At 46.7% G+C, this 144,179-nt stretch overlaps 1 protein-coding gene across 2 annotated transcripts; it reads right to left on the reverse strand.

Annotated features, from left to right (window-relative positions):
• Positions 1-27,169: 27,169 nt before the first annotated feature.
• On the reverse strand, positions 27,170-114,199 carry LOC138551146 (ly6/PLAUR domain-containing protein 2-like). Of its 2 annotated transcripts, XM_069642465.1 has the most exons (6): positions 113,964-114,199; positions 104,879-104,995; positions 100,708-100,797; positions 90,612-90,655; positions 43,707-43,859; positions 27,170-27,382 (listed from the first exon to the last, which is right to left on the reverse strand). In XM_069642465.1, exons 1-4 carry the CDS (start codon positions 114,013-114,015, stop codon positions 90,612-90,614), a joined length of 303 nt encoding a protein of 100 aa, XP_069498566.1. In that variant the 5' UTR covers positions 114,016-114,199; the 3' UTR covers positions 27,170-27,382; positions 43,707-43,859. The 2 variants fall into 2 exon arrangements, with proteins under 2 accessions (XP_069498566.1, XP_069498565.1); XM_069642464.1 differs by lacking the exon at positions 90,612-90,655 and having other exon boundaries at positions 113,964-114,198.
• Positions 114,200-144,179: the final 29,980 nt, after the last annotated feature.

The following is a 144,179-nucleotide window of genomic DNA, read 5'->3' on the forward strand; positions in this document are numbered from 1 at the left end:
AATAGCTCAAAATTTTACATAGGAAGTTTTAAAACGGAGAATGCTAGTATTTTTGTTTATGTTGTCTATCTATTTTTTAAATAAAAATGTTTACTAGACCATCCCTTTAAAGGCCCATGATGGCAATCAAACAACCATCTGCTTTTTGATTCTTTTGTGACAATGTTTAAAGAGGTTTTTAGCCCCAAGATTTTTCTTTCGATTAATTATACCACAGAAATACTGTAGACAGGGTTGTTGTGGTGTAAATCATACAAAGTGTTGCTGGCTGTTTTTACGGAATAGGATAAAATTACCAAAAATAAATTACCGACCCCACAAAAAGATTTAAAACACTTACCAAAAAAAGGTCAAACTACTAAAAGTTCAAACTTTTGTGATGTATGTTTTGGTGTGGGGTCGGTAAAAAAAAGAAACACAAAGGCTACGGGGCTGCGGGGTGTCCCCCACAACACCAGCTCACTACACTACACAGTATAGTGAGCGGGTGTTGTGGGGGTTAACCCGCAGCTCACCCGAGCTTAAAACAAAAAAAGAAGGAAAAAATTAAACCTGGGAGCTGCGGGGGTGTCCCCTGCAGCACCCCGCTCACTATACTATACAGTATAGTGGCCGGAGGTTGCGGAGCACACCGCTGCAGCTCATCCGAACAAAAGTAAAAAAAATTTTAAAAAAAAGAAAAGGACCCTAGAGCACCAGTTCCCGATCACGGAAGTGAAAGGGAACCAGCGCTGCAGGGACACAGCGCGTTTGAAGGAAAGGTAAGTAGGGGGTCGGTATGTGGTGGGGGGTGTTGAGGGTGTCAGTGTGGGTGTGTGTTTGAAGCTTTGTGATTTTCAATGGCTGTCCGCATGGGAAATGTATGAACATATACCCCTCCAGAGTGCGGTCTGACAACTAGTACAACAATTTTAAGAAGCACAAATCTTACTCTCAAAGAGCCTCCTCAGATTTTCAAAAATCATAAAACTCAGAAAACATCCCGAGTAGATCGACCGGTAAACAAGGGCCTGGTTAAACCTTCGGCATCCATTGTTATCTGAAGAAAGTCATTGGGACCCGCAGTTTCCAATATAAGGCAGACCAGAGTTTCCATGGCTTCTGTTATAACCGCTAGTCCATGACCCCAAGAAGCGCAATTGGTTCACAAACCTAAATTCTTCATAATGCTCCACAGCAGAAAATGTTTAGCAAGTCCTTTGAGACAGGCGCATCTGGGGGTCTGTGGGGTTTGGGGTTGTGGTGAGCTAGGTTAATCGCTTCTGGATATAATCAGCTTTGGCCTTTATCACGACTTTTAACAACCACCGGCATTGGGTATGAGACCTGTACCATTTTAAGTTTCACTCTTTAGGGACCCTATGATCCAGATACTCACCTGCGCTCTGGACAATCACCCCATCTCTATCAACACCTGGGTTTTTAATTTGCCCCGCACGCCCTTTACAGCGGACGCTGGTTAAATGAGCCGGTGCGTGAGTGGTTTGCTGTTTTGTAGTAGGGGTGGTTTTTGGGGAGTCGCTAGGGTGTAGTCGTAAGCCTTGGCTGGCCCCGGCTATATCTCATAATTGCAATGTGTCATTGTTGGGTATTGACAGACGATCTGTACTAGGTCCGGCTATTGCTGTACTAGGTACAGTGTGTGCCTGCAGGCAAAGGGCTGTAGTGAGGTTTCAAGCTGGACGGGGGCAGGGACGCTAACATGTTATGCTACACATCTGCACCAGTGTCTATCGCTGTAGTGGGATAGTTGCACTCCCCAACCGGGGATACCACGGGGACACCTATCACTAAGACCATAGTATAATCAGTGAGTTGTTTTATTAGTGTAGACACCAACCTCGACACATTTTTAAAAGTAGCCCTGATCACAGCTTGCGCAATTCCCTTCTCCTTACAGTATCGCTTCAGACTTTTCACCACGGTTAAGATTTTTTTATAATTTTGTTTAAAGGTGGGTTTGGCTGCCTGTTTCCTACTGCTCTTGCGAACCCTATTGGTTTTTTTCTGTGTTATTTCTATTAACTGACATAGATACATGTACATGCAGTGTCTGTCATCTATGATAATGCTGCTAGTGCTAAGGTCATTCTGAATGTAAATGGGGTACATCTGACTATTACTACAACCCTCCCACAGATCATTTACACCATGGTCACGAGTGTCTGCGATGGCAACAATACATGCAACTGTTTTACTATCAATATTAATGACACCCTTTGCATTGTCCTCAAGGGTTTCTGGGGCCTGGGACCGCAATACCTCCAACTCTCTCTTCGGAAATATCTTCCTACTCGAGCTCTTCACTCCTCCACCTCCAACTCCTTGAGGGTCAGGCGCTTCTCCAAGCAATGAGTCGGTGGCATATATCTCTCTTCTGTGGCACCTCCCTCTGGTACAGCCTCCCTGCCTCTCTGAAACTTGAGCAGAACCATCTCAGGGTCTGAAAGCTTCTCAAGATTTTCCTCTTTGCTTCTGCCTTCACTCCGTCTCTTCCCTGCTGATCTCCTTTCTGATACGGCACTGGTCACCTGGTTACTCTCTGAACTTCGGGCCCAGGTCCCTGCTCGCCCAGTTGCACACCTGCACTGCCTCCGGGCAACCCTTGCACTTGGTTCTGTATCTGCAACCCTTCGGTCCCTTACCTGCACTTATCAGACACTTGTCTGTACTTAATCCTTGCACTGTCACCTGCTGGCTGCAATACTTGCTTTTGTGATCCTGTGTCCTGCATTTGCCCTTCCTTCCCTGCCCCTGGCACTTTTCCCCTCCCCTGCACTTGTGCAATGTCAATGTCACTAGGCCTATTAACATTGTGGTCTTTGTCCTCCCTTTGTTGCCCCTCGCTTGACTCATCACGCCTTTAAACACTTGTCTATAGGCGCCTTATAATATCATATCATCCCCATCTTTAATGTCAACGGGGCCAGTCGGGCTATTACTATTACACCCCTCACACATATCATTTACACCCTTATTAATGCACGCAGCTGTTTCATTTACAACTACAATATTAATGATCCCACCATCTTGAGCATCGACAGTAGCATCCTGGGGCACATGAAACATGTTGGGCTGTAAACCGTTGCCATTGCTGACCAATTTTTCGGCATTGTACATGTTCACACAGGGGCCCTGGAATTCTTCAAGGGGTATATTGTACATGGTGTGTGCTATACAGACATGCTCCTGTGGGGACATATGAACAATGGATTCTAGCTCATCAGCATCCAGCGCCTTCCGCCCCACATCCGTGACATCCAACGAACCAATATGATTATGAGACCCAACACACGACCAAGCACCCAGCCCCTCGTCTATGGCATCCAATGACCCACTATGATCAACAGAACCATCAAATGGCCCGCATCCACCCCTGCGTCTATGGCATCCAACACCCCACTATGATCAACAGAACCATCAAATGGCCCGCATCCACCCCTGCGTCTATGGCATCCAACAACCAACTATGATCAACAGAACCATCACATGGCCCGCATCCACCTCTGCGTCTATGGCATCCAACACCCCAATATGCTCAACAGGCCTTACACATGCCCCCACATCCTGCTCAGCGACTAAGGCTGCCAATGCCCCAATATGCTCAACATGCCAACACATGACCTTGCGTCACACTCGCCCTCATCCTCCCCCGAATCTATGACATCCGATGCCCCAATATGCTCAACAGGCCTAAAACATGACCTTGCGTCTCACTCGCCCTCATCCTCCCCCGAATCTATGGCATCCGATGCCCCAATATGCTCAACAGGCCTAACACATGACCTTGCGTCACACTCGCCCTCATCCTCCCCCGAATCTATGGCATCCGATGCCCCAATATGCTCAACAGGCCTAACACATGACCTTGCATCACACTCGCCCTCATCCTCCCCCGAATCTATGACATCCGATGCCCCAATAAGCTCAACAGGCCTAACACATGACCTTGCGTCTCACTCGCCCTCATCCTCCCCCGAATCTATGACATCCGATGCCCCAATATGCTCAACAGGCCTAACACATGCCCCCACATGCAGCTCAGCGACTACGGCCGCCAATGCCCCACTATGCTCAACAGGCCCAATACATGACCTTGCGTCCAACTCACCCTCATGCTCCCCCGAATCTATGGCATCCAACGCACGCCACAATATGCTCAACAGGTCTAACACATGTAAGAATATGAGGTAGTCACTGGAAATGCTTAATTCGCTGTCCCTATCCCTTCTTTATACTTATACTAACTCATGCCCCCACACCCCCCTCGCCCGCCTCCTCCCCAGTGCTAATGTCTTCATACTGTAGCAGGACATACTCATGTTGTTGAGTAGACTCTAGATGGCCAGATGAGTTGTTGTACAGGTTTATTGAAGCATTAACAACACCTTCTATAGTCTAGCCATGGCAGGTGGTAACATTGTGTTCTTCAGAACCAGCACCGGCTGCAACTTGCCCCAGTTACTACTGGATAAGGTGTTTCAACATCCTCATCATCGCTCATGACAATCACCCATTTGAGCAGCACCCCCCCACCCTGTTGGCCACAGTTGTCTGTTCCCACACCATGACGCTCGGATACACATGCATAAACCATGGTCGCAACACCCTGGGCCATCCCGTTTGGGTCATTTATGTGTTTCTTTAGACGCAGGCAGGCCCCTCCACACTGGGGTTGTCTTGCAGCAGGAGTAGCCTCTATAACATCAGACATAGCTTTCTGTATTTTGTGATAGACATAATTTATATCAACTCACCTCTACTCCCGCTTTAGCACCAGTCTGGCCTGAGACTGTTGAATGCTGTTAAAGCAACATTTCAACCCTGAACCAGCTGTAGTTGTGCATGAAGGCAACAGCAATATGTAGGGTCCTGTCCCAACACCGGCAATAGAAGTTTGAATGTTTAAAGCACCCATAATAGCCACCAGCACTGTGTATCATCGGATGTCCAGCGTCACAAACGTGTTCTGAAACAAATAAATAATGATTGAGGAACCTTTCTGGTGTGGGTTTCCCACGGGTTTGACCTCAGCGCCCTGTTTGTTTTAGTAATATGTTCACTGATTTTCGGGGTGGTCGCAAAAGACTGTAACAACGGAGTTCCGGTTCCTCTACTCCGTTTTGGTTGAAAAACAATAAAGTGTTTTGGGTTACTGTTTTCCTTCTGCGCCCTTATGGAAAGAAAAAATATGTATACCAACATTTTTTCTTGATTTTGTAATAAATAGATATCTTTTATTGAAACATATTGTTATGTTTGTTGAATTTCCCTCTATGATAACACGTGTTTCGGCGAAACCATCGCCTTTTTCAAATCAGGGCTAGTTAGTAAATCAAAATAGATAGTGATTTTTTGAAAACATAAATTGACAATCATGAATCAGGTTGTTGAAACATTAAAGTACATGAGAAATGAAAACATTTTTGTTATATTCATGCAATAATTAAATGGTTCAAAACAATATAAAAACATTTGGTTGGCCATTGGGGAGGGGTGAAAGGACAGATTGGTAAGGGATAAAAAATAAAACAACAAAGAGAGAGAAAGAAATTTACAAAAAATAAAGATTAACGAAAAAGTTTTGAAGTACATTGTATTTGAAGATAATTCAAATATTCATTTAAATTACATTGAAATTTGGTTTCATCAAATTTCTTACCTAATGTTTTAATTTGGATATTCATAATACTTGAAACGTTCATTACTGTGGACTCGAATAAGTAATGGTTTTACCATTCTAACATTCTGTTGTCGCTTAAAATTGCAAATGTCAAAAAAAAAATGTAAAACAAACACAAGCATTTAAATAAAGCCGAGGCCATTTTTTGAGGACCTAAAGTCCGTAGACGAATACTAAAAATAAGCACCTTAATGTACCAGTAGAGTGTACAGGAACATTGACGCAATGTAAAAAATAAGCGGAAGTTTCTAAGTATTAAAAGGGAAATCAACCTGTAACGCTTAACATTACCTTTTGTGTGAATTTACAGGGATTTAACCCATGACTTATTCGAGTCCACAGTAATGAACGTTTCAAGTATTATGAATATCCAAATTAAAACATTAGGTAAGAAATTTGATGAAACCAAATTTCAATGTAATTTAAATGAATATTTGAATTATCTTCAAATACAATGTACTTCAAAACTTTTTCGTTAATCTTTATTTTTGTAAATTTCTTTCTCTCTCTCTCTTTGTTGTTTTATTTTTTATCCCTTACCAATCCGTCCTTTCACCCCTCCCCAATGGCCAACCAAATGTTTTTATATTGTTTAGAACCATTTAATTATTGCATGAATATAACAAAAATGTTTTCATTTCTCATGTACTTTAATGTTTCAACAACCTGATTCATGATTGTCAATTTATGTTTTCAAAAAATCACTATCTATTTTGATTTACTAACTAGCCCTGATTTGAAAAAGGCGATGGTTTTGCCGAAACACGTGTTATCATAGAGGGCAATTCAACAAACATAACAATATGTTTCAATAAAAGATATCTATTTATTACAAAATCAAGAACAAATTTTGGTATACATATTTTTTCTTTCCATAAGGGCGCAGAAGAAAAACAGTAACCCAAAACACTCTAGTGTTCTGAAACAAGGCCACCCCTGATAGCGTTCCACTGTTGAGTGCCTGTTAAATGTGCTGCCCCTGCTGTCCAGACCCTTGCGCTGATAAAACAATGAGGGACATTGCCCTCACAGTTCTCCGGGCTCACAGTTAAATATCAATTTGCTGTGACATTCGCGCAACTCCAGTTGACAAGGCCCATTGATGGAACTGCACAATAATCATACTTCGTCCGTGGATTTGCTGCAGCCATCACGTTGCCAGGAGTATCCTCACACAAACAATTCTTGTCCGTCGGTGTTCCCCAGTCATTGACGGTGGTTCTTGACGACCCTCCAGAACCGACAACGGACAGTAGATCTCAACAGTTTACACAAACATTGTGAGCTACTCGCTCAGAGTGGGCCAAGCTTCTGAGTTCACAGCATGTTACCCATGCTATAATTCCTGGCTACATCTTGGTGTTAAAATGCAGGTTACAGTGGGTGTCTGGACTTACAGCCAAAATGTGCTCGTGTTCCACAGCATTGCATTGTGCACAAAACACCTTCAGAGCTAAACAGAGGGAGATCTTTATGTCGCGTGACTTGTCATTCATTCTGGCTCATCGCGCTTCTTTGCAACAGCTCTCAGAGAAGTGCTCAGTCTACTGCCAACAAACAGCAGAAACTGTGATTTACGCATTGTGCACAAACAATTGCCCCTGATTATATGCAACATTTCCAGCAACAGCCAAAGCATCTGAAAATAGTTTTAAAGCTAATAAATACTAGGAAATTCAGTTACACACGACATTCGACAGTCCTGCGCACACCAAATTCAAGCGCCTATTTCTTATCAATGCACAACCACAATGCTGTAACTCTGAACAAGTTTCCCCAACTTGTGACTACCGGCCTAAATACTGGAAAAATAATAACACAGTCGGCCCATTAATGCCTGGGCATAAATTAATCAATATAATTATGTGTTACCTAGCTGCTCGTGATCAGATTATCTCTTTGGTGACCATTTTGTAGCTATTTCCTATACAAATGTATATTGAAATGTTTGGGGGTCGCTTAAAATCTTGGGGATCCCTGGCATAGATAGGGGATCACTATAGCATCTACTGACAGCAATACCCGGGGCTCTCATCCCATTGTTATCACATTTCATAGCCAAATCCTATAGATTTTATATACAAATGTTGGGTGGGAGTCACTTAAAATCTCGTGGGGCCCTGTGCTGGATAGGGGAACTCTATAGTAACTATTTATAGTACCCTCCCGGGGCTCTTGTCCCTTTGATATCACATTTATATACAATTCTTATGCATTTTTATACAAATGTTGAGGGGTCTCAGATCTCAGGGGGGACTCAGATGGATAGGGGATCACTATAGCATACATTTATAGCCCCCACCCCTGAGGCTCTTATCTCTTTGATATCCATTGTATAGCCATTTCCTATGAAAATGTATATACAAATGTTTGGGGGATGCTTAAGATCTCGGGTGGGCCTCTGATAGGGGATCACTATAGCATCTTTTTATAGCCCCTTGCTGGGCTCTTAGCACATTGATATCAAAATTATAGCCGTAAATATTGATAGTCCCCATCAGTGGGTGGAGTCACTCTCTGGCATCATAACTGCGTCACCCTGCGTCATCATAACTGCGTCACCCTCCGGTATCATAACTGCGTCACCCTGCGGCATCATAGCTGCGTCACCCTGCGGCATCATAGCTGCGTCACCCTGCGGCATCATAACTGCGTCAACCTGCGGCATCATAACTGCGTCACCCTGCGGCATCATAGCTGCGTCACCCTGCGGCATCATAACTGCGTCACCCTGCGGCATCATAGCTGCGTCACCCTGCGGCATCATAGCTGCGTCACCCTGCGGCATCATAGCTGCGTCACCCTGCGGCATCATAACTGCGTCACCCTACGGCATCATAACTGCGTCACCCTGCGGCATCATAGCTGCGTCACCCTGCGGCATCATAACTGCGTCACTCTGCTCCACCCTAGAGTCAAAGTCCTTCTCTTTGGAGCTCACTTCTCTCATGGATGCTCACCTGGTTTCTACGGCCACGAGCTCCACCAGAAATGTATATCAAATGCATAGCCATTTTATTTCAAATATATATATTTTTATTGTAAAATATGTATAAAATATATTTGGGTTCTTATCAAATTGATATCAAACATTTTGTAGGGTCTTATCAAATTGATATGAAAATGATTGGGGGTCAAACATTTTATATCAAAATGTTTTGTGGTTCAATCCAGTCGATATCAAAAGGGGATGGGATTAGGTGTGGGGAAAGGGTCATGGCCACCTGTCAAATTTCACGTTTGATGAAAGGTATCCTCCTACACTACTGATAGTAGAAGATGACATAACTGCCCATTGCAGTACTGAGATGAGCCCCACATGCATCTGCATTGGGCCACCTCTCACCATTTGTAGTGGGTAGTTTATCGATATTTTCAAGCAGGCACTCTGAGGTCTAACATGTCCATGAAAATCCTGTCCAGACATACAATAAAGCAATTTCTTGTCAAGTGTTAGTAATTACTGCACATGTCTAACTCTACTGCACATGATCAAGAATTGCCATATGTTTACATGCTCCGCCCACCCAGTATTGAATGGATCTTTTTTCAGGACCGTTCAGTAGCATTTTAGGAAACCCATACTGGCTTGAAGGTGCTACATGCTTCAATGTGGCGATGCTAACACGCAGACTAGCATAGTCTGTTTTCAGTTTCAATGCAGCATTAATTATATTGTAAAAGGCGCTTCAATGAAAGCCTAGAAGGGACATTAGCAGTGCATAACAGATTGTATATGTATTTTGTATTTTTATCTGTTAAAGAACATCAGTTTCATTTTGTACAGAAATGACATACAGTTTGAACAATACCAGGCAGCAGAGTCCATTCTTAGGAATCAAGTGATGGACTGAATGAGTTGGACCGGAGGAAGAAGCGGGCACGAGTGGAAACATAAACCAGGGACAAGGACAGCATGAAAAAACATATCATATGTATGCCATAAAGAGACTAAGGGCCTCAATACACGTGTGGCGGTCTGGAAATAAGGGTGCTGGTTGCACCGTATCGGCACCCTTTCCGGACTGCCACACTACAATTCTGCAGGCAGGGGCCATAGCGCCCAGCAGGTCTGACAATCCTTCAGTTGCTCAGGGGGTTGATAAACAGAATTGTGAGCAGACCCTTGGCTCTGAGCCACGACCCCTACCTCCTCACTTGTCAGATCTCTGTCGATCTATCCACGTTAAGGCATCACTGTATCTATCCTCCTCTATCCAACTATAAAAGTCTTCTCATAATCTCTGCAACGTGCACCATGAGCTGAAACCAAACCATAAGAGAACTACTTTAAGAACATACAGAAAAGTTCATGTATACATATATAGCACCTTTTCAATTTTCACATTTTCATTCTCAGGAAACAAAACTGCCTGACTTACATTTGTCAGTCAGCAAAAACAAGGGGCCAAAATATGTGATGCAATCAGTGATGTGCTCAATGACATTTGTGATGTTTGATGTCCTGGGCATTGGTCTTAGCAGTGCACGGTTGCGGCATGAGTTATCGTTGCTTAGCTTACCATAACTGGTGAATTCCTGGGGGGTTTCCATTTTACTTGTAACCGTAACATTCCTTTAACAAAGTCGTTTCACTTCATATCATCGGGATTTACCAGTGCACCCTAATTTGCTACAACTTCCCAATACCATACTCACCCCCAATTTAGCAGCATTTTCAGCCGATGTAGAAGGTTTGAACTTAAAGTGTGCCTTACCCCACCTTCTAGCAACATTATTAACACTTCTGCAACTTTTTGCACTGTTTTTTGTTGTTGCAAACAATTGAAACAGAGAGCGGGAGGCATGTCTCTCTCTTTAGCCGCTGCCTCGCTTTGGAACAGCCTTCCTGCTCCTCTCATACTTCAGTTGGAATTCCTTATGTTCTGGAAACTTCTGAAAACTCTGACTTTCTCTTCCTGTTTTACTTAATCCCTTCCCTGCCAACTCATACCACTGCTACTGAGACTGGTGGCCTGGTGCTTGTGAACCTCACAGGTTCCAGACCCTATATCTAGTGAACACCTGTACACAGACACCCCTTCAGCACTGCCCTTGTGGGTGTACCACCTGGTGTCAGTGAACCCCGCCCTTGGGACACCTCTGCTCCAGCAGTTAGCCAGAGGCCTCCCACCTTGGCATCTCTTGGCACTTTCCTTCTGGGATCCTATCAGCACTTGGCAAGCTCTACTCCCCTTTCCATGCATGCACTTCTCTAACTGCACAATGCACATGTGCCTTTTGTTAGGAGGCAAGGAGGAAGCAGGCAAAGGTGGTAGGCAGTATATTGAGTAGGGAGCTAGACAGAGGCAGTGTGACACGTGTAAAGCATGTATCTCACAATAGATGCCATATTGGCCCCCTGTGTAGGTACCAGGTGCTGAGCAAGGGGAGACACACTGGCAGTCATCATAAACTTAAAGGAAAGCATGAAGCCAATGCCCTAGCACACAGCCAGAGGAGGAATGGGGGAAAGACTACACTTCCCATCAGCCCAGGCAAATACAGGGAAAGTAAAGGAAGGAAGAAACAAGCAGCATCACCAGAAAATGTCAATAACATAAAGGTTTACAAAGGGGGTTTCCTGGATACCTCGCAATTGTTCTTGCTGGACACATTTTCACCACATTTGCGGCAGGAGCAGCGGCTTGGTCCCATAAGTGTGCTTTTGTAAATTTGGGGTAAATCTGTCCAATAGTTTTTTTTAAAACGACCAAAAAGTAGGTCAAAAATGAGTGATATATGGCTCTTTTCGGTCCACGGACAGGACTCTGATTGACTTAGAAGGCAATGTGATGTCCACGGACATCGGTCGTGCCCACTGATTGGATGCTGAAGTGCATCAGAATTTTGGAAACTCCCACCATGTTGGATTCATGGACAGTCGCCGGTGTCCACAGAAATCGCGGTAAAGACATATGAAAAAACCCAACATTGCACTTGTCAAACTTATTGAACAATCTGTGGGGAGGTGAGGAGTGATGAGGATGGGGTGGCATACGGCCGTAAGAAGCCAAAAAACATGTGTTTTTCACCCCAAAAGTCCACGAACAGTGCGGATGTTCGGGTAGAGTCCTGTGATGTTCATGAACACTTCAGATGGTCGGGGGTATCATTCCTATTTCAGCGTTACAGGATTAGGGAAGAGAAGTTTTTGGATGGCTTATAACTTTGGCGCCACTTAATGAAATGGATTCTAGACGTAATTCGTAATGGTCTCACAAAGTCTGGTGGGATTCTGTAAAGAGGGGGTAAAATTAGAGTGGGGGTCCCAAAATATTGTAAAGGCTTATACATGAGGTGCCATTTGACGAATCTACACAAATGTTGGCAAAAAGATTTTAGATCTAGATATAAATGTTTTGTAAAGTTTGGTGGGATTTTGTCAAGAGGGGGCAAAATTAGAGGGGGGCCTAAACATTTGTTGATGGCTTATAACTTTGTTGCTGTTTGACGAATGTGAACACATGTTTTCAGAAAGATTATAGATCTAACCTTGAATGTTTGTGTAAAGTCTGAATGGATTTTGTGAAGTGGGGGCTAAGTTGTATGACTACTGTATGTGCATACATCTGTCACTCTTGAAAAAATAAAACCTGGTTGGATTTCCAGCAAACTCGTGTAAGGACATTGGCAAGGACCTTAAAGCATGGTTTTGCAAACGTGCCCATGTTTCGTTTTTTGACAAGTGTCATAGTGTAGGTACAAAAAATAGTGACATACCTTGGGTGACTGAGGTATATTCTGTGCACGGGCAGTGGCCAGATTGTCCGGGTCATGGAATAAGGTCATGACCCGGACAATCTGACTACTGTTCATGACCACGAGGGACAACAAATGGGGTTAAAGTGGCCATCTCCACCTGGGACCGGCTTTGTGGTGAAGTTATTCAAAAGTGCGATAGGTTTGAAAGGGAAGAAAAATTTGCTTGTGGCAATATGGTCATAGGGTTCTCTCTATTCCTTCTGCATGCTGCCATGGAAAGTGAAGAGGGACACTCTACGGATCCCCGCCTTCCCTTTTCATGATGGCCATCTTGGAAAAATATTTTCCTTCCTACACCGGGATGCCACAGGCACCTCGGTGTAGGAAGAAAAATCCTTTTTTTTAGCACTCCGGGTTCCCGCTTTGGGAACCTGGGGTGCTAATGGCCTTCATCCCCCATTGCAGGGGCTGGAATGGGGGATAATGGTCCTGAGACCTCGTTATCCACCCTCGCTTCGCTTGGGCTGATAACTCGGGCTGCCGGCCATATCCACTGTTCCAGTCCGTGAAATGGGTGATGAACGCCACAATAGTCTCATTAGCATAACACAAAATGCTAATGGAAATGTTGGAAAATCTTATTGAGTCTATGTCCTTTACTGAGAAATATAAACTAGGTGCAGTCTATACTTTTTTAATTGTATTTTTTAACTATGAAAGGTGGTTCCTAAAGGAACAACTGCCACTCCCATGATTCCCTCTGGGTGCTAGAGGTAGGCATTTCCTCTACCTCACCTTCTTAGTCCTCTTTATTGTCTTTGGAAGTAAGTACTGCACTTATTTTGTTGTGAAGGTCTTCCAGCTGGTGGTTGTGGCGGCTCTTGGGGAGGAGCGATGGCAATAGTTGATGCCATTTTAAAATAAATACCAGTTTTGCTAAACGTCTTCCAAGTATGTGCTGTGTTCTTGATTGTTAATGGAAAATGGGTAAGAATAGGTGTAGAAGCTGTGCAAGGGACATTTTGAAGTTGAAAGTTCCTAGATCAGTAGAAAATGCAGTTGAAACTGTCCTCGAAGCACGAATGCGATCGCGAAGTGTGGATGCGTCCGTGGACATGTCATCATGCCACGTGAGAGCATATGGTCACGTGGCACTGTCTGGAAGTTCTGCGATGAAGTCAGACGTTCGCAGACGTCTATAGATGCAAAATCAGCTAAAAAGTTGCAAAAAGTGTATAGAAGTGTTAAAGATGATGCTAGAAGGTGGGAAATGGCAGAGTTTTAAGGTGAAACTTTGTAAATTGGACAAAAATATTGCTATGTTGGGTAAGTATCCTATTAGTAAGTTGTAGGAAAATAGTATGTACTGGTAAAAACCCTTGAAATTCACTGAAAAAACTTAATTTTAAAGCAGCATTATGATTAAGTTGCACTAATAAAAACCTATAAAATTAACAGAAAAAATGTTAAACGGACGTGTCAAGACCCAGAGCGCAAATCCAGTGACCCAACGTCCTGCCTGCAATACCTGGAGGTTGCCTTGGCATTTAATCTAATCCCGACACCGGAGGCACTACATTTCCCAGCATCCCAGAGTCCTACACGGTCATGTGACTCACGCACAACGTGCCTCCTGTCACTTGCAAAAAGTTATATGAATGAACTATTAACACTGTGCAAGCGCTCCTTAACCGTGGGTTTCCTCGTTAAGTCGCGCTACGTTATTCTTTGTTTTCTACGATACCGTGGCACATCGATTTTGGACTGCTCTACGGATTTCCTTGGTTTACGCCTTCTCTGTTTTCCAATGCCAGGTCCCTCCCCTTGTTGAACTTACCGGTTACCGAGTCCTGCTTTGTCCCTAACACCGCCTCTGTGAATTCCCTCTGAACTTTTGCCTCGTCACTTGCAGTGATCTGCTTCATGCTTGGACACCGCAACTAGTGTGTCTGATTCCGGAAGGAAGCTTGCATCGTTATTTCGTGAGAGAATTCTACTTCACATCCATCCCTCTGAGCCCCACTGGTTACTTACCTTGCTGAACTACTCCCTGTGCTCCTTCCTTTTTGACCATCTCTTCCTTCACTACTCTTCGCTGTGCCCTAAGGTTTCTTGCTCCTTCTACCTTCTGGACGCTATGCAGCCAAATTATTCTGGGCAGCGTTTTCATCTCCACTAAGGGTACTGGACGCTCTGCTGATATTACTCTTCTTGCCACGTTTTTTTCTACACTCTTGGATTGCCTGAATGGACGCTTTGCTGCTCATGGTGGATTGTTAAGGACACTGGTTAGTTGCGCCCTCGTGCTGTTCGGGATAGGTAATTTGGGACTTCTTCCTTGGACATTTCTTCAGTCCTCACTACCTTCACATACAAGTACCTGGTTTTTTAATGTTATCACAGTCAAGTAGGTTCCTCACAGTTTCACCATACACTGCAGGTAAGAGTGGGGTTGTGTGGGGGAGGTGTTGACGGTTGCACTACATGATCAAGTGCTCTGATTATTGACCTTTTATACTTATCCTTTTTTCTTTAGCTCTGTTGCTGCTCCTGGCTTTTCAAACAAGCTCCTGGCCTGTCAGGTGTATTTCCTACCCTGCAAGCTGCGCTCTTGGGGGGAAGGTTTTTTCTGTCATCAGTGCACGTGCTACAACTGAACCAACTACTAGGAAGTGATTAGAGCAGGCTCATCGTTCTAGTGGTTCACGACAGGACGTTATGGTTAAGTTGCACTAATAAAAACCTATGGAATTCAATGAAAAACTTTGTAAAAGGAACGTAATGGTTATGTTGCATTAATAAAAACCTATGAAATTCAATGAAAAACGTCATTAAAGGGACGTTATGATTGCAAGTAAAACCAAAAAAGCAACCATAACTCGTGCCGCTACCTAAGACTAACACCCAGGACATCAAAGATGACATCACACATGTCAATCATGACATCACTAATGACATCACATGTGACATTAATTTTGATGAAAAGTCCCTACAAGGGGATGTTTTTATAATGTTGGTAACAAGATATCAGGGGTGATCGGGAGCTCTATCATGAAGTACTTAATCTATGAAAGAATGTACTCATCTAAAGAACATTGGGGGTCATTACGAGGTAGGAGGTAAGGGAAAAACGATGCTGGTAAAGGATTACCACATCGCTTACCGCTCCGGTCCATTACGACCCGCCAATCCGCTATCAGCGGCACCGCTATTTACGGTGCCTCTAATAGCGGCATTGGCGCGGGCACGCGACCCTACATGCCGGCAATAGCGGCATGGCGTGAACAGGAGCTGAACACAATTCAGGCAGACATGCAAATAACGGCCTACTGAAGGCCGAAAAGTGCCTTACCGGCATGGAGGAAATACCGGCATCGCGAACCACCCGTAAACGGCCATGTGCAGTGTTCCCAACTGCCACAGGTGCACACAATCATCACAGGTGGAGGCAATGTAGACTGGGCCAGCACAAAAGGAGCACACTCCACCCCTACCCACACCCGGTCACACACCAAAATGATTCCAATACTACTAGCAATACTGCGGCTGGAGGACATGATTGCAGTGGTACTCCAGCAACAAAAACAACAACCGGCAGCACAGAGGAGACGTAGGAAGAAAAGGAGGGTGAGGCAGGCTCAGCATGCACCACCAGTGCAGGCAGTTGTACCACACAGGCAGCCCCCAATCCCTCGAATCAGAGACAGCCCATTCAGCCTAACCCCTGAGCAGATCCACACCCTGTACCGTCTGGACCGGGACACCATCACCACCATTGTGGACATGATACATAACGACATTGTCAGCCTCATAGACATCCGTACCGCCATTCCCCCTCTACTGAAGGTGGTGTCTGTGCTCCACTTCCTGGCCACAGGCACCTACCAGCACACAGTAGGGCAGATGCATGGTATATCACAACCATTATTCTAACGCACGCTGAACCAAGTGCTCGATGCCCTCCTGAAGCACACAGGCGACCACATATTCCTACCACGGACTGCCCAGGAGATCTCCAACACCAAAGTTGGCTTTCATTCACTGGCAGGCTTCCCAGGTTGCATCAGTGCCATCGACTGCACTCATGTTGAATTGGTGGTCCCACATGCCGTGGAGGTAGTGTACCATACCTGTAAGTTATACCACTCCATCAATGTGCAAATGGTATGTGACTCAAACAAGATCATCACATATTGTTGTGCCCGATTTCCCGGATCAACCCATGATTCAATGGTCATGCGGAACTCCACGATACAACGCTACATGGAGCGACATGCAGGGCACGATCGTGGCTACTCGGTGAGTAGCATGTCAAGCTCATGGCAGTGTGATTTGGGGAGATGACGGGGGGAGAGATGCATATTTCACCTGGCTGAGATGAGGTGGGAGATGCATACTTCACCTGGCTGAGATGGGGGGGGGATGTATACTTCACCTGGCTGAGATGGGGGTGGGGGGGATTCATACTTCACCTGGCTGACATTAGCTGAGAGGATGGACCATGCTCATACCCCTAAGCAGGCCGGACTGGACCTGACACCTAAATGCAAAACGTAAGCTGCACTACTATGAAAATGAGGAAGTGCTCCAACCATTCCATAGCCATCAACATGTACACTCCACATAATGAGACCGTAGCCCCTGAAACACAGTGCAGCGACATGCAGTTAGTATGGTCAATGCAAATGACCAAATAACATAACCATAATGGACATGTGCCCATTACTGCGTACAAAGGAGTCACATTAGGCCAAAATACAGAATCTCACTCCTACACCACCACAGAAGTCCGGCATACCAGCATGGCTACATCAGGCGTGGAAAGTGTGATAATCAAGAGTCTGGCTTCAACGGTGACAGGATAAACGCATACAATCAACTACACATCACCTAGATCATGGGAACAACCGGCGTGGGCAACCACAGTGCATGAGCACTCTTAAGGAATAGGACACCCCTGCGCCCACTAGACGATGCCACGCACACCTGTCGATCATATGAATTCACACATTACAGTTACTTTGAGTAGCTCTATTCGCGCATGGATATGTGGATGAAACAGGAAATAAACGCATGCTATTGTGTCATTGATACAGCTCACATTTGGTGTAATCACTTACACATAACCATTGTTGCACACATGCAGGTGATGCTGGCTATCCCTTGAAGAGGTGGCTACTTACCCCTGTCCGGAACCCGCAGAACAGGCACGAAGAGGACTACAATCGTGCACATACACGTACCCGTGTGGTGATCGAGCAGACATTTGGGATTTTGAAGGCACGGTTTCGCTGCCTCAGCAGGTCTGGTGGGGCACTCCTGTACGGGCTTGAGAAGGTTGGCAAGATCATCATGGCATGTGTCATGCTACACAATATGTGCATCAGACGGAATGTCGGAAGCCTCTGCCCCCTGACATTGAACTGCAACCACCTGACGAGGGGGATGAGGATGGAGGAGATGGGGCTGCACATCAGGGAGGTAGCGATGCACAGAAGGGATGTGCCGTGTGCCAGACTTTGACTAACACAAATGGATGTGTAATGTGCTGTGGAGGTGGGACTCAGGGCACTGGTAGTGTCGGGGACATGGACACTGTACACTGTTCACCAATAAAGCACACGCACACAATAAGCAATGTCCGGTCATGTGAATTCTTATATCACAACAGGTGTAGTGAACAAATAGAACATTGATTGTGCACAAGCCCTCCACCCAACACACCCTCTCCCCCCTACCGCTCCCCCCTCCACTTCCCCACACATCGCCACACATCCTCTCCCCCCACCCCCTCAACTTCCCCACACACCCTCTCCCTTTCCCCCCTCAACATCCCCACACACCCTCTCCTCCCTCCCCCCTCAACTTTCCCACACACCCTCTCCCTCCTCCACATCCCCCCTCAACTTCCCCACACATGGTGTACACTTGCATGCACCATTAGTCTGCAGTAGTTTGGAATGGCAGGCTGCACCTACAACCCTTGTCCACTGCCAGAATAGTGTGGACCCCTGTCCGACCTGCGCAAGTTCCGCATAGACCTATGCAGGGGGCTGGTCTGCCTGGAGCTGGCATTCGAGGAGGTGCCTGGTTGTTCGACCACCTGTGTCGACGCAGGGCCTCCAAGGCTTCCACCATGCGGGTGAGGACCTGCCTCACAGCCGCTAATTCATTGCATATGTTTGTGGAAGTTGACTCAATGGTAGCTTTGAGGGACGCTGCACATTCCCTGAATTCCTCCCTTGCCTGGCCACATTCAATGATGTGCTGGGTCACCAGCCCTGTCAGGTCCTCCTGGCGCTGTTGGATGACCGTGATTCCCTATTGCCTGTCCCGGACACCGGTGGATGTCGAAAGTGCATGCGACATGGTTGCTGCATCATGGATGCTCCCCATGGAGCTGTAGCTCCCTGGCCATGACTCCACAGCAGACAGCTCATGGCTGCTGGCATTGTGTATGCTGGGCGGGGAGAGGTGGGGTGACTGCAGGGGGCCTGTTGCGGTAGGTGTTCCGGGTTTCGGAGTGTGTGCATCATCATCCGACATGGCTGCCGTGGCTGCTGCCACTCCGATAGTACTTCTGGCAGTGAAAACAGAGCCTTCAGCCACTGACTCCTGTGTGGTGGTGGCTGGTGTGGGTGATGTGGTGGTGGCCCTTTTGCACATTGGTGCTGTAGCTTTGTGGGTTGTGTTGGGCTTGTGAGGTAGTCCTGGTTTGACTCTTACCCTTGATGTGGAGGGCCTGTTTGCTCCCTCCGTGCCCCTGGACTTCTTCACTGGTGTAGCGGGCTGATCTGTGGTGTCCTGATCATCACTGTCAGATTGTGTGCCTGTGGGGGACCCAGAGAGGGACAGCCTCAGTGATGGGTCTACGTGCATCAGGCATGCATTGCGGTAGCTGCAGTTCTATGGAATGGCAGGTATTTGCCTTTGGAGTAGTAACATACGGGGTGCTTGCCTTATGGGTGGGTCATGCAGGGATGCATCTGGGCTGACACATGTATGGGGTGCATCATGCATGTGGATGAGATGGGGCTGTGCACTGCCTGTAGGCAGGGTTGCGTACACGTGTCTGGTGGCCCCTGCATTGCATCATTTCACTGTCAGTTCGGGGGGACATCTTCATGGTTTGCATTACAGTGGTTTGTTTGGGACACTTACCTGCATCAGCCGATGACGGGGCTCCACGCTCCATATCCCCCACTCACTCTATTGCCTCCATTCCAATGGTGCTCGCACAAGTCTCCTCCCAGCGAGTCATCTTAATGGGTGAGGCACCTGCGCCACCTGTTGCCATTCCCTGGCTACAGTTTGCTGCCATGATGTTCCGGACACGTTGGCGCAGGTCATCCCAGCAATTCCGGACATCTTTTACCGTGCGTGGGGTGGTGCCAACCGCACTCACTTTACATACCACCTCCACCCAGATCACTTTGTTGCCCAACAGTGCAGGTCAATGCATATCATTGGAAAAAACAACCTCCGAATTTTCAACCAAGGTGTCTGCAAGCATGTTGAGCTCTTCTTCAGAGAAGTGCTCCTTGCGCAGGTGCGCAGCTCCTTTTTTCAGTGCCTTGGGCATTCTAATATGCTGTTGGTTGATTTTGGGACAGGTGTGGTGGTGATATGGATCCTGGGTGCAGAGGATGGCAATGGATTGTCTTTTTAAAGATGGCCGCCGTGCTCTTTCCCGTTCCTATGCGATGACGCTATTTCCGGTTCCGCCTATTTACGGTCACCGCTATTAGCTAATGCCGGAACCATGGATGGCGGTGGTGCTATCTACGCATCTCTCGATGTCGCAAAGGGCGATTTTGGGGTCTTTAGCGGCATGGCGGTAAGGTCGTTACCGGCATGGCCCAAAGCTCATGCCTGTGAACTCATAATAGCCCTCTAATAGCGGGCTCTTTGCTACACGGACACGGTATTTGCTCCATGCCGGTAAGGACAGTTACTTACCTCCAACCTCGTAATGACCCCCATTGTATTGGAGTGTTGTTGTTAATACAGGAACCTAATCATATATAGATATAAGCAATGGCTGCAGCATGCACCATAGAGGTACAATATTTATAATCGTGTAATTTTGGATAGTACAATAATGAATGCTATCTTCTCAGAGTTTTGAGTAATGTTAAACATGTAATAATTAGCTAACAATTCAAGATTTACTACACCTGTGCTAGTATAAACAATACCTAAAAAGAACCACAATGCATGCAAATCAGAGGCACATACAGGGAAAATAAAAAAAGGAAGAAAGAAACAGCATCAGAAAACGTTAATAATATTAAAGTTTATCTTGATTTATACAAATGAATTGTGTGTTTGAGGCCTGCTTATTTCCCCATGTATGTGCACCATGAGCTGAGACCAAACCCTAAGGAAAGTACTTTAAGAACATATGACAAGGTTAACTTCTAGATATATGGTTTTGTCCCAATCATGGGACTGAGACTGCGTTGCTAGATTTAAAATCCTACATTGCCGGCCTTGTTGACAAAGGTCACACAGCCCTGTTGTTATTATTGGATCTATCTGCCGCGTTCGATTTAGTCGATCACCAACTTTTGGCGGATAAACTAATTACAATTGGTAAATGTTCTCCTGAAGCATCAGCCTGGTTCAAATAATTTCTGGGCCCACGGAACATGAGGGTAACCAAGGATAATGCTTATTCCATGGCATCCCTACTATTATGTGGCGTTCCACAGGGCTCATGTCTTTCGCCTTTACTCTTTAATATCTACTCACGTCTTCTCCGTGCTCTTTTCTCAGCTATGGGCATTTATTTTGCCAATTATGCTGACGATACGCAGATTGTCATTAAACGTACCGGTGAGTATTTAAAAGATGCAGAACATATCAATTCCATCTTTGCTGAAATTCAGAAGTGGATGGCGTTAAATTCTTTAGCCCTCAATAATGCCAAAACTGAGCTGTTGATCTTAGGTACCCAGCAAAGATTAAAGAAACTCGACACAAAATATGACAACCTTTTGATTGGTCTGTGTCTAAATCTGTAAAAACTCTTGGGGTCTATTTTGACCCTCAGTTATCTTTTACCCTACAGGCGAACTATCTTAAATCTTCCTGCCATTATTATATCCAGCTCTTATGGCAGATTCGTCCGTATCTGTCGAAAGAAAATCTTGCTCTGATCGCAGCTGCAATTGTAAACTGCAAGCTGGATTATTGCAATAGTCTGATGATTGGTACCTCACAGGCTAACCTCAAAACCTTGCAGGTCATACAGAATAGTGCAGTACACGCTGTAATGGGCCTCAAGCGCAATATGCACGTATCCGATGCTAGGCGTAGCCTACATTGGCTGCCAGTGCAACAGCGAATACAACATAAAGGTCTAACCATTGTATTCAAATGCCTATATGATCAAGCTCCATCTTATCTTACTGCTAGGCTAAAAAAGAAACTGGTCACCCGTTCTTTGCGCTCAAGCAATAGTACTGTTCTGGTTCAACCTCCATTTATCCTGATAAGATTTGGAGGTGTAAGCTTTGACTCATGGGCACCGGTTCTATGGAATTTACTTCCCAAACATCTTGCTAATAGTGACTCATTGTTTACCTTTAAGAAGCAACTAAAGACCTTTCTGTTTGACAAAGGTTAGAACTCACCTGCTTTTCTCTGAATAGCACTCTGGTAATGAATCTTGTATCACGCTACATTTTACCATCATTTTGGCCTTTATGAGTACTGGATCTCCATTACTCTCTGTTCTTTGTTTTCTGTCTGTCACTGTTGTCTGTTGTATGCCTCTTTTCTTCTTCTTTGAGCGCCCTGAGACCTTCGGGTTAGTGGCGCAATACAAGAATGTAGATAGATAGATAGATATATAGAACCTTTTCAATTTCAATAGTCTGACTGTCAGTGAACAATAACACCTGGCCTAGATATGCCAGTGAACAAAAACAAGTGGTCCAGATAAGTGATGTCATCAGTGATGTCATCAATGACTTTGTGATGTCATCTTTTATGTCCTGGGTGTTAGTCTTAGCAGGACACACAGGTGGTACGAGTTATGGTTGCTTAGCTTACTATAACTGGTGAATTTCTGAGGTTTTTTGGTTTTACTTGTAACAATAACGTCCCTTTAACAATGTTTATTCATTGAATTTCATAGGTTTTTATTAGTGCAACTTAACCATAATGTCCCTTTAACAACGTTTTTTTAGTGAATATATATATATATATTTCTTTTTTTTATTTTTAGGAATATCAAGGTGACTGCATGTATGTACTTTACCGTATGTAAAGATACCCATGTAAACTGTACCATACTTAAATAAAATTAAAAAATAAAGACCACCTCACATACTGTAAAGATACTACATATAAGCATCTGGTCTTTTACATGAAAAATATCAGACGCAAAAAAAGCCACAATGTAATTTGAAGAGATGCAGGGGGCAGCCCTTATATGACCCCATTAGGGGGCACAGCCTGTTATGTTATATACAAATATTATGAAAGGCGTGTGAAGAGAGTGCTCTGTCTCTTTCAATATTACAGAAATCCTGCCCTCCCCATCTCCTGTTGTCGGGCTTCCTTTCTCTTGTCTCTCTGCTCGCCTCACCATATGCTTCCCCCTATGGCTGCAAAGCACTCGTTGCTTCCGGAGCTAGCTCCGTGCTAACATAAATAGTGTAATAATAAAAATAATAACCATAATAATAATATCTCCGCTCATCTTCGCCCACTCATTCTCCCGAGCTTGTCCACGGTGCCTTTACACTCCTACTCCACAGCCTTGTCCACGGTGCCTTTACACTCCTACTCCACAGCCTTGTCCACGGTGCCTTTACACTCCTACTCCACAGCCTTGTCCACGGTGCCTTTACACTCCTACTCCACTCCTGGTGCCTTACTTCACTAGCTAGGAGATCTGTCTGAAGACCTGCCTACCCGGGTTCCAGCACTGCGATCCTCGCTGCACCGAACTCTTGACGTCTCCACTACAACCTTTCTTACAGGGTCACTTGCTTGTTGACTTCTGGTCTTTGCAGCTCTCACAGGAACTTGGCAACACTGAAGACTTTTTTATGCTATAACCGGGAGCTTTGACTCATTACCTCCTTTGAACAAATGTTCTAACTAATCTAAACCTAACCAATGTATCTAAAAGTGTTACTTTTCTGTGAAAGTGTACTGGCTACCTCAACCAAAACTAAAGGTCTGTCCTGTGTCAAGATGTCCAGAGTTAAAATGTCCTGTGTCCGAATCCCTATACTAGCCCTCCCATTCCAAAACTAGCTTTAAGGTGCTATGGGTATAGTCTCTGAATGAAAAGTGCAGAAATGTTCAAATTCAACAAAAAAAATCCAACAGAAGTTCCAAATGGGTGATGTTCACAGGTTCCTGGGAATGGCTATCTAACCCAGGTTTTTCTCCTCCAAATCAAAATCTTCCAAAGAATAAGCACATTCTTTAAGACCCAAGAGGAGGGCTCTCTTCTCCTTGTGTTACAATCCGCTCCAGGGGAAATAAATCCCTTCCCCAAGTCTTTTCCACAAACACTATAATTCAAACCCCATGACTCTTCCTTGGGATTCTCTTTTCAAAGTAACACAATTTGGGTGCGAGTCCCAAACTTGCTAGACACCTGCTATACTCTCCTGCCAGGCTCTCGCATGTAGCTCTTTTCCACTATTTAATTGTGGGTCCCAGACGCAGCGGAAATAACTCCCTTCCTGAAGTGTTTTCCATAAACACTGTAAATCAAAATCCCAAGGCCATGACTCTTCCTTGGGATTCTCTTTTCAAAGTAACACATTTTTGGTGCAGGTCCTAGACTTGAAAGACACCTGGTATACTCTCCTGCCAGGTACTCTCGGTATCTTTGTATTTCTTGTACTTATATAGTTCGAAGATTTTGTATTGTTTTCATAAAAATACAGCGTCTCAAACCCATATTCTTTCACTTGTTTTGTTAACTATCCCAATGACATCACCCTCTTGCTTGGGGTCACCCGACCCCGGTACCTAGCACTTATCAGTATTTGCAGAGCCGAAACCCTGCAGTGACCCATTTTCTTTTCCCAGGGCTCGCCGGCTTTCTCTGGCGTTCCTTGGACCTCTCGTGGCAAACAGACGGAAACGCCCCGGCATCCCAACTCCACTTCACAGGCTTACCGGCTTTGTCTGGTGGCTTTCACGTCCTTCACGGCTCATGCTTCACTCAGAGCCCTTTTTCATATTCAGGCGGTGCAGGCACTGCTTCTTGCTTCTTGCAGTCCCCATGAAGGGTCCTCCTCTCCATCTGCTGTGACTCCAGCACAACGAACCAGCTTCTGTAGTCCTTCTCTCCCCATTTCCCTGCTCTTCTCTGGGCTTCTCAGGATGACTTCCCCAGCAGTAATTATCTTGCTGCAACTCTGCGTTACCAACAGCTATTCCATCTTTAAACTCCCGCTTCCAGGAAGGGCATTGCTTGGAATCAATCATCTTCCTCGAAATACTGGTCTGCTCCTTCTGATTCTGCTGAGTATTCAGCATTACTCTGCCCCTCTTCCTCGTCTCAGTCTTTATTATTCTGTTATTATTCTGTTGGTTACAGAATATTGAGGGATACTATTAGTAGGATTGCAGGATTGTTGAAGGGGCTGATCACAGTATGCCATTAAGGCGCACCGCAGAGACAAACGCAAGCATGCTGGGGCAGAGGATTCTCTAGCTCATAAACCTCATAATCTATCAATTTATTAGACATAACAAAGCACAGATCGATATGCTTGAGGACCAGCCCATTTTCTAAGCACATTAGGGATCAGCCCAACATATTAAGCATGCTGCAAAAGGGAACGAGTGCAGTTTCCTAAGTATTATCCTCATATTGGCATAAGGGAATTCCCTTAATATATTTCTGTGTTATTTGCCTTAAAAAAGCCCAGTAGGGCGAAACTGATGGCCATGCAGTTGGCATACCTTCTCTAGTTGTTTGTAACAGCAAACTCTCTTTAGCTTCATGGAACTTGGAACATCTATGATAGATGTGGATGCACAGGCACATTCTATATAGTAGTTTGTAACTCCGAATATTTATTACAGAAGTTGATGTAGGATGAGATGATGATTAGATCATAGGATGTCACTTACTAACAAATCTCACAAACTAGTGAGAATGAAGTTAGAAACAGTTCTCCATGTTAGTTTATGGAACCAATAAACCAACTTGTTGCAATATAATGTATGCATTTTTTAACTCAATTTGCTTTTGGAGCACCCGCATAAGGGTGAACCTTTCATGTAACCCTACTGGTTGGTCTTCCGAAGCCCCCATAAAATAGCACGCCATTACTGGTGGAAATATAGATACATTAACCTGTGCAGTACTAGAAATCTGCTATCAGTTACTGAGAAGGAGAGAGGGCCTTCCCATCCCCATAGGCAATACTGAACAAGAACTAAACACTAATAGAGCACATTCAAATAGCAGGGGGTAGAGGGTTACACATAGAGGAGGCTGCTCAAACACCCTAGTGCACACATATTACAAGCCATATGGCAGATGTCGGTGTGAACGCCATCTTGGTGAATGGCAGCCATCTTAGAATTTCGGCAAAAGCGTGGTGAACAGCATTATATGAGTTAGTATTAGACCCTTTGCATGAGCGCAAACACCACCCCACCCCTGCAAAGTCCCACAGAGTCTAAAAGATCCTCCATTGTCCCAGAAGTTACAGGCCCTTGTGCCCTTGAATGAATGCACCCTGCAAGGACATGAGAAGGGAGCAGAGCGCCTCTTGGCAGTACCATCCCTCAGAACACATAGCAAGGCTCTCCTACCCCCAATGATCCCCCATGAGAAATACAACATGACAATGCTTTCATCCTAAGACCTGTGCCTGCCACAGGACAATCCAAACCCAGACCACCGACCATAAGACTTTTACACACCTCGATCGATCACTAAGATCAGAAGGCAAGGCTATTGTGCCTTCAGAAATGGGTCATGTGATTTGTGCAGCGAGGTGCAGGGTGGCAACACATTATAGCACAAAATGAAGATGGGGACCTTGGGAGTTACTGATCTGTCTGAAGGTGAGGGAGGCATGTTAGTGTGACCTCTGCTCTACCCACAAGTCCATACCTGTATCTTCCAGGTACTTGTTGCAATGATAAAAGAGGACTGGTTGTGTTAGTAGCCAATTAATTGTTAGGTCAGCTTCACCTCGGATGATGAGCCTAGCAGTGCTCACGTGGAAGGAGATGGACAGATTAGCCTGGCATCCCATATCGCCCTACACATATAGGGACCCTCCAATCCATATTGCAGAATTGTACTATATGTCATGACGTCATTAGTGACATATTTTGTGCTTATAATGTGCTGTTCGTCTCTATGGAACTCAGAACGTTTGGCAGCAACAGAATTCTTTGCTGATGCATTTCTATTTTGTAGAAATAAATACTTGCTATCCTTTATCCTTGCAATCATTGTTTGGGTCTTTTTCATAGCGGGCTGTATTTTTTCTGGTGTGAGCAGGCAGGGGTGTGCCTTCATTTGGTGACCCCTGATGTGATCCCCGTGAACCCTGCACCAACAGAGGCCATGACAGAGGCTTCCAGGCTGTTTCTCCGAAAGGGCTGTGCCCACCTCCAGTGACCAGTCCCACAGGTGTGCAGGAGCTGTCTTTGCAGAATTCCTGTCTGCTCTTTGCCTTCACAGTTTTAGGAAATAGGAATGACTTTGTGAACATAATTTATATTTTTCACCAAAACATTGTGTTGGATCATTTAAAAGACTTAATGAAATTAATATGATTTTTTTAGTGATTTTCTTTATTTATCAATGAAAGAGCAGGAGGATTTTCTGTAGTCACTTTTATACATTCAATGCATATTTCATTCTATTTGTAATGATTCGGTGACAGAGTGCAGGAACTTTTTTTTCGACTGAATTCTTCATGGACTGCCTTCATTCTGGGGAAGGACGCAGAGGAAGCAGGACAGTCGGAAAACTTGGCTCTCCACCTAGACAAAAACAAGACGACAAAATACAGAAGTGTGCTTTATAAGGTAACAATACAATGTGCACAATTTTCTATAAATATTTATTACAAGGTAATGTAGACCGCAATTTTACAAACTTGACACCCTTTGCCTCCCCATCAATCAACCCTTTCCAGAAAAGAGGATGAGTGACCGGTGTCCGGAGACTTGTATATTGCCTTTGGAAATTGGGGAAGTTATACTTTCTGGTGAAATTTGGGGAGTCTACCATCATCTTCTGTGACCCAACAATGATCAGGTTGAGTGAAAAGGGAATCAATTTTTAGACATTCTATAGATTTAATAACTATATCTAAAGACTTAACATTCTCCTTGCGCCAACTGTAAATCAATGCCAAGGGCGCGTTGTGGCTTCATCAATGGCGTGCCACCGATGCTGACCCGGGCATCTTCAGCTTCTGAAAATCAATTGGAAATCAAATGAGCAATTCAGGAAAGCCATACAGTTGTCTACCGGATTTAATTGTAAATCACCCTACTGGGTCCCAGATGCCCGTTGCCAGAATATAAGGAACTTAGACTTTAAGATTGGTCTGCAAGAACCTACACAAATCGCCAAAGAGAAGTTGGTCTGTTAGAGTCGCATGAAGACTCCTAGCAGTATGTGGACGATTAACATCACAGGAGGGTCTCCTAAGTGGCAAGGGCACGTAGAAGGAGGGACTGGGACGATGTGGCTATGGTTCTGTGTAACTCTGTGCAACTCTGCCCTGGGTACATGAATGCACCCGGAGGCTGTTTCTAGACTCACCGGTTTTATAACCAAGACATGACACTTAAACAGAGGTAGCCCAGCTTTTCTTACTCCACTCTCATATTTACCCTCCAATGAATATAAAGTAATCTGTAAAATAAGTTCATAGTTAAGACATCATTGAGTATGGATGGTAAATACTTTCATCTACAAAAACAAGTGTTCGCAGAAATAATATAAAACTTAATAAAACATGGAACTACATTGCGTATGGTGGAAACTTTATTTGGGAATCATAGTTTCATAAAAGTGCATACTCAAGTGTGGTATTGTGGTATTATATATTTATTATCTATTTAGATAATAAATAGATAATGCCACATTACCATAATAAGAACAAACTACTGAAAAATTAACAATCTAAACATAAATAACAAAAAATAAAAATAATCATCATCATCAACTGAATTAAAAATCGCAAATCGGCCAAAAGATGAAATGCCATCAAGTTCCTTCTATACCCCATTGATTCTTTTAGCCTCTCCTTAAACCAGAGCAGTTAAACTCCACCACCCTTTCTCTTTGGGCACTTAGTAAGAACATGGAGACCCCGGACACTGGATTCTTGCCAAAATAACTCTTTTCTATAGGTATGCATGAGGTTTCCACCAGCGGGAGCCTTCTGGGAAGAAATTGTGTCTTTAGTGGCTCTCAGAGCTGTCATCAAGGCCACAAATCATCAGTCTGAAGAACTGAGATGAATGAGTTTCTGAGGTCTTCTGTATGTTGGGGTTGGGTTGCCTGCATCGTGAGCCTTCTGGGAAGAAATGGTGTCTTTAGTGGCTCTTAGAGCTGTCATCAGGGAACATATCACCAGCCTGAAGAACTGAAGTGAATGAGAGTGTCCAAAGTCTTCTGAGTGTCTGCGTTCCCGAACATACTAATATGACCATACCAAATGCAAGATCTCTACGGGGAATTGCAACAACCCTTAGTTAGTGTACAGCATCTTTACCAGATTGGTCTCCGCACATTCACGCCCATCCATAAAATATAGTGTAGTGTCTTGTAGCAACCTCTTTACTTCCTCATTCAAGTCTTTGATTTGTGTTGTGGAAGACATTTTAAGCCCCAACGTGGGAAAAAAATGTAAATTGTGCAAAGTGTATTAGGCCCCATTGTGGTAGTGTTGAAAGGTGATGTAGGTACTAAAGCACGGGGTTCAATGTAGTTAGAGGATTGGAGTGTTACTTTGTATTCACAGATTACAGTTACACTAGGTATTAACATTATTAGTAGAATGGACAATGTATTGCGTAAAGTACCATTTGTAGCGCTTAGAAGCATGAAGAGGGAAGCTCTGCGTACATGGGACCAAAAGGAATTTAACGTGGGGAGATGTGGTAATTCTGAACATTGCACATGTGAGGTTTTGACAAAGCCTTAAAATGGAAACGCATAGTATATGAAAACATTGTGGAACATGTGAGGGTTTTTCACACAGTTTAAAAGTCATTGTACGTTGCAGAATTGTGTTGCTTTGAAGGGAATGGGATTTTCAGCTGGCGTAGAAGGCATCATGACCTAGGTCATGATAGGGGGATGTTAGCGGGCTGCATATGTCCATCTGTGATAATATCGCAGAGGAAAGCTGGATGCAGAACCATTTTTTCAGTCTTTATGGTCGGTTTGGATTGTAGATCCAGGAGGCAATTTCCTTCGGCATTTGCAAGGCAGGGTGAAGGAAAGGTTAGTTAATAAACCATGTGTTAGCCCGGGGTTTTTATGGGCTCCAAAGAAGATATGTTGGTTGTGGGTTAAATATTATATGATCTGAGATGGCAATGGTAAATAAGGCTACATGAGGTAATGATGGAAAAATAATAACGAGACACCAGCAGGTTTGAATAATATTGTTGTACCAAAGGAATACAAACCCTGTATAATCACCATCTGAGTTAATGGGTTTTGGTCACATGGTATGAATAATAATGAAAAACTTGGTTAATTATGAACAATGTATGTATCACGTGGAAATACGTCACGGCTGATGGTGTAAGATTGCATGTCAAAACTGGTGTACCTTATGACAGTATCCAATGGGAATTTTAGAGTTAGGGGGATTAATTAACTTTTTATTAGTGTTAGCCAATGGAGGGTTGGGGGATGACTTTCTGACAAAATATGTGTGATTATGTACATTGTTTAAACTGTATATAAGTTGCTATTTTGTATTGCTCGGAGAACTGGGTTAGTTATTCAGCTCTAAGGAACTGACTAGCCCCTCCTGATCATAAACATTCAATGAACCTGTTTTCTGACAGAAGTGCATTTGTCTCTTCATGGAAGCCATACCTTTGTATCGGAAGCATTCAGGCACATCCCAGGCTTAAAGCAGATTCATTAGAGGCCTGGCATCTGGCTGTAGGATTTACTCAGTAAATTCTCTACTCTTTTAGTCGATGGATGAAGGAAACATCTAACTGTTGTGCTGGTATGAATCCCCTGATTTTTCTGAACTGTTTTACCAACTTTTCACTAGTGAGTTTTAATCGAACGCTTCACTTGAGACACAACTCTGTGGTTTTCGCCCCCTGAGAGATCTTAAATCTGCCTAGATCGGTTCCCTAAAGTTACCCTTTGTACCTGTCCAAGTAAGCTGGTTTTATGACATATTTTGATAGTAGTTGAATTTTCTTAAAATGTGTTTGTAAGTTTCTTACAGTTTCTGAACAGACACTGGTTCTCTGAAACTGCCCAAGATATCAGCGTTGTATTGGAAATCTTAACCAAGTTCTAGGGCAACACTTTGGTTTTCATTTTGTGAACGGGTGTGGATGTGGCCATTTATGTTCATGGCCACTGCCTGATTGTGGTTTATTTCCAATAGCCGTGAAGGCAGAGCTAGTGTCTGTGTCTGTGTCTGTGTCCCTGTACTCAACATAGCGGCCCACAGCTAATATCGGGCCATTAGCTTTACATTAGAAAAAACACAGTACCAGGACCAGTGGCCCACTAAACCAAACTGACCTCACGTAGGTGAGTGTCCAGAGCATATGAAGAGTTGTGGTGGTGGCGTGACCTGTAGTGGGTGGACCAATCAACCGACAACAGTGCCGAGACCGTCAACAAGGGTTGGCCGTAGAGAGAAGTCGACCATAGAGCAAAAGACACAAAAGGAGCAGTTAATAAAAGAGTGGATGGGCATCACTTGGCGAAACCGGTGAAGAGTTCCCTGGAAGAAGGTAGTGGGAAAATGAGCAAGTCCCGGAGGGGGCTGGGAAGAGGTGAAGTTGTAAATCAAAAAGTGTTTGATCACTTTGTACCTCTATTCCGTGGACAGTTCCACAAGAAAGTGGTGCTGGAGAGTCAAGAGGGACTCCAGGAGATTTTTCATTGTCCTAGTGGGGGCAGCGTGAGAAACATACAGAAAGCAGATGTTGTGGGATATGCCTTAAAAGAGTTGGAACTATTATTAGACCATGTAAAAACTTTGGGGAACCAGCTAGGAGGAGGAAGTCATTCTCCTAGCACATAGAAACACCTATCAAGTTGTCGTATATTAAGAACCTTGAGGTACGTTTCAAGTGAGACTAAGTCAAGGAGAATGGAGTCATTTTCTGGCACCACCCTAGAGACTGAGACAGTGGGGCTCATTATGGGTCGGCGGAAACCGTGCCGGGGCTACCGGCAGGTTGCCGTCGGACCCATAAATATTTACCTGCCCCTGACTTCCTGGTGCCACCGGGTGATTACAACTCCAGCAGCCCGGAAAGTCAGCCGCCGGTAAATTGTAAGTCCCCATTCCCGTAGAGTCCCGTAGGACTCTACGGGAATGGGGACATGGAAGCACTGGTACTGTTGATAACAGTGTCGGTGCTTACGTGACCAGCCTGCCTACCGTGGCTGCTGTGCCCAGCATGTCATAACTTTCGGGCACAGCAGCTCCGGCAGGCAGACCTGTAATATGCCGGTCCAGAAACAACGGTGACGGTAAGCTTACCGGCACCCTTGTTTCTTGACCAGCAGGGTCTGAATGAGGCCACGTGTCTTTTGATTTGGACTTTCACAGACTTCCTGACAAGCACCCAAGTTTCTTTAGTTTAGGCAGAGTTTTATCTATTTTTTCAATTAATGTATGTTTGACACCACACTTTACTGACATGGTTGATTCTTTTGCTAGTGGACAGTGATGGTATCTTGGAAGCTAATTAAATAGGCAATACATTTAATTGGACCTCTATGTCCCAATTGGGCTGATATTGCATACCTTTGTGCATGTGTCAGGTTGCCCAGGCGACGGATATTGTATACATAGGAGCGAGGCGGAAGGCCATTACCACGGTCGGCCGTCTTGCGTCCGGAAGATCTTGCACCCAGCAAGGTAGGAGTTTCATGTTAAATGTATTTCTTTTTTTGAATGAGCGATAGACTTTTCAGCCTAACGCGGCTATGCGGCATTGAGGAATAATTTACAATCCTCAGTAGACACGTTGCTATTCCACAGATAAGTCTTCTCTTGCTGCGTGGATGGCAGTTTGGTCTCTTTCTACGGCAATATGTATTAGACATATCGCAGTATACTCTAGGATTATGTAAGAGAAATGTGTGTGTATTTGATGCTGCATGATTTTTGTGACATGGTTTCCCCATGTTTATTCCTCTATAGAACTTAAAAGAGACAACTGGGAATAATTATCCGGCTAGTCTATACCCTCATAGGAGAAGAACATGCTGCGTGAGACATTTCTGAAATAATTTCCGTGAGGCTGAGTGATTAACCCAAAGGGACAGGACCATGTGGGATAATTTAGTGTTATTTATTTAATTTGTTACACAGGCCGGATTTATTTCCAGGCCACACTATACATTTGAGGTCAGTGCCACGTGAGACTAAGTTTAATTGTATCTTGCAAAAAGAAGTTTGAGAATGTTACTTCACTAAATTGAAATTAAAATACAAGCCCTGATGATGGAATTTTAATCCGAAACACGTCTGCAATTATGTCAACTTAATTAGAGTTGTTTGTTTATGGAGAATAATATTGTAAGAACATAACCTTTTTGTTCTGATTTACACTGTAGGGAATTTGTTGATAACTTTCCGTGGTTTGATGAAGAATCTCAGGAACTTAAGTAAACGTGAATATAATCTTTGTTAAGTCTGAGTTTGTTGGTTGAGGATCCACCGAACAACAATACATTTCAGTTGATTACATACAAGCCTTTTTGGCTAAAGTTTTCTTCCTTCTTTAAAGTGTTCTTACTTCTTTACACTTAAGAAGAATGCGAAACTTGTAGGAGGACGCTTCTCCCCAGAGGGTGCAATTGGGTTACCTGTTGGCGACAACTGGTTTGGTGGAATTAGAGTTGTATTGAGTCTCCTCAGGCCAGGAGACTATACCCTTCTGCTCCAGAAATAGTACTGAACATTGAAACCTGTGACTTACATAACATTTAAACACAGGAAAAACCATTGACACTCTAGTGCCCCTCTACTACACCCCCCGTTTTTTCTTACACTTGGACCTCCCCAGGCCCTATAGAGCAAAGCAAGAAACTTTGTTGTAGACCTCGTTAGTGCTCTGGCACACCTGAAATAGTTTAACCGTATCGGCGTAGGCCTACCAAAAAGGATTACCAAGAAAACATAACTCCTCTGGTCTACATCCATGACCTTGGGCTCAAAGAGGCAATATTGCATCAGATTGGCAATTCAATCACTCCACTGGTGCTGTCTGAAGAAGAAGCCGTGCTCAAACTGACCCGCTTCACACGTCGGGTCTTCTGGTTGCTTGGCCAAAAATACTTTAAAATTGAACAAAACTTTGTATCCCAGCAACAATCTACAATTAATCATTTCAAGGAAAACTCTGAATGAGCAAAACCAAGGAAGGACGTTAGGGAGGGAAGAAGATGGCGTTACCACCGAGAGGATTTATAGCACCTGAAAAACCACTAAGAGTGCGTGTACTTTCTGAAGTCTTGAGCATAGTTAAGTCAGGAGGATAGCTCAGAGATTAAGTGCTCGCCACAGAAATAGGGCAGCCTGACTTTCAGAGCATCGAAACCTGGCTGAGAAGACAGTTCTTGATTCTTCTGAGTTTGATAAATTGAGTAATTAATAAAGCTGTTATTACATTGATTGGAAATCCGAGGAATCCAGCAGGAAGTGCAGTATACAATCTTGCTATTATTCATCTAAACAGCAAAACCCCAAACCAACCTTCAGCCATGTCCTGAAACAGTAAACAAGTTTACTTGCCGTATGTCAATCAGTATCTGAACACCTGATATCTGACATTACGTCAGGCTGTGAAAGATATCTGGACAGTTAGGAAGAAAAGTAAACTATTCTGATTGGGCTACAACCACAATAGGTAAGTATCCTCAAAGTCCAATAGTTATTCTTCAATCCAAAAGAGCGCTACACATTTTAGGGTAAGAATATTGCCTTCACACATATTGGTTTTACTCATTGAAATATAGTTCTATACTTTCTAGGTGTAGTGAAGGATTATGAGAAATTAGTTGAAAAAATTGCCTGCAATGTCTACACAAAGGTTCTTAATGGGCATTAAACTTAAATCTTGTCTTACAGATTTACATTCATATATCATTTGGATTCTCCAGAATTGTCATCCATAAAGCAGCTTTCCCATGAACATCTTCTGTCTTCAAATTATTTGTTTGCAGAAAAGGGATTATGAACAGTCTTCATGGGATAATACACATGCTGAAGCGAGACGTTCTTCTCGTCGCTGGTGTGTTGAACGCAAATTCCAAACAGGGCAATTAGTCATCTTAAATTGAAATAATGTTCTATCTTTATTCTATGAAATTCGCTGTTTAAAGAAAGATTAACTAAAAAGATATTGATCAAGTTGAATTTACCAATGATGAAACAACTGAAATTGTTACCCTGCACAAATCATATGACATATGAGAGTAGACATGTTACTGTCCGAAGCGGCACCCTTTCCTACCCTTGTTTACGATATATATATATATATATATGGTGCAAGGTGTCGAAGAAGGAAGATGACACAAGGGGGGGCATGTTGGTTGCTATATACTTTTATTTGAGGGGGGAAAAGACCTCACCATCCTGATCTCTATGAGGGCTTTCCCTGCCTGAACCTACACTAAAGGTTCTGTAGAACGTTCATCATCAAAATCAGACTCCACCGTCCTGTGTCACAACCTGTTTCTATCTCTGCACTACAACTAAAGAATGATATACAGCCGGTAAGAAAGCTCAGCGGGTTGAGCGCTCACTTCTGTGATCTATGTGTGATCTGCAGGTCGCAGGTTTCAATCCTGGCAAGGCCAACTCAGCCTTTCATCCTTCCAAGGTCAATAAATGAGTACAAACTTCGGTTGGGATGATAAATGTATGTAAACATGTTCTCTGTAAAGTGCTTGGCTTGCAGCGCTATATAAATAACACATCATATCATCATTGTCATAATATAATCCAACAGAAAGTTCCTTCTCCAGGAGAATGACTCCCTTATCCTGGCTATGTGAGAAACCTGAGGGTATTCTCACTCCTAAAACCCATGAATCCTCGTCTCAGGTGGCCAGGAAAAGGCCATCGCTTTTGAAACTTGACCCTGGGCATGAAGAAGCGAGGGAGGATCACCTGGGTGGAGGGTCCTTTGGGATTGGGCTGTGGTACCCACAGACAAAGCATGGTATCCCTCTTTCCCTATTGAAAACCAACCTAATCCTCCCCCAGCCTTTAAGGCTATTGTAAGACATCTCCCCTCATTTTCCCACACCTAACCTATGACAGTACTGGGACAAGGAAGAGGCGACTTGGACTAGTGAACACTACTAACTCCTTTCTCCACTCTAGTGGATGATGCCTGCAAAGTACTGTGAAGGTCAGGCATGCCCCTCTAATGACAGTTAGCAAACCCAGTTGTGAAAGCACACTTGCAACCTGTCAAGTGGTTACAGGTGGATAAAAGGAGAGGCAGAGAGCAGCAAGAGGATGACCAACAGGGAGGTCTGTGTGGGTGAGACCAGCAGGGGACCCTGCACGTGAGGAGGAAGCCGTGATGGGACCTGAGGGGAGCCAGGATGCCGGCAGAAGTCCCAGAGGACCTGTGGAGCCCAGAGTTTGCCGTGCTGTTAGGCTCCCGCAGGGGTGGGTGCCTACGTGTTCAGGAGAGATCAGCTGGAGCTGGGGAGAAGGAGGAAAGAAGAAAGAACGCCGAGTGCAGTTACCAGCCACCCGCTGGCAAAGAAGAAAGGAAGCAGCGAACTGCCAGAGAGGATCGCCAGAGAAGAACACCAGAGAGGAACGCCAAAGTCCAGTGAGTGAAGGGAGGTGACACTCGAAACCAGGCTGTTCCTAGGTGCTACGCAAAAGTAACAAAATACCAAACTGAATGAAAGCTTGAGGAAAACGTAAATTACGCATATTGAATATCGAACTGCATGAAAACTTTGCGGGCAAAGCTATTAGCTAATGAAAGTGAAAAGGGAGAGTACCCTTTTGAAAATCATCTACGAAATAAAAGCGTACGTATGAAAGAGCATGACAAAAAGGAGGGGAATAAAAGAGACCACCACAGAGTGAACTTTACGAATGGATGCAGTGTGGCAAGGCCCAAGACTGGTATGAGATGTGTGACACGTGATGCAGAGCCAATAGGCTAACCAGAAGAAGCCAGGAGAGTGTGAACCTGCACAGAAAGCCAAGATGCCAACAAGGAGAAGCTAGGAGAGTGTGAACCTGCACAGAAAGGCAAGATGGCAACAAGGAGAAGCCACTAGAGTGTGAACCAAGAGGCCGACAAAGAGAAGCTAAGTGAATGTGACTCTGTACACAGGGGCAAATACAGAAGAACCTATGTGGGATGAAGAGCGCAGGGTTCCTGGTTACGCGACCTGTGATGGGTGGACTGTGTGGTCTGACAACTGTGCCTGGACCAGGGAACCCTACATTTGTGAAAGCCAGAGACATTGTGAAACAAACCAAGAAGGAGTACACAGACAGGGCCTCATTACACGGGAGGCGGTAGGGGTTTACCGGTACGGTAAGGGCACCGGTACCGGTAAACCCCTACCGCCTTACTACGAGTTCCCTTTGCGGGACCCGACTTTAATGGCTGGTTTTACCAGCCATTAAAGTAGGGTGCCGCAAAGGGACCTCGGAGCTAATTACGGTACCGCAATTTGCAGTACCGTAATTAGCACCTTCCCCATTCCCATTATGCCCTATAGGGGCAAAAATGGGAATGGGGAAGAGCCCTGGTGAGTGGGGAATTACCGCCCCCACTCACCTTGGAGTAGGGCGTTAATTCCACCATCCACCAAGGCGGACACGGTAAAATACCAGCGGCAACCATGACGCTAACAGCTAACAGCGCCATGGTTACCGCCTACCGTGTAACGAGGCCCACAGACTTTTAAGTTGAACTCTTTGACTCAGACTTTCCTTAGTTTAGCTCAGGTAGGGAAATCCCACTTTAGCCTAGGGCAAGTAAGGATTTCAACCATCCTGACATTTTATTTAATAAACCATTTGATTTTGAACTGTGAATCTGTTGTTTGTGACTCACTTCATGATGCCTCACAGTTGCTGGCATGATCTTAATAATTCTCTGGATGTAATGATTGCAGGAGATCTACACTATTTAGGTAATAATATCACCACAGCCTCAGATAACGATTTTAGTAGGCAACCCCTCTTGCAATAATCTGAGGAAGAAGTTGGTCTAACCTAATGAATATTGAGGGTCAGCAGAAGCTTAATAGAAACATCTAAACAGGTCAATGGAACCAGGGATTCTACCCTACGTTACTTTACATTTTCACAACAAAATCAATATTTGACAATACTTTCAAGAAACTTCGAGAATAAGGCAGGTTTAAAATGTACAGCATAATTACTTGATGTTAATTCTCATAAATGAAAATATTTCATGGCATTTCTATCTATCGTGGTGCTCCTCTGCCTTGTATTTGGGTGTGAATGTTTTTCATGACTGTTCTTGCAAAATTGTTCTGTGTAATATTATGTTTACAATGTGTTTTATTCGTGATCTGTGTCAGTTATTAGTTGGCTTTAATTCGACGGACATTCCATTTACGACGGATCTATCAAGTTTGTGTACTTCTATTATACACAAGGTTGGAATCCAGGCAGTTGAGTGGCTCATATTACAAGAGGATGGGATAAGGGCCAGCAAGACATTCATATCTGCATAGTTCAAGCTGATCACAAACAACATTTTGGGCACTTCAATGGGCACAAGAATCAGAACAAGCTATGCAACTACAAATACTTTCTTGTAAAACTTTCAAAATAGCCACATTTTACAACTACCAGAGTGGGCATCACATCTCAAACTACACAAACACTACATTCAGGACACGTTGGGCATATGGTCGGGGACACAGCACAATTAACAACTTTTCACCAATATGTCAATTGTATACACCCTAAAATGAATTTCACAATGCAACAAAGTCCTACATCAATTAATTTTCTAGATGTTACATTGGAACTAATAAATCACAGAATGACTACAACATTTTTTGAAAAACCTTCTGATAGAAATAATATCTTAAACAGTAAACATTTCCATCCATCTAATAACATCAAAGGATTACCATATACCCAATCATTACATATCAAGAGAATAAGAGTTTCAGATAATGATCAACTAGAATAGAAACATGAAATTCAACTGTAAGAATTATAACCAAGATCAGATTATAGTATGCCAAAAATGTTCCTTTGTTAAAGAAGCTTGAGTCGTAGCCTAGCCTTGTCTATGTGATAACCTGCAGAAGATGGGGCTGCTTGTAAATTAAGACCGAAACATGGCTCTTTAAAATATATCCTTGTCAAAGTATTTACACTTATCTCAGATTCAAATCTAAAAAATGAGGAGCGTGTAATAATCCAGTCCAATGAGACACACTGAGATATCCATATATAGGCAGAGCAATAATGTTGACGCAATATGTGACGTGCAAAACCAGTGGTATAATTTGTGATCTTAGAGGCCAGTGAGCCATTTGCTCAGTTGGAATGGCCACCGAAGGGTTCAATATTAGATGCCCAAACATACGTTAAATATTGGGACTCGTGTTGAATTCTACAGTTGCTACACATTTTCCTTAATATCACCAACAGTTCCATAATGAGATGAAAACATACATAGTAATGTTGTTTTAAAAACTGTGTTTTTGGACTGATACATTGTAATCATTATCTCCCAAAGGAATGAACAGTGAATTCCGTCTAGGCTGTTTATTTGGGTTTTTCATTGATCTATAGACTAGAACATCATATTAGTGATCATTCACATACAAGTCCTTTCCTGGTGTTATAATGTGCAGGTATCAGCTGTCTAATGTATTGATATAAGTTGAAAAAAAGACTATGATTATCGCAGAACTGTGAGAGAGCTGATGGTGGTGGCAGGAGGTTTACAGAACAATGTTGGTGGATGTAAAAATGCCCTCAAAGTCATATGAACGTATTGAGTCAATGGTTCTTACGGCCCTTCTCTTGCGGACCGACTGGTCTTCCTGGGGACATAATAAGGATGTATTAATGTTTGTTAATGAATAAAATACCTGTGTGGTAGGATGGCAATTTGCAAGCATGAAAACAAGCCAATAGACTCATGCCAATCCCAGTGAAGTGAAACATGCTGCTTCGTTGATCAAAATGCACCCCGTTAAAGGAAGGGGGAATCACATTTAAGAATATGTCCAATTCACATAAACCTACAGAGCTACCAGAACCTCTGTAACATCTATTCCTGAATTATGCTGATATGTTAATTAAAATAATATTTGAGATGTTGAGTACCGCAAGTATTAGGTGTATACATAACATTTAAAAGTTTATACTTGAGAGATACATTTTAAAGTGTAACTTTAGTGATTAGATACTTGGAAATGGTTTCGATCTCAATCTAAACAAACATGATCAATAGATCTATAGAGAGGAGAAGTACATGAGGAAAATGGAGTTCATTTCTACACAGCCTTGTACAGATCTGTGCAACAGTAAAGTTACATAAAATCCCACACCAACTGATCTAGCTCTGTCACAGCCTCAAACATGTGTGTCGCTAAGAATTGTGAGATGCAGACTGTTGGTGTAGACAGTATAGAATAATCCTGAGAGCCAGACTGCAGGTAGAAACTGTACATGATAATCCAGACAGACACACTGCAGGTGTGTCTGTGATAATCCTGACACACACTGTAGGCATAGACCATGCATGGTAATCCTGATACACACACACACACACACTGCAGGTGTAGACCGTGAATGATAATCCCGACAGACACACTGCAGGTGTAGACCGTGCATGATAATCCTGACAGACACACTGCAGGTGTAGACAGTGCATGATAATCCTGACACACACACTGCAGGTATGGACTGTGCATGATAATCCTGACAGCCACACTGCATGTACAGACTGTGCATGATAATCCAGACACACACACTGCAGGTAGAGACCGTGCATGATAATCCTGACACACACACACTGCAGGTGTAGACCGTGAATGATAATCCCGACAGACACACTGTAGGTGTATACCGTGCATGATAATCCTGACAGCCACACTGCATGTACAGACTGTGCAGGATAATCCCAACAGACACACTGCAGGTGTAGACCGTACATGATAATCCTGACAGCCACACTGCATCTACAGACTGTGCATGATAATCCAGACAGACACACTGCAGGTGTAGGCCGTGCATGATAATCCTGACACGCACACACTGCAGGTGTAGACTGTGCATGATAATTCTGACAGACACACTGCAGGTGTAGACCGTGCATGATAATCCTGACACACACACTGCAGGTGTAGGCCGTGCATGATAATCCTGACACACACACACACTGCAGGTGTAGACTGTGCATGATAATTCTGACAGACACACTTCAGGTGTAGACAGTGCATGATAATCCAGACAGACACACTGCAGGTGTAGGCCATGCATGATAATCCTGACACAGACACACACTGCAGGTGTAGACTGTGCATGATAATCCTGACAGACACACTGCAGGTGTAGACAGTGCATGATAATCCTGACACACACACTGCAGGTATAGACTGTGCATGATAATCCTGACAGCCACACTGCATGTACAGACTGTGCATGATAATCCAGACAGACACACTGCAGGTGTAGACCGTGCATGATAATCCTAACAGCCACACTGCATGTACAGACTGTGCAGGATAATCCCAACAGACACACTGCAGGTGTAGACCGTGCATGATAATCCTGACAGCCACACTGCATGTACAGACTGTGCATGATAATCCAGACAGACACACTGCAGGTGTAGGCCGTGCATGATAATCCTGACACACACACACTGCAGGTGTAGACTGTGCATGATAATCCTGACAGACACACTGCAGGTGTAGACCGTGCATGATAATCCTGACACACACACTGCAGGTATGGACTGTGCATGATAATCCTGACAGCCACACTGCATGTGTAGACCGTGCATGATAATCCTGACATCCACACTGCATGTACAGACTATGCATGATAATCCAGACAGACACACTGCAGCTAGAGACCGTGCATGATAATCCTGACACACACACTGCAGGTATCGACTGTGCATGACAATCTTGACAGACACACTGCAGGTGTAGACCGTGCATGATAATCCTGACAGACACACTGCATGTATAGACCGTGGATGATAATCCTGACACACACACACACACACACTGCAGGTGTAGACCGTGAATGATAATCCCGACAGAAACACTGCAGGTGTAGACCGTGCATGATAATCCTGACAGCCATACTGCATGTACATACTTTGCATGATAATCCTGACACACACACACACACACTGCAGGTGTAGACCGTGAATGATAATCCCGACAGACACACTGCAGGTGTAGACCGTGCATGATAATCCTGACAGCCACACTGTATGTACAGACTGTGCATGATAATCCCGACAGACACATTGCAGGTGTAGACCGTGCATGATAATCCTGACAGCCACACTGCATGTACAGACTATGCATGATAATCCAGACAGACACACTGCAGGTAGAGACCGTGCATGATAATCCTGACACACACACTGCAGGTATCGACTGTGCATGATAATCTTGACAGACACACTGCAGGTGTAGACCGTGCATGATAATCCTGACAGATGCACTGCAAGTGTAGACCGTGCATATTAATCATGACACACACACTGCAAGTACAGACCGTGCATGATAATCCTGACAGACACACTGCATGTATAGACCGTGGATGATAATCCTGACACACACACACACACTGCAGGTGTAGACCGTGAATGATAATCCCGACAGACACACTGCAGGTGTAGACCGTGCATGATAATCCTGACAGCCACACTGCATGTACAGACTGTGCATGATAATCCAGACAGACACACTGCAGGTAGAGACCGTGCATGATAATCCTAACACACACACACTGCAGGTGTAGACTGTGCATGATAATCCTGACAGCCACACTGCATGTACAGACCGTGCATGATAATCCAGACAGACACACTGCAGGTGTAGACCGTGCATGATAATCCTGACACACACACACTACAGGTGTAGACCGTGCATGATAATCGTGACACACACACACTGCAGGTGTAGACCGTGCATGATAATCCTGACACACACACTGCAGGTGTAGACTGTGCATGATAATCCTGACACACACAGTGCACGTAGAGACTGTGCATGATAATCCTGACACACACACACTGCAGGTGTAGACCGTGCATCATAATCCTGACACACACACACTGCAGGTGTAGACCGTGCATGATAATCCTGACAGACACACTGCAGGTGTAGACCGTGCATGATAATCCTGACAGACGCACTGCAAGTGTAGACCGTGCATATTAATCCTGACAGCCACACTGCATGTACAGACCGTGCATGATAATCTAGACCGTGCATCGTAATCCTGACACTCACACACTGCAGGTGTAGACCGTGCATCATAATCCTGACACACACACACTGCAGGTGTAGACCGTGCATGATAATCCTGACAGACACACTGCAGGTGTAGACCGTGCATGATAATCTTGACAGATGCACTGCAAGTGTAGACCGTGCATATTAATCCTGACAGCCACACTGCATGTACAGACCGTACATGATAATCTAGACCGTGCATCATAATCCTGACACTCACACACTGCAGGTGTAGACCGTGCATGATAATCCTGACACACACACACACACACACACACACACTGCAGGTGTAGACCGTGCATCATAATCCTGACACACACACACTGCAGGTGTAGACCGTGCATGATAATCCTGACAGACACATTGCAGGTGTAGACCGTGAATGATAATCCTGACAACCACACTGCATGTACAGACCGTGCATGATAATCCAGACAGACACACTGCAGGTGTAGACCGTGCATGATAATCCAGACAGACACACTGCAGGTGTAGACCGTGAATGATAATCCTGACCACAAACATAGCCATATACCATTAACCATCGTGCCATTCTGCACAGGTGCACGTGACCCACTGTCCCCTCCATACCTTGTCATCTCAGCTCTGGGTGGGATCTCTGACGCCGGTGTGCGGTTTAGCTTTCTTTGTTGCACAGAGTAGTGTTACAGCAGGAGAGCGACATATGCGGGACACTGCTGGCTGCACACTTGGTTACACATTTCTTTGTTATGAACAGCTTTCCTTTAAAGAAAGAAAACAGGTATTTCCAGCGTAGTTATAGACAATTTTCAATGCTATCTGCCAAGTATACAAAATCAATTTCTGACTGCTTTGGTGCATGCATGCAAGAACGTGATCACGTGGACCACGGCTATGGACTGGTGAAACAGTGAAAGCTGGGTAAATAATGACACACTGGAGGCACTGTGTGGTAACTCTCACACGTGTGAGGAAGCAACTTCCAGCTGGTCCCCTATTTCCTGGCAAACTCACACATGTGGCCACCATCCCCGGCAGAAACAACTGGACAGATACAATTCCTGCTCCCCCTCTGGGAGTTCATACAGAAGAGGACCCGGTAACATTAAGGGTCCAGAAAAAGCTCACTACTCCGGTCCAGCTTTTGCTGCTTATAGATTAAAGGTAATATTTTATCCATTTGACGCCACCGGAAGTTACATTTGGAGGCCATTTTATTGTGGTAAATTTCGGTCAGCTGTGTCTAATATCTGAATTGTGCTGAGCAATCTTTGGGACAGTGTTCACAATGGGCCCCTACCTCTTGTGCCCCTACCTCTTGTGCCCTTACCTCCTGTGCCCTTACCTCTTGTCTCCTACCTCTTGTCCTTTTGCATCCAATACACAAAACAGATATGGCCTCATTGCGAGTTTGGTGATATCTGGGTGGTAAATCCGCCCAGATAACACACAACTGAATTACCGGTACCACCACTTGGTCCGGTGGTATTACCACCGGTATTACCACCAGATTTCAAGTGGCGGTGGTGGTGCAAATCCCCATTTTCTTTGAGTGCATAGTCCTCATTGGAGCTTTTTTGGTTGGAATTACCGTGCCGGTATTACCACGCCGGTAATTCTGCTGCAGAAATTCAACTGATTTTGCCAATTTTTCAGTGGAGACTTGGAGGATTTACCTCCAGAATTTAGCTATACTCAGATTTTTTAGGAACCCGTATTTCCTTGGCCTAGGAATTACCAAAAAACTGGACATAAGGCCTAGGAATTACCCTTTGATGACCAACTGCAAAAGGGACATTTTGTAATCTTCTTGATACCTTATATGTTGCTAGACACAGAGAACACATTTAAACTCTGTACTCTGTGCTAGCACAAATATGGGTTCCCCAAAAATCCGAGAATAGCTCGGCCATTTGCTAGCGGCACTCCTGATTATAGACAGTAAGTCCAAATAGCACTTTTTTACTCACCAGACTATATGGCATAAGAAACACTAAAGATTAATAACTTCTACTTGTCTTAATAGTATACAAATGTGGTAATATTTTCAACATGCGTTTTTAAACCTCACACTAATCCTTTTTTGCACCAACCCAAGAAAACTTCAGTGATTGGGCATTTCTTTCTCGCCATAGTATACCACCCTTGTGTGCATGCTACATCAACACGCAACTGGGGACAGGCAGCTACAAGGACCTCAAAGAATCCAACCAAGGGCTTACTTATTAAAACCATTGTTTTTTAAAATATTTTTTGTCTGTTTGCATTTCCTGAGTTTTTTATGTGTGAAAACACTGAATAGGGTACATCTCAGGAGCAGTACCCGACTTGGTCCAATTGATATGAGGTTTATAAGAGACCAAGCCACCAGTGTCAGTGCTACGAGTTAGCAGGAAATGGATTAAGTAAAACAGGAACACAAACACACAGTTTTCATAAGTCTTCGGAAGTTAAGTAAGTCCAAATCAAGTATAGAAGGACCAGGAAGGCTGTTCCAAAGAAAGGCACGGTCTGAAGACAGAGACATGCCTCCTGCTCTCTATTTCAAAAAGCATTTGACAAGCAGAGTACTGGAGTTACAGCAGAGGAGCACTGGAGCAGGGCAGTATTTGCAGAAACAAAGTTGGACATATTATATTCCATGCAATTAGCAGGACGCAATGTGCACGTTTTTGGACTGCAGCGATACTCTTCCTGGCCTTTAGGCCAAGGATAAGTCCTGCAGCCCTATTCTAGTTTAGCCAAAGGGGGTATAGACAACAAAGGGGGAGGTTAAGGAAGAGGCTGTTGCAGTAGTCCAGCCTACACAGTACCAGGGCTCCACAGAGTTCAGCTTCTGGGGGAAGGTAAGGAATGGTACAATGCCTGTAAGGAGATCAAGCTCAAACCATGGGCTGGATTTACAAGCTGCAAAATGTAAGGAGTAAAAGAGAGGAAAGACTTAAAGGTAACCCCAAGATCTGTGGTCTCACAGAATGGTATGAGTACCAGGATCAAAGACAGCAGCCAAGGGGTAGGAGAAAAACAGTGTACAGGGGTCAACATAAGAAAGATCTCCATCTGGCATTGAGACACAGATTGTTAGCCGCACACAATGCCTCGATGGTGGTCACACAATCAGGGATGAAAAACGAGGAGAACAAATTAGTTCAGAGAAGTTTAAGGAAAGCTGTGTGTCATTAACATAACTCTGGAAATGAGAAAATAAATAAAGACATAATTGAGCCAGAGGGAGGGAAAAGATATGTAATTCCCACATTGATAGATACAACCATGGGGTAGTCTGCAGGTACACAGCTAGTTGGTGGAGTACAAACGGCCCAGCTGCACCTGGGAAGGGCGGTTAGTGAGGAAAATAAATCAGCCAGTCCAGTGCCTGGTCCATGATGCTGAAGGTATCATATAACTGTTTCAGGAGGATACAATGGATCACTGCGCGAAAGGTGGATGAGACATCAAGGATCACTATCCTCAATTGTACTTCAATCATAAATACCATATACACTATTGAGACAGAGATTGTTAACCACACACAATGCCTCAATGGCGGCCAGACAATCAGGGATAAAAAACGAGGAGAACAAATTAATTCAAGGAAGTTTAAGAAATGAGAAATGAAGAAAGACATCTGCTGAGCCAGAGGGAGGAAATAGATATGTAATTGTCACAATGATAGGATAAAACCATGCGGTAGGCAGTGAGGTGGTGGAGTACAAACAGCCCAGTTGCAGCTGGGAAGGGTGGTTAGTGAGGAAAACAGAACAGCCAATCTAGTGCTAAAGGTATCATTTAACTGTAGCCCTTATTTCATCTATAAACACAGCACTGTATCATCTTTATTTCACTCCCCCACCCATTGCTGGCCCACTTTTGGAATAACGCCAAATGTGTTTTCCACACTTTTCCCTCACTGCGCTATCTGCAGACACTGGCAGTTGTTCACAGATTCAACATGGTGACTGTTCACAATAATATTACGCACCTCACACTTTTCACCATCCAATCAGTGGCACGTCCAATGTCTGCGGACATCACGCCAGACTTGGATTGGTCCAAGGGGGTGTCCGCAGACCAAATAGGGAAGCGAGTCTGCTGAATGGACCCAGATATCACGTATTTCTTTTTACCTACTTTTTGGCAGTTTTATAAAAAACTACTCGACTGATTTACGCCAAATTTACAATAGCACGCTTTCGGGATCAAGCCACTGCTCCTGGCCCTGGTGTAAATCTGTCCCGCTGTTTGGGCGGTAGGCGTGAGCAACATTTTCTTTTCTATTGCGTCTATGAGGATTTCCACACATTTTGAGACCCACTCTATAACTTTTCTCACCCTTGACAGAACTGTACCAAACCAAGCAGAAACATTCTGAGGTGGCATATAGTTTTTTTGCAAAGTTTGGTGAGAATTCGTCCAGTGGGAGGCAAAGTTATAATCCACTCAAAAATGCTCTATGAGTTGAGCAACCTAACCATAACTACAGGGCTGCTACCGCAGGTCATGTTATAAATATGTATCATATATATATGATACACCTCCATACATGCATATATATGCTTTTTCTGTTAATGGTCATTTTTTGATTCAGGCCCTTGTTTTACCCTTCTTGTGCTAACATATTAATGGAGTATCATGAGTTGTAGTAAGTAATTAACAGCAGAGCTAACCAAACATCACTATGTGGTGATGATATTTTTATTCTGTGGAAAGGAACTGAAGAGAAGGCATTGAAATGTCTGCTGCTTCCCCTATGGCTCTTGCAGTAGTCGCCAACAGGTACCTCCGTTTGAATTTCAGGCTCTTGAATGGCGTCATCAGATTAAGGACTGTATTCATTGTAATTGTGGGAAAGGGTAGAGGGAGGTGAGAGCAATGCAACAGATTACTAATGGGGCACTCGGGTGAGGCAGAAAGATGTGGGTGTAATGCAATGGATTACTGTTGGGGTATTCGAATGAGGAAGAGAGAGGTGGGGTAATAGTGTACTTGGAGGAAAAAGAGGGATTTGGGGCACAATATTGGAGTACTGGGATGCAGAACAGTGATGTGGGATAATGCAAGAGATTAATGTTGGGGTACTGGGTTGCAGATGCGTGATGTGGGGTAATGCAAGAGATTAATGTTCGGGTACTGGGATGCAGAAGAGGGATGTGCAGGTAATTCTAGAGATTCATGTTGGGGTACTGGGATGCAGAAGAGAGATGTGGGATAATGCAAGAGATTAATTTTGGGGTACTGGGATGCAGAAGAGGGATGTGCAGGTAATTCTAGAGATTCATGTTGGGGTACTGGGATGCAGAGAGGGATGTGGGGATAATGCAACAGATTTCAATTGGGGTGATAGGAATGTGTGGGTAATGAAACAGATTTGTATTTGTTTACTGGAACGAGGAAGAGGATTGCATGGGTATTGCCATGGATTACTATCAGAATACTGGGATGAGAAAGAGGGAGGTGGGGGTAATGGAAGAGATTAATATTGGGGTACTGGGATACAGAAGAGGGATGTGGGGATAATGCAACAGATTTCAATTGGGGTGATAGGAATGTGTGGGTAATGAAACAGATTTGTATTTGTTTACTGGAACGAGGAAGAGGATTGCATGGGTATTGCCATGGATTACTATCAGGATACTGGGATGAGAAAGAGGGAGGTGGGGGTAATGGAAGAGATTAATATTGGGGTACTGGGATACAGAAGAGGGATGTGGGTGTAATGCAAGAGACTAATATTGGGGTACTGGGACACAGAAGATGGATGCAGAGGTAATTCAAGAGATTAATATTTGGGTACTGGTATGCAGACGAGGGAGTAGGGGGTAATGCAAGAGATTAATATTGGGGTACTGGGATACAGAAGAGGGATGCAGGGGTAGTTCAAGAGATTAATATTGGGTACTGAGACACAGAAGAGGGATGCAGGGGTAGTTCAAGAGATTAATATTGGGGTACTGGTACGCAGACGAGGGAGAAGGGGGTAATGCAGAGATTAATAGTGGGGTACTGGGATGCAAAAGAGGAATGTGGGGCTAATACAAATCATAACTATTGTGGTACTGTGACAAGGAATATGGAGGTGGAGATAATTGGGTACTGGGATGCAGAAGAGGGATATGGGGGTAATGCAAGAGATAAGGGTACTGGGATGCAGCAGTGGGATGTGCAGGTAATGCAAGAGATTAATGTTGGGGTACTCGGATGTAGAAGAGGGATATGGGAGAAATGCAAGAGATTATTATAAGGGTACTGGGATGCAGAAGAGGGATGTGGGAGTAATGCAAGAGATTAATATAAGGGTACTGGGATGCAGAAGAGGGATGTGGGAGTAATGTAAGAGATTAATATAAGGGTACTGGGATGCAGACGAGGGATGTGGGAGTAATGTAAGAGATTAATATAAGGGTACTGGGATGCAGAAGTGGGATGTGCTGGTAATGCAAGAGATTGTTGGGGTACTGGGATGCAGAAGAGGGGAGGGATGTGGGAGTAATGCAAGAGATTAATGTTCGGGTACTGGGTTGCAGAAGTGGGATGTGCGGGTAATGCAAGAGATTAATGTTCGGGTACTGGGATGCAGAAGAGAGATGTGGGGATAATGCAACAGATTTCAATTGGGGTGATAGGAATGTGTGGGTAATGAAACAGATTTGTATTTGTTTTCTGGAACGAGGAAGAGATTTGCATGGGTATTGCCATGGATTACTATCAGGATACTGGGATGAGAAAGAGGGACGTGGGGGTACTGGAAGAGATTAATATAAGGGTACTGGGATGCAGAAGTGGGATGTGCGGGTAATGCAAGAGATTAATATTAGGGTACTGGGACGCAGACGAGGGAGGTGGGGGTAATGCACAAGATTAATATTGGGGTAGTGCGACGCAGTAGAGGGATGTGGGGGTAAAACAACAGATTAATAGTGGGGTACTGGAATGCAAAAGAGGGATGTGGGAGTAATACAATGCATAACTATTGTAGTACTGTGACAAGGAATATGGAGTGTTAGGCAGAAACCTGTGCAGTTCTCTTAGGGACCACTGCAAAAAGTTTAAGACTACAGGTGTTGGCAGTAAACCCAATTGGTAGCGGTCTGCACCACCCAGATTTACCTGGTAGCTGTGGCTGAGCAGTCAGACTTCTCTCAAGAAGATTTAGGCAGTATATAGGGTATACATATTAGGTACAAAAATACAGTAGCACAAGCAAACACTGACCAGAGCTTGTGTATAAAAGTATATAATTATTTATTTAAAAACACACTTGTAAAAATACACTGGCACTAATATTTCAAGAAAGTTCAAACACAGTCACTAGAAATATATACACCTCCCTGATTAATTATTTGACAAGTCTTAGGAAAAGAACACCACTTATTATCAATACAGAGGTGAGCGCTTAACCAAGATGGCACTCCAATAATTATTTAAAAAGGGAGGGAAAAGGCAGAATTAGAAAAGCACACAATACCAACACTTTTAAAAGAACCACAGCAAGTCAAGAAAGGCAGAGTCTACTGTAGAGCAAGAAAGTTCATAGGCCAGGCCAACTCTTGGAGAGAGCAAGGCGGAATGTGCCCAAGATCACACAGTTGAAGTACACTTTAAAAGTCTTTGCAGATAGTTCAAAAGGAGTTGGATCAAAAGGAGTTGGATCAGTTCGGAAAAGTTAGTTAACAGGTCCCAGGTCACCCCAGGACAGAGAGTCAAGGATTTACAGCACAACTTGAACAGTCTGTTGCAAGAGAGACCAGGCGGGACACAGTACCTGAAATGGTGAGAAAGCTCCAGCAGGAGCAGTTGTTCCTGGCAGTGGGTGCAAATCATTGCTTTGTCTAGGGGAAGAGAAGATCTCGACGTGGAGGAAAGCTCGAGGTCGTTGCACTGCCAGGGAAGAAACCAGCCGCGGAGTTTCCCGGTTAAAAGGTACTACCCTTTTATTCGCGGTAGCGGTGAAGCGTGGCTATCCGGCCTCTGGGGTGCTTGGCACGGGCGATTGTTAGGCAGAAACCTGTGCAGTTCCCTTAGGGACCACCGCAAAAGATTTAAGACTACAGGTGTTAGCAGTAAACCCACTTGGTAGCAGTCTGTACCACCCAGATTTACCTGGTAGCTGTGGCTGAGCAGTCAGACCTCCCTCAAGAAGAGTTAGGCAGTATGCAAAGCATACTCAATAGGCACTCAGATACAATAATACAAGCAAACACTGACCAGAGCTTTGGTATCAAAGTATATAATTATTTATTTAAAAACACACAGTTGAAACACTCCAGCACTCTGATTGTAAAATATTCTAAACACAATTACTATTAGGAAATATATACCCCTTTTTCCCTATTAGAAAAATCACAGTAAAACACCACTTATTTTCATACAGAGGTGAGCGCTTGACTAGATTGCACTCTAATAAGTTTCTGAAAAAGGGAGGGAAAAAGACAGAATATGAAGGGTTACACCACTCTACGATTCAGGAACACTATTAGCAAGGCAGAGAGCAAAAATATACTGGTGAGCCAAAGTCCAAAGGCTGGGCCCACTCTTAGAGAGAGCAGAGCACAAATGCGCCCAAGATCACACAGTTACACTAGGCTTAGAAAGTCTTGCAGAGGGTTCAGAAAAGAGTTTAGAGAGACTTAGAACACTTTAGCCAGGGTGTCCCAGGCTAACCCAGGTGTGAAAGCCGGGGGCTAAATCTACCCCGTACAGGCGGTTGCAAGGGAAGCCAGGCGGGACACGGTACCTTAAGTGGGAAGGATCCTCCAGCGGTGGCAGTTGTTCCTGGTAGTGGTTGCAAGTTGCGTCGGCGTCCAGGGGAAGAGAAGATCTCGACTTGGAGGAAAGATGAAGGTCGGTGCACTACCAGGGCAGAAACCAGCCGCAGATTTTCCCGGTTAAAGGTGGTACCTTTGTCTCGCGGTCGTGGTAAAACATGGTATCCCGGTTGCTGGGGTGCTTAGCACGGGCAAGGCGGCCATGAGATACGTCGGGAAAGCGAAAAGACAGTGAAACTGGTTATCCCCACCAGTCAAAGGAAGAAGACTCTCCGGCGGGAGATCTCCTCTGTCGTCGGGAAAAAGTGGTGAGACGGTCCAGCAGGGCTCCAGCGGTCGTGGTGTCGTGGCAGGTCGGCTCAGCTTCTCCTCGTTGGATTCTTAGGTCCTGTGGCGACTTCTGAAGTTCCAGTCCCCAAAGCCCTGCTTTTATGCAGCAAACCCCCATTCACTCAGCCTAGCTGTCACTCATACATGCTAAGTGGTGAGCCGGCCGGCTCACCACTTGGGATAATCAGGACGGAGTGCTACTTGAGTTGCCAAGGCAACTCAGTCCAGGGTGCCTAAATTCCCCTCCACTCCTCCTAAGTACCCCAGACATAGTGGCACCACTTTGGAGGGCTTCTGTGGAGAAGCCCGCCGAAAAGTGGAACAAAGGGCTCGACTTGGGTTGGAGACACAGAAGAGAACACAAACGCCATTTTAGAATCAAGTTTTGGCAAAAAATACCAACCGGAGAATTAATATTAATAAATAAACCGGCGGTATGTTCGAGGCTACCGTAAATAATTAAATAAAGATAGTAGCCTAAAACAATGGGAAATCCCATAGGAAAATATTTGCGGTTGAATATAAAAAGTAGTATCCACTGCCACCAGCCAAAACTCGATCAGGGGGGACGGAGACGTGCCCCCTCGACTAACAGACCCTGGGGCAATTGAATTGCCCCAGCCAGTATGTCCACAATATGATGGTTTGTACTGGTTCTGTTCAGAATTTAAGACTAGTAAAGTCAATGGTGACTTTACATGCCCTGGGAGACAGTAGTCAGCCCCAGGGTATGGAGTCTGTACTGGGGGGTCACTATGACACCCCTGTGTTACTGCACGGAGGGTGCTGTGTAACACACATCACCAAAACACATGAAACCCTATGGAGTAAAAGACCCCATAGCCCATTAAACACATCTAGATTCAAAGAAACACACTCAAATCATGTCCAAGAGTGAGGGTAAAAGAGTCTCACTGGCAGGAGAAAAAAATAAACCCCAAAAAATCCAGCAAAGCTGCTGGGGGACTCACTAGGTTAAGAAATTCAGCCTAAACAGAGAATTCTCCCTAACACTCGCCCCCCCCCTAGACTAAGGGACAGGAGGATTTAATCCACTCCTGGATGAACCTCATACCTCTAGTCGATGACATACATCCTAGAGAGTCCATCAGCATTTTGATGGTGACAGCCTGACCTGTGCTCAATGGTGAAATCAAACCCTTGCAGGCAGATTGACCATCTCCATAGTTATGGATTTTCTCCCTTCATTTGCATTAACCATCTGAAGGGTTGGTGGTCAGTCTGAATGACAAAAGTAGAACCATACAAGTATGGCCTAAACTTCTTCAGTGCCCACACAATAGCAAAGCATTCTCTTTCTATTGTTGCCCACCTTGTATCAGGGTCCTTCAGCTTACGGCTGATGAAGCAAATGGGGTACTCCCTACCCTTCTCATCCAGTTGGCTGAGGACTGCACCTATACCTACATTGGAAGCATCAGTTTGTACAATGAAAGTTTGGTGGTAGTCAGGAGCTCTCAATACTGGAGCTTGGCAAAGAGCTTTCTTCAGTTTTTCAAAGGCCTGATTGCACTCCTCATTCCATTTGACCTTCTTAGGGAATTTTGGAGAGGAGATTACATTCAGTGGAGAAGCTATGGTCCCATAATTCTCAATGAATTTCCTGTAGTACCCAGTGAGGCCTAGGAAGGCTCTCACTTGGGTTTGAGTAGTAGGTGTTGTCCAATTTTGCACAGCTTCAATCTTGCTGAGCAAAGGCCTTATTTCTCCACCTCCTACCTCATGTCCAAGGTAGACCACCTTACTTTGACCTATCTGGCATTTACTTGCCTTGATAGTCAAATTGGCCTGTCCAAGAGCCTGCAAAACATGTCCTAGGTGGTTCACATGATCCTCCCAGGAGTGGCTGAAGACTGCAATGTCATCCAAGTATGCCATGCAGAAGTCCTCCATCCCAGCTAGAACTTGGTTTACCATCCTTTGGAATGTAGCAGGTGCATTTTTTAATCCAAAAGGCATGACCTTAAACTGGTACAAGCCAACTGGGGTGGAAAATGCAGTTTTCTCCTTGGCATGGTCTGTCAAGGCTATTTTCCAATAGCCTGACGCAAGGTCAAATGTGCTGAGGTACTTGGCTGCACCAAGTTTATCCACCAACTCATCTGTCCTTGGTAAAGGGTGGGCATCAGTCTTGGTGACTGCATTAAGAGCTCTATAGTCCACACAGAATCTCAAGTCTTTGGACCCTGCCTTTGGTACTAACACAACTGGGCTAGACAATGGACTAGTAGAGGGTTCTATTACCCCGAGATCAAGCATCTTCTTGACCTCCCCCTTGATATGGATTCTCACATTTTCTGACATTCGGTATCCTCTGCTTTTGACTGGCAGACAGTCACCAGTGAGTATCTCATGCTGTCCCCAAGGGGTCAAGCCTGGTGAGAGTGAGAACAGGGAGGCAAACTGATTTAACATAGATTTGCACTCCTCTTGTTGCTCAGGTGTCAGATCTGAAGAGAGATTGACTCCTTCAATGTTTTCATCCAAAGGTACACCTCTGAGGAGATCAGGGAGAAACTCACTCTCTTCTTCCTCTGCTGCTGAAGCTAGAAGCAAGGCTGCTACTTCAGGTCTGGAGATGTACGCCTTCAGTCGGTTGGTGTGGAAGACTCTAGGAGCTTCCCTGGGTCTGCCCAGATCCACCAGATAGTTGACCTCTCCAAATTTTCCCACAACTTTGAAGGGTCCCATCCATTTGTCTTGCAAGGCCCTCTGCCTTGTTGGGAGCATAACGAGAACTAGCTGGTCTTGAGTGAACTCAACCATGTTAGCCTTTTGATCATGCCAATGCTTGACCAAAGCTTGTCCAGCTTTCAGGTTATCACTAGCTTCTGCCATCATGTGTGACATTCTCCTTCGGAGACCTATCACATAGTCAGTCACTCTGACTGGCTTGAGGGGAGGAGCGCCTTCCAACCCCTCCTTAATCAGGGCCAATGGACCTCTGACCGGATGGCCATAGAGAAGTTCAAAGGGAAAATAACCTACTCCCTCCTGAGGGACTTCTCTATAAGCAAAGAGAAGGCATGGCAGTAGAAGGTCCCATTTTGTTTTCAGGGGTTCCTCTAAAGCACCTATCATGCTCTTCATGGTTCGGTTAAATATTTCTACCAGCCCATTGGTTTGGGGGTGGTAGGTGGTTGAGAACTTGTAAGTAACTACACAGGTTTTCCTCATGGCTTTCATGTAGTGGGACATAAAGTTTGATCCCCTGTCAGAGATTACTTCCTTAGGAAACCCAACCCTGGTAAAAATACCAAGGAGGGCCTTAGCCACAGCCGGAGCTGTAACACTTCTCATAGGTATTGCCTCAGGATATCTAGTAGCATGGTCTACTACAACAAGGATAGACATGTTGCCTGAGGAGGTAGGGGGATCAAGGGGACCAACAATGTCAATCCCTACCCTCTCAAATGGGACTCCCACAACTGGGAGAGGCACTAATGGTGCCACATTCTTGGCGCCAACCTTACCAGAAGTTTGGCAGGTATGGCAGCTCTTGCAGAACGTATCTACTTCGGCCCCCATTTTTGGCCATAGAAGTAGAGTGAGAGCCTTTCCTTGGTCTTCTTGAAACTCAAGTGACCAGCCAAAGAAATCTTGTGGGCTAAGTGCAAGAAGTGTTGTCTGTTTTCTTGAGGTACTACAAGGCGTTTGTAGTCTCCAGGGTCAGACTCAGTTGGTTCACTGTAGAAGAGGCCATCTTCCCAGTGCAACCTATATTTCCCAGGCTCTTGCCCATCAGCCTGAGCAGCTGCCTGTTGGCGGAGACCCTCCAGAGTTGGACATTCTCTTTGTCCCTTACGGAAAGCTGCCCTGCTGGGCCCACCTTCTGCCAGTAAAGACTGCAGCTCAGGATGGTCCTCAGGGTCTAGATCTCCAATAAATTCTTGGCCTCCCACTAGCTCTTCGTCAGAGTCTAGTTCCACCATACAGGGTTGCACCTCGCTCTCAGCCTCAGCTGGAGGTGGAGTTACAGGTGTAACTGTTGGAAGCACTGGAGTGCTTGCTGCTGACTTTTTCCTAGGAGTCTTGGGTTGCCCCTTTGCTCCTGATCTGGTAGTTACTGCAGTGAGTTGCTCCAGTGGCAAAGGAGTGATCTCTGTCATCATCTCCTGAGATAACCCTCTCAGGGTTTTCTCTCTTGCAGGTTTTGTGAGCTCCTGTAACCTTTTACTAGGTGGTCTGGGGGTATGTGACACAACTCCAAAAGCTTTCAGGTCATTACCCAACAGAGCCCTACCTGGCACTTCACATTGTACACTGACAGGTATTTTTACAGCCATGTCATTACACTGGATGAGAACTGGTAACTGGGGACACATCTGCACAGGCCCTCCAGCTAACTTGGTGAGGCATGTGGGTGCCTTAGCAACATCCTCTGCCTTGAAAAAAGATTCATCCACCACAGTTATGCTGGCCCCAGTGTCTCTAATGGCAGGAGTCTCCTGACCATTTACCTGGACACTGTCCGTATAATACTCTTTAGTATTATCTGGGATAGAATTATAAACATCTAAATTCTGTTGTTCACACAACCCGAGAGGGACTAAAGAAACACTGGCTGAGACTCCAATGGGTTCATCAGCCAGCAGTAGAAAGTTTCCACTTGCCATAGGGACTTCCTCTTCTGGAGCCAAGGCTAAGGAGGCAAGTTGGGTCCCTGAAGGTTTACCCTTGCATCTGGGATCTCCTTTCACATGGTCAGTAGAGCCACAAACAAAGCATTTACCAAATGCCTTCTGGAATGGAGGCTTGTTCTGACCTCCCTCTGGTTGAGCACCAGAGGAGACACTATTCTGCTGTGGTTTCCCTGGTGGCTTACCCTTCTGGTTTTGTTTGGGGCCCTCTTTGGAATTTGCAGTATTAGAATTCTCTTTGGAGTCCTTTTTAGGCTGTTTCCCCTCATCCTTTTTCTGAGTTACCCCAGAATCCTTGTGAGTGGCCCTGTTGGCAACCCACAAGTCAGCAGCCTTAGCTAGTTTTCGGGAATCTAGTTCCTTTGAATCAGCCAAGTGCTGTCTGAGCTCAGGAGAGCAGGCATCATAAATTGACTCCAACATAACAAGATTCTTCATACCTTCATAAGTGCTCACTTTGTAACCCTTAATCCATCCCTCTAGGTTTTTCAACCCTTCACTCACCCAGGTAGCCCAAGGGGTACCATCATGCTTTTTGAGGGTTCTAAACCTCTTAAGATACTGGGAAGGGGTCTTCCCAAACCTAGCTATCCGAGCTAGTTTCACACATTCATACTCTTTCCTATCCTCCTCCCCCAACTCCATTACCACATCAGTTGCAACAGGGGGAAGCCTAGAGAACAACGAGGTGAGTAAGTCATTTCCTGTGATGTTCTGGAGCCCATGATTATATTCAAACAGAGACAACCAATCCAACACATCCAATTTAGGCTCATACAGACCAACCAATTCTTTAGGCATCCGGGGTCTTTTAGGACTGTAACTTCTAGAGGAGCCAGAGAGAGAAGCATTTGACAGACAATTTCTTCATTTCTAGCTCATGCTTGAGCTCCATTTCCCTTAGCCTTAGTTCTTGATTCATTTCCTGATGTCTCTGTTCAGCCTGAGTATTCAGTTTCTTGAACTCTAGTTCAAGTTTCATTTTCTCTAATTCGAGATATTGAGGACTTAGTGTGGGACTTGGTAAAGGCCCAGTAGGTAAAGCAGGTAGGGCAGACAGAGGCCTAGGGGGGACAGTGACAGCAGCCTCACCCTCCTCTTCTGACTCTTCCTCAAGATTATCAACATTTGGATCAATATCAATTTATATACTGTTATCTACATTTTCTGGCATGGTAGGTTCCTCAGGCCCATCATCCAGACTTTGGTTACCTAACAACCTTTCTATTAATTCCATTTTCTTGCCTTTAGTCAGGAGGTTCTTATGCTTACAAAATACTCTTAAACAATCAGCAGTTTTTGTAGCAAGGGACTCTTGACTATAAGTTTCCATAGTTGACATGTTAGAAAGATTACTTTTTCAGTGCTAAGCTTTGTGGTTAGTTGTACTAAGGTATCCTCAAGCACTCTGAAGTGTATACTCAATACAAATCCCACCGCTGTACACCAGTGTTAGGCAGAAACCTGTGCAGTTCCCTTAGGGACCACCACAAAAGATTTAAGACTACAGGTGTTAGCAGTAAACCCACTTGGTAGCAGTCTGTACCACCCAGATTTACCTGGTAGCTGTGGCTGAGCAGTCAGACTTCCCTCAAGAAGAGTTAGGCAGTATGCAAAGTATACTCAATAGGCATTCAGATACAATAATACAAGCAAACACTGACCAGAACTTTGGTATCAAAGTATATAATTATTTATTTAAAAACACACAGTTGAAACACTCCAGCACTCTGATTGTAAAATATTCTGAACACAATTACTATTAGGAAATATATATCCCTTTTTCCCTATTAGACAAATCACAGTAAAACACCACTTATTTTCATACAGAGGTGAGCGCTTGACTAGATTGCATTCTAATAAGTTTGTGAAAAAGGGAGGGAAAAAGACAGAATATGAAGGGTTACACCACTCTACGATTCAGGAACACTATTAGCAAGGCAGAGAGCAAAAAGTCACTGGTGAGCCAAAGTCCAAAGGCTGGGCCCACTCTTAGAGAGAGCAGAGCACAAATGTGCCCAAGATCACACAGTTAAACTAGGCTTAGAAAGTCTTGCAGAGGGTTCAGAAAAGAGTTTAGAGAGGCTTAGAAAAGTTTAGCCAGGGTGTCCCAGGCTAACCCACGTTCGAAATCTACCCCGTACAGTCGGTTGCAAGGGAAGCCAGGCGGGACACGGTACCTTAAGTGTGAAGGATCCTCCAGCGGTGGCAGTTGTTCCTGGTAGTGGTTGCAAGTTGCGTCGTCGTCCAGGGGAAAGAAGATCTCGACTTGGAGGAAAGATGAAGGTTGTTGCACTACCAGGGCAGAAACCACCTGCTGAGTTTTCTGGTACCTTTGTCTCGCGGTCGTGGTAAAATGTGGTATCCCGGTTGCCGGGGTGCTTAGCACGGGCAAGGCGGCCACGAGATACGTCGGGAAAGCGAAAAGACAGTGAAACTGGTTATCCCCACCAGTCAAAGGAAGAAGACTCTCCGGCGGGAGATCTCCTCTGTAGTCGGGGAAAAAGTGGTGAGACGGTCCAGCAGGGCTCCACCGGTTGTGGTGTCGTGGCAGGTCAGCTCAGCTTCTCCCTCGTCGGATTCTTAGGTCCTGTGGCGACTTCTGAAGTTCCAGTCCCCAAAGCCCTGCTTTTATGCAGCAAACCCCCATTCACTCAGCCTAGCTGTCACTCAAACATGCTAAGTGGTGAGCCGGCCGGCTCACCACTTGGGCCAATCAGGACGGAGTGCGACTTGAGTTGCCAAGGCAACTCAGTCCAGGGTGCCTAAATTCCACTCCACCCCTCCTAAGTACCCCAGACATAGTGGCACCACTTTGGAGGGCTTCTGTGGAGAAGCCTGCCAAAAAGTGGAACAAAGGGCTCGACTTGGGTTGGAGTCACAGAAGAGAACACAAACGCCATTTTAGAATCAAGTTTTGGCAAAAAATACCAACCGGAGAATTAATATTAATTAAATAAACCGGCGGTATATTCAAGGCTATCATAAATAATTAAATAAAGATAGTAGCCTAAAACAATGGGAAATCCCATAGGAAAATATTCGCGGTTGAATATAAAAGTAGTATCCACTGCCACCAGCCAAAACTCGATCAGGGGGGACGGAGACGTGCCCCCTCGACTAAAAGACCCTGGGCCAATTGAATTGCCCCAGCCAGTACGTCCACAATATGATGGTTTGTACTGGGTCTGTTCAGAATTTAAGACTAGTAAAGTCAATGGTGACTTTACATGCCCTGGGAGACAGTAGTCAGCCCCAGGTTATGGAGTCTGTACTGGGGGGTCACTATGACACCCCTGTGTTACTGCACGGAGGGTGCTGTGTAACACACATCACCAAAACACATGAAACCCTATGGAGTAAAAGACCCCATAGCCCATTAAACACATCTAGATTCAAAGAAACACACTCAAATCATGTCCAAGAGTGAGGGTAAAAGAGTTTCACTCTTGGCAGGAGAAAAAAATAAACCCCAAAAAATCCAGCAAAGCTGCTGGGGGACTCACTAGGTTAGGAAATTCAGCCTAAACAGAGAATTCTCACTAACATCGATTTGACCATGCGACGATCCAGGAAGGCAAAAAGAAGGCGAACTGGTTAACCCCACAAGCTCAAAGGAAGAAGACTCTCCAGGAAGAAGATCTTCTCTGTCGTCAGGAAGTGGTGAGACGGTTCAGCAGGACTACACCGGTGGTGTCGTCGTTGCAGGTCGGCTCAGCATCTCCTTCTTCGGATTCTTTAGGTCCTGTGGCGACCTCTGAAGTTCCAGTCCCCAAAGCCCTGCTTTTATTCAGAAAACCCCCATTCATCATTCCTAGCTGTCACTCAAACCTGCTAAGTGGTGAGCCGGGCGGCTCACCACTGGGCCAATCACACAAGAGTGCGACTTGAGTTGCCGAGGAAACTCAGTCCAGGGTGCCTATTCCCCCCTCCCACACATCCTGTAGACCCAGACAGAGTGGCACCACTTTTGGAGGCTTCTGTGCAGAAACCCGCCAAAAGTGGAACAAAGGGCTCGACTTGGATGGAGTTACAGAGGTGAACACAAACACCATTTTAAAACTGAGTCCTGGCAAAAAGACCCAACCGGGGAATAAATATTAAATAAATAACCCGGCGGTATCTTTAACATTGTACCAAAAAAAGTGGTGCGTTTAAAATGAATGGGAAAATCCCATAGGAAATATTCTGTTGGAATATTTCGTGTGGTAACCACTGCCACCAGCCAGAAACTCGACAAGGGGGGACTGCACAGTGCCCCCTCGAAAAACAGACCCAGGGGCAATCTGATTACCCCCTACCAGTACTTCCACAATATGATGGTTTGTACTGGTTCTGTTCACAATTTAAGACTTGTAAAGTAGTCAGTCCCAGGGTTTGGAGTCTATGTTTGGGGGTCACTATGACACCCCTGTGTTACTGCACTGAGGGTGCTGTGTAACACACTTACCAAAAACATATGAAACCCTATGGAGTAAAAGACCCCATAGCCCATAAAACACATTACAAAGTTAAAGGACATTCTCAAATCATGCTTAAGAGAGGGAGAAAAAGAGTCTCACTCTTAGCAGAAAAAAATAAACCTCAAAAATCCAGCAAAGCTGCTGGGGGACTCACTAGGTTTAGGAAATTCAGCTAAACAGAGAATTCTCCTTAACATGGAGGTGGAGGTACTGGGTACTGGGATGCAGAAGAGGGATGTGGGAGTAATGCCAGAGATTAATATAAGGGTACTGGATGCAGAAGAGGGATGTGGGAGTAATGCAAGAGATTAATATAAGGGTACTGGGATGCAGAAGAGGGATGTGGGAGTAATGCAAGAGATTAATAATGGGGTAATGGGATGCAGAAGAGGGATGTGCGGGTAATGCAAGAGATTAATATAAGGGTACTGGGATGCAGAAGAGGGATGTGGGAGTAATGCAGGAGATTAATATAAGGGTACAGGGATGCAGAAGAGGGATGTGCGGGTAAAGCAAGAGATTAATGTAAGGGTACTGGGATGCAGAAGAGGGATGTGGGAGTAATGCAAGAGATTAATATAAGGGTACTGGGATGCAGAAGAGGGATGTAGGAGTAATGCAAGAGATTAATATAAGGGTACTGGGATGCAGAAGAGGGATGTGCGGGTAATGCAAGAGATTAATATAAGGGTACTGGGATGCAGAAGAGGGATGTGCGGGTAATGCCAGAGATTAATATAAGGGTACTGGGATGCAGAAGAGGGATGTGCGGGTAATGCAAGAGATTAATGTAAGGGTACTGGGATGCAGAAGAGGGATGTGGGAGTAATGCAAGAGATTAATATAAGGGTACAGGGATGTAGAAGAGAGATGTGGGGGTAATGCAAGCGATTAATAATGGGGTACTGGGATGCAGAAGAGGGATGTGGGGGTAATGCAGGAGATTAATATAAGGGTACAGGGATGCAGAAGAGGGATGTGGGGTAATGCAAGATGTTAATATAAGGGTACTGGATGCAGAAGAGGGATGTGGGAGTAATGCAAGAGATTAATAATGGGGTACTGGGATGCAGAAGAGGGATGTAGGAGTAATGCAAGAGATTAATATAAGGGTACTGGGATGCAGAAGAGGGATGTGTGGGTAATGCAAGAGATTAATATAAGGGTACTGGGATGCAGAAGAGGGATGTGGGAGTAATGCAAGAGATTAATAATGGGGTACTGGGATGGAGAAGATGGATGTGGGACTAATGCAAGAGATTAATATAAGGGTACAGGGATGTAGAAGAGAGATGTGGGGGTAATGCAAGAGATTAATAATGGGGTACTGGGATGCAGAAGAGGGATGTGGGGGTAATGCAAGAGATTAATGTAAGGGTACTGGGATGCAGAAGAGGGATGTGGGAGTAATGCAAGAGATTAATATAAGGGTACTGGGATGCAGAAGAGGGATGTAGGAGTAATGCAAGAGATTAATATAAGGGTACTGGGATGCAGAAGAGGGATGTGCGGGTAATGCAAGAGATTAATATAAGGGTACTGGGATGCAGAAGAGGGATGTGCGGGTAATGCCAGAGATTAATATAAGGGTACTGGGATGCAGAAGAGGGATGTGCGGGTAATGCAAGAGATTAATGTAAGGGTACTGGGATGCAGAAGAGGGATGTGGGAGTAATGCAAGAGATTAATATAAGGGTACAGGGATGTAGAAGAGAGATGTGGGGGTAATGCAAGCGATTAATAATGGGGTACTGGGATGCAGAAGAGGGATGTGGGGGTAATGCAGGAGATTAATATAAGGGTACAGGGATGCAGAAGAGGGATGTGGGGTAATGCAAGATGTTAATATAAGGGTACTGGATGCAGAAGAGGGATGTGGGAGTAATGCAAGAGATTAATAATGGGGTACTGGGATGCAAAAGAGGGATGTAGGAGTAATGCAAGAGATTAATATAAGGGTACTGGGATGCAGAAGAGGGATGTGTGGGTAATGCAAGAGATTAATATAAGGGTACTGGGATGCAGAAGAGGGATGTGGGAGTAATGCAAGAGATTAATAATGGGGTACTGGGATGGAGAAGATGGATGTGGGACTAATGCAAGAGATTAATATAAGGGTACAGGGATGTAGAAGAGAGATGTGGGGGTAATGCAAGAGATTAATAATGGGGTACTGGGATGCAGAAGAGGGATGTGGGGGTAATGCAGGAGATTAATATAAGGGTACAGGGATGCAGAAGAGGGATGTGGGGTAATGCAAGAGATTAATATAAGGGTACAGGGATGCAGAAGAGGGATGTGGGGTAATGCAAGAGATTAATATTGGGTACTGGGATGCAGAAAAGGGATGTGGGGTAATGCAAGAGATTAATATTGGGTACTGGGACGCAGACGAGGGAGGAGGGGCAATGCAAGTGATTAATAATTGGGGTACTGGGATGCAGAAGAGAGATGTGGGGGTAATGCAAGAGATTAATATAAGGGTACAGGGATGCAGAAGAGGGATGTGGGGGTAATGCAGGAGATTAATATAATGGTACAGGGATGCAGAAGAGGGATGTGGGGTAATGCAAGAGATTAATATTGGGTACTGGGATGCAGAAGAGGGATGTGGGTTAATGCAAGAGATTAATGTTGGGGTACTGGGATGCAGAAGAGGGATGTGGGGTAATGCAAGAGATTAATATTGGATACTGGGATGCAGAAGAGGGATGTGGGGTAATACAAGAGATGAATGTTGGGGTACTGGGATGCAGAAGAGGGATGGATATGGGCTAATGCAAGATATTAATATTGGGTACTGGGATGCAGAAGAGGGATGTGGGGGTAATGCAGGAGATTAATATAAGGGTACAGGGATGCAGAAGAGGGATGTGGGGTAATGCAAGAGATTAATATAAGGGTACAGGGATGCAGAAGAGGGATGTGGGGTAATGCAAGAGATTAATATTGGGTACTGGGATGCAGAAGAGGGATGTGGGGTAATGCAAGAGATTAATATTGGGTACTGGGACGCAGACGAGGGAGGAGGGGGTAATGCAAGAGATTAATAATTGGGGTACTGGGATGCAGAAGAGAGATGTGGGGGTAATGCAAGAGATTAATATAAGGGTACAGGGATGCAGAAGAGGGATGTGGGGTAATGCAAGAGATTAATAATGTGGTACTGGGATGCAGAAGAGGGATGTGGGGTAATGCAAGAGATTAATATTGGGTACTGGGATACAGAAGAGGGATGTGGGGTAATGCAAGAGATTAATGTTGGGGTACTGGGATGCAGAAGAGGTATGTGTGGGTAATGCAAGGATTAATATTGGGTCCTGGGATACAGAAGAGGGATGTGGGGTAATGCAAGAGATTAATATTGGGTACTGGGATGCAGAAGAGGGATGTGGGGTAATGCAAGAGATTAATGTTGGGGTACAGGGATGCAGAAGAGGGATGTTGGGTAATGCAAGAGATTAATATTGGGTACTGGGATGCAGAAGAGGGATGTGGGGTAATGCAAGAGATTAATATTGGGTACTGGGATACAGAAGAGGGATGTGGGGTAATGCAAGAGATTAATATTGGGTACTGGGACGCAGACGAGGGAGGAGGGGGTAATGCAAGAGATTAATAATTGGGGTACTGGGATGCAGAAGAGAGATGTGGGGGTAATGCAAGAGATTAATATAAGGGTACAGGGATGCAGAAGAGGGATGTGAGGGTAATGCAAGAGATTAATAATGTGGTACTGGGATGCAGAAGAGGGATGTGGGGTAATGCAAGAGATTAATATTGGGTACTGGGATACAGAAGAGGGATGTGGGGTAATGCAAGAGATTAATGTTGGGGTACTGGGATGCAGAAGAGGTATGTGTGGGTAATGCAAGGATTAATATTGGGTCCTGGGATGCAGAAGAGGGATGTGGGGTAATGCAAGAGATTAATATTGGGTACTGGGATGCAGAAGAGGGATGTGGGGTAATGCACTACCAGGGCAGAAACCACCTGCTGAGTTTTCTGGTACCTTTGTCTCGCGGTCGTGGTAAAATGTGGTATCCCGGTTGCCGGGGTGCTTAGCACGGGCAAGGCGGCCACGAGATACGTCGGGAAAGCGAAAAGACAGTGAAACTGGTTATCCCCACCAGTCAAAGGAAGAAGACTCTCCGGCGGGAGATCTCCTCTGTAGTCGGGGAAAAAGTGGTGAGACGGTCCAGCAGGGCTCCACCGGTTGTGGTGTCGTGGCAGGTCAGCTCAGCTTCTCCCTCGTCGGATTCTTAGGTCCTGTGGCGACTTCTGAAGTTCCAGTCCCCAAAGCCCTGCTTTTATGCAGCAAACCCCCATTCACTCAGCCTAGCTGTCACTCAAACATGCTAAGTGGTGAGCCGGCCGGCTCACCACTTGGGCCAATCAGGACGGAGTGCGACTTGAGTTGCCAAGGCAACTCAGTCCAGGGTGCCTAAATTCCACTCCACCCCTCCTAAGTACCCCAGACATAGTGGCACCACTTTGGAGGGCTTCTGTGGAGAAGCCTGCCAAAAAGTGGAACAAAGGGCTCGACTTGGGTTGGAGTCACAGAAGAGAACACAAACGCCATTTTAGAATCAAGTTTTGGCAAAAAATACCAACCGGAGAATTAATATTAATTAAATAAACCGGCGGTATATTCAAGGCTATCATAAATAATTAAATAAAGATAGTAGCCTAAAACAATGGGAAATCCCATAGGAAAATATTCGCGGTTGAATATAAAAGTAGTATCCACTGCCACCAGCCAAAACTCGATCAGGGGGGACGGAGACGTGCCCCCTCGACTAACAGACCCTGGGCCAATTGAATTGCCCCAGCCAGTACGTCCACAATATGATGGTTTGTACTGGGTCTGTTCAGAATTTAAGACTAGTAAAGTCAATGGTGACTTTACATGCCCTGGGAGACAGTAGTCAGCCCCAGGTTATGGAGTCTGTACTGGGGGGTCACTATGACACCCCTGTGTTACTGCACGGAGGGTGCTGTGTAACACACATCACCAAAACACATGAAACCCTATGGAGTAAAAGACCCCATAGCCCATTAAACACATCTAGATTCAAAGAAACACACTCAAATCATGTCCAAGAGTGAGGGTAAAAGAGTTTCACTCTTGGCAGGAGAAAAAAATAAACCCCAAAAAATCCAGCAAAGCTGCTGGGGGACTCACTAGGTTAGGAAATTCAGCCTAAACAGAGAATTCTCACTAACATCGATTTGACCATGCGACGATCCAGGAAGGCAAAAAGAGGGCGAACTGGTTAACCCCACAAGCTCAAAGGAAGAAGACTCTCCAGGAAGAAGATCTTCTCTGTCGTCAGGAAGTGGTGAGACGGTTCAGCAGGACTACACCGGTGGTGTCGTCGTTGCAGGTCGGCTCAGCATCTCCTTCTTCGGATTCTTTAGGTCCTGTGGCGACCTCTGAAGTTCCAGTCCCCAAAGCCCTGCTTTTATTCAGAAAACCCCCATTCATCATTCCTAGCTGTCACTCAAACCTGCTAAGTGGTGAGCCGGGCGGCTCACCACTGGGCCAATCACACAAGAGTGCGACTTGAGTTGCCGAGGAAACTCAGTCCAGGGTGCCTATTCCCCCCTCCCACACATCCTGTAGACCCAGACAGAGTGGCACCACTTTTGGAGGCTTCTGTGCAGAAACCCGCCAAAAGTGGAACAAAGGGCTCGACTTGGATGGAGTTACAGAGGTGAACACAAACACCATTTTAAAACTGAGTCCTGGCAAAAAGACCCAACCGGGGAATAAATATTAAATAAATAACCCGGCGGTATCTTTAACATTGTACCAAAAAAAGTGGTGCGTTTAAAATGAATGGGAAAATCCCATAGGAAATATTCTGTTGGAATATTTCGTGTGGTAACCACTGCCACCAGCCAGAAACTCGACAAGGGGGGACTGCACAGTGCCCCCTCGAAAAACAGACCCAGGGGCAATCTGATTACCCCCTACCAGTACTTCCACAATATGATGGTTTGTACTGGTTCTGTTCACAATTTAAGACTTGTAAAGTAGTCAGTCCCAGGGTTTGGAGTCTATGTTTGGGGGTCACTATGACACCCCTGTGTTACTGCACTGAGGGTGCTGTGTAACACACTTACCAAAAACATATGAAACCCTATGGAGTAAAAGACCCCATAGCCCATAAAACACATTACAAAGTTAAAGGACATTCTCAAATCATGCTTAAGAGAGGGAGAAAAAGAGTCTCACTCTTAGCAGAAAAAAATAAACCTCAAAAATCCAGCAAAGCTGCTGGGGGACTCACTAGGTTTAGGAAATTCAGCTAAACAGAGAATTCTCCTTAACATGGAGGTGGAGGTACTGGGTACTGGGATGCAGAAGAGGGATGTGGGAGTAATGCCAGAGATTAATATAAGGGTACTGGATGCAGAAGAGGGATGTGGGAGTAATGCAAGAGATTAATATAAGGGTACTGGGATGCAGAAGAGGGATGTGGGAGTAATGCAAGAGATTAATAATGGGGTAATGGGATGCAGAAGAGGGATGTGCGGGTAATGCAAGAGATTAATATAAGGGTACTGGGATGCAGAAGAGGGATGTGGGAGTAATGCAGGAGATTAATATAAGGGTACAGGGATGCAGAAGAGGGATGTGCGGGTAAAGCAAGAGATTAATGTAAGGGTACTGGGATGCAGAAGAGGGATGTGGGAGTAATGCAAGAGATTAATATAAGGGTACTGGGATGCAGAAGAGGGATGTAGGAGTAATGCAAGAGATTAATATAAGGGTACTGGGATGCAGAAGAGGGATGTGCGGGTAATGCAAGAGATTAATATAAGGGTACTGGGATGCAGAAGAGGGATGTGCGGGTAATGCCAGAGATTAATATAAGGGTACTGGGATGCAGAAGAGGGATGTGCGGGTAATGCAAGAGATTAATGTAAGGGTACTGGGATGCAGAAGAGGGATGTGGGAGTAATGCAAGAGATTAATATAAGGGTACAGGGATGTAGAAGAGAGATGTGGGGGTAATGCAAGCGATTAATAATGGGGTACTGGGATGCAGAAGAGGGATGTGGGGGTAATGCAGGAGATTAATATAAGGGTACAGGGATGCAGAAGAGGGATGTGGGGTAATGCAAGATGTTAATATAAGGGTACTGGATGCAGAAGAGGGATGTGGGAGTAATGCAAGAGATTAATAATGGGGTACTGGTATGCAGAAGAGGGATGTAGGAGTAATGCAAGAGATTAATATAAGGGTACTGGGATGCAGAAGAGGGATGTGTGGGTAATGCAAGAGATTAATATAAGGGTACTGGGATGCAGAAGAGGGATGTGGGAGTAATGCAAGAGATTAATAATGGGGTACTGGGATGGAGAAGATGGATGTGGGACTAATGCAAGAGATTAATATAAGGGTACAGGGATGTAGAAGAGAGATGTGGGGGTAATGCAAGAGATTAATAATGGGGTACTGGGATGCAGAAGAGGGATGTGGGGGTAATGCAGGAGATTAATATAAGGGTACAGGGATGCAGAAGAGGGATGTGGGGTAATGCAAGAGATTAATATAAGGGTACAGGGATGCAGAAGAGGGATGTGGGGTAATGCAAGAGATTAATATTGGGTACTGGGATGCAGAAAAGGGATGTGGGGTAATGCAAGAGATTAATATTGGGTACTGGGACGCAGACGAGGGAGGAGGGGCAATGCAAGTGATTAATAATTGGGGTACTGGGATGCAGAAGAGAGATGTGGGGGTAATGCAAGAGATTAATATAAGGGTACAGGGATGCAGAAGAGGGATGTGGGGGTAATGCAGGAGATTAATATAATGGTACAGGGATGCAGAAGAGGGATGTGGGGTAATGCAAGAGATTAATATTGGGTACTGGGATGCAGAAGAGGGATGTGGGTTAATGCAAGAGATTAATGTTGGGGTACTGGGATGCAGAAGAGGGATGTGGGGTAATGCAAGAGATTAATATTGGATACTGGGATGCAGAAGAGGGATGTGGGGTAATACAAGAGATGAATGTTGGGGTACTGGGATGCAGAAGAGGGATGGATATGGGCTAATGCAAGATATTAATATTGGGTACTGGGATGCAGAAGAGGGATGTGGGGGTAATGCAGGAGATTAATATAAGGGTACAGGGATGCAGAAGAGGGATGTGGGGTAATGCAAGAGATTAATATAAGGGTACAGGGATGCAGAAGAGGGATGTGGGGTAATGCAAGAGATTAATATTGGGTACTGGGATGCAGAAGAGGGATGTGGGTTAATGCAAGAGATTAATGTTGGGGTACTGGGATGCAGAAGAGGGATGTGGGGTAATGCAAGAGATTAATATTGGGTACTGGGATGCAGAAGAGGGATGTGGGGTAATGCAAGAGATTAATATTGGGTACTGGGATGCAGAAGAGGGATGTGGGGTAATGCAAGAGATTAATATTGGGTACTGGGACGCAGACGAGGGAGGAGGGGGTAATGCAAGAGATTAATAATTGGGGTACTGGGATGCAGAAGAGAGATGTGGGGGTAATGCAAGAGATTAATATAAGGGTACAGGGATGCAGAAGAGGGATGTGGGGTAATGCAAGAGATTAATAATGTGGTACTGGGATGCAGAAGAGGGATGTGGGGTAATGCAAGAGATTAATATTGGGTACTGGGATACAGAAGAGGGATGTGGGGTAATGCAAGAGATTAATGTTGGGGTACTGGGATGCAGAAGAGGTATGTGTGGGTAATGCAAGGATTAATATTGGGTCCTGGGATACAGAAGAGGGATGTGGGGTAATGCAAGAGATTAATATTGGGTACTGGGATGCAGAAGAGGGATGTGGGGTAATGCAAGAGATTAATGTTGGGGTACAGGGATGCAGAAGAGGGATGTTGGGTAATGCAAGAGATTAATATTGGGTACTGGGATGCAGAAGAGGGATGTGGGGTAATGCAAGAGATTAATATTGGGTACTGGGATACAGAAGAGGGATGTGGGGTAATGCAAGAGATTAATATTGGGTACTGGGACGCAGACGAGGGAGGAGGGGGTAATGCAAGAGATTAATAATTGGGGTACTGGGATGCAGAAGAGAGATGTGGGGGTAATGCAAGAGATTAATATAAGGGTACAGGGATGCAGAAGAGGGATGTGGGGTAATGCAAGAGATTAATAATGTGGTACTGGGATGCAGAAGAGGGATGTGGGGTAATGCAAGAGATTAATATTGGGTACTGGGATACAGAAGAGGGATGTGGGGTAATGCAAGAGATTAATGTTGGGGTACTGGGATGCAGAAGAGGTATGTGTGGGTAATGCAAGGATTAATATTGGGTCCTGGGATGCAGAAGAGGGATGTGGGGTAATGCAAGAGATTAATATTGGGTACTGGGATGCAGAAGAGGGATGTGGGGTAATGCAAGAGATTAATGTTGGGGTACAGGGATGCAGAAGAGGGATGTTGGGTAATGCAAGAGATTAATATTGGGTACTGGGATGCAGAAGAGGGATGTGGGGTAATGCAAGAGATTAATATTGGGTACTGGGATGCAGAAGAGGGATGTGGGGTAATGCAAGAGATTAATATTGGGTACTGGGATGCAGAAGAGGGATGTGGGGTAATGCAAGAGATTAATATTGGGTACTGGGACGCAGAGGAGGGGGTAATGCAAGAGATTCATAATTGGGGTACTGGTACACAGAAGAGGGATGCGAGGTAATACAAAGTGTTCCTATTTGTGTACTCGGAGTAGGAATATGAGGTGGAGGTAATGGAGTACTGAGATGAGAAAAAGGGAAGTGAGGGTACTGCAACAGATTACTATTGGGTAATGGGAAGAGGAAGAGGGAGGTGGCGGTCAAGGTAGGATTACTAATGGGCTTCTGGGATGACGAAAAGGGAGGTGGGGTTACGCCATGAATTACTATTGTGTCACTGGGACAAGGAAGGGGGAGGTGGGGTTATGCCATGCATTACTATCGTGTCACTGGGACAAGGAAGGGGGGGGTGGGGTTATGCCATGTATTACTATCGAGGCACTGGAACAAGGAAGGGGGAGGTGGGGTTATGCCATGTATTACTAGCGAGGCACTGGGACAAGGAAGGGGGAGGTGGGGTTATGCCATGCATTACTATCGAGGTACTGGGACAAGGAAGGGGGAGGTGGGGTTATGCCATGCATTACTATCGTGTCACTGGGACAAGGAAGAGAGAGGTGGGGTTATGCCATGCATTACTATCGAGGCACTGGGACAAGGAAGAGGGAGGTGGCGTTATGCCATGCATTACTATCGTGTCACTGGGACAAGGAAGGGGGAGGTGGGGTTATGCCATGTATTACTATCGAGGCACTGGAACAAGGAAGGGGGAGGTGGGGTTATGCCATGTATTACTATCGAGGCAGTGGGACAAGGAAGAGGGAGGTGGGGTTATGCCATGCATTACTATCGTGTCACTGGGACAAGGAAGGGGGAGGTGGGGTTATGCCATGCATTACTATCGAGGCACTGGGACAAGGAAGGGGGAGGTGGGGTTATGCCATGTATTACTATCGTGTCACTGGGACAAGGAAGAGAGAGGTGGGGTTATGCCATGCATTACTATCGTGTCACTGGGACAAGGAAGGGGGAGGTGGGGTTATGCCATGTATTACTATCGAGGCACTGGAACAAGGAAGGGGGAGGTGGGGTTATGCCATGTATTACTATCGAGGCACTGGGACAAGGAAGGGGGGGTGGGGTTATGCCATGCATTACTATCGAGGCACTGGGACAAGGAAGGGGGAGGTGGGGTTATGCCATGCATTACTATTGTGTCACTGAGACAAGGAAGAGAGAGGTGGGGTTATGCCATGTATTACTATCGAGGCACTGGGACAAGGAAGAGGGAGGTGGCGTTATGCCATGCATTACTATCGTGTCACTGGGACAAGGAAGTGGGAGGTGGGGTTATGCCATGTATTACTATCGAGGCACTGGAACAAGGAAGGGGGAGGTGGGGTTATGGCATGTATTACTATCGAGGCACTGGGACAAGGAAGAGGGAGGTGGGGTTATGCCATGCATTACTATCGTGTCACTGGGACAAGGAAGGGGGAGGTGGGGTTATGCCATGTATTACTAACGAGGCACTGGGACAAGGAAGGGGGAGGTGGGGTTATGCCATGTATTACTATCGTGTCACTGGGACAAGGAAGAGAGAGGTGGGTTATGCCATGTATTACTATCAAGGCACTGGGACAAGGAAGAGGGAGGTGGGGTTATGCCATGCATTACTATTGTGTCACTGGGACAAGGAAGGGGAGGTGTGGTTATGCCATGTATTACTATCGTGTCACTGGGACAAGGAAGGGGAGGTGGAGGAATGGCATGTATTACTATCGAGGCACATGGGACAAGGAAGGGGGAGGTGGAGGAATGCCATGTATTACTATTGAGGCACTGGGACAAGGAAGGGGGAGGTGGGGTTATGCCATGTATTACTATCGAGGCACTGGAACAAGGAAGGGGGCGGTGGGGTTATGCCATGTGTTACTATCGAGGCACTGGGACAAGGAAGGGGGAGGTGGGGTTATGCCATGCATTACTATCGTGTCACTGGGACAAGAAAGAGAGAGGGAGTTTATGCCATGTATTACTATCGAGGCACTGGGACAAGGAAGAGGGAGGTGGGGTTATGCCATGTATTACTATCGAGGCACTGGAACAAGGAAGGGGGAGGTGGGGTTATGCCATGTATTACTATCGAGGTACTGGGACAAGGAAGAGGGAGGTGGGGTTATGCCATGCATTACTATTGTGTCACTGGGACAAGGAAGGGGGAGGTGTGGTTATGCCATGTATTACTATTGTGTCACTGGGACAAGGAAGGGGGAGGTGGAGGAATGGCATGTATTACTATCTTGGCACTGGGACAAGGAAGGGGGAGGTGGAGGAATGCCATGTATTACTATCGTGTCACTGGGACAAGGAACGGGGAGGTGGGGTTATGCCATGTATTACTATCGAGGCACTGGAACAAGGAATGGGAGGTGGGGTTATGCAATGTATTACTATCGAGGCACTGGGACAAGGAAGTGGGGATGGGGTTATGCCATGCATTACTATCGTGTCACTGGGACAAGGAAGAGAGAGGTGTGGTTATGCCATGTATTACTATCGAGGCACTGGGACAAGGAAGAGGGAGGTGGCATTATGTCATGCATTACTATCGTGTCACTGGGACAAGGAAGGGGGAGGTGGGGTTATGCCATGTATTACTATCGAGGCACTGGAACAAGGAAGGGGGAGGTGGAGGAATGGCATGTATTACTATCGAGGCACTGGGACAAGGAAGACGGAGGTGGGGCTATGCCATGCATTACTATCGTGTCACTGGGACAAGGAAGGGGGAGGTGGGGTTATGCCATGCATTACTATCGAGGTACTGGGACAAGGAAGGGGAAGGTGGGGTTATGCCATGTATTACTATTGTGTCACTGGGACAAGGAAGAGAGAGGTGGGGTTATGCCATGCATTACTATCGTGTCACTGGGACAAGGAGGGGGGAGGTGGGGTTATGCCATGTATTACTAACGAGGCACTGGGACAAGGAAGGGGGAGGTGGGGTTATGCCATGTATTACTATCGTGTCACTGGGACAAGGAAGAGAGAGGTGGGGTTATGCCATGTATTCCTATCGAGGCACTGGGACAAGGAAGAGGGAGATGGGGTTATGCCATGCATTACTATCGTGTCACTGGGACAAGGAAGGGGGAGGTGGAGGAATGGCATGTATTACTATCGAGGCACTGGGACAAGGAAGGGGGAGGTGGAGGAATGCCATGTATTACTATCGAGGCACTGGGACAAGGAAGGGGGAGGTGGGGTTGTGCCATGTATTACTATCGAGGCACTGGGACAAGGAAGAGGGAGGTGGGTTTATGCCATGTATTACTATCAAGGCACTGGGACAAGGAAGAGGGAGGTGGGGTTATGCCATGTATTACTATTGTGTCACTGGGACAAGGAAGGGGGAGGTGAAGGAATGGCATGTAATACTATCGAGGCACTGGAACAAGGAAGAGGGAGGTTGGGTGTGCCATGTATTACTATCGAGGCACTGGAACAAGGAAGAGGGAGGTGGGGTTATGCCGTGTATTACTATCAAGGCACTGGGACAAGGAAGGGGGAGGTGGGGTTATGCCATGCATTACTATCATGTCACTGGGACAAGGAAGGGGGAGGTGGGGTTATGCCATGTATTACTATCGAGGCACTGGGACAAGGAAGGGGGAGGTGGGGTTATGCCATGTATTACTATTGAGGCACTGGGACAAGGAAGAGGGAGGTGGGGTTATGCCATGTATTACTATCAAGGCACTGGGACAAGGAAGGGGGAGGTGGGGTTATGCCATGCATTACTATCATGTCACTGGGACAAGGAAGGGGGAGGTGGGGTTATGCCATGTATTACTATCGAGGCACTGGGACAAGGAAGGGGGATGTGCGGTTATGCCATGTATTACTATTGTGTCACTGGGACAAGGAAGGGGAGGTGTGGTTATGCCATGTATTACTATCGTGTCACTAGGAAAAGGAAGGGGGAGGTGAAGGAATGGCATGTATTACTATCGAGGCACTGGGACAAGGAAGGATGGAGGTGGAGGAATGCTGTGTATTACTATCGAGGCACTGGGACAAGGAAGGGGATGGTGGGGTTATTCAATGTATTACTATTGTGTCACTGGGACAAGGAAAGGGGAGGTGGAGGAATGCCATGTGTTACTATCATGTCACTGGGACAAGGAAGGGGGAGGTGGAGGAAAGGCATGTATTACTATCGAGGCACTGGGACAAGGAAGGGGGAGGTGGAGGAATGCCATGTATTACTATCGAGGCACTGGGACAAGGAAGAGGGAGGTGGGGTTATGCCATGTATTACTATCGAGGCACTGGGGCAAGGAAGGGGGAGGTGGGGTTATGCCATGTATTACTATCGAGGCACTGGAACAAGGAAGCGGGAGGTGGCACTGGAACAAGGAAGCGGGAGGTGGGGGTTATGCTATGTATTACTATCGAGGCAACGGAACAAGGAAGAGGGAGGTGGGGTTATGCCATGTATTACTATCGAGGCAACGGAACAAGGAAGAGGGAGGTGGGGTTATGCCATGTATTACTATCGAGGCACTGGGACAAGGAAGGGGGAGGTGGGGTTATGCCATGTATTACTATCGAGGCACTGGAACAAGGAAGCGGGAGGTGGGGGTTATGCTATGTATTACTATTGAGGCAACGGAACAAGGAAGGGGGAGGTGGGGTTATGCCGTGTATTACTATCGAGGCGCTGGGACAAGGAAGAGGGAGGAGCTGAGTTCTTCACTGGTGATGTATGGAGAAAATCAAGCTCGTCATTGTTAAATCACATAGCACTCTTGTAAAATCAAAACTATTGTAAACATACATCAGCACCACTTGAACTTCTGTTGCACACTTAATTTTGAAAATCTTTAACTAAATTAAAGCTTTTAAAGTGTGACAGGGTGCGTTCCTGCCCTGTCAAAGGGGGTCTGGGGGAGCGACTGCAACACCCTTCCCCAGTGCGTTGGTGCGGGCCGGCCTTTCCCAGCCCCTCTTTACCTAAATTTGCATTGGATCCAATGCCGTGAAGAGACCAGAGAGGATTCCAGCATTCCAGAGCGGCCCGCCATCTGCACCACAGGACACGGCGAAGAGGGATATGTCCAATGCAGACCTCGCTTGCCAGAGCGCGCAGGAATAGGGAGCCTCCACTAGCCCACCAGGAAATTGCATTCATTAAATCGAAGTCAGGAAGACCTCCCACATCACCCATTATGCCACCAGGGATTGTTCTGTTATTAAATAAAGGCCCTACTAGGGCCTTTACCCAATACACCACCAGGAATGCAATGATATTAAAAGGGCCAAAGAAGGCCTTTGATCTAACATGCCAGAACCCCATCAGGGTCCATGTTGGAAAGGGGCAGGGCTTACACGCCCTTTTGAGCCCTCCCATGGGCATCCCCTGTCACACCCCTTGGAGCCAGGTAAGCTATTGTTTAAGGTAAGTGGCCAATCATGGGAGAGGGTGGGGTATGTAAGTAGGTGTGTGTCAGTGTGCAAGGGTGGGTTAGTTGGGTGAGGACAGGAGGTAGAGGAGAGCATCCGAGAGACCATAGGAGGCGAGAGTGAAATGAGTGTAGAAGCTATTATTAGGAGGGGGTCTGTGGGCTGTTTGTGTGTGAGAGTGCGGAGCGTGAGGAGTAAAGTAGGAGTAGCAGAGTGGTAGTAGTGATAGTAATTTTAGTGGCAGAGGTAGTGGTGGTAGTTAGGAGTAGAGAGGAGTCGGTTGCAGGAGTAGCGAGTGAGAGAAACAGGCAATAGAGTGGTAGTTAGTAGTAGAGGGTGGTAGCAAGTGCTAGTGAGTAGAAGAGACTGATAGTAGTAGTAGGAGGTAGCAAAGGTAGTAAAGCGATAGTGTTAATAACAGAGTAAGAACATTAGTAGAGGAATAGCAGTAAGAGTGACAGGGAGTGGGAGATCAGGAGAAGCTATTGATAAGAGTAAAGAGAGACAGTGATAATAGCGAGAGGTAAAGAAGTACCATGAGGAGGGAAGAAACGATAATGGAAGTAGGGGGATAGTTGGATGTACAAGCAATAGTAAGAACAGGAGTAAGTAAAGAAGTAAGATCAAAGGATGGAGATTGGAAGGACAGTGACATGGTAAGAAGGGAACAACGGAGAGAGCAGGGCCTAGTGATAGTAAGAAGGGATAGAATTGAGAAGTGAGAGGAGAAGTCAGAACTAAGAGTGGAGGTGGAAAGGCACAGTGAGAGATCGGAGGGGCAGTAGTGACATGGTGGGAGAAGAACTGTAAAAAAAACAGTATAGTTAAGGGTTAGGTACGAGCAAGTGTGTGAGAGGTGAGCGTAATACCGGGCTGAAGAAGGCGCCATCCCTTACTCCATAGAGCCCTTGGGCTAGAAGTCCCCTATAGAATCAGAGAAAGGAAGCAAAAGACAGCAAGCTGTTACCGTTCAATATTACTAACACACAGTAAGGACGTCAATGCTCGGGAGGTGGGCAAGACTGGGACAGCCGTAGCGCCAAACTGTCCTGAAACCTAGTAGCCCCTGAAAGACTTGCATAAACCCCGAAGCCGTTCTGACTACCTGTAATCTTAATAAACACCCGTGGGACTTGTCTGGGAGTCCTTGTGGTTCTATGAGGTGTGCTGCCCCATCACAAAAGCTAATCAAACACCTGCAAACAATAATTATCCCATGAAACAATCATCCCAATCATTTTAGGCTATTTTTGGAAAAAATACAGCAATCCCTGTATTTCTTTTTTTATATAATGAAAAAGGGTCATAGTCCTAAATTGAAAGTCACCAATAAATTAGAACAAAGTGGTTGCCACATATGTCCTGGATCTTGGAATTAATTGGATTTCAATACCTCACGGCACCTCCATACCATAATTCGGGGTTGATAAAATTAGTGCCTGTTAGGGAGAATTCTCCAGAATGGCTAATTTCCCTTACCTACTGAGTCCCTCAGCAGTTTTGCTGGATTTTAGGATTTATTTTTTTCACCTGGTAAGAGCGTGTGCCTTTTTTCCCACTCTTTTATGTGTTTTGCGGTGTGTGTGTTTAACATTTTTGTGTTCAGAGACTGTGGAGCTTCACCTACTCCACAGGCATAATTTTTTTATTGTCTGTTATACAGCACCTTTAGTGCAGTGACACAGGGTTGTCTTTTAGACTTCCCAACTCAGACTCCATTTTCTGGGACTGACTATTGTCTCCCAGAACATGTAAAGTTGCCATTGACTTTATTAGTCTTTTTAAAATCCACAGACCCAGTACAAACCATCTTACATGGAGTACTGGAAAGGGTTGATACTTATCCCTTTTTGTCTGTTTCTCTTGGAGCATTGTTTTGCTCCCTTTTCATCAAGACTTGGCTGGTGGCAGTGGTAACTACCCTACTTTTCCTACCGCGGTTATCTTAAATAACCTTGGTATTGTTTTAGGCTATCTTGGAGCCTCGAACTTAAACCCGCTAGACCATATACGTTTTTATACGGTTACAGCTGGGTTTATTCACCATTTCCTTTGAAAATGTCTTTCTCGTGTTTTACTCCATGCACCAAACCAGGTTTGGTTCCTTTGTTCACCGTCTTTTCGCAGGCTTCTCCAGAGAAGTCCTCCTTAGGCGCCTGAAAGTCTGGGTAGGCAGGATGTGAGGGAGGGGTTCCCTTGGTAACCCATGTCACACTCCTGTTTGATTGGCTAGGTGACTGTCCTGCCAGGACGAGGAGTTGGCAGAAGGGGACCCCTACCACGACTGAACCGTCCGGTGAAGCCCTGCTGCAGGTCCGAATCTTCAAACTACAATGACAGAGGAGATCCTCCAGGAATCTTCTTCCCCTGAGCTGGTGGGACCTACCAGTTTGCCCAAACTGCAAGCCAGGATTCCCTCCTCTGGTCGAATTTGCTGTACAGAGCTACAGTGAACCAGATAGCCAGGAAGGTCGGACCCTGCTTGGATTTTAAGGAGCGCACCTTTTATTTGTTGCTTTGATCTGCTGCTGGTTTCTTCCCTGGGCAGTGCAGGACCCTCCAGTCTTCCTACTTCATGTCAGTCCGACACTCGCTTCAGGAACCGTGAGCCTGCAGGAACTGCCAGGAAGGTCCACTTCAGCTACAGCTTCTGCTCCATTTAAAGGTACTGTGCAATCCGGTTTTTTGTTTTGTTCAACCGCGGAGAAAGTGTGTGAAATCTTTCTCCAATCCGTGGGCTTGCCTTTCTCTACTCTTTGAGCTAACTTTTCTGCCGACCAACTTCGTCCGGAATTCTTGGCAAAGACTTAACCACGAACTACCCTGAACTGTGTGAACTTGAGCAAAAGACTTTTGTCCTATTGACTTTGGCCCTAAGCCTTTTTGATTTGATTCCATCACTGTAGTTCCTCTTTCTAGATTGCCCTGCTTACTTACCTGTTGGTGCTGCTCAATTTCTGCCTAACTTTGTCTTTCCCTTCCTTTTAAATTACTAGAGTGCCATTTTGCTCCCACTTCGTTTTGTGAGCTTAACTTGTCTGGAAACTATTGGGAGTGGTGTGGTGTATTAAGAGTGTGATTTTTGAACCGCATTACGTTAGTGAGATGTTATACAACTGATGTGTAAATAAATGTATATTCTTTTACTCAGAAACCTTGGGTCAGTGTTTGTTTGAACCATAGTCATTGCTGTCCTTTGTGTAACTATTGATATTGCTCACTTGCTCTTAAGATAATTCTGTCTGCTCAGCCACTGCTACCACATTACTGTGTAGTACAGGCTTGTACCAAAGGTGAATTTGTGCTGTCACTTGTAGTCTTAATTGTGTGTGGTGTTCCCAAAGGATACTGCATATAATTCTGCCTAACAGTGCCGGCTAAAGAAACTGGTGAAATTTGCCTCCAATTTCAACTTGCCAGTGGATTACTTCCTGATTCAGCCGTTTTAGGAGACAAAAAATATTTGTTTAAAGAAATTTAAGGAATTTCAGGAAAAAACTATTTGAGAAGTCACCGGAAATGGGCAATTTCACTCCATGGGTGAAATTGGCAAAGCAAGTGAATTTTGTACAGATTTCGATCTATGGTGAGCAAATTTCTGCCATTTGGCCCACCACTAACTGTAATAATGGATTTCATCTAACCAATGCTGGCAATACTATGTTCCTGAGACATAGGGCCTCATTAGCAGTTTGGCGGTAGCATTGCCGATAAAACCGGCAGGCTGCCGCCAAACCTCTGAAAAAGTCTGGCACCCGGCAAAGATGAATTACCGGTTAATTCCGACATTGCCAGACCAGGTAATTCCTGCATTGCCGGGTGCTGGTGCCTGTCAGTCCCCATTCCCATATGAGCCCCATAGGGCTCAATGTGATTGGGGACATCGGATGCACAGGTCGGATGCACGGGTCAGACCTGACAGGCGCCCGCGAGCACAGCTCGTAGTATGGCGGTCCGGAACCTAAGGTACGGCATGCTTAACGGCACCGTAGTTCTCGGACCGCCATACTTATAATGAGGCCCTCTAACACTGTTCATCATCTGAAGCAAAAGGACCTTTTCAGGGTTCTCCATTTAAGGCCATACTATACAAGCACCAGATCCCACTCCTACTTAAAGACGCCTTAGCCTGCAGCACTGATTGTGATTCATTGCTTGTAAAATTCCAACTCCCCCCATCTACCTCCCAGGGCTTTCTACCCTTATACAGCACCCCCTGGCTACAACAGGAACTTTGCAGACTCCCTCAGTGATGCAATATCAACAACATAAATCATCATCCTTCCCTCCCCATAACTTGAACAACGCATATCCGTCCCCACCTACACTGCAGGCCACACCCTAGATGCAATATTCTGCACCAAAAAACCTTGTATCCACCCCCTAGCCCCTTATCTGGGCAAATCACTCCGCAATCCACTTGTCCCTTCTGACTGCCCAAGCCCCCCTATCCCGACCCTCCGGGTTGCCCTCTCCAACGACTCCCTCCCACACCCCTCTCAGGAATAAAGTCATTATTAACCCAGATCTAGCCAATTCCCTCCACAACTCTATCCAGTCACTCTCACTCCAGAAAGGACCTCCCCCATTGGACTCTTTGATCACTGGCTTTCTAGCGACCTCACCCCCTCACTCCAATGAAATGTACTTCCCAGAGACCAGGCCCCAGCCCCAAATGGGACACATCCCACCTCAAATCTATCAAAACTCTCAAGCATAGACTGAAGCAGACTTGGAGAACCAACCCCACTCCTCAAAACAAATTGTCTTTAGCAAGACTGACAAGGGTCTACCGGTAAGAAATCAGGAAAGCAAAAAAAAAACTTCTACAGGAACTGAATCCTCAACTCCCACAACCCTAGCAAGGAACTGCACAGAATCATCACAGAATGTAAGACGCCAGGTTGTTCAACCCCTCGCCCCCCTAACTCTCAATCTCTATGCGATGCCCTCTCTGAACACTTCCACAATATCGCTATTGATAGACACTGTACCATCCTTACTAAAATAACACTGATCCCCCCTACCCGCCCCAAGTTCACCCCCATCTCTCACCTCGATTTCCTCATGCTCCTAGCGCAACCTTGGCCATCAGGCTCTCCAGGAGACCCATGCCCCCTGCCCTCTTCAAGAACATCCTAACAGCAACCTTCGCAGGCAGCATTCCACGGTCAATCCTTTACCAGTCCCTCTCCTCAGGAATTTCCCAAAAGCCTTCAAAACCTCCTATATCAAACCTCTCCTCAAAAAACCCTTGCTCGACCCACTCATTCCCTAGTACTACTGGCCTTTTTCCAACACCTGCTTCATTGCTAAACTCCTGGACCACACAGAACATGAACAGCTCTGCCTCTTCACAGATTCCAACAACCTTAGTGAATCAGCCCAAACTGACTTCAGACAACTCAGAGGAAGCGAGTCCTCCCTTTTGACGGTTTAGGATGACTTAAAAAGAACAGCGGATGCAGAAGGATATGCAGCGCGCATCCTTCGCGACTTGTCTTCTGCCTTCGATACCATTACCACAGTATGCTCCTCTCACGATTCTCCTCCCTCTCTTAATTCCGAAAGGAGTTCCGCAGGGATCCACCATGTCCCCCTACTCTTCAATATCTTCCTTAGCCCTCTCCCCGCACTCATCCGTGTGAGAAATCTGAGGGTGTTCTCACTCCTATTCCCCATGGATTCTCTGCACAGGTGGCCATGGAAAGGTCATCGCTCTTGGGGGTGGACAAGCGAGGGAGGCTCACCTGGGTGGAGGATCTGTAGGGACTGGGAGTGGGGTACCCTTGGGTGAAACATGGTACCCCGCCTTTCCCTAATAATGACCAAACCAACCCATCCCCCGTCTTTATGGGGTATTACAAACCAACTCCCCTGAATTCTTCATACATTACGACAAAAAGTACTGAGACGAGGAAAAGGCAGCTAAGAGCAGTGAGGACTAGTTGCTTTTAGCACTGAGGTATCGGGATGAAGAAGAGGCCTTCTGAGAGCAGTAAAGCTCAGTAATGTCCCCTTAATGATGGTCAGGCAGGGCTAGTTGTGTACCCACACCTGCAGCCTGTTAAAGGGCTGCAGGTGTATAAAAGACCCACCAAATGAGTATAAGAGAGAGAATGGTGACAGGAGCAGTGGCTGTGAATTTTCAGCAGCAGAGAGGCCAAGAAGAACAATGAAGAGGTGTCTGTGTGCATCACGCTTATGGTTCAGATAACAGTGGCCCGGGAGCTTGGGCTCTGTGGAACCAACGGAAGCGTGAAAGGGGAGCCATGCTGGAAGGCTGCCCCTTTTTCTATTGCTCAAGGTGCTTGTTCTCCTGGGCCCAGAAGCCGACCCAGGGGTGCCTAAGGGCCAGGAGGTGGAGCCCTGAAGCAAAGAGCGAAGGCCGAATGATCTGCACTGCGGGAACCTGCATCAAAGCAACCAGTGAGTTTATAGGCAAACAGAACCCCGGCATGCGAGTGTTTGATGCTACGCGTAAGGATATTTTGTATCGGAGTGGCCGCGTTAAAGAAAGCACGTTGTCAAAAGTCTCTGATTAGAATCCTTACAAATCAATGAATGTTAGGCAGAATCATATGCAGTACCCTTTGGGAACACCACACACAATTAAGACTACAAGTGATAGTATATATTCATCTTTGGTACAAGCCTGTACCACACAGTAAAGTGGTAGCGATGGCTGAGCAGCCAGACTTATCTCAAGAGTAAAGTGAGCAGTATCAGAAGTTACACAAAGGACAGCAATTACTATGGTTCAAACAAACACTGACTCAAGGTTTCTGAGTAAAAGAATATATATTTATTTACACATCATTTGTAAAACAGTTCACTAAAGTAAAGCAGCAGAAAATCATACTCTTAATATACTACACAACACCCAATGAATTCTGGAAAAGTTAAGCTCAAAATGAAGTGTGAGCAAAATGGCACTCCGGCAATTTAAAAGGGAGGGAAAGACAAGGTTATACAAAACTAATCAACACCAACAAGTAAGTAGGCAGGGCAATCTAGAAAAGGCTTGCTACAATGAGGATTCAAATCAATAGGCCTGGGCCAATGTTAATGGGTCAGAGTTTTTGCAGAGGATCACACAGTTTAGAGTAGTTTGTGGTTAAGTCTTTGCCAAGAGTTCGAAACGAAGTTGGTCGGAAGAAACGTTACTTAAACGAGTAGAGAAAGACAAGCCCTCGGATTGGCGAAAGATTTAAAACACCGCGGTCGGACGGAACGAACAACCTGGTTTGCACAGTACCTCAGAAGAAGAAGAATGCTGTAGCTGAGGCAAAAGTTTCTGGCAGATCCTTCAGGCTCACGGTTCCTGAAGCGACTGTCGGACTGACACGCAGAAGGAAGACTGGAGTGTCCTGCACTGCCCAGGGAAGAAACCAGCAGCAGAGCAAAGCAAGGAATAAAGGGTGCACACCTTAAAACCCAAAAAGGGTCCGGTCCTCCTGGCTATCCGGGTCACTGCAGCTGTGCACAGCAAATTCGACCAGGGGAGGGAGGCCTTGCTTGGTGTTTGGCTAACTGGTTGGTCCCACCAGCTCAAGGGAAGAAGATTCCTTGCAGAACTTCTCTGTCGTCGAAGTTTGGAGATTCGGACCCGCAGCTTGGCTTCACCGAGAGGTTCAGTTGTGGTAGTGGTCCTCTTCTTTCAGCTTCTCTTTGGTTCTCTTGATCCAGTGGCGACTCTGCCCTCCAAGTCCCAGACACCTGCTTTTTATGCAGTTTTCCCCCGTTCACACAGCCTGGCTGTCAATCAGACAGCAGGGTGGCTGTCCTGGCGGCACATTCATCACAGCCAATCATACAGAGTGTGACATGGGTCTCCAAGGAGACTCTGTGCAGGGAGTCTCAAACCCCTCCCTCACATCCTGTCCCCCTCAGACATTCAGGTGCATAAGGAGGGCCTCTGTGCAGAAGCACGCCAAAGGACGACGAACAAAGGAACCAAACCTGGTTTGGCGCGCAGAGTAAAACACGAGAAAGACATTTACAAAACGAAATGGTGAATAAACCCAGCGGTACTTAATAAAAGTAGATGGGGTCCAGCGGGTTAAGGTTTTAGGCTACTAACTTAGCCTAAAACAGTACAAAGGCTATTTTCATAGACCGCAGTAGGGAAAATGGTAGATACCACTGCCACCAGCCGAATCTTAAAGAAAGGGGAAAAAAATAATGTTCCGTGAGAAACAGCCAAAAAGGGATAACTATTAACCCTTTCCAGTACTCTATGGAAGATAGTTTGTACTGGGTCTGTGAATTTAAAAAGACTAATAAAGTCAATGGCAACGTTACATGTTCTGGGAGACAGTAGTCAGTCCCAGAAAACAGTTTAGAGTGGGAAGTCTGAAAAAGGCAACCCTGTGTCACTGCACTAAAGGTGCTGTGTAACACACAGTAAAAAGATGATGCCTGTGGAGTAGGTGAGGCCACACAGTCTATGAACACAAAGATATAAAACACATAGCCAGAAACACATTTAAGAGTGGGAAAATAAGGCTCACACTCTTACCAGGTGAAAAAGTGAATCCTAGAAATCCAGCAGAGCTGATGAGGAATTCAGTAGGTAAGGGAAATGTAGCCATTCTGGAGAATTCTCCATAACATTCACCCCTCCACCCCCCAGACTAAGGGAAAGGAGGATTTAATCCATTCCTGGATGAATCTCTTCCCTCTAGTCGGTTATAAACATCCTAGAGAGACCATCAGCATTTTGGTGGTGACATCCTGACTTGTGCTCATTGGTGAAATCAAACCCTGGCAGGCAGATTGACCATCTTAGTCATTTTGGGTTGTCCCCTTACATTTGCATTAACCATCTCAAGGGTTGGTGGTCTGTCTGAATCACAAAAATAGATCCATACAAGTATGGCCTAAACTTCTTCGGAGACCACACAATGACAAAACATTCACGCTCTATGGTTGCCCACCTTGTTTCTGGCTCCTTCAGTTTCCTATTGATGAAGCAAGTGGGGTGCTCCCTACCTTTCTCATCCAGTTGACTAAGGACTGCACCTATACTTGTTTTGGATGCATCTGTCTGCACAATGAAGGGTATGTGATAATAAGGAGCTCTTAGGACTGGTGCTTGACAAAGGGCCTTCTTCAGGTTTTCAACAGCTTGAGTGCACTCCTCATTCCATCTAACTATTTAGGGAATTCTGGAGAAGAGACTACATTAAAAGGAAAAGCTATGGACCCATAGTTCTCAATGAAATTCCTGTAGTACCCAGTGAGACCTAGGAAGGTTCTCACTTGGGTTTGAGTAGTAGGGGTGGCCCAGTTTTGTACAGCTTGTACTTTGCTAGGCAACAGCCTTATTTCACCTCCTCCTACCTCATGACCAAGGTAGACCACTTTGCTCTGAACAATTTGACATTTGCTTGCCTTTATGGTCAGATGGGCCTGCTCAAGGGCCTGCAATACATATCCCAAGTGGTCAACATGTTCTTTCCAAGTCGGGCTGAACTCTGCAATGTCATCCAAGTATGCCATGCAGAAGTCCTCCACCCCATTCAGAACTTGATTGACCATCCTTTGGAATGTAGCAGGTGAATTCTTTAATCCAAATGGCATAAGCTTAAACTGGTAGAGGCCTGCTGGGGTTGAAAATGCAGTTTTCTCTTGGCATGGTCTGTCAGGGCTATTTGCCAATAGCCTGACGTCAGATCAAATATACTGAGGTAGTTGGCTGCACCAAGTTTATCCACCAGTTCATCCGTCCTTGGCAAAGGATGGGCATCAGTCTTAGTGACTGCATTCAGTGCTATATAGTCCACTGTGATAGGGAAGCAGTAGCAGCCGCCCTAACAAGGGAGGAAGATACGGAACTGAACAGCCTGGAGGGGTATAAGCCAGTCATCACACATGACAAAATAATGTTAAATATGAGGGAAATGAGCAAACAAATAGAGACACGGACTACATATCCCAGAATACCTCAACAAAGACCTCATCAGTATAAAAGCGAGAAAAGGGCAAAAGAAAGCAGGCTAAGGAGATGAAAAACCGCATTTCCCTATTCAGGTGGACTTCCCCAGTCAGGGTTTAACACTCAAACTCACTCCACGAGGATTAACCAGGGAGGAGAATGAGCATCAGGTGTGATAACACTGGGGATGAGAACACTCAGGGTTAATTACCAGGGAGGAGGGGCACGCGGGTTAAAAGGCTCACAAAACGACTCCAGCTCTCTCTCGTTTTTTAGGAATGGAAGGAGGCTGACGGCAGATGCACGGAGTGGAACGAGGCCAGTCCCCAGTACCGGTGGGCTTACTAGTGAGAAAAGGAACACCCTCCGGTGGACGCCTTATCTGCCCTGCATCCAAGCCCATCTGCGGAAGGAAGGAAAGTGCCTGATGGAAAAGGAGCTGGAAAGGGGGTGAAAAGCGACTCCAGGAAGTTTTGTTTATTGGGTGATTCGACCCGAGGCGGCAGAGCAGTGAACATTTGTGTGTTTAGACGGGCGTGCAGAGGAAAAACGCTCTAGCCGGTATGAACTGCATTCATTTCATGAGACAGCTGCCAATCTTGTTTTTACCTTAAGAACGGCATTTATTTGAAAGTGCGGCTGAACATCCTTATGAACTGCATTTCTCTCAAGAGACAGCTGTAATCTTGTTTTCACCTTAAGAACGGCATTTATTTCAAAGTATGGCTGACATCCTTATGAACTGCATTTTCTCAAGAGACAGCTGCAATCTTGTTTCACCATAAGAACAGCATTTTTTTCAAAGTACGGCAGCCAACCTTATGAACTGCATTTATTTCAAGAGACAGCTGTACCCATGGTTTTCACCCTATGAACGGCATTTTGTTTGAAGTACCGCTGTTATTCTGGGTTCACTCATTGCGGTCTGCATTTCAGTGAAGGGGGGACCAATAATCCTTGTTTTTGCCTTTTGAACTGTATTGAAGTGCCTTGAAGGGGAGAAGTCCATTAACATAACAAACCTCGGTGAGTTGTACAATAAACCTCATTTGTTAGCTTACCTTATAGTCTCTGGCTCGCTACGTAACATCCACACAGAATCTCAACTGCTTGGATCCTGCCTTTGGTACTAGAACAACTGGACTAGACCATGGACCTGTAGATGGCTCTATAACCCCGATATCAAGCGTCTTTAAGTGGGATCTTACATGTTCTGACATTCTGTAACCTCTGCTTTTCACAGGTAAAAGCTGACCAGTTAGGATATCATGCTGGCCCCAAGGGTTCAAGGCTGGTGAAAGTGAAAACAGTGAGGCAAACTGATTTAACAGGAATTTGCACTCATCCTGTTGTTGGCCTCTGAGTAGGTCAGGTAGAGGTTCACTCTCCTCCTCCCCTTGAGCTCAAGCTAGAAGCAAAGCTCCCACTTCTGGTCTCGAGACATATGCCTTCAAACGGTTGGTGTGAAAGACTCTGAGAGCCTCCTTAGGTCTCCCTAAATCCACCAAATTGTTCATCTCTCCAGGTTTGCCCACTACCTTGACGGGTCCTATCCATTTGTCCTGCAAGGCCCTCTGCCTTGTTTGCACTATAACTAGTACAAGCTGGTCTTGAGTAAACTCAACCATGCTGGCCTTATGGTCATGCCAATGTTTGACCAGAGCCAGACCTGCTTTTAAGTTATCACTAGCTTCTGCCATCATGTGTGACATTCTCCTCCGGAGACCTATCACATAGTCAGTCACTCTGACTGGCTTGGGGAAGGAGCACTCTCCAACCCCTCCTTAATCAGTGCCAACGGACCTCTGACTGGATGGCCATAGAGAAGTTCAAATGGACTGTAACGAACTCCCTCCTGAGGGACTTCTCTATAAGCAAAGAAAAGGCATGGCAGTAGAAGGCCCCACTTTCTTTTAAGGGGTTCTTCTAACGCACTGATCATTCTCTTCATAGTACAATTAAACCTCTCTACCAGTCCATTTGTCTGTGGATGGTAGGCTGTAGCGAACTTGGAAGTGACACCGATGTTTTTCCACATGGCTTGCATGTAGTGAGACATCAAATTGGATCCCCTGTCGGATACCACTTCCTTAAGAAACCCTGCTCTGCTAAAAATACCAAGTATAGTCTCAGCTATAGCCTGAGCCACCATAACAGTCCTCATAGGTATTGCTTCAGGATACCTAGTAGCATGGTCTACTACAACTAGGATAAACCTGTTCCCTGAAGAAGTGGGAGGGTCAAGGGGACCAACAATGTCGATGCCCACCCTCTCAAAAGGAACTCCCACTACTGGGAGACGCACCAAGGGTGCCACATTCTTGGCTCCACTCTTGCCAGAGGTTTGGCAAGTGTGACAGCTCCTACAGAATTTTCCAACTTCTGAACCCATGTTAGGCCAGTAGAAGTATAAAGAGAGCCTTTCCTTGGTCTTTTTTAAACTCAAATGACCAGCCAAAGGTATCTCATGGGCCAACTGTAGGAACTGGAGTCTGTTTTCTAGTGGCGCTACAAGTCTTTTGCAGTCTCTCAGTCGGTACACTGTAGAAGAGGCCATCTTCCCAGTGCAACCTATGCTTCCCAGGCTCTTGCCCATCCAGCTGAGAAGCTGCCTGTAGACGAAGACCTTCAAGAGTAGGACACTCTCTTTGTCCTCTGCTGAAGTCTGCCCTGTTAGGTCCAGCTTCTGCCAGTAAAGACTGCAGCTCAGGATGGTCAACATGGTCCAGATCTGCAACTAAAGTCATGTCGTCTTCCAGATCGGACTCTTCAGAGACTGGATCAACCACACAGGGCTGTACCTCACACTCAGCCTAAGCAGGTGGAGGAGTCAAAGGTGTGACTTTGGACAATCTTGGGGATGTCCTTGTTGGTAGCCCAGGGGTGCTATCTGTTTATTTCTTGGAGTTATTGGGTTTCCCCTTTTCCTCTTTCTTTTCTGAAATAGCAGTGAGCAATTCCTGTGGACTGGGGGTGATAGATTCCTCTATCTCTTCCCCTGGTGAGCCTCTCAAGGTCCTCTCCCTTGCAGGCCTAGTGAGCTCCCATTTCCTTTTACTGGGAGGCCTGGGGGTACTGGACACAACTCCAGAGTTTTCAGGTCATTAACCAACAGGACTATCCCAGGCACTTCACTCTGCACACAAACAGGTATTTTGACAGTCATATCATTACACTGGATGAGAGCTGGTAACTGGGGAAGCATTTGCACAGGGCCTCCAGCTAACTTTGTTAGGTGTTTGGGTGCCTTAGAAACATCCTCCACCTTGAAAAATATTTCATCAACCACAGTTATGCTGGCTCCAGTGTCTCTGATGGCAGGGGTCTCCTGGCCATTCACAAGAACACTATCTTTATAATACTCTTTAGTATTATCTGGGATGGAATTATAGACATCTAAATTCTGTTGTTCCCACAAACCCAGGGACACTAAAGAAACACTGGCTGAGACTCTCATGGGTTCATCAGCCAGTAGGTGAAAGTTTCCACTTGCCATAGGTACTTTTTCTTCTGGAAACAGTGTGGACCCCTGAAGGTTTAACCTTACATCTGGGATCCCCTTTCACATGGTCAGTTGACCCACAAACATAAAATTTCCCAAATGTTTTGATGAATGGGTGTTTGTTCTGACCTCCATCTGGTTTGGGTCCAGATGGTACACTAGCCTGATACGGTTTCCCTTGTGGTTTACCCTTATGTTGCTGTTTGGTGCCCTCTTTTGGATTGGAGGTATTAGAATTCTCCTTGTCATCTTTCTTTGGCTGATTTCCCTCATCCTTCTTCTGAGTTGCCCCAGAATCCTTGTGAGTAGCCCTGTTGGCAACCCACAATACAGCAGTCTTAGCTAACTTCTTTGGATCTATCTCCTTAGAATCAGCCAAGTGCTGTCTGAGCTCAGGAGAGCAGGCATCATACATTGAATACAACATCACAAGATTTCTCATAACTTCATAAGTGTTAACTCTGTAACCCTTAACCCAACCATCTAGGTTTTTCAAACATTCACATACTCGGTTAGCCCAAGGGGTACCATCATGCTTTTTGAGGTCCTAAACCTCTTAAGGTACTGGGGAGGGATCTTCCCAAATCTAGCAATTAAAGCTAGCTTCACACACTCATAATCTATCCTATCCACGTCCCCAACTCCATCACAACATCAGATGCAACAGTGGGTAGCCTAAAGAAGAGTCAAGGAAGCAACTGATTCCCTGTAATGTCTTGAATCCCATGGTTATATTCAGACATTGCCAACCAATCCAAAATATCAAGCTTAGCCTCATACATACCTACACTTTCTTTAGGCATACGGGGTCTCTTAGGACTGGACGACCTAGAAGACACAGGGAGAGAAGCATTTTCAACAGACAACTTGTTTCATTTCTAAGGCATTGTTCAACTCCATTTCTCTGAGCTTAAGTTCTTGATGCTTTTGTTCAGTTTGAGCATTAATACGTTTGAATTCCAATTCAAGCCTCATCTTTTCTAGAGAAATGAATTCAGGACTGAGTGTAGGACCTGTAGGGGTCCCAGTGGACAAAGGTAGAGGTTGCTGAGCAGGTAGAGGAGCAGTAAGGCCTACATTGTGAGACACATCTGCCTCATCTAACTCATCCATAATAACTGACACATTATCATCCTCATCATTCTTCACATTTGCTGGTGGGTTACGTATTTCAGACCCACTTTCCAGACTTTGTTTCGCTAACAACCTTTCAATTAATTTTGACTTTTTGCCTTTAACAGAGAGATTCCTTTCTCCACACAGATTTTGCAGATAATCAACAGTGTAACTGTGGAGGGTCTCCTGACTATAGCTTTCCATATCAGACAAATAGCTTTTTAGTGATGTTTAGCCTAGTGGTTAGTTGATCCAAGGTAATAGCAGCACTCTACGTGTAATCACTATAGTTGATCCTCACCGCTGTACACCAGTGTTAGGCAGAATCATATGCAGTACCCTTTGGGAACACCACACACAATTAAGACTACAAGGGACAGTACAAATTCACCTTTGGTATAAGCCTGTACTACACAGTAAAGTGGTAGCGATGGGTGAGCAGCCAGACTTATCTCAAGAGTAAAGTGAGAAGTATCAGAAGTTAGACAAAGGACAGCAATTAATATGGTTCAAATAAACACTGACTCAAGGTTTCTGAGTAAAGGAATATACATTTATTTACACAATCATTTGTAAAACAGTTCACTAAGTAAAGAAGCAGAAAATCACACTCTTAATATACTACACAACGTCCAATGAATTCTGGACAAGTTAAGCTCAAAATGAAGTGTGAGCAAAATGGCACCCCAGCAATGTAAAAGGGGGGAAAAGACAAGGTTATACAAAACTAATCAGCACCAACAAGTAAGTAGGCAGGGCAATCTAGAAAAGGCGTTCTACAATGAGGATTCAAATCAACAGGCCTGGGACAATGTTAATGGGTCAGAGTCTTTGCAGAGGATCACACAGTTCAGAGTAGTTTGCGGTTAAGTCTTTGCCAAGAGTTCGAAACGAAGTTGGTCGGAAGAAAAGTTAGTTAAATGAGTAGAGAAGGACAAGCCCTCGGATTGGTGAAAGATTTAAAACACTTTCACTGCGGTCGGACGGAATAGACAACCGAATTTGAACAGTACCTTAGATGAAGAAGAAGGCTGTAGCTGAGGCAGACGTTCCTGGAAGATCCTGCAGGCTCAGGGTTCCTGAAGCGACTGTCGGACTGACACAAAGAAGGAAGACTCTAGGGTCCTGCACTGCCCAGGGAAGAAACCAGCAGCAGTGCAAAGCAACAAATAAAGGGTACGCTCCTTAAAGCCCAAACAGGGTCCGGTCATCCTGGCTATTGGTTCACTGCAGCTGTGCACAGCAAATTCGATCAGGGTAGGGAGGCCTTGCTTGGTGTGTGGCGAACTGTTTGGTCCCACCAGCACAAAGGAAGAAGATTCCTTGCAGATCTTCTCTGTCGTCGAAGTTCGGAGATTCGCTGTGCAGGGAGTCTCAAACCCCTCCCTCACATCCTGTCCCTCTCAGACATTCAGGCGCCTAAGGAGGGCTCCTGTGCAGAAGCCCGCCAAAGGACGGCGAACAAAGGAACCAAACCTGGTTTGGCGCACAGAGTAAAACACGAGAAAGGCCTTTACAAAAATAAATGGTGAATAAACCCAGCCAGAACCAAATAAAAGTAAATGGGGTCCAGCGGGTTAAAGTTCAAGGCTACAAACTTAGCCTAAAACAGTACAAAGGCTATTTTCATAGACCGCGGTAGCTTTGTACACTCCTTTGGTTAACATTTGGAGAACCTTGAAAACATGTAGTAAGTTTATAAAGGTAACTAGCCTCTTGCGCTTAGAGCATCCCATTTGTTAGGCAGAAACCTGTGCAGTTCCCTTAGGGACCACTGCAAAAGATTTAGGACTACAGGTGGTTGGCAGTAAACCCACTGGTAGCAGTCTGCACCACCCAGATTTACCTGGTAGCTGTGGCTGAGCAGTCAGACTTCCCTCAAGACGAGTTAGGCAGTATATAGAGTATACACAATAGGTACAGAGACACAGTAGCACAAGCAAACACTGACCAGAGCTTTGGTGTAAAAGTATATAATTATATGTTTAAAGACACACTTGTAAATTACACTAGCACAAAAAGAGGTAAGTAAATTCAACACACAGTCACTATATATATATACAACCCTGATTACTTATTAGACAAGTCTTGATGAGAAACACCACTTATTTTCAGACAGAGGTGAGCGCTTAATATAAGATGGCACTCTAATAAGTTATAGAAAAAGGGAGGGAAAAGGCAGAGTTATGAAAGCATACAATTTCAATACTTTTCAAAGAACCACAGTGAGGTAGGTTAGGCAAAGTCTACTGGAGAGCAAGGAAGTTCAAAGGCCAGGCCCACTCTTAGAGAGAGCAAGCGAAATGTGTCCAGGATCACACAGTGGGGTTATGGCTAAAGACTCTTTGTAGATAGTTCACAAAAGATTGAGATCAAGTCAGGAAAAGTTAGTTAACAGGCCCCAGGCTAACCCAGGTTAGAAAGCGAAGATTTACTGTCACCCCGAACGATCAGTCGCAAGGGAAGCCAGGTGGGACACAGTACCTGAAATGGGAAGAATGCTCCAGTGGGGGCAGTTGTTCCTGGCAGCGGGTGCAAATCGGTGTTTCGTCCAGAGGTAGAGGAGGTCTTGACGTGGAGGAAAGATGAAGGTCGTTGCACTGCCAGGGAAGAAACCAGCCGCTGAGTTTTCCGGTTACAAGGTACTACCTTTTTCTTCGTGGTAGTGGTACACCGTGGTATTCCGGTTGCTGGGGTGCTTGGAACAGACAAGGCGGCCACGAGATGGTCCAGGAAGGCGAAAAGACGGGCAAACTGGTTATCCCCACCAGTCAAAGGAAGAAGACTCTCCGTTCTGGAGGTCTCCTCTGTCGTCAGAAAAAGTGGTGAGACGGTTCAGCAGGGCTCCACCGGTGGTGTCGTCGTTGCAGGTCGGCTCGGCTTCTCCCTCCTCGGATTCTTTAGGTCGTGTGGTGACTTCTGAAGTTCCAGTCCCCAAAGCCCTGCTTTTATGCAGAAAACCCCCTTTCATTCAGCCTAGCTGTCACTCAAACATGCTAAGTGGTGAGCCGGGCGGCTCACCACTTGGGCCAATCACACAAGAGTGCGACTTGAGTTGCCGAGGCAACTCAGTCCAGGGTTCCTAAACCTCCTCCCACACACCCTGTGGTACCCAGACAGAGTGGCACCACTTTTGGAGGCTTCTGTGGAGAAGCCCCCAAAAAGTGGAACAAAGGGCTCGACTTGGGTTGGAGTCACAGAAGCGAACACAAACGCCATTTTGGAACCAAGTTTTGGCAAAAAATACCAACCGGTGTATTTATAATAATTTAATAAACCGGCGGTATGTTCGAGGCTATTTTAAAAGTGGTAGCCTTGAACAATGGGAAAATTCGATAGGAACATATTCTCAGTCGAATATAAAATGTAGTATCCACTGCCACCAGCCAAAACTCGGTCGGGGGGGACTGGACAGTGCCCCCTCGAACAACAGACCCCGGGGCAATCGAATTGCCCTGACCAGTACGTCCACAATATGATGGTTTGTACTGGTTCTATTCACAATTTGAGACTAGTAAAGCCAATGGTGACTTTACATGCCCTGGGAGACAGTAGTCAGTCCCAGGGTATGAAGTCTATGTTTGGGGGTCGCTACGACAGCCCTGGATTACTGCACGAGGGTGCTGTGTAACCCACATATCAAAAACACATGAAGCCCTATGGGGTAAAGGACCCCATAGCCCATAGAACACATACAAAGTCAAAGGAACACCTCAAATCATGTCTAAGAGTGGGAGAAAAAGAGTCTCACTCTTAGCAGGAGAAAAAAAATAAACCCCAAAAATCCAGCAAAGCTGCTGGGGTACTCACTAGGTTTGGGAAATTAGCCTTTACAGAGAATTCTCCTAGTTTCCAGTAGTCTGTCTGATCCAACTAGAAGATGTTCTAGGACAAGCAGTCGATTGCACTTGGTTTGACCCGTGGAAAGCCTGTCCATAATGCCCAGAATAAACTACAAAAGGTAGCTAGCTGGCTTTGCTTCCCCACAGAAGATCGGACACAGAGACATCATAGAGAAGCTCCACCTGAGCTGAAGGTATATATAAGTGCAGCACTTCGGTGGACATCTTGTGTAGGCACGGCTATCGATCCACGCACTCTAGAATGCAGCTATGACTATGACAAATTCGTTCTAGCTGATCACATAACCTTTTTCACACTGAAAATCCAGACTTGCCTCTGCCCATAGAATACAGCGACAACCTACGACAAATGAGTGTCTAGCTGGGTACATACCGAGTCTCCTGCACTTGTATTCTACCGTGGCCTCCCTCAGCACTTGCCCACGTGCCTGACCCCTTGGCCTGCTTGCTGGAGCCTAGCCAGCCTACCTAATTCATAATCCTGGCCAAAATCACGGCTGCATATTAGAACCTTCCCCATACCTGGACTTCGGGCCCTGGGGGCATTCCTACCACAAAGCAGGTTGAGGCCATAAAAATGGGAAATGGCACTTTATACATGACTAGTATAATACAATACAATTTTCTTTTTTAAAGAAACATTTTTGTAAAGTAAAAATAAACCCCAAAGCTCCATAAATTGCACAATCCCATGCTCCCCCAGCCAATCCAGGACGCTGTTACCTGTCGAGAACTCTGTGATGTCCTAGTGAAATTCCATGAAATGTCATAGCTTTTATGTGAAAGACACACGTCACATGTGCCAGTAGCGCGTGCAATCGAGTTCACCTGATCAATTATTATGCCTTGTTTAATGAAATGTCTGTCCCTTTTTCATGCCTAGAAAATACTGCCTAGAGTTATAAAACCGCAGGATATTTAAGAAAATGTACTTCCTAATCTTTCCTATTTTCTTCAGTGCGTTCAACACTAAAATTGGAGTTCAAACTGTACAACACATGTTTAGGCCATTAGTGTCTTTAACGTGTTTACTTTTCTTTCTTGCTACTTTTCTCCTCTGCGTTCTCTCTCTCCCTCCCCTGCTGACCTTCCTGTCTGCTGCGCCGACTGGTTGCCTGGCTACCCTCAGAGTCTCACTGGGTACCCGGCTCCTCTTGACGGGTCTCCCCCGCGCTGCCTCTGGGCCTGGTGCACACTAGCGGCTATAACTGTAACCTCTACAGTCCCCCGTCTCCCTGCACTCACCCAGAGCGGCGCTCTCCTGGCTGCACTTCCTCAGAGCAATGCTGCCCCGATTAAACTTCCCCTTCACCCTTAAACTCCCCCGTTCCCTTCCCTGCACTTTCTGTACCGCACGTGCACGATCTGAATGACACAGGGCCTAGTAAGACCATTTGTCCTCCCTCCGCACCCTCCCCCCCCTGTCTTGCCGCGCATAGAAACACATGTGTAGAGGCACGTTATAATTTACTTATCATATCCTACTGTAAAATGTGTTTTGGTTCAGGTGCTGATAAAACGTCACAAAGTTTCAGGAAAAGATGAAGCTATAAACACCAAACCTGTGCATCCCCTATATATATATATTGACCCTCCCAACATCCTTTCTGGGACCAAACATATACTTGCCTCCTTCCACCATCACTTCAGACAGGTTTTTAGTTTTTTTGATTTTGGTGCCACTCTCATCTTAATTTTAAAATAACTACTGCACTAACGTCCACCAAACCAAGACAGAATTGCAAAACACTGCTTTCAAACACTTTCAAAGGGACTTTGGCAAAACTCCCTCCAGTAGTATGGCCTTGGGTGTCACAAACGTGTCTCATTCTCCCAATGGGAGCGTCAATTCAGAAATGATTTGAACCGCTGGAAAAATGTACACAAACCTAACCAGTTGTGTTTGCCCCTGAGCCAAACCCATTGTTTGGGCAATGTCATACTTGTGCATGAAGTGGGGCTGGAAGTATTCGCCTTGGGATGTTTGCAGCAGTGACTGGTCCATGGGCAATACTGGAGAGCAGAGGTAGTTGAGGGGTGAAGTGGCTTTACAAGAGCCTCGCTGTACTGAAGGAGGGGGCACCGGGCGGTCGAGGGTAGGAGTAGGGGCATAAACCAGAGCCAGGGACTCGAGGACATAACACATTGTTAACATCGACAGAGAGTGGTCCCAGGGCAGAATCCAGGAGAGGGGGCATGGGCGTCTTCCTTTCGTGCAGGAGGGGTTCCATTCAAGAGATGGCTTTAATGGCGGGGAGGGTGTGGGGGGCAATGGTAGGTTGTGGAAAGCGGAGGCGCAGAGACTTCAAGAGGGAGAGTACAGTGAGATGCATTCAATGAGTTACTGGGGGAAGACCATGGCTGAATGTATAGATGAGAGGCAGAAATGTAAACAGAGTGAGTTTCCCGAGCGACGTGTTCTGAGGTTATTATGCTCCTGGGTCCCCCGTGAACAGGCCCAGCCCTCCCGTACCTCAAGAAAGACGAGGACACAGGTCTGCTCTTACGGGTTCCCGGCGCTCTCTGCACGCTGCGGGCTGCCCCTTTATTCACAGCGCATGCGCGACGGCGAACATTGACGTCATGTCGTGCACACACATGTGACTCTGTCACAGAACACATCCTGCGTGGTGACGGGAGGTAGAGGTGGGGGAGGAGCGAGGTGGGGGAGGAGCGAGGCATCCAGCGTGGTGACGAGAGGTAGAGGTGGGGGAGGAGCGAGGCATCCAGCGTGGTGACGGGAGGTAGAGGTGGGGGAGGAGCGAGGTGGGGGAGGAGCGAGGCATCCAGCGTGGTGACGAGAGGTAGAGGTGGGGGAGGAGCGAGGTGGGGGAGGAGCGAGGCATCCAGCGTGGTGACGAGAGGTAGAGGTGGGGGAGGAGCGAGGCATCCAGCGTGGTGACGGGAGGTAGAGGTGGGGGAGGAACGAGGTGGGGGAGGAGCGAGGCATCCAGCGTGGTGACGAGAGGTAGAGGTGGGGGAGGAGCGAGGCATCCAGCGTGGTGACGGGAGGTAGAGGTGGGGGAGGAGCGAGGCATCCAGCGTGGTGACGGGAGGAAGAGGTGGGGGAGGAGCGAGGCATCCAGCGTGGTGACGGGAGGTAGAGGTGGGGGAGGAGCGAGGTGGGGGAGGAGCGAGGCATCCAGCGTGGTGACAGGAGGTAGAGGTGGGGGAGGAGCGAGGCATCCAGCGTGGTGACGGGAGGTAGAGGTGGGGGAGGAGCGAGGCATCGAGCGTGGTGACGGGAGGAAGAGGTGGGGGAGGAGCGAGGCATCCAGCGTGGTGACGGGAGGTAGAGGTGGACGAGGAGCGAGGCATCCAGCGTGGTGACGGGAGGTAGAGGTGGGGGAGGAGCGAGGTGGGGGAGGAGCGAGGCATCCAGCGTGGTGACGAGAGGTAGAGGTGGGGGAGGAGCGAGGCATCCAGCGTGGTGACGGCAGGAAGAGGTGGGGGAGGAGCGAGGCATCCAGCGTGGTGACGGGAGGTAGAGGTGGGGGAGGAGCGAGGTGGGGGAGGAGCGAGGCATCCAGCGTGGTGACGAGATGTAGAGGTGGGGGAGGAGCGAGGTGGGGGAGGAGCGAGGCATCCAGCGTGGTGACGGGAGGTAGAGGTGGGGGAGGAGCGAGGCATCCAGCGTGGTGACGGGAGGTAGAGGTGGGGGAGGAGCGAGGCATCCAGCGTGGTGACGGGAGGAAGAGGTGGGGGAGGAGCGAGGCATCCAGCGTGGTGACGGGAGGTAGAGGTGGACGAGGAGCGAGGCATCCAGCGTGGTGACGGGAGGTAGAGGTGGGGGAGGAGCGAGGTGGGGGAGGAGCGAGGCATCCAGCGTGGTGACGAGAGGTAGAGGTGGGGGAGGAGCGAGGCATCCAGCGTGGTGACGGGAGGAAGAGGTGGGGGAGGAGCGAGGCATCCAGCGTGGTGACGGGAGGAAGAGGTGGGGGAGGAGCGAGGCATCCAGCGTGGTGACGGGAGGTAGAGATGGGCGAGGAGCGAGGCATCCAGTGTGGTGACGGGAGGTAGAGGTGGGGGAGGAGCGAGGCATCCAGCGTGGTGACGGGAGGAAGAGGTGGGCGAGGAACGAGGCATCCAGCGTGGTGACGGGAGGTAGAGGTGGGCGAGGAGCGAGGCATCCAGTGTATTGACGGGAGGTAGAGGTGGGGGAGGAGTGAGGCATCCAGCGTGGTGACGGGAGGTAGACGTGGGGGAGGAGCGAGGCATCCAGCGTGGTGACGGGAGGAAGAGGTGGGCGAGGAACGAGGCATCCAGCGTGGTGACGGGAGGTAGAGGTGGGCGAGGAGCGAGGCATCCAGTGTGGTGACAGGAGGTAGAGGTGGGGGAGGAGCGAGGCATCCAGCGTGGTGACGGGAGGTAGAGGTGGGGGAGGAGCGAGGCATCCAGCGTGGTGACGGGAGGAAGAGGTGGGCGAGGAACGAGGCATCCAGCGTGGTGACAGGAGGTAGAGGTGGGCGAGGAGCGAGGCATCCAGCGTGGTGATGGGAGGTAGAGGTGGGGGAGGAGCGAGGCATCCAGCACGGTGACGGGAGGTAGAGGTGGGGGAGGAGCGAGGCATCCAGCGTGGTGACGGAAGGTAGAGGTGGGGGAGGAGCGAGGCATCCAGCGTGGTAACAGGAGGTAGAGGTGGGGGAGGAGCGAGGCATCCAGCATGGTGACGGGAGGTAGACGTGGGAGATGAGCGAGGCATCCAGCGTGGTGACGGGAGGTGGAGGTGGGGGAGGAACGAGGCATCCAGCGTGGTGACGGGAGGTAGAGGTGGGGGAGGAGCGAGGCATCCAGCGTGGTGATGGGAGGTAGAGGTGGGGGAGGAGCGAGGCATCCAGCGTGGTGATGGGAGGTAGAGGTAGGCGTGGAGCGAGGCATCCATCGTGGTGACGGGAGGTAGAGGTGGGCGATGAGCGAGGCATCCAGCGTGGTGACGGGAGGTAGAGGTGGGGGAGGAGCGAGGCATCCAGCGTGGTGATGGGAGGTAGAGGTGGGGGAGGAGCAAGGCATCCAGCGTGGTGACGGGAGGAAGAGGTAGGCGAGGAGCGAGGCATCCATCGTGGTGACGGGAGGTAGAGGTGGGCGATGAGCGAGGCATCCAGCGTGGTGACGGGAGGTAGAGGTGGGGGAGGAGCGAGGCATCCTGCGTGGTGACGGGAGGAAGAGGTGGGCGAGGAGCGAGGCATCCAGCGTGGTGATGGGAGGTAGAGGTGGGGGAGGAGCGAGGCATCCAGCGTGGTGACGGGAGGTAGAGGTGGAGGAGGAGCGAGGCATCCAGCATCGTGGCGGGAGGTAGAGGTGGGGGAGGAGCGAGGCATCCAGCGTGGTGACGGGAGGTAGAGGTGGGGGAGGAGCGAGGCATCCAGCGTGGTGACGGGAGGAAGAGGTGGGCGAGGATCGAGGCATCCAGCATGATCACGGGAGGTAGAGGAGGGGGAGGAGCGAGGCATCCAGCGTGGTGACGGGATGTAGAGGTGGGGGAGGAGCAAGGCATCCAGCGTCGTGACGGGAGGTAGAGGTGGGGGAGGAGTGAGGCATCCAGCGTGGTGACGGGGGTAGAGGTGGGGGAGGAGCGAGGCATCCAGCCTGGTGACGGGGGTAGAGGTGGGGGAGGAGCGAGGCATCCAGCGTGGTGACGGGAGGTAGAGGAGGAGCGAGGCATCCAGCGTGGTGACAGGAGGTAGAGGTGGGGGAGGAATAGGATCTGGGGAGGTTGAAAGGGGGGCAGGAGTCCATTTTCCTGGGAACAGGAGCCGAGATTTGTGTTTAGAGGTTTGGGCTTAAAGCGGAAAGCAGAGCAGGAGGTTGTGGGATTTTCGAAGTGAAGTGCTCATCGTCGCATATAGAGAGTTCTTATCAGAAGAGGGCTGGACATGGGGTCAGAGGCATAACAGCTAGTACCTTTGAGCACCTTGTCAACAGCAGGGACCCCCTTCTTGGGTATCTTGAGGAATTTCATAAACTGTGCAACAAGGTCCGCAGTTGGAATTCCTGTGAAAAAAGTGTTAAGAAACAAATCAGATTTTTATTTTAAAAATGAACAAATAGAGCACACAAAACAAAACAATGCACCTGATCAGATTTCTGATAAGGGGGTGGGTCTCCTTGACAACAATGAAGTCATCGGCATTGCCGCGCCCTCTTGTGCTAAAGGGTTGAATGGTGGACACACAGCGTGTCTAGTGGTCCCCTGTATAGGCACAGCATAGGAATTGCGGGCTCTATGCCAGCTCTTCTACCATGCCCATTCCAACCTGCTCCTGGCACCCGCTGTGCAATCATGGTACAGGCTGGGATCATTCAGACTGTATGCACGAGGTTCTGACCAACCTCCTGCCCTGAACTCTCCCCCTCGCTGGGATAATGCAGAGTGTATGCACGAGGCTCTCGTGATTGCCTCATGATTGCCTCAGTTAATAGGAAGGCCTCCCTCATTCCTCTGATCATTGCCTAGGGAAAGGTAAGGCCTCCCTTCTTCCTCTGATCATTGCCTAGGGAAAGGGAAGGCTGCTCTGCTTCCTCTGATCAAGGTCTATGGTTAGTGAAATGCCCCATCCTTGCACTGCTCCTTGCCTGGGGAAAGGGAAGGCCGCTCTACTTCCTCTGATCAAGGTCTATGGTAAGGGAAAGGCGTGCCTCCTTGCACTGATCATTGCCTAGGGAAAGGTAAGGCCTCCTTCCTTCCTCTGATCATTGCCTGGGGAAAGGGAAGGCACCTCTACTTCCTCTGATCATGGTCTTTGGTAAGGGGAAAGCCCCCTCCTTGCACTGATCCTTGCCTAGGGAAAGGGAAGTCATCTCTACTTCCTCTGATCATGGTCTATGGTAAGGGGAAGGCCCCCTCCTTGCACTGATCATTGCCTGGGGAAAGGGAAGGCCGCTCTACTTCCTCTGATCAATTTCTATGGTAAGGGAAAGTCTAAGGTAAGGGTAAAACCTGCCTCCTGGTACTGATCATTGTCTTAGTCTGAAACCAATGCCTATGGAAAGGGAAGGCCACTCTACTTCCTCTGATCAAGGTCTATGGTAAGGGGAAGGCTCCCTACTTGCACTGATCATTGCCTGGGGAAAGGGAAGGCCGCTCTACTTCCTCTGATTCAGTCCCATGGTTAGGGGAAGGCCCCATCGTTGCACTGATCATTGCCTTGGGAAAGGGAAGGCATCTCTACTTCCTTTGATCAATTTCTATGGTAAGGGAAAGTCTAAGGTAAGGGTAAAACCTGCCTCCTGGTACTGATCATTGTCTTAGTCTGAAACCATTGCCTATGGAAAGGGGAAGGCCCCCTCCTTGCACTTATCCCTGCCTGAGAAAGGGTAGGCCTCTCGACTTCCTCTGATCACAGTCTATGGTAAGGGGAGGGCCCCCTCCTTGCACTGATCATTGTCTGGGGAAAGGGAAGGCCTCTCTACTCCCTCTGATCAAGGTCTATGGTAAGGGAAAGTCTAAGGTAAGGGTAAAACCTGCCTCCTGGTACTGATCATTGTCTTAGTCTGAAACCATTGCCTATGGAAAGGGGAAGGCCCCCTCCTTGCACTGATTATTGCCTGAGAAAGGGAAGGCCTCTCGACTTCCTCTGATCACAGTCTATGGTAAGGGGAAGGCCCCCCCCTTGCACTGATCATTGTCTGGGGAAAGGGAAGGCCTCTTTACTTCCTCTGATCAAGGTCTATGGTAAGGGGAAGTCCCCCTCCTTGCACTGATCATTGCCCGGGGAAAGGGAAGGCCTCTCTGATTCCTCAGATCAAGGTCTATGGTAAGGGGAGGGCCCCCTACTTACACTGATCATTGCCTGGGGAAAGGGAAGGCTGCTCTACTTTCTCTGATCAAGGTCTATGGTAAGGGGAAGTCCCCCTCCTTGCACTGATCATTGCCTGGGGAAAGGGAAGGTCTCTCTGATTCCTCAGATCAAGGTCTATGGTAAGGGGAGGGCCCCCTCCTTGCACTGATCCTTGCCTAGGGAGAGGGAAGACCTCCCTCTTTCTCTGATCATTGCATATGAAAAAGAGGACGGCTTCTCACCTTCATCCTATGAATGCCATCACCTCTTTGGAAGGTGACTTTGAACTGTCAGCCATATGCAGTGGAGTGGAGGGGAAGCACTCCAGCCCTCTGCTAAGATGCAATCAAAATGACCTTTTAAGGACGTGTCCCTGATGCCCCAAGACCCAGGATGTCACATGGGGCAGAGAGAGGCATTTACAAAGCTCCATCTAAGATGGCAGCCAAGTTCCTCCAGTGTTGCCGCCCATGCCCTTTCTTCTGGAGAACAAAGGGTCAATAGCAGTCGTCCTGCTCACCCCCTGATCTGAGGCTACTGTTGAGAGGTGTCTGGCTCAGCCTGACCCTTGGAAGACTGCCCTCGTGTGAGGGAGAGGTTGCTGTCTCACTTGAGACTGGGTGCGGCCGGCCCACATGCTACCATTCTGGGAGGAGAGGAATGCTTTCAAGTGGATGCCACCTTCCTCTGATCAGCCAATGGATGCCAGGGAAGGAACCATGGCATATCACAATGCTCTCCTTTAGTAGAATATTGTGTTTTTATGTGTATCAATTCGGCGTCCATATAGAAGGGCGATAGGACTGTGCAGCCAGATGTGCGAGGACTTTGAACAGCCAATGGAAGCCAACACAGCTGATAAGGTGAATGTACTGCCTCATCCCGAGTCTGGCGGTAACCCTTAAATGGGGAGGTAACGCTATTACCGCCCCATTTAAGGGTCCGCCAAATCACGGGCTTGTTGGGGCCAAATCCGTCGCGATTTTGCCAGCGGTAATAGCACCGAACATTCCCCATTGGGCCCAATGGGGAATGGGAAATTCCCAAATGGGCCCAATGGGGAATGAGGATTTACCGTTCCACCAAACCCGTGATCTGGTGCTAATAGCCCCGGGGGGTTTAGCGCCCAACTCGTGATGAGGCCAAGGTGCCAGCATTTGTATGATATTAGACTTACTTCATAGTGCCAAATGAGCTCTTAAAGGAAAAGGCGCTAGACAGTTACTGCATCTTTACTTTGAAAGAAACATTTTTCTTTTATGTCTAAAATGTGGCATTTCACCTTTCTTTTGCTGATTTGCTTGCTGCTCACAGGAGAAGGTACATGTATACACGGCGTGAATGGGAGTCATTGGGCCTCATTACGAGTTTGGCGGTAACCATGCCGCTACTGGCGGCTGCTGACGAAATCGCGTCTGGGTCTGGGTCCTCGGAATAAGGACTTACCGGGACATTCCGTGTTCGGAAGGCCCGGTAATTCCTCCCTCCAAAGACCCGGACACGGTCCTTCCCCATTCCCATTTCAGCCCCCATAGGGCTCAATGGGAATGGGAGAGGGAGCAAACAACGGGCCATTACGAGATGGCCTGTAGAGTGAACTACGACTACAGGCGTGCTTACCGTGTCCCGCGAGGGGAACTCGTAATGCGGCGGTACAGACATGACGGAGATGACGTATAGTCACAGAGCATATATGGAAAGTGTGTCCTTTTAGCAGAGCACTCTTTCATGCACAGAAAAAAGCAGCAGGAATGAACATGAAGTCTTGCAGAGATGACGCCTTTCTGAGGCTACCTCGGATCTTTGTTTACTAGATTCCAAGATTAAATCACACAAGATCCAATCTCCAGGAGCGAGATGAACTGCCCCAGATCCCACCTCACGCAACATAGAGCATAATGATAAGGAAAGTGAGGCTGTTACTCTCACAGAGTCAGCTGCGTTCTCTGGGAGCTAAGGGGGTGGGGGGTGTCTCGAAATGATGGCACCACAGGAGGACAGCGACTGGCCGGGGAGGTGTACATGGCTGCCTCTCTGTATTGACATTGCCGCCGTATGGGCCTCCAGCAGGAGCCGAGGGACTTAAACCAAATGACGCAGGAACTTTCCTCACAGGAGATCACAGAATCAACAAAGGAATGTGCTTAACATACAATTATATAATTTGACAAATAGGTTTTCGATCCGCACGTGCCCCGACATACAGTATTATTTTAGACGTCATAGTGCTTTCTGTGACAGACAGGGGTCGGTGGCAGTCGCAGCGCTTTGTAGGCCTCTCCGCAGTTACTTACGGTTCATGGAAGTGAGGTTGGTCATGCAGAACTGCTCCTCATCTTTGCAGGTGGTGACAGTTAAGCACTTGGCAGCTTTCAGCTGCCCCAGGCAGGTATAGCAGTCCAAGGAGTACACTGAAAGAAGAAGCACAGGGGTTACAAGCTGAGGGCACCCGTGCCGCCTGCACTCACCTGCCTCATTAGGAGGATTCCACCTGCACTCACCTGCCACATTAGGAGGTTTCCACCTGCACTCACCTGCCTCATTAGGAGGATTCCACCTGCACTCACCTGCCTCATTAGGAGGATTCCACCTGCACTCACCTGCCTCATTAGGAGGTGTCCACCTGCACTCACCTGCCTCATTAGGAGGATTCCACCTGCACTCACCTGCCTCATTAGGAGGTGTCCACCTGCACTCACCTGCCTCATTAGGAGGGTTTTAACCCCTTAGGTAAAGAGTGAGGAACAAGTAATCCCTGGTGGGGATTTCAGTCTAAAGGAGGATGTACTTTTGGGAAGGTCCTAAGAACCAACAGAGGGAAAGGGTAAAGTGAGAGAGGATGAAGGCCCATGGAATGTGTGAAGAACAGAGAGGCCCTCTAAGGCATGGAACAGAAGCACCTATATGCGCTCCCTGACTGAACTACCACTCCCAGAATTCAGAGACCATGCCCATCCCCTTTCCAACTCCTCCAATCACTGCTCAGTCTGTTCCACTACACACCACCACTCTATCTCTTTTCTTGCTGCTCCTGAGATAAAGTCACCTCACCTACCATAAACACTTCTGCAATATTTATTTAAGTATAGAGCACAGGGGGAGGCTGCTTGCCGTAGGGTGGGGGGTTGCTGCCACATAGCACAGTAGCGCTTCGAGCGCTCGGCATAGAGAGGCACCACTTCATTTCCGTGTTCTTACCCCACCTAACCCCCCCTCTCGTCCCTCCCACTTTTCCCCCTCCCTTTCCTGACGGTTTTGATTCCTTCCTTCGTTTCTCGTATTGCGACATATACAGCGTGCGTGACGTGCAGACAGCGAGCCCGGCCCAATGTCGGGTTAGAGTAAAGGACCCATCATTGGGTTAGAGTAAAGGACCCAACCTCACTTTAGAGTAAAAGACCCATCATCGAGTCAGCTCAGTGATAGAGGAAGGACTTACCTTACCACAGGCAGTCCATTAATTGCAGTCCTAAGTGCTCCTACAGTGCCAATAGCCCTCATTAGAAGTTTGGTGGTCCAGAATAAGGTAGGTATGTAATACGTTAAAAAGATTTTTACCATTTACAAAGAGAAATACAATTTTTAATACAGATTACAAAAATAAAACCCTATTAAAAACAGGAGTTGCTGGAAAGATAAATGATGTACATTTATAACCATACATAATGATAACAATTGAATTAAAATATCCTTCCCAAGCGCTTAAAAGCCAGTGACAAAACATTTGCACAAATTGTTCACAAAACATGATTTGGTACAAGACAGAAATAAAGTTGCTGGTAGCCACGTACGGCACCCTTTCCGGACCACCAAACTATAAGTATGCCGGTAGGGGCACTGAACTGCCAGGAGTTCAGGCCCCTATCGGCATGTTTTTCACTGAAGCACTGCCACAGTCACTGCCAGTGCTTCAGGTTTACAATTCCCATAGAGTCCTATGGTACACAATGGGAATAGGAAGTAACCGTACCACTGCCGCCTTTGATATCCTGATAGCACCGGGATGTCAGGCGGCAGTAATAGTCTTAAGGGGTTGCTGGTAACTTGCCACCTACCAGCGGGTTTTACAGGCAACCTTGTGATGAGGCCTATATATGTCCACAGAAAAGTAAAACAAGGCAACCAGACTGTTTTTCAGGCTAAGAACGCTGTTGGATCTGCAGAGGGGCAATCTAACCCAGTTATTTTTATTAATGATACAATGGCTCCTGCATGTGAGCACACTATTGGATTTTAAGTTGGCACTGTGTATTATCTCGTGCTCTCGTGATGGTGTTCTTGTAAGGAGCGTTGGGCCAGCAGCACTAGAGCACAAGATGGTTAGAAAGAGAATGGAAGAGCAAGAGAAGAGGACAGAGGCAGTGTCGTGATCTCCTAATAAAGCATGTCTTGAACTGCCCAGCCCTCCAGTCCGGTTTTTAACCAAACCCCACACTGGCGATGAGCTCCTACTTCCTGTCCCCACAGAGATCGCTACACTCTGAGCCCAGAGCGGTCTGCTGTGTCCGGGGCTCCAAGCCACGAGAGTCCACACCACGACCCTGACCATCCTGCGTCTCCCGGCACTGGGAAACCATGAGTACGTTGCCCTTCATTCATTGGCACCTGGGAATGTCGGGGAGGCAAAGGGGCATGTGAGCGCAAGCACTGTCGCTACATGCTAGCGAGAAGGAGATCCTTACATGCTATGGCGCGTGTCTGGCCACCTCCAGCAGAGCAGCATTTTGTTGCCGAGCAATGCCAACAGGCACACTGTGTCCGCGGCAGACACAGAAAGTGCATCACATCCAGTTGAACATCCCATTCAGAATCTCACAAGCTGCTTTATAGGCAAATGCCCTGGAACAAAATAAAGAACCACAGAGCAACTGCAACTGAGTGTCGTACTCATCCTGTGGGCAGCGACAAACACAGTGGAATCCATACCTTATACCATGGCCACCCCAACTGTGCAGCAGGACGATGTGTCAACAAACGGATGCGCTACAACCATGCCAAGCCAGACACTGACACTACAACATGTGGAGCCACCACCCAGATTCTTGTCACTCCCTGGGACACCCTTAATACCTTTGGCAAGACCGAAAAAGAATCTCCTTACATTACTGGACGCCTCCAATAGACAGTTGTTCACTGCAGTGAAAAAGAAAGTCATTCTACTTAACTGCTTGGGGTTGAATGCGTAAGAAGTCAGCAGACACTTTCCCCCAATAACACTTCCGACCGGTGCTCCACCCATGTGCCCTTTAGAGGAACTGCTACGGAAGCTTGATTTGTATTATTTGCTGAAAGTGAAAGTGCCCACCAAAAGACACAAATACTACAAGAGGGAACAGCTGCCAGGAGAGACTGTTGAACAGTACATAGCAGTGCTGAGAACCATAGCAACAGCCTACAAGTTTGGAGCATTTCAGAATGAGGTGATCAAGGATCAACTTATGGTCCACACTAATAACCCACGTGTACGAGACCGGCTATGGCTTGGCATGGAACCCGCAATGGATGAAGTCCTAATTCTGGCGAAGGGAGTGGAGCAATCCACGATATGGAGTGACATCCTGGGGAAGGAAAAGATACAAACACAAGCAGCCCAATGTTTTGCGCTTAACACTGCTAGTAGGCCAGAGAGACAGATGTCCTTGAGAAACCCTAACAGGGACAAAGAGAAGAGAGCGAACTTCAATAGAGGGTCAAACAAACACTGTCTAAGAGGCGGCAATGCAGGCCAAACTCTGGAATTCATAACTGTACGGCATGGGGTAAGAAATGCACATCATGTGGACAATGAAACTACTTTGCAGGCTTGTTCGCATCACAAACATCCACATACAGATGGAGAGACATGAAGGACCGATGTTGCTACCATTAAAGAGTTGGGCCAGATACCATTGGATGAAGAAGCAAGCAAATACAATACTCACATTCAAAGGGTAGGATGATGAACCGTGACCTCCGAGACCCATCCTAGAAATACAATTATCCGGACACATGGTCTGGGCCGTTATGTACAGTCATCCCAAGAGAACGGCACACACAAGCACTACAATCAAGTGTGACAAATCTGACTCCAATCACCTTTACACCAACTGTGTACTCTGGCCATCACATCCAACTAATAGGATATTTTCAAGCTGAGATGAGATACAAAGATAGATCAACAATAGGAATTGTATACGTGTCAGAAAAGGGACCACCCAGAGTCGAGAGAAGGATAAACAAGAACTGCTCGAGAAGTTAACAAAGAAGTTTCCCACAGTATTCATAGAAGGAATATGGACCGTGAATTATTTCAAACATTTAATTATTCTCAAAGAAGGTGCGTAGTCTGTTAAACATCAAGTAAGAATGGTACTCTTTTGGTTACAAAACCAGTTGAAACAATGAATCGCAGACATGCTAGAGAGGGGTGTCATAGCAGAAGTCGAAGGCACAGAATGGTTGGCGCCCATTGTACTGGCACTCAAGCCTGGTGGAGAGACGCAAGTGTGCGTGGATCTAAGAAGCCTCAACAGAAACATCCAGGTAGATGTACACCCGCTACCCAACATTTGAAAATAGTCAGCAGTATCAAAGGAGCAAAGTATTTTCTGACATTAGACCTGCGCTCAGCATATCATCAGGTTGAACGTACATAAGATTGAAATGACCTAACAGTATTGATAAACCCTTTTGGTGCATACAAGTTTCTAAGGATGCCCTTTGGTCTGGCATCAGCCATTGACGTCTTTCAGTGCCTGATGGAAAACTGTTTGGACACATGGAAGGTGTGGTTACTTTTCAAGATGATCTAGTGGTGTATAACAATTCCAAGGAGAAACAAATGTTTCTGGAAATCATGAAAAAATATGGACTTACATTGAAAGTGAATAAATGCAGATTGTTCGTGGAAGAAGTCGACTGTTTAGGGCACACTCTATCTTCACAAGGAATCAAACCAGAAACAACACTGATGAAAGCTATTGATGAGGGTCCATCTCTGATGAGAAAAGAGGACTTAACGATATAACTGGGGTTATGTGAATTTTAAGCCAAGTTTGAACAGAACTTTGCAACAGTGGTAGAGCTGATGAGGCGCATAAACAAGAAGAGTGTCTGTTTTTGTTGGGGAAAAGAGGAACAGCGGGTGTTGGAATTGGTGAAACAACTCATTGTTGAGGCCCCAACACTGAGACGTTTCGATACAAAGGACAGAACAGTTATAACTGTAGATGCCAGCAATAAAGGATTTGAGACCGTGTTAGCTCAACTTCATGATGAGAGAGAAAACACAGTGGTCTTGGCCTCGAGGGTACTTAAACAGGTAGAAGTGCATTCTTCGGTGATTGAAAGGGAATCACTTAAAAGTCTAATGGCAATACAACATTTTAAACAATACGTACTTATGAGGATCATCGGTTATACTCAACACTGATCAAAAAACCTTGATTCAAGTGTTATTTGCTGCATGTACGACTAAAATGGCCCAGAGATGAATTAGACTTTTGGCAGACCCCATAATAGAAGAGGAAACAGGACTCAGGGCTGGTCGGGGGGGCATAATCTTCCTCAATACCTTGAATTTAGAAAAACCAGCATGGAAGACAGAGGTGATCTGATCTTTGCTGAGGCCGCAAGGAAGAGGTTTAACCCCAGGCTCTAAACTGATACAGCAGGAGAGGAACAGAGCCTCAGAGAGGTTTGTCAGCAGTCAACACCCCAGGAGTAACTGAGGCTGGGAGAACCAACCACAAGAAGCTCAGTTGTATCCCCATTCAATTTTAACCAGTTTGTAGTCATCCATTCCCCAATAGAATCATCAGGTTGACAGTTAAGCAACTTGGCGGGTGGGTCCGTCCCCAGGGAGTAGAGATGGAAAAGAACCTGCGTTTCATCGGCATAAGTTTAAAAATGAACCTGGAAATCTCTGAATCCACAGCAAAATGTAAGAATATTAACAACTTCTTCATCAAAAAAGAAAATCAGACACGTCATCAAAGCATACAGGTCAAAGGACCCATGTTCATGATCTCACCTGCTGTGACACACCATGGATAATCTTCACATCCCTCAACTATAAGGACCTTGCCTATACTCTCATTTCACTAAACCTACCTCACGTATGGAAAACATTCTTCCCTCTGCCAACATTTCAACCATTCCCAGGATTCGATCGTATCCGTCTCCTCAAAATAGTCAATGCCTCCCTCGATCAGGCCTCTTCCCTATCGCACAAGAGTAAACCATCAACTACTCCAAAACCCAATTTACATCCAGATGATCTTGGTGACTATCGGCCAACAACTAGCTTTCCAGTTGCTAACCAACTCCATGATTGGATTTCCAAACAAGGTCTGCTCCGAAAGTATCAATCTGAAATTAGAGCCAGCTGCAAAACAGAAACTGCTACATACTGGGCACAGGAAATACTATACAAATCACAGGTAAAGATGACTTCTGCTTCTTAGTCCTCAGAAGCCTCTCTGACACATTTGACACGGTCGATCACCTCTCATGCAAAGTCCTCATCTGTTTTGCCTCCTGTTTCTCAGACAGATACCAAGCTATCCAGATGGGTAAGCTACGATCCGAGCTTTGATCAGTCACCTGTGAAGTCCCAAAACAGTCAATACTCTCCACAGTGATCTTCAGTGTCTATATGGAACCCCCTGGGTGGCTTCTCAAATGACCCAACATCTCACTAGACCATGACACTCACTTATACCGCAAAGTGAATTGTACTCAGACTTTCACACATCCTAGGACATGCCGGTCCATCATCTGAGGTTGGATGACAAGCTCCTACTTAAAAACCCAATCGCATCAAAACACAATTTGTCCTGTTGAGCCCTTCATCTAGACAGGAAGCCATCCAAAGGTGGCTGTAAGACATAGGCCGTGATGCATACACTCGTCAGCTGATCCCATGAGCCATATCACTTAGATTTGTTATTGACAGCAACCTCTCCTTCCTGCAACATATCAACAACAATCCCAAACTGCCCTGTGTCAAATAGCACTCCCCCAGAAGAATAAACCTTTCCTTCCAACTGAAGACTTCATAGCTATAGTTCTGGCCTGGTAATCTCACATCTCAATGAAGGGAAGACCCTCCTCACTACTGTTCCAGCTTCATATCTCCCCCCCCCCCCAAGGACATTCAAGATGCTGCTGCCCACCTCGTGAGAAATGTGATCACAGCACCCACCTCTTAAGAGAATTATAGTGGCTACCCATCACAGTCAGAATATGCTTGTAAATTGTCGGCATCCGGCATAAAGCAACTGCCACCCAAACTCAAGACACCCCAAACTAAACATGCGGGCTCAAGTGTGGCACGCTCCTCCGCGAGACAAACCCTTGCGAGGCTTGTGACTAAATTGGCAAGCAAAAAGAAAACCAGGAAACAGGCCATCCCTTGCTCTGCCGCCGCTTAGGGGAACACCATCCTGGTGGCAGTCTGGATGCTGTAACAGTCCCGCAGTTCATGAAGGATTTCACAGCCCTGCTCTTCAGGGAATGCTTAGTGGGTACTTCAGAATTGCTACTCCTGGCTATAGGATAGGCAACCTAATATTAACCCCAAATGACGGATCCAGCACTCTGAAGCTTCCTAGCTAAATGTGCACTATATAAACGCAAACAAAATTATAAAAATACAAATAATACAGGCTCTATTAAGATTAATGGTTTGTCACAGTAAATTCGTTATTTTAGAAATATTCGGATGCTTTAAGACCAGGGACGTCATTTAGGGGTTGCCTGGGGTTGCAATTGCTACCACTGTTGTCTCCCTTACTATGCCTGTGAGCTCCCTTGCTACCACTAACAAATAAAAAATAAAAAGGATTGATTTTTTTAATGCAGCTCCTGTGCTGTGGCCAGCACCATGTGGCTCTTTGCTTCTGGATTGGCTTTCTTTTTCAGGTCTCTTAAAAATTAAAATAAAAAAGTACAGGGGTTTCACAAGTCTAGCACTTTCAGCAGTGACCCTAAACAAGAAAGAATAGGAATACCAAATAAGCGTCTTTCTGGAATTCTATACAATAATTGCTAGACTCATTAAAGGTTTATTTCAGGAACACTTCAGGGGTGAGTCACTGATTTAGTCTGTTCTTAAACACCAACTCAGCCTTTCATTCTTCTGAGGTTGATAAATGAGTACCAACACAGGTTGGGTAATGTTGCATGTATATTTTCTCTATATAAAGTGCTTAAACGTAAGTGCTATATAATAAAACATCATTGTCATTTGGCCATGGGCGTCTGCTTGCATTCACAGTAATTTGCTAATATGGGCCTATACACACAGGACCATCAGAAGGAGGCGTGCAATTAAATAGGTCAGAAGGAGGGGTGCAGTGAAATAGGTCCAAAGGAGGGTGCAGTGAAATAGGTCAGAAGGAGGGAGCAGTGAAATAGGCCGGAAGAGGGTGCAGTGAAATACGACCGAAGGAGAGGTGCAGTGAAATAGGCCAGAAGGAGGGGTGCAGTGAAATAGGTGAGAAGGAGGGTGCAGTGAAATAGGTCCGAAGGAGGGGTGCTGTGAAATAGGTCAGAAGGAGGGGTGTAATGAAATAGGTCAGAAGGAGGGTGCAGTGAAATACATCAGAAGGAGAGGTGCAGTGAAATAGGTCAGAAGGAGGGGTGCAGTGGAATACTTCAGAAGGAGGGTTCAGTGAACTAGGTCAGAAGGAGGGTGCAGTGGAATAGGTCAGGGGAGGGTGCAGTGAAATAGGTCAGAAGGAGGGTGCAGTGAAATAGGTGAGAAGGAGGGTGCAGTGAAATAGGTAAGGGGAGGGTGCAGTGAAATAGGTCAGGGGGAGGGTGCAGTGAAATAGGTCAGAAGGAGGGTGCAGGGAAATATGTCAGAAGGAGGGTGCAGTGAAATAGGTCAGAAGGAGGGGTGCAGTAAAATAGGTCAGAAGGAGGGTGCGGTGAAATAGGTCAGAATGAGGTGCAGTGAAGGCAGGGTGCAGTGAAATAGGTCAGAAGGAGGGTTGCAGTGAAATACTTCAGAAGGAGGGTGCAGTGAAATAGGTCAGAAGGATGGGTGCAGTGAAATAGGTCAGGAGGAGTGGTGCAGTGAAATAGGTCAGTACGAGGGATGCAGTGAAATAGTTCAGAAGGAGGGTGCAGTGAAATAGGGTTGATTTGTTTAAAGTCATTTTAAAGGGTTTGCTATAATCGTGACCTTCTGAATGAAATGCTTTGTCTACAATATTCTGTGAATGTAAAACGTCTTTAAAAACAATCAAATAGCTACACAATCTGTTATAAAAAAAAAGGACAATTTGATCTTAAACCATTTACCTTTGTTGCTCTCTACCTCCCCCCCATCCCCCACCACACTTGATCGGCACTGCACTCGATCCACAGTGCCTGCTCCAATGGAAGACTTACCTATCCCAACCATCAGGACAGCAGCCAGGACAGAGGCACAGGCAGCCTGCATCTCATCAGCGTGATGGGTCGCTCACGCTCTGATGTCTGCGGGGGGTGGCCTTATAGGGTGATGACTGTGGGTGATGACCTTATAGAGTGATGTCTGTGGGTGATTACCTCATAGAGTGATGTTTGTGGGTGATTACCTCATAGAGTGATGTCTGCGGGGCATGGCTTTATAGAGTGATGTCTGTGGGTGATGGCTTTATATAGCACCAGGGTCTGGTGACAAGCCAAGTGGAGGAAAAAGACATGAGTTAGAGAGGGAGGATGTCAGGCCATGCCTTGCCCTTCTGCAGAAGCACATGTGACTTGCCGTGTGTGCAGTCACCACCCTCCACTGCAGGAAGTGTACCAGGGCTGACAGATGACAGGAAAGGGTGTGACGTGCCTATTGAGGGGTGTGCTGATAGGCACATGTGGGAGGGTCCCCCCTGGCTAAAAGCTCTGCAAACAGAAAATCACTGAGTGAACAGCTGTTAGGGAGAATTCTACAGAATGGCTAATTTCCCTTCTTACCTACTGAGTCCCTCAGCAGCTTTGCTGGATTTCTAGGATTTATTTTTTCACCTGGTAAGAGTGTGAGCCTTGTTTTCCACTCTTACATGTGTTTTGCTGTATGTTTTTACATTTTTGTGTTCATAGACTTTGGAGTCTCACCTACTCCATAGGCATCATCTTTTTACTGTATGTTACACAGCACCTTTAGTGCAGTGACACAGGGTTGTCTTTTAGACTTTGCACTTTAAACTCAATTTTCTGGGACTTACTAATGTCTCCCAGAACATGTAAAGTTGCCATTGACTTTTACTAGTCTTTTTAAATTTACAGACCCAGAACAAACTATCTTCCATTGAGTACAGGAAGAGTTAATAGTTATCCCTTTTTGTCTGTTTCTCATGGAACATTATTTTGTTCCCCTTTCTCTAAGATTTGGCTGGTGGACTATGACAATAGCCTCGGTACTGTTAGAGGCTATGGTGGTAGCCTCGAACTTTAATCCGCTGGACCCTTTTTAATTTTATTTGGTTCTGGTTGGGTTTATTCGCCAATTCTTTTTGTAAAAGTTCTCGTGTTTTACTCTGCACGCAAAACCAGGTTTGGTTCCTTTGTTTGCCATCCTTCAGCAGGCTTCTCCACAGAAGCCATCCTTAGGCGCCTGAACGTCTGGGTGTTCAGGATGTGAGGGAGGGGTTTTAGGACCCCTGCACAGGGTTTCCTTGGAGACTCAAGTCACACTCTGGTATGATTGGCTGTTGTGACTGTCCTGACAGGACAGCCACCATGCTGCGTGATTGACAGCCAGGCTGTGTGAATGGGGGAAAACTGCTTAAAAGCAGGTCTCTGGGACTTAGAAGGCAGAGTTTGCACCTGGCTCTTTCATTAATATAGAAACCAACATTTACTCTCAGCTGATAAAAAAAAAGATATTGCAAATCAAAATAATGTCAGTGGATCATTTCTGTTTGTTTAATTACTTTGTAAAATGCACAAGATGCCTTACAAACTTTGTGACACAAGCACATCTCTTTTGGGGCACGTGATGAGATGGTCTGGTGCATCAGCTCAGTTGTGCCAACAAAGGTTTGGATATTGTGTGTGTTTTCCTCCAAGTAGAGTGCTCAGAATATTGCAATCCTAACAGACTATATGGTATTCCTTTCAGGAACGTCAGAGTCTACACAATGGGCCTCATTCCGAGTCCGGCGGTAACCCTGCCGGTGCTACCTGCAGGTTGCTGCCCGGACTCAGAATAATTTACCAGCGCCTGACTTCCCAGTAACACCGGGGGATGCCAACCCCAGTGGCCTGGGAAGTCAGGCGCTGGCAAATTGTAAGTCCCCATTCCCATAGAGTCCTATAGGACTCTGGGAATGAGGACCACAGAGTCACCGGCACAGCTGCTAACAGTGCCTGTGCTTCCGAGACAGGCTGCCTACCGCGGCCGCTGTGCCTGGCAGGGGTCAGACCTGTCGGGCACAGTGGCTCCGGCAGGCAGACTTGTACTTTGCCGGTCCTGAAACAATGGCAACGTTGTTTTGTGATCGGCAAGGTTATAATGAGGCCCAAGGAATGCTTGCCATGTGCGAGACTCTACTGGCCTTTCTGAGCTCATTGACCTGCAGGCATGGAATCTCCCTCTTATTAAATAAATAACCCCAGTTGTCCTTGTGGAAGCAGACTCAGCAGGATGAAACTTCATGCACCCCTAACGCAGGACTGCCTCTTCCCCAGCGCTATGTAAAGAGTGAGGAACACAATGACTGGACAGCAGATGTCTACAGCGCTACTGACATACCGAGAATCATTGCCACTCTTTGAGTAATTGATATTACGGGCTGAATGACTTACCTTCGAGAACTTGCAGAACCCTGTGCTCCATAGGCTGATGTCCTGGTAAATTAATTATAAACCATTCACAGACTTAAAAATGAAGCCTGCTGTCTGGCCATGCTACTCCTCGCACACCCACAATGCACCTGGGCAGGGGGATATATCAGGGGTTATTAAAGTACCACGTGCACGCTTCTGTTTGTTTTTAACTTTGACTAGCCACATATTTCTGCTCTTACCTCAGCACAGATTAGCATAAAACAGTAAAGGAACATTTCATCAGAGATTTGCACAACGACGATTTCATCGCATTTCCCACAAATGTTTCCAGGGGGGTGGGTTCGGGTAATATTAAAAGTAGGGGAATGTGGGCGGGCCTGTGGGGGTCTCCACCCGCATACATTTGCAGAGAAAGATCATGAAAGAAAAAAGTTATTAAATGAAATCTTCTTTGACAAATAAATCTGGATGGAATTCCACAGACACGTTTAAACATGCTTATGTGACGTCAGACTTAATATAGAACTAGACACGGCGTGTATTGGAGAACGCATGAGAGGAACGCACTTAGACGGATGGAGACGACTTCCTCTGGTGACGCAACTGAAGTGCAAAATGTCTCCTTACACAGCCGAGTGTTGCGGTCAGTAGCCATTGCTGATGGTAGGTTGTTGACCATTGCTGTGACTGTTTGAGATTTCTGTCAGCAGCCCTGTATATCATTGCTGATGGTAGGTTGTTGACCATTGCTGTGACTATTTGAGATTTCTGTCAGCAGCCCTGTATATCATTGCTGATGGTAGGTTGTTGACCATTGCTGTGACTGTTTGAGATTTCTGTCAGCAGCCCTGTATATCATTGCTGATGGTAGGTTCTTGACCATTGCTGTGACTATTTGAGATTTCTGTCAGCAGCCCTGTATATCATTGCTGATGGTAGAGTGTTGACCATTTGTGGTAGTTTGTTGACCATTGGGGTGACTGTTTGAGATTGCTGTCAGCAATCTTTTATATAATTGCTGGTGGTAACAGCCAGACCCATCTCAAGCTGTATAAATGAAATCCGTAAATACAAGTAGTCAAGTAACACTTACAATTAAGGTTTCAGTTATAAATAGTTATTTATTTAATTAACAGCACATTTAAAAAAAGCATTCTTTAAAAAGGCAATCCATGTAACAATGTACATATACTTTAAAATTACTTTCCAGATCAAAACAAGTTGGTGGATACTCTTTGGATATGCTTCTTATACAATTCCTACACCCGGAGGTGACTTCAATCACATGGGCAGTAATGGCATTTATGTATCACACTAGTTATACTTTGCAGATTCTAAGGTTGCAGAAAGGAAAGGTTAGGGAAGGAAAAGGGTTAATCAGTTTCTCAGGATATGTGAGGATAACTAAATCTTCCAATGAAATCTAGATTAGCCTTTCTCAGCAGTAGCAACTACCACCAATGAGGGACAAACAGTATCAAAGTCAATGGACCAGAAGAGTCTGCAGGGAGCCAGGACAGCCAAAGTCAATTGGAGCACAGTCTATGGATCTGATGCACTTCTAAAATCAAAGTCTTGCACAAAGTTAGAGTGTCTGTGGAAGAAATCACTTGTATGGTCACACGCTGTTAAGCTGGTGAGAAGGGGAGTTGGAATCAACTTTAAATGTAAGCTAATGCAATTCCCAACTGAAAAAAGGGCAGCCAATAAGGTAAGCACCCCAAGCCTAAACAGTACCTCTGGTTAGAAGAAGAGTGGTCCACCTGGATTGTGTCTTGCTGCAGCCGTGCAGAACCTTGTTCATGAGCCACAGTCATGAGGACAAAAGGGAGGATGTCTGGAGGACACCTGCGGTGGTACTTGGGAGGTCATCAGCAGCTACGGGCTGTTTTCGGTTCTGCAGCACTTAGCAAACAGCACTGTTGTGGATCTCGGTTACCGATTTGGCTTCCTTCTCTCTTTGGGTCCTGCACTCTGGTGAGGGGACTCGGGATCTGGTCGTCCTGCTTTTGGAGGGTCCTCAGGAGACTCCTGGAGCTTCCATCTGAATTTGTTACTGCTTCAGGCGTTTCACTCGACTACGGATACTCAACCCCTGGCATTTGGCTCTCGGGGTTAGTTATTCCCACTAACCCAAGGAAAGAAGTCGTCCCTTCCGGAGCTTCTCTGTCGAGGTGAAAAAGGGAGTTTCAGCACAGGAGCAAGGCTTCACCGGCAGTTCAAAGGTCCAAGAGGATGCAGCAAGCAACCTTAGTCGGGTATTTCTGCTAGTGGTCGACTCTGCCTGTAGTCCCAAAACCCTTGCCTTTTAGCAGGTTACTTCCATTCAAGAACAGCCTAGGCTGTCAATCACCCAGCAGGGTAGCTGTCCTGAAAGGACACCCAGCCAGCCAATCAGGACTGGTTGTATTCAGGCATTCCTACAGACCAAGGGCAGGGGAGTTTCAGGACCCTCCCTCACATCCTGTCCTTCCAGACAGACTGGAGCCAGAGGCGGGCTTCAGGCTGAAGCCCACCAAAGGCAAGACAAACAAAGGGCTCAAACCTGTGTCAACGCCCAGAGTAAAACCCAAGAAAGACTTCACAAACAGAAAATGACAGGGGCCATTTTGACACAATGCACAATGAGGGTTAAATCTGCGGTAGAAAAACACAATAGAAGGAAAAAGTAAACCACTGCCACCAGCCATTTAATGTAGTGAGGGTAACATACAAATCTTACATGGGAGAGTAGGATAAGGGTCTACTAGGTAACCCCCCTCCACATAAGATGGGGTGTGCTGGACCTACAAAGAGAAAAGGTAAGTAAAGTCAATTTCACTTTACTATTCTTGGGAACTGTAGTTCACACAAGAAAAAGTAGTTAAACCTTATGAGAAATCTAAAGGATTTTTCTGTTATACTGCACTGAAAGTGATGTGTCTCACCATACAAAAATCAGATGCCTATGGAGTTTGTCAGACTCCAAAAACAGTGAAAATACAAAATCCAAATCAGGAAAAAACACATGAGAGAGTGACAAAAAGGGGTCAAAATTAAAAAGTCCTACCTCCAGCAAAAGAGCTGGGGGTCTCTAAGGTGTGAGGTGTTAAGCACCAAAATGAAAGTTCTCCCTAACAGTCTTTTTTGACTACCTCTTTGTGTGTGTGGGAGGAGGCCCCCTTGTATGGCCAATGGATGCCTGTATCCGAGGACTGGGGATGTAGTCAGTCTGAAACATGTTCTCACTGGCATATACAGGGATAGTGTGGATTCTGTGTGTGTGTGTGCGCGCGGCGCGCATGCGCACATGACAGCCTTCCTGAGTGTCTGGGTGTGCTTGAGGCATGCCCAACCATTAAACACACCTCTGTTTGAGTAATGCTTGCTGTGTGATTGAGTGCTTGTCTACTGCTGGAACTGTGTGTACGTGCACTCCTGGAAGGTTTGAAACTCAAGATAAGGCCTAAGCTCTGCACCAGCATCTTTTGAGGCACCACCAAATCTGAAAGCAAAGCACTGTCACGGAAGTGCCTCATCCAGAAGTGGAAGCCCCTTTACTGCCACAAGCCTGAGGACTCTCTGCACCATTTGGGCCTGGTGAAGACCTGCTCTCCAACCTCGACTCCAACACCCCCTGTGTCCTCATGTTACTTGATCTCTCTTCTGCCTTTGACACGGTCAACCATGCCATCCTGCTCAACCATCTCCATGATAACCTGAGTATCACTGGTCCGGCCCTGGCTTGGCTGACTTCTTTCCTCTCCAATCGACCCTCACAGGTCCAACTTGGGTCCTTCCTCTCCTCCATCTCTATCTCGACCTGTGGTGTTCCCGAGGGGTCTAACCTCTCTATTTAGCTGTTCAACCAATACCTGGCACTTCCTGCCCACCGCATCGCCGCTCTCTGCCCCAACTTCCAGTGCCATGCGGATGACACTCAGCTCATTTTCAGGCTCCCCTCTGCCACCTCTTCTCCTTCTCTCATCTCTGACTGTCTGTCTGCTACCCAGGGGTGGTGTGCTGCCTGCCAATGATCTCTGCCTTAATGCCGGTAAGACTGAGATTCTACTCATTGGCACACCTGGTCCCTCCTTTCCCGTCACTCTCTGGCTGGCCTCTCTTTGCCCTCTCCCACCTGTGGGGCTAAAAAAAACATGGTCATCTTCGACTCCACACCCTCCATCTCTCCTCACATCTCTGACGTCTCTAAGAAGTCAAACTACCAGCTGCACCTCCTCAGAGGTATTCTTCCTTTCCTCTCCTTCCCCCAGAAGCTCACTGTCTCCAGAGCTCTGGTTCTCTCTAAGCTGGACTACTGCAACAGCCTCTTTCTCAATCTGCCTGCCTCTACTCTCCGCCCTCTGCAACTCATCCAAAACAGGACTGCAAGACTTGTCCTTGGTCTCAAGCCAAGGGATCGTATCTCTCCAGGACTGAAATATCTGCACTGGCTCCCAGTGGCTGCGAGGATTAAGTTCAAAACCCTCTGCATTGTCCACAAAGCCTTTTGGGGCCTGGAGCCTCAATACCTCCAACTCGCTCTTCCTAAATATCTTCCCCCTCGAGCTCTTCTCTCATCCACCTCCAACTCCCTTAGGTTCAGTCGCTTCTCCAAGCAATGAGTTGGTGGTAGATCTCTTTCTTCTGCTGGGGCCTCCCTCTGGAACAGCCTCCCGGCCTCTCTGAAACTTGAGGAGACCCATCTCCGGTTCCGGAAACACCTTTAAGACCTTCCTCTTTGCTTCTGCTGTCTCTCCTCCGCTCCCCTGCTGATCTCCTAGCTGAATCTGTATTTATACCGGTTACCTGGCTACCCACTGATCTCGGGCCCAGATCCCCTCCCCGCCAGTTGCACGCCTGCACTGCCCCCCTGGTAACCATTGCACTGGGGGACCGTTCTGTATCCCTACAGCACCGACTAGCACTGACACCTGATGGCCTCACTTTTATTTATTGTTTTTATTTATTTTACTGTTATCCTATGTACTACACTGTCCCCTCTCCTTTCCTGCCGTACTTCTCCCCTTCCCTTGCGCAATCTCGCTGTCACCTGGCCTAGTAGGATCGTTGTCTCTGTCGTCCCTCTGTTTCCCCTCCCAGGCCTTGTCGTGCCTTGTGTATAGGTGCGTTAAGAATGCCATATCATATCATACCATTTTCTGCCCTGCTGGGCATCAGGTGTGCACTCTGGTTTCATGTACCCCGTCTGAAAAGCTCCTGCAGACTTTCTTCTGCAGTGCCCACCTCGCCGCGTTGTCCTTCTTTCCTGGCTCACTCCTCTCGGTCGGTCGCTGTGAGCCGATCTTTAATAAGCAGACTTCCCTGGGGTCTTCCCAAAGCCACTCCGTCCTCGGAAGTCTAATCCTGTAGGGAAGCAGGAAGGGGGAGCCAGGCTTCGCTGCCTACAGTCTGCGGAATCCTGTTTGCATTCCAGCTTCTCTGACCCAGACCCTCGACACTGAAAATGCTGAATCCACAGAGACTATCTTAAGTTCCCACGGGTCCTGGGATGCCTTCTGCACCTGTGCGTCATCGCTGGAACGTATGGTTGGTGCCAAACAATGTGTGCAGTGCCCACTTCTGGAAACTGCAATCCCACCGGCTGTGGAACTGCTTTCCGTGCCAGGGTTATCGCGCTCGTCTCTGGAGGATAGCTCAGGGGCAACGCGCTCGCCTTGGAAGCAAGACGACGCGGAGCAACACAGGTGTGATGCCCGGGTCTGCGCTTAGAAACCTCTGGGTATTGAACGCGTTAACAATAACTAATTACAATTAGTTACAGCTTTGCCGGAGAGGTCTTTTGTCACTTGAATCTACTTCTATGGGCCCCTCATCATCACCAAGGGGCCACTACGAGCTCAACTCCACAGGAACTCCAGAAGTGCCTCCTTTGGACCTTTTCACAGACAGCAGCTCTTCCCCACCGACGATTTCCCAAACCCACACTATGATCTGCCTTGGTCTATTCTGACATCCAGTGACCTAGACAGAAAAGGTGTTTCACATCCTCCCTTCTGGCAAAGACTCTTTAGTGAACGTTAAGACCTCTTGTAAACTGTTTCTACTTACCTGTTACACCGTTGCATTTATTTTACGAAATGTACTGACCTGTTAGTGTGGGGTTTTATCTCTGGCCTTTTCTCAACTAAAGATTGCATGTTTAATAGCAATTCAGCTTGTTGAAATTCTCCCATGTGGTATTCGTGAAAAGTCTGTAGAGTTCTGCTCGGCTATGTTAACGCTTAGAGCGCCTGGTGAAGCTTAAAGAAAACCCTAGTTCATATGTAAGGGCGACAGACCTAAAGACGGTGACCGCTGGGCACAAGGGAAATCTCCCTGGCAAGTTGTGACAAGCAGCCTTTGAGAGACCGACATACCAGGGCTTGTAAAAGGGACCCCTTCCCTGATAATATGATTATAAAAGATGGATGATCTAAGTGATGCCGGCACAAAGGCTGAGCTAGTAGAGGCCAGTTCTCCTCAGAGGAGGCGGTAATCTGTGTCCCCCAAACTCTATCCCCCAGTCCTGTGATGGAGGAGTCCATCCGCTTGCAGCAGGGTTATATAGAAACTCAACTGGCCCAGCTCTAAAAAGGCGGGGAGACTGAGTAGAAGACATGGTGGCTAGAACACTTGGAACTCATGGAAGCCAAGGAACAGGTAACAGCTGACAGAACCAGAGAGCCGGAAATACAACTGGAAATCAAAGAGTAAAGCTTGAAGCAGCCAAATCCAAGGACGACATTCCCAACAAGAGAGGCCACGTGTTGCCAGGTATCGGACATGGGCCCTTGTTGCATGCCTAAAGCAGAATGGACACCCACAGGCCTGTGCCAGATGTCGGTCCGCACCGTGCGTGAACAGAAGAGTTTAGATGCGGGCCACGTGTGTGGGGAGGCCTTGCTCCTATGAAATATGCTACCCTGGGGCCACACAGAGCTGGGGCCTAGATAGAGCTGGGGGATCTAGGCCACAAGCCTCACTTTTCTGTCTGAGCATGAGTCTGATGGGACTTGTCTGGAGCTTGCATTGGTCTCCCTGGGTGTCTTGGAAATCTTTCCTGCCACTGCAGCAGAGGTGGCACAAATACTCAAGCATATATCTACATGGTCACTATCAATGACTAGGAAACCACTGGTCATGGAGACTCTGGGGCTAGCAAGACAGTAGTGAGCAAGACACTGATTCAGCCTAAGGACGATCTACCCATGGAGCTTCAGATCACCAAACCTGCTGGGGTTGGCAACAGGCTTACAAGCCCAGAAGAAAGAAACAAATCTAAATTGTCAGTGGCTCAAATAACTATGGAGGTGGTTGGAGTATCTGCTTCTATTGAAGAACAATGAGCCTAATACTGTCCTTATGGGGAATGACCAGGAGGGTGGCAGGATGGGGTCAGACACAACTCTGATGCACGTTCTGGTCCCTATGTCACAAGTGCAACTGAGACAAGCAAACAATGAAGACCTTACACCAAAGAAGCATCAGCAATCGAAGGTGTCAAACCGCAAAGGAGAAACCTAAAGTCACCAGCAGGAAGAAGGAGAGTTCATGTCCTGGTGCTGAGCCTGTACCTGAAGGCCCTGTAGTGGGAAGACCACTTGACTTTGGAAGCTACAAAGTGCTACTGCCTGCACCTGTGTTGCCATAAGGCTTGCTGCTTGAAAAAGGCCTGAAACCGTGCACCATCATCCTTTGATGGCCCTCTAAATATGACTGCAAAGATCAGCCTCTTCAAGAGGAAGGAGCTGCCTGACCAGAGGGGACAGATGGAGATGCTCTGTACATTGATCCGGAGGGTGCAAGTGGATCACAGCTCCTGCTTGTAGGCATTGTCTCTCAGAGTCTCCTGCCTGGCCCTGCGTTGCCAGACCCATAAATAGTAACCCTGTCACTGCCAGGACACTGAGGACACGCTTTGCCATTTGGACCTCAGTTTCCTGTTCCTCACTCCAGGACATCAAAGAAGAGCCACGGTTCCTTTTACACCATCTTGGAAGTTCCAGGGTCCTGTGCTGCTCTTTGATCAGCAAACACACTGCCAACCTCACCTTCCTGGTGTGTCTCCGTGGGTAACTCTTCCATAATCATCCTTCCCTCGGGTCTTCTTAATCCAGCTCCATCCACAGAAACAGAATCCTATGCCCAAGAAAAAAGACCAAGGATTCCACAGTACACTCCAAAAATGCCATTCCAGAGGACACTCCAGAGGAGACTCCAGAGAGACAACACCAAAGAACACTTCATAGAGAACTCCAGGGAGAACACTCCAGTGCACACTCCAGAGGAGACTCCAGAGAGACAACACCAAATAACACTTCATAGAGAACTCCAGGGAGAACACTCCAGAGAACACTCCAGAGGATACTCCAGAGAGACAACACCAAAGAACACTTCATACAGAACTCCAGGGAGGACACTCCAGAGGAGACTCCAGAGAGACAACACCAAAGAACACTTCATAGAGAACTCCAGGGAGAACACTCCAGAGAACACTCCAGAGGAGACTCCAGAGAGACAACACCAAAGAACACTTCATAGAGAACTCCAGGGAGGACACTCCAGAGGAGACTCCAGAGAGACAACACCAAAGAACACTTCATAGAGAACTCCAGGGAGAACACTCCAGAGAACACTCCAGAGGATACTCCGTAAATACCAAGTCAGAAAAGCACTTCAGAAATACCACATTAAACCAGACCAACCATGGGCCACCCCAGTAAGACCACAACAAAAACACACTCCTAGGAACACCGCTTAAAGGCTCCAACAAAATACAGTATAGAGAAGACTCAAGAGTGAACAGACCAGAAAACTCGCCAGAGAATATTCCAGAAAGACCACATTGGATAACACTCCACGAAGACCACATTTAACCATACCAAACAAAGACTAACCCATTAATACCACAACAAGGAACACTCCTGAGAACACCCCAGAAAGGACACAACAAAGAACACTATAGGGAAGACTTGAAGGCCAAAACTCCAGAGAACTTTCCAGAGAATATTCCAGAAAGACCACATCGGATAACACTCCACAAAGACCACATTAAAACAGACCAAACAAAGAATAACCCAGTAATACCACAACAAGGAACACTCCTTAGAACACCGCAGAAAGGCCACACCACAACACTATAGGGAAGACTAGAGAGCAAACACACCATAGAACTCTCCAGAGAATATTCCAGAAAAAACACATCAGATAACACTTCATAAAGACTACATTAAATCATACCAAAAAAACACCCCAGTAAGACCACAACAAGGAACACTTCTGAGAACACTCCAGAAAGGCCACAACAAACAACACTATAGAGGAGAATCAAGAGCCAAAACTCCACAGAACACTCCAGAGGACACTCCAGAAAGCCCACATCAGATAACACTTCATAAAGACCACAACAAACCAGACCAAACAAAGAACACCCCAGTAAGACCAAAACAAGGAACACTCCTTAGAAGACTGCAGAAAGGCCACAACAAAGAACACTATACAGAAGACTCGAGAGCAAACACACCAGAGAACTCTCCAGAGAATATTCCAGAAGACCACATCAGATAACACTTCAAAAAGACCATAATAAACCAGACCAAACAAAGAAAACCCCTGTAAGATCAAAACAAGGAAAACATATAGAAGACTTGAGAACGAACACACCAGAAAACTCTCCAGGCCACAGCAGAGCATAATCCAGAGAGCACTACAGAATGAACACTCTAGAGAATGCAACAGAGAAAGCTCCAGAAAGACCAACCCTGGAGAACACTCCATGGGACACGAGAGAGACCACACAAGAGAGCACGTTGGAGGATACCTCAGAAAAAGCACACCAGAAAACTCTTCAGAGAAAACAAATATTAGAGCATACCCAGAAAGACCACACCATAGAGAATTCCAGAACCCCAAAATAGATAATACTTGAGAGGGCACACCAAAAAGACCAAACCAGAGAAGACTACAGAAATTACTCCAGTTAGATCCCACTGGAAAACAGTCCAGAGATAACCCTCCAAAAAGATCATACTGCAGAGCCCTTCTAGGAACACTTCAGGGAACACACCAGAGAGACAACATGAGACGACTACTAAAGAAAGATGAAGGGGAAAATAGTGACAATATTATCTGCAAAAAAATCAAAAGGTACATTTAAAAAACACAATGGGTCAGATTCTCAAATCGTGTACCTCCTCACTTTTGCAAAAATAGGCACACTTCAATTCTCAAAGGGCCTCTGTCACAGATGGCTCAAAGAATGTGCCAACTCTCAGAGATGGTTTACGGGTTTGTAGTAATCCTTTTGGTAGGAGGGCGCTAGGGCCATCCGTCACTCTAACATCTGTAGATAAGGTTTCCCACCCTAACCCAAGCATCCCTAATTCCTGGGTTAGTGGATATATATGATTGGCCCCTAGTGTCTAGTTTCTAGCTTGCATTACAAGGGAACCTAACGGAGATTGGATGTTCTATCTAAACGCCCTCTGGGGCTTTCTACCGTAGCCATAAACAGTTGATAGTGCTAACATAGAAAAGGGATGTGCCTTCCAGACAATGGCCCTCATTACAACTCAGGCGTTAAGGGTTTAACGGCGCCGTCGGCGCCGTTAACCCTTAACGCCTGATTCCAAGTGTCCCTTTGCGGGTTGGTGTTTAACGCCTGCTTTTAGCAGGCGTTAAAAATCCAACCCGCAAAGGGACTTTGGAGCTAATTACGGCACCGTAATTTACGGTCCCGTAATTAGCACCTTCCCCATTCCCATTATGCCCTATGGGGGCAAAAATGGGAATGGGGAAGGGCAAATGGTGAATGGGGAATTACCGCTCCACTCACCTTGGAATGGGGCGGTAATTCCGCCATCCACCATGGCGGAATCGTAACCTTAGCGGCATGGACCATGGTGCTAATAGCACCATGGTCCTCCGCCAAGGTTGTAATGAGGGCCAATGCACCCAACTCTCTTTGTTTCAGCCCTGTTGTTCCTCTCCCTGTCTCTGAATGTTCTACTCCCATCTCCACTCTACTGTGTACAACTCAAACACCTTCTCTCCTACTTCCCCTAAGTCTTCCACCTCTTTCCCTCTACCTCTCGCACATCTTCTACTACTCACCTCCACCCTCTCATGCAATAACTCCTAACCCGACAGTACTACTCCCTCCTCCACACTGCTTCTATCATTCCACCCCACCTTCTACTCAGTCATCCCTCGTTCATTCTCAAAAACACGTTCGACTCAGTTTCTTCACTCGCTCTAACAGTCCCACTCACCCACCTTGCAAACACACTCACTATACAGTACCCCTTGCTCTCATCAACCAATACCTCACCTTTTCTTTAATTCACCTCAACATTCCAGTTGACACTTTTGTCTGCCACTTTCTCTTCTAACCTCACCTGAACAACCCACAACTTCCTGCTTACCGATGCTCTCCTTCTCCTCCACATTCTCCTTCCATAGGCCTAGGCCAATCTGATCCCACCTTACTTGCCTGGGAGGTGTTAAACAGTATGTTATATTATACATTATAAATATTAGGTTAAGCCCCATCCTTTTCCCCTGTGTGGGCCGCCATGTCCAGGTTCATGTTAGGTGGCCTTGGCACAGCTTCCCCCCAAGGTAAGTAAAGTTTTTTCGCGCGGTTTCTTTTCCCATGTGAGTCCTGGGTGGTGAAAGGCAGCTGCAGTGTACACGGGGGTGGTGGGGGGTTGCGGGCTCCAGGTAACACTGTGCATGATCTTATGTCCTTCTGTCGCTGGCGCTCTAGCCGGCGCGCTCTCTCCTTCTGGTCTCTGCGCTGTAGATGGCTGCATGCCGGTCGCATGGGGCTATGGTCCATTGTAATGCTTTGATCTTTCAGAAGTATGAAGGAAAGGGAGCTGGTACTGCCCATATATGAGCAGGCACGTGGGGAGGGGACAGGATTTGGGGCCCACTGAACTGCCACTATTCCCCTCTGGGGTGGGACTGGCTCCGGGCTCACCCCAAACTGAGAGGGGGATTACTGACCTTGTCCCGCACCTCCATACTTTCTTCCAAGTTGTCCTCCTCTCCGGGGCGACTAGGATAGTGGGATAGAAAGTCAACATTGGCTTCTTTAGTCCCAGCGCAGTTCAATTCCAGAGGAATAACGCTGCAGTGCCAAGAATCATGTCAGGATATGGGAGGGTTGTGTCTTTGTTTCCTGTCTTCCAGATTAATAGGGCATGATCTGAGATGAGTTTAAAAACTGTCAGTCTGAATACGCCCCATGGCTAAACGATCCAACTCGACCACTGAATGGCTCTTCTCTCCAGGAAATAGGTTGCTGTGCAGGATCGGCTTCTCAAGACCAATAGCGGAAGCGCCATTTTGAATAATACATCCTCTGGTGAAGCTGTGCACGATGAGAGGCCTCCAGTAGGGCTTCCGGTATCCCACTGGATGATGCCAGGATGGCTTTTCAGAAATACCACTGGTGTAGGTACTACCATCCTGTGGCTGTAGGCCCAACTCTGAATGACACCCTTAGTTTTGCGGGAGGGAGGGTCCATTTCTTAAATAAATAATAAGTACATACACAATCACATGTTTACGGATGAATGGGGAACACCCCATATGAACTTCACCTCTGAAGGCCCTGTCCTAAGATATTAGGCCCCTATATGGCTAGTTTCTTCTTTTTAGCTTACTTATTTTTGATTAGGTCCGAGTCCCAACTTGCCTGAAGGCAAAGGTGAAAGTTCATTGCATGCATAATTACAATGGACACCCATGCTGCAATCACTCGGGAGTGACTGGAGTAAGGACATGGGCTCGCGTCCAATGGGACCTGGCAGTCTCAAGCAGTGTGGGCAATGGGCTGCTGGATGCTGCTGCAAGTCAGCACTCCAGGGATAAAACACCAGGGAACACAACAGATACCACATCAGGAAACCTTTCAGTGAACACTCCAGAGAGACTATATCCATTCCCTGCCAGGAAAGGTGAAGCGGGAAGATGAACACTAGTAGCAGTGCAAATGAAAAGGGACTAAATTATAACATTGCATTTGCCTCAATTCATGGCCATCACATCTGAAATCCAGGATCAATGCCCTACACTTAGGTCTTCACTGCTAGATCCACAGACCATCCACTCCCCACCTTACCCGAGAAAGGGTGATCTGCACCCCACTGTTTCCTTACCAGGCTGCTTCTAGACCCCTTGCTGATTATTTCTCTGCTTCCTTCACTGAGTTCTGTGTCAACTCCCTTTGGAAGTTGATGCGTTCTTGAGGCCATCTCTGACACAATCACACACCAAAGACCACACCAGAGAACACTCCAAGGAGACCAAAACAGAGACTGCCCCTGAGAACACTCTATTAGAAACTCCACCAAAGAACACACCAGAGAACACTTCAGAGAGACGACACAGAACCCTCCTGAAGACATTCCATTGAGGTCTCACTAACGAACATTCCAGGATGACCTCATTAGAGAATACTTCAGAGAACACACCGGAGAGAGCGAACCAGGGAATGCTGGAAAAAGCAATCCATAGGTACCACAGCAGAGAATGTTCCAAGGAGACCAAAACAGAGAAAGCCCCTGCGAACACTCTAGTAGACACTCCACCAAAGACCACACACCACAGAACACTCCAAGGAGACCAAAACAGAGAAAGCCCCTGCGAACACTCTAGTAGACACTCCGCAAAGACCACACCAGAGAACACTCCAAGGAGACCAAAACAGAGACTGCCATGAGAACACTCTAGTAGACACTCCACCAAAGACCACACCAGAGAACACTCCAAGGAGACCAAAACAGAGACTGCCATGAGAACACTCTAGTAGACACTCCACAAAGACCACACCAGAGAACACTCCAAGGAGACCAAAACAGAGACTGCCATGAGAACACTCTAGTACACACTCCACCAAAGAACACACCAGAGAACACTCCAAAGAGACCAAAACAGAGACTGCCCCTGAGAACACTCTAGTAGAAACTCCACCAAAGAACACACCAGAGAACACTTCAGAGAGACGACACAGAACCCTCCTGAAGACATTCCATTGAGGTCTCACTAACGAACATTCCAGGATGACCTCATTAGAGAATACTTCAGAGAACACACCGGAGAGAGCGAACCAGGGAATGCTGGAAAAAGCAATCCATAGGTACCACAGCAGAGAATGTTCCAAGGAGACCAAAACAGAGAAAGCCCCTGCGAACACTCTAGTAGACACTCCACCAAAGACCACACACCACAGAACACTCCAAGGAGACCAAAACAGAGAAAGCCCCTGCGAACACTCTAGTAGACACTCCGCAAAGACCACACCAGAGAACACTCCAAGGAGACCAAAACAGAGACTGCCATGAGAACACTCTAGTAGACACTCCACCAAAGACCACACCAGAGAACACTCCAAGGAGACCAAAACAGAGACTGCCATGAGAACACTCTAGTAGACACTCCACAAAGACCACACCAGAGAACACTCCAAGGAGACCAAAACAGAGACTGCCATGAGAACACTCTAGTACACACTCCACCAAAGAACACACCAGAGAACACTCCAAAGAGACCAAAACAGAGACTTCCCCAGAGAACACTCTAGTAGACACTCCACCAAAGAGCACACCAGAGAACACTCCAAAGAGACCAAAACAGAGACTGCCATGAGAACACTCTAGTAGACACTCCACAAAGACCACACCAGAGAACATTCCAAGGAGACCAAAACAGAGACTGCCATGAGAACACTCTAGTACACACTCCACCAAAGAACACACCAGAGAACACTCCAAAGAGACCAAAACAGAGACTGCCCCAGAGAACACTCTAGTAGACACTCCACCAAAGAACACACCAGAGAATGTTCCAAGGAGACCCAAACAGAGAAAGCCCCTGCGTACACTCTAGTAGACACTCCGCAAAGACCACACCAGAAAACACTCCAAGGAGACCAAAACAGAGACTGCCCCTGAGAACACTCTAGTAGACACTCCACCAAAGAACACACCAGAGAACACTCCAAAGAGACCAAAACAGAGACTGCCATGAGAAAACTCTAGTAGACACTCCACCAAAGAACACACCAGAGAACACTCCAAGGAGACCAAAACAGAGACTACCCCTGACAACACTCTAGTAGACACTCCACAAAGATCACACCACAGAACACTCCCAGGAGACCAAAACAGAGAAAGCCCCTGCGAACACTCTAGTAGACACTCTGCAAAGACCACACCAGAGAACACTCCAGGGAGACCAAAACAGAGACTGCCATGAGAACACTCTAGTAGACACTCTGCAAAGACCACACCACAGAACACTCCAAGGAGACCAAAACAGAGACTGCCCCTGAGAACACTCTAGTAGACACTCCACCAAAGAACACACCAGAGAACACACCAAGGAGACCAAAACAGAGACTACCCCTGACAACACTCTAGTAGACACTCCACAAAGATCACACCACAGAACACTCCCAGGAGACCAAAACAGAGAAGCCCCTGCGAACACTCTAGTAGACACTCCGCAAAGACCACACCAGAGAACACTCCAGGGAGACCAAAACAGAGACTGCCATGAGAACACTCTAGTAGACACTCTGCAAAGACCACACCACAGAACACTCCAAGGAGACCAAAACAGAGACTGCCCCTGAGAACACTCTAGTAGACACTCCACCAAAGAACACACCAGAGAACACTCCAAAGAGACCAAAACAGAGACTGCCATAAGAACACTCTAGTAGACACTCCACAAAGACCACACCAGAGAACACTCCAAGGAGACCAAAACAGAGACTGCCATGAGAACACTCTAGTACACACTCCACCAAAGAACACACCAGAGAACACTCCAAAGAGACCAAAACAAAGACTGCCCCAGAGAACACTCTAGTAGACACTCCACCAAAGAACACACCAGAGAATGTTCCAACGAGACCCAAACAGAGAAAGCCCCTGCGAACACTCTAGTAGACACTCCGCAAAGACCACACCAGAAAACACTCCAAGGAGACCAAAACAGAGACTGCCCCTGAGAACACTCTAGTAGACACTCCACCAAAGAACACACCAGAGAACACGTCAAAGAGACCAAAACAGAGACTGCCATGAGAAAACTGTAGTAGACACTCCACCAAAGAACACACCAGAGAACACTCCAAGGAGACCAAAACAGAGACTACCCCTGACAACACTCTAGTAGACACTCCACAAAGATCACACCACAGAACACTCCCAGGAGACCAAAAGAGAGAAAGCCCCTGCGAACACTCTAGGAGACACTCCGCAAAGACCACACCAGAGAACACTCCAAGGAGACCAAAACAGAGACTGCCATGAGAACACTCTAGTAGACAATCCACCAAAGAACACACCAGAGAACACTCCAAGGAGACCAAAACAGAGAAAGCCCCTGCGAACACTCTAGTAGACACTCCGCAAAGACCACCAGTGGAGTGACATTGCTGAAAATGTTGGGGGGGACATGTCATCTGAAAATAAAATGCCCCATTGAAATAAATGGGGACAAAATCGTGTGCCATGAAAGTTGAGGGGGAGAAACACCCCTGTCCCCCCCCTAAAATTACGCCCATGAAGACCACACCAGAGAACACTCCAAGGAGACCAAAACAGAGACTGCCCCTGAGAACACTCTAGTAGACACCCGCAAAGACCACACCAGAGAACACTCCAAGGAGACTAAAACATAGACTACCCCTGAGAACACTCTAGTAGACACCCGCAAAGACCACACCAGAGAACACTCCAAGGAGACTAAAACAGAGACTGTCCCTGAGAACACTCTAGTAGACACTCCACAAAGATCACACCACAGAACACTCCAAGGAGACCAAAACAGAGAAAGCCCGTGCAAACACTCTAGTAGACACTCCGCAAAGACCACACCAGAGAACACTCCAAGGAGACCAAAACAGAGACTGCCATGAGAACAGTCTAGTAGACACTCCGCAAAGACCACACCAGAGAACACTCCAAGGAGACAAAAACAGAGACTACCCCTGACAACACTCTAGTAGACACTCCACAAAGATCACACCACAGAACACTCCAAGAAGACCAAAACAGAGAAAGCCCCTGCGAACACTCTAGTAGACACTCCGCAAAGACCACATCAGAGAACACTCCAAGGAGACCAAAACAGAGACTGCCATGAGAACACTCTAGTAGACACTCCGCAAAGACAACACCAGAGAACACTCCAAGGAGACCAAGACAGAGACTGCCCCTGAGAACACTCTAGTAGACACCCGCAAAGACCACACCAGAGAACAATCCAAGGAGACTAAAACAGAGACTATCCCTGACAACACTCTAGTAGACACTCCACAAAGACCACACCAGAGAACACTCCAAGGAGACCAAAACAGAGACTACCCCTGACAACACTCTAGTAGACACTCCACAAAGACCACACCAGAGAACACTTCAGAGAGACGACACAGAACCCTCCTGAAGACATTCCATTGAGATCTCACTAACGAACACTCCAGGAGGACCTCATTAGCGAACACTTCAGGGAACACACCGGAGAGAGCGAACCAGGGAATGCTCCAGAAAGCAATCCATAGGTACCACACCAGAGAATGTTCCAAGGAGACCAAAACAGAGAAAGCCCCTGCGAACACTCTAGTAGACACTCCGCAAAGACCACACCACAGAACACTCCAAAGAGACCAAAACAGAGACTGCCATGAGAACACTCTAGTAGACACTCCACAAAGACCACACCAGAGAACACTCCAAGGAGACCATAACAGAGACTGCCATCAGAACACTCTAGTAGACACTCCACCAAAGAACACACCAGAGAACACTCCAAAGAGACCAAAACAGAGACTGCCATGAGAACACTCTAGTAGACACTCCACAAAGACCACACCAGAGAACACTCCAAGGAGACCAAAACAGAGACTGCCATGAGAACACTCTAGTAGACACTCCACAAAGACCACACCAGAGAACACTCCAAGGAGACCAAAACAGAGACTGCCATGAGAACACTCGAGTAGATACTCCACAGAAACCACACCAGCAAACAATGTTAGGAGACCGAGACATAGACTACACCTGAGAACACTCTAGTAGACACTCCACAAAGACCACACCACAGAACACTCCAAGGAGATCAAAACAGAGACTGCCATGAGAACACTCTAGTAGACACTCCACAAAGACCACACCAGAGAACACTCCAAGGAGACCAAAACAGAGACTGCCATGAGAACACTCTAGTAGGCACTCCACAAAGACCACACCAGAGAACACTCCAAAGAGACCAAAACAGAGACTGCCATGAGAACACTCTAGTAGACACTCCACAAAGACCAAACCAGAGAACACTCCAAGGAGAACAAAACAGAGACTACCCCTGACAACACTCTAGTAGACACTCCACAAAGACCACACCAGAGAACACTCCAAGGACACCAAAACAGAGACTACCCCTGCGAACACTCTAGTAGACACTCCACAAACACCACAACAGAGAACACTCCAAAGAGACCAAAACAGAGACTGCCATGAGAACACTCTAGTAGACACTCCACAAAGACCACACCAGAGAACACTCCAAGGAGAACAAAACAGAGACTACCCCTGCGAACACTCTCGTAGACACTCCACCAAAGACCACACCAGAGAACACTCCAGCGAATGCGCCAGAGGGACCACACCAGAGAACACTCCAAGGAGACCAAAACAGAGACTGCCATGAGAACACTCTAGTAGACACTCCGCAAAGACCACACCAGAGAACACTCCAGCGAATGCTCTAGAGGGACCACACCAGAGAACACTTCAAGGAGACATAAACTGAGACTACCCCTGAGAACACTCAAGTAGATACTCCACAGAAACCACAGCAGCAAACACTGTTAGGAGACCCTGCGAACACTCTAATAGACACTCCGCAAAGACCACGCCACAGAACACTCCAAAGAGACCAAAACATAGACTACACCTGAGAACACTCTAGTAGACACTCCACAAAGACCACACCAGAGAATACTCCAAGGAGACCCAAACAGAGACTACCCCTGACAACACTCTAGTAGACACTCCACAAAGACCACACCAGAGAACACTCCAAGGAGACCAAAGCAGAGACTGCCATGAGAACACTCTAGTAGACACTCCACAAAAGCCACACCAGAGAACACTCCAAGGAGACCAAAACAGAGACTGCCATGAGAACACTCTAGTAGACACTCCACAAAGACCACACCAGAGAACACTCCAAGGAGACCAAAACAGAGACTACCCCTGACAACACTCTAGTAGATACTCCACAGAGACCACACCAGATAACTCTCCAAGGAAACCAAAATGGAGACTGCCCCCGGGAACACTTGAGTTGATACTCCACAGAAACCACACCCGCGAACACTCCAAGGAGACCAAAACTGAGACTGCCCCTGAGAACACTCGAGTAGACACTTCACAAAGACCACACCAAGGAACACTCCAGCTAACACTCCAGAGAAGCCATGCCAGAGAATACTCCAGAGAACACTCCAGCTAACACTCCAAAGAAGCCATGCCAGAGAATATTCCAGAGAACACTCCAGCTAACACTCCAGAGAAGCCATGCCAGAGAATACTCCAGAGAACACTCCAGAGAAGCCATGCCAGAGAATACTTTAGAGAACACTCCAGCTAACACTCCAGAGAAGCCATGCCAGAGAATACTCCAGAGAACACTCCAGCTAACACTCCAGAGAAGCCATGCCAGAGAATACTCCAGAGAACACTCCAGCTAACACTCCAGAGAAGCCATGCCAGAGAATACTCCAGAGAACACTCCAGAGAAGCCATGCCAGAGAATACTCCAGAGAACACTCCAGCTAACACTCCAGAGAAGCCATGCCAGAGAATACTCCAGAGAACACTCCAGAGAAGCCATGCCAGAGAATACTCCAGAGAACACTCCAGCTAACACTCCAGAGAAGCCATGCCTGAGATATTCCAGAGAACACTCCAGCTAACAATCCAGAGAAGCCATGCCAGAGAATACTCCAGAGAACACTCCAGCAAATACTCCAGAGAAGCCATGCCAGAGAATAATCCAGAGAACACTCCAGCTAACACTGCAGAGAAGCCATGCCAGAGAATACTCCAGAGAACACCCCAGCTAACACTCCAGAGAAGCCATGCCAGAGAATAATCCAGAGAACACTCCAGCTAACACTCCAAAGAAGCCATGCCAGAGAATACTCAAGAGAACACTCCAGCTAACACTCCAGAGAAGCCATGCCTGAGAATACTCCAGAGAACACTTCAGCTAACACTTCAGAGAAGCCATGCCAGAGAATACTCCAGAGAACACTCCAGCTAACATTCCAGAGAAGCCATGCCAGAGAATACTCCGGTGAACACTCCAGCTAACACTCCAGAGAAGCCATGCCAGAGAATACTCCACAGAACACTCCAGCTAACACTCCAGAGAAGCCATGCCAGAGAATAATCCAGAGAACACTCCAGCTAACACTCCAGAGAAGCCATGCCAGAGAATACTCCAGAGAACACTCAAGGTAACACTTCAGAGACACCACACTAAGAAATGCTCTAGCGAACAGAAAGCACAACAGAGAACACTTCAAGGAGACCAAAACTGAAACTACCCCTGAGAAAACTCTAGTAGACACTCCACAAAGACGGAACCATAGACGAGAGCGGATGTTGTGTGGGATATTGTGTGAACAGTCGAATATTTTACTTTCCCTTCGGGTTTCTTCAAAGAAATAAGAGCGATTCTTGCCGAAGTCTTGGCTATCATGTTATGCTTTCCTGTAGAGAGGCGTTGTTTCTGGTTGTTTAATAGGGGCTCGAGCTAAACCTCTTCCGAAAAAGCCTACCCTGGATCTTCCAAACCGGAGAATTGCCGTCCTGGCTCCAACCTCCCCTTCCCAGGGGAAGCAGCATCTGAATGATGACAGTATTGTGAGCAAGAGACTCTCTTCACAGTGTGGCTTCCGGCCATCCAGGAGTGCAGATAGTACCATCATTCTAATGTTTGAGACGTAACTGCTCCATAGGGCCTTCTTCGCCTTATCCCTTTTGCCTTCAGAATCCTTTTGCTTCCACCAGATGGTACATTTAGGGGGGTAAATAGAAATCCTTTACTTTACCGCTGACGTGAAAACTTCAAGCTGGCAGTAAAACCAGATGGATTCGTCAGGCTTGAGACGGAAAAAGGACGAACATGTGACGTCAGCCGGTTCCCAAACTCCTTCCCGCAAATCATACATAGCTGTCCCCATATCTGTAAAGTGTCTTTACCGCCAGTTTTACCACCATTTGTTAGTGCTCCGAGGGGCTTGGAACATGACCCTCAGTAGGCTTTGTAGGTCACAAGTGATTGATATGTGTTTGAATGTTGTTATGAATTATATTTCCCGTATGTTAAGAACACAGGTCATTATGTGTATGTACTGCGTGTGTTGAATTGGTAATGCACATATGTGTGCGTTACATGTGTATCTATCGGTTTTGAGGATGCTGTCGTGAGTTATTTCGGTTTTCTTGTCCAGCTCCTGGTTGTTGGTGTATTTTTCTGAATGCATGTATATGCGGAGACAGTAACAGGCCTTAAAGAGGAAGGAGGGTTTTCTATGGGTGAGCCAAACTGCACTTTCCTGCTGGTTGGGATTTGTTAATAAAGTTGTAGTTACAAAGCAGTTGTTTGTGTTGGCACCATCACGGTGGCATTTAAAAAGTGTGCAGTCTTTCTTGTTTAATGACTTGTAACCTTAACTCTTTTTAAACATGTTCCTTTTCAAATTTAAATAAACCTAGATGTTGCTAATATTTGCTTACTTGTAGAAACTAAACAATGTTGACAGAAAGGTATTTGAAAGCTCTGAGAATGTTCAAGTAATGGGTGCAAGATGTGTTGTGCCCTGAAAGTGGCACTGGGTAATGTCTTCTCTGACACTGATGCATGATTTCACAACAGCCCGGGGTGGACTTGGCAGTGCAGTCTGTTCCATCAGGGGCGGGGCAGGCAGTACAGGGTGACCATTGGACATTCAGGTCAAGAAGGCAGAGTGTGCTTGTCCTTCTTACATCACATTCAGGGTCTTGCAGTGTGAGCTCAGAAAGACCCTGCATCTACCAAGCCGTGTTCAAGCATGACTTACTTATACATGCCTGCAATGCCCCCTCTTTCCATATTAAATGCTAGACACCCCAGCACACTTCCATCAGTGTCACTGACCCTGAACACACGTGGGGTGATATTCAGCTATACGGATTCACTGGCACTGTACACATGAAGGAGACAGTCACATGCATGAACACACTGTGCATTCACCCATTCAGGTTGATATTCAGCTATATGGATTCACTAACACTGCACACATGAAGGGGTAGAGTCACATGCATGGACACCCTGTGCCTGCACACATGCGGGTGGTATTCAGATATATGGATTCAGTGGCACAGCACACATGAGGGTAGGCAGTCACATGCATGAACACACTGTGCATGCACCCATTCAGGTTGATATTCAGCTATATGGATTCACTAACACTGCACACATGAAGGGAAACAGTCGCATACATGGACACACTGCACCTGCACCCATGCAGGGTGATATTCAGATATATGGATTCACTGACACTGCACACATGAAGGGAAACAGTCACATACATGGACACACTGCACCTGCACCCATGCAGGGTGATATTCAGATATATGGATTCACTGACCCTGCACACATGAAGGGAGACGTCAAATGCATGGACACACTGCACCTGCACCCTTGTGGGTGGTATTCAGATATATGGATTCACTGGCACTGCACACATGAAGGGAGACAGTCGCATAAATGGACACACTGCACCTGCTCCCATGCAGGGTGATATTCAGATATATGGATTCCCTGACACTGCACACATGAAGGGAAACAGTCGCATACATGGACACACTGCACCTGCACCCATGCAGGGTGATATTCAGATATATGGATTCACTGACACTGCACACATGAAGGGAAACAGTCGCATACATGGACACACTGCACCTGCACCCATGCAGGGTGATATTCAGATATATGGATTCACTGACACTGCACACATGAAGGGGAACAGTCGCATACATGGACACACTGCACCTGCACCCATGCAGGGTGATATTCAGATATATGGATTCACTGACACTGCACACATGAAGGGAAACCGTCGCATACATGGACACACTGCACCTGCACACATGCAGGGTGATATTCAGATATATGGATTCACTGACACTGCACACATGAAGGGAAACAGTCGCATACATGGACACCCTGCACCTGCACCCATGCAGAGTGATATTCAGATATATGGATTCACTGACCCTGCACACATGAAGGGAGACGTCAAATGCATGGACACACTGCACCTGCACCCTTGCGGGTGGTATTCAGATATATGAATTCACTGACACTGCACACATGAAGGGAAACAGTCGCATACATGGACACCCTGCACCTGCACCCATGCAGAGTGATATTCAGATATATGGATTCACTGACCCTGCACACATGAAGGGAGACGTCAAATGCATGGGCACACTACACCTGCACACTTGCGGGTGACATCAAGATATATGGATTCACTGGCACTGTACACATGAGGGTAGGCAGTCAAATGCATGGACACACTGCACATGCACCCATGTGGGGTGATATTCAGCTATATGGATTCACTGGCACTGCACACTAGTAGCCCATACCATAGGGGTAGATGACCTGATTCAGACAGAAAATTATGACTTCCTTGCCATCACGGAATCATGGCTACACCAGGCAGCAGGCCCGGCCCTTATGCTTGCAGTGCCAGACAACTTTATTATCCTCAGAGAAGAAAGAGCTGAAACCTGCGGAGGAGGTATAGATATCAGAGCCAAATCCAGCCTAGCAATGAGACTAGTTGCCCCCCTGCATGTCAAATCCTGTGAATCCCTCACCGCCAAATTACCCATTTCATACGCCCAAACCCTCACTATCCATCTAATATATAGGCCCCCAGGCTCCATAGGCACATTCGAGGAAGACATCTTCACAATCCTCTGTGATAACTTAAAGAATACCTCGCAGGTTCTCCTACTTGGGGATCTGAACTTGGGATTCAACGATCCCAAAGACCAACAGGCAACAGCTAGAGCGAATGTCATTAGAGAGCTTGGCCTGGCGCAAAAAGTGACACTACCAACTCATGAGAAAGGTAGAAGGAAGAAGTCACGAAAGAAGGTCGCAAGCCAACAGGAAAGACAGGTGAGAAGGGGAGAGACTTGCGACAGATTGAAACACCCAAAAGTCAATACGGATACAGGGATGGAAGCCAGGGTTCAAGACTTCATGCGAGGCATGCAGGAACTTACCACCAAAGTTCAAAACCTTAAAGCTGAGAACGCTGCCTTAAAACAGCTGGTATTGTCTCGGGATTCTGCAACCAAGGAAAGTGTGTTATTGGGAGGAGTGGTGGACAAATATGACGGCTCTCTAAAGACCCTTCGTACCTTCCTGGATTCATGCCTAGTGCATTTCACCTTCAAGCCCTACTACTTTTCCACCCCTAGAGCAAAAGTAGGGTTTATGATATCACACCTCACTGGCAATGCATTAACCTGGGCTCCTCCCTAGTCAATTCGGGCAACGCCCTCCTGGATGACTACAATGGATACGTGGAAGCCCTAAAGGCCATGTTTGATCATCCTGAGCAGGTCTATAGTGCTCAAGAAAGTCTACTTGATTTTAGACAAGGATCCCAGGATATGCTTACCTATGTCACCCGTTTCAAACAACTTATGAAGGAAGCCGATTGGCCCCAAGAGGCTAGCTTCACCCTCTTTTGCAGAGGGTTGAATGAAGAAATAAAGGCCGAGATAGCCAGGGTAGCTCGCCCTAATTCTTTCCAGGCCCTCTTGGATCTTTCTTTGCAAATTGATTTTTGAATCCAGGAAAGAAAGGCGGAGAAAAAGAAGTCGAAATCATCATTCCCAAAGACTGTCATCGATCATCCTTCTAGTCCTGAATCCGCAGTTTCTCCGACCTCTGACCCAGAACCTATGAAACTGGGGGCCTTCCGTGGACCCATTACCCCACAAGAAAGGATGTGCCGTATAGACACTGGTCTCTGCATGTATTGCGCCTCCGATATACACCTTGTGAGAGAGTGCCCTATTGCTCCTCCACAGAGTTCGGGAAATGCCAGCTCCCGATCCTAGATGGGGCACAGTTTCGGGAGAATGATGTCTGCTACACATCAATTCCTTCCTTGAACTCTCCTAGACCAAACAAGCTCGTGATTCTACAGGTCTTTCTATCCCCTTCCAAGAAAGAATCCTTCCCCATCCTTGCATTAGTGGATTGCAGAGCCATGGGCATATTCATAGATCATGAGTGGGTCACAACTCATCGTATCCCATGTGAAACACGAGAGATTATGCAAGCCGTCAAATTAATCGATGGAAGACCCCTGTCTTCAGGACCCACAACCCTTCAAACCAAGGAGCTTCTTCTCTCCATAAACCACCATCAAGAAAAGGTTAAATTGGGGGCGTGGCTAGCGCGCGAATGATGCGGACGTGAGCCGAGTGAGCTCCCGTAAGCGCCGATACAATCCTGTACTTTTATCCTGTTTCCTGGGGATTTCGGGCGACACCAACGCCGCGATTGTGCCCGTGAAGCTGTGGGCTGGGATCGACTGAAATCTGGGCAACTATCTGCCCACCCGGCGGGCCAAATCTACAGTTTGCTGAAGGCCGGCGGCCCCGTCCGAACTGCGAAACCAAGATGGCCGCCAGGGCCTGAGGGCAGACCTCCTCCGCATGACTGGGGCTTGGGGCGGCCTGATGTGGTGCGGTGTGGAGCGGTACAGGAGGCAGACACCATTTGAACCTGCTGACATCCGGACAGACCCGAGCCCGGTGACAGGCGGCTCCCGCTCTTGGGCCGTCTCGACTCAGTGCCGAGCGGTGGAGGACAGCAGCGGCTCGGCTCGACCGCGCCAGAGGTAGGTGGGTCCCCCCCCTGCTCCATACAGAAAACAAACTCTGGTGCCGCATAGGAGGCATAAGGGGACCACCACTTAGCGGGTGAACTGTGAGATACACCGGAGGCCTGCACGGTCTCTGGAGGCCCTGTGAAACCCCAATAAAGGACGCAGAGCCCCTGCCACCCAAAGTACATATTAGCCTGTTGGAGGACGCTCTGGGGGACCCGCGGCTCTCCATCTGACCCGCTGCAGGGCTGCAACACCACACACCGGAGAGGATCCAACTGAGTATAAATAATATCATTCAACCCATTGTGCCGGACGCTCCACGGCCTCCGGAGCTATGGGGAAAGACAGGCAGAAAAAACCATCCACACAGAGCAGTATGGACCAATTTGCCGTCGCTACTACCCCGGCCCCAGCGGGCCCAGCAACACGACCGAACTCCCCCACGGGGGACGGCTCTCTTTCCCTACATGACGTAATGGCGGCCATTGCTAACTCCCGATCCTCCATGGAGACCAAAATAGACAGTATGGCGGCGGATGTCTCCTTCCTGCGCCACGACCTGCAGAAACTAACTTCCAAAACAGGAGAGGCGGAACACCGCATCTCTGAAGTGGAAGACAACATTGGCGGGATCAATCGTCAACTGTCCCAAGCCTTAAACCGCCTTAAAACCCTTGAATCAAGAGTGGATGATGGCGAGGGAAGATCCCGCCGCAACAACGTCCGCATCCTGGGCCTGCCGGAGGGGGAGGAGGGACAATGCATGGAACTATTCTTGGAGCAGTGGCTCGTGGACATCTTCGAGGCCACATCCTTCTCAAAGTTTTTTTCAGTGGAGAGGGCTCATAGGATGCCGCCGGGCAAACCACTCCCGGGTGCTCCGCCACGTACTATCATTGCCCGCCTACTCAACTACCGAGACAGGGATGCCCTCCTGCAACTGTCACGATCCCAAGGGTCGATTACCCATAACGGCTCCCGAATCGCCTTCTTCCCGGACTATACCCGAGAAGTGCAGCGGGCACCACAATCGTTTGAACCACTCAAGAGACAACTGGCTCAACTGAATGTGAAATACGGCCTGCTCTTCCCGGCCCAACTAAAGATATACCATAAAGGAACTACTGTTCACTTCAATGACCCACAAGAGGCATGGAAGTGGGCGGAGGCTCACGTAGAAGGCGATTGGACTGCAAGACCAAGGAGACCGAGAGGAAGACCCCGACCGAGGCCTAGGCGAGCTTCCCCGAGGAGAAACCCAGACCGGGAAGGAGATCCTGGAGCCAGTGGCAGAACAGGAAGAACACTAAACGGACTATTGTCCCCTACTCAGGGGGCCTAGGAGCAGTGCTCTGACATGTGGGCGTGTACTTTTCGCACCTCCGAGCCCGACGCATAAGTAGTCCACCATGGAAGATGTTGACATTGGGCGCAAGGGAGGGAACTCTGGAGGAAGCTCTCATCCCTCCCCTAGCCAAGCCCTTTCTCTTTCCCTTCCACCCCCCCCTCTCTCTTTCCTGCTTATCTAGACCCTGCCCAAGGGTCTGGTTGTTGAGCTGACACCTTAAATTGAAGGTTCAGCTATGTTTGGGCAACAGGTACTTCGTATTGGGGTGGAGTATAGGGTGGGGGTGAGTTGGGAATGTTCAAAACCTTGTTTGTTATTTCAAGACTGTCACATGCTCATAGGTCAAACGAACCATTATCTCTGGTTGAAGACGCTCTGTACTACTTTACAGAGCACCCCCGCCCCTCTGATACAGGCAGGTACCATATCGCCATCTCTCACTGATTGCTACACCCTTGAAAACCCCATCATGTGTAATAAGTATCCTCCGCACAGACTAACAGAACACCCATGC

This window comes from Ambystoma mexicanum, chromosome 1q (genome assembly GCF_040938575.1).
Source record: "Ambystoma mexicanum isolate Mex_15411 chromosome 1q, UKY_AmexF1_1, whole genome shotgun sequence".
In the NCBI taxonomy this organism is placed as follows: Eukaryota; Metazoa; Chordata; class Amphibia; order Caudata; family Ambystomatidae; genus Ambystoma; species Ambystoma mexicanum.

Bases quoted from the DNA above. Each gene is read 5' to 3' on its own strand.
- LOC138551146 (XM_069642464.1), bottom strand. From the start codon at position 114,015: ATGCAGGCTGCCTGTGCCTCTGTCCTGGCTGCTGTCCTGATGGTTGGG. The intron at 104,996-113,963 runs GTAAGTCTTCCA...TTCTTCTTTCAG, and splicing joins TGTCCTGATGGTTGGGATAG to TGTACTCCTTGGACTGCTAT. The intron at 100,798-104,878 runs GTAAGTAACTGC...CTTTTTTCACAG, and splicing joins CAACCTCACTTCCATGAACC to GAATTCCAACTGCGGACCTT.